We start from the raw sequence: 144,179 nt of genomic DNA, 5'->3' as shown, positions 1-144,179 counted from the left end.
GCTTTTAGCCAAGTTTTGAGATGAGGATGAGATGGTATTGAATCTTAGATTTAGTGGATAAAGGATAGAGATTGAAAAAATAGAAAGTTAGTTATTATAGAAAGCTTAAAAAACATCAATCTTTTAGACATATGAGACCCTAGAGACGGTGTCAATGAGCTTTTAGCCATGTTTTGGGATGAGGATGAGAGGGTATTGAATCTTAGATTTAGTTGATTAATGATAGAGATTGTAAAAATAGAAAGTTTCATATTTTATAAACTTTATCAAACAACCATCTTTTAGACATAAGAAACCCTAGAGATGATATCAACGAGCATTTAGCCAAGTTTTGGGGTAAGAATGAGTGGGTATTGAATCTTAGATTTAGTTGATTAATGAAGGATATTGAAAAAATAGAGAGTTTCTTATTTTAGAAACTTTATAAAATATCAATCTTTTAAACTTAGTAAATCGTAAAGATGATGTCAAAGAGCTTTTTGCTTAGTTCTGAGATTTGGATGCGATGGTATTGAATCTTACATTTAGTTGATGATGGATAGAGATTGAAAAAATAGAAAGTTTCTTATTTTAGAAACTTTATAAAACAAACATCTTTTAGATATAAGAAAACCAAGATATGCTGTCAAGGTGCTTTTGTTGGTAGAGATTGAAAAACAGAAAGTTTCTTATTTTAGAAACTTTATAAAACATCCACCTTTTAGACATAGGAAACACTATAGATGGTGTCCGTGAGGTTTTAGCCAAGTTTTGAGATTATGATTAGATGGTATTTAATATTAGATTTCGTTGATCAAGGATAGAGATTGTAAAATAGAAAGTTTCTTACTTTAGTAACTTTATAAAACATCCATCATTTAGACATAGGAAACCCCATAGATTGTGTAAAGGAGCTTTTTGCAAAGTTTTGAGGTGGGGATGGGATGATATTGAATCTTCGATTTAGTTGATGAAGGATGGAGATTGAAAAATTAGAAAGTTTCTTATTTTTGAAACTTTATAAGACATCAATATTTTAGACATAGGAAACCCAAAAGATGGTGTCGAGGAGCTTTTAGCCAAGTTTTGAGATGTGAATGAGATGGTATTCAATTTTAGAATTAGGTTATAAAGGATGGAGATTGAAAAAATAGAAAGTTACTTATTTTAGAAACTTTACAAAACATCAATCTTTTAGACATTGGAAACCCTATATATGGTGTCAAGGAACTTTTAGCTGAGTTTTGAGATGAGGATGAGATGATATTGAATCTTAGATTTAGTTGATGAAGAATAGAGATTTAAAAAATAAATAGTTTCTTATTTTAGAAACTTTGTAAGACATCTATCTTTTAGCAAAGGAAACCTTAGGGATGGTGTCAAGGAGCTTTTAGCCAAGTTTTGAGATGAGGATGAGATGGTATTGAATCTTAGATTTAGTTGATAAAGGATAGAGATTGAAAAAATAGAAAGTTAGTTATTGTAGAAAGCTTAAAAAACATCAATCTTTTAGACATATGAGACCCTAGAGACGGTGTAAATGAGCTTTTATCCATGTTTTGGGATGAGGATGAGAGGGTATTGAATCTTAAATTTAGTTGATTAATGTTGGAGATTGTAAAAATATAAAGTTTCTTATTTTAGAAACTTTATCAAACATCTATCTTTTAGACATAAGAAACCTTAGAGATGATATCAACGAGCATTTAGCCAAGTTTTGTGATAAGAATGAGTGGGTATTGAATCTTAGATTTAGTTGATGAATGATGGATATTGAAAAAATAGAGAGTTTTTTATTTTAGAAACTTATAAAATATCAATCTTTTAAACTTAGTAAATCGTAAAGACGGTGTCAAGGAGCTTTTTGCTTAGTTCTGAGATGAGGATGCGATGGTATTGAATCTTAGATTTAGTTGATGATGGATAGAGATTGAAAAAATAGAAAGTTTCTTATTTTAGAAACTTTATAAAACAAACATCTTTTAGATATAAGAAAACCAAGATATGCTGTCAAGGTGCTTCTGTTGGTAGAGATTGAAAAACAGAAAGTTTCTTATTTTAGAAACTTTATAAAACATCTACCTTTTAGACATAGGAAACACTATAGATGGTGTCCATGATGTTTTAGCCAAGTTTTGTGATTATGATTAGATGGTATTGAATATTAGATTTTGTTGATCAAAGATAGAGATTGTAAAATAGAAAGTTTCTTACTGTAGTAACTTTATAAAACATCCATCTTTTAGACATAGGAAACCACATAGATGGTGTCAAGGAGCTTTTTGCAAAGTTTTGAGGTGGGGATGGGATGATATTGAATCTTAGAATTAGTTAATGAAGAATAGAGATTTAAAAAATAGATGGTTTCTTATTTTAGAAACTTTTTAAGACGTCTATCTTTTAGCTAAGGAAACCTTAGGGATGGTGTCAAGGAGCTTTTAGCCAAGTTTTGAGATGAGGATGAGATGGTATTGAATCTTAGATTTAGTGGATAAAGGATAGAGATTGAAAAAATAGAAAGTTAGTTATTATAGAAAGCTTAAAAAACATCAATCTTTTAGACATATGAGACCCTAGAGACGGTGTCAATGAGCTTTTAGCCATGTTTTGGGATGAGGATGAGAGGGTATTGAATCTTAGATTTAGTTGATTAATGATAGAGATTGTAAAAATAGAAAGTTTCATATTTTATAAACTTTATCAAACAACCATCTTTTAGACATAAGAAACCCTAGAGATGATATCAACGAGCATTTAGCCAAGTTTTGGGGTAAGAATGAGTGGGTATTGAATCTTAGATTTAGTTGATTAATGAAGGATATTGAAAAAATAGAGAGTTTCTTATTTTAGAAACTTTATAAAATATCAATCTTTTAAACTTAGTAAATCGTAAAGATGATGTCAAAGAGCTTTTTGCTTAGTTCTGAGATTAGGATGCGATGGTATTGAATCTTACATTTAGTTGATGATGGATAGAGATTGAAAAAATAGAAAGTTTCTTATTTTAGAAACTTTATAAAACAAACATCTTTTAGATATAAGAAAACCAAGATATGCTGTCAAGGTGCTTTTGTTGGTAGAGATTGAAAAACAGAAAGTTTCTTATTTTAGAAACTTTATAAAACATCCACCTTTTAGACATAGGAAACACTATAGATGGTGTCCGTGAGGTTTTAGCCAAGTTTTGAGATTATGATTAGATGGTATTTAATATTAGATTTCGTTGATCAAGGATAGAGATTGTAAAATAGAAAGTTTCTTACTTTAGTAACTTTATAAAACATCCATCTTTTAGACATAGGAAACCCCATAGATTGTGTAAAGGAGCTTTTTGCAAAGTTTTGAGGTGGGGATGGGATGATATTGAATCTTCGATTTAGTTGATGAAGGATGGAGATTGAAAAATTAGAAAGTTTCTTATTTTTGAAACTTTATAAGACATCAATATTTTAGACATAGGAAACCCAAAAGATGGTGTCGAGGAGCTTTTAGCCAAGTTTTGAGATGTGAATGAGATGGTATTCAATTTTAGAATTAGGTTATAAAGGATGGAGATTGAAAAAATAGAAAGTTACTTATTTTAGAAACTTTACAAAACATCAATCTTTTAGACATAGGAAACCCTATATATGGTGTCAAGGAACTTTTAGCTGAGTTTTGAGATGAGGATGAGATGATATTGAATCTTAGATTTAGTTGATGAAGAATAGAGATTTAAAAAATAAATAGTTTCTTATTTTAGAAACTTTGTAAGACATCTATCTTTTAGCAAAGGAAACCTTAGGGATGGTGTCAAGGAGCTTTTAGCCAAGTTTTGAGATGAGGATGAGATGGTATTGAATCTTAGATTTAGTTGATAAAGGATAGAGATTGAAAAAATAGAAAGTTAGTTATTGTAGAAAGCTTAAAAAACATCAATCTTTTAGACATATGAGACCCTAGAGACGGTGTAAATGAGCTTTTATCCATGTTTTGGGATGAGGATGAGAGGGTATTGAATCTTAAATTTAGTTGATTAATGTTGGAGATTGTAAAAATATAAAGTTTCTTATTTTAGAAACTTTATCAAACATCTATCTTTTAGACATAAGAAACCTTAGAGATGATATCAACGAGCATTTAGCCAAGTTTTGTGATAAGAATGAGTGGGTATTGAATCTTAGATTTAGTTGATGAATGATGGATATTGAAAAAATAGAGAGTTTTTTATTTTAGAAACTTATAAAATATCAATCTTTTAAACTTAGTAAATCGTAAAGACGGTGTCAAGGAGCTTTTTGCTTAGTTCTGAGATGAGGATGCGATGGTATTGAATCTTAGATTTAGTTGATGATGGATAGAGATTGAAAAAATAGAAAGTTTCTTATTTTAGAAACTTTATAAAACAAACATCTTTTAGATATAAGAAAACCAAGATATGCTGTCAAGGTGCTTCTGTTGGTAGAGATTGAAAAACAGAAAGTTTCTTATTTTAGAAACTTTATAAAACATCCACCTTTTAGACATAGGAAACACTATAGATGGTGTCCGTGAGGTTTTAGCCAAGTTTTGAGATTATGATTAGATGGTATTTAATATTAGATTTCGTTGATCAAGGATAGAGATTGTAAAATAGAAAGTTTCTTACTTTAGTAACTTTATAAAACATCCATCATTTAGACATAGGAAACCCCATAGATTGTGTAAAGGAGCTTTTTGCAAAGTTTTGAGGTGGGGATGGGATGATATTGAATCTTCGATTTAGTTGATGAAGGATGGAGATTGAAAAATTAGAAAGTTTCTTATTTTTGAAACTTTATAAGACATCAATATTTTAGACATAGGAAACCCAAAAGATGGTGTCGAGGAGCTTTTAGCCAAGTTTTGAGATGTGAATGAGATGGTATTCAATTTTAGAATTAGGTTATAAAGGATGGAGATTGAAAAAATAGAAAGTTACTTATTTTAGAAACTTTACAAAACATCAATCTTTTAGACATAGGAAACCCTATATATGGTGTCAAGGAACTTTTAGCTGAGTTTTGAGATGAGGATGAGATGATATTGAATCTTAGATTTAGTTGATGAAGAATAGAGATTTAAAAAATAAATAGTTTCTTATTTTAGAAACTTTGTAAGACATCTATCTTTTAGCAAAGGAAACCTTAGGGATGGTGTCAAGGAGCTTTTAGCCAAGTTTTGAGATGAGGATGAGATGGTATTGAATCTTAGATTTAGTTGATAAAGGATAGAGATTGAAAAAATAGAAAGTTAGTTATTGTAGAAAGCTTAAAAAACATCAATCTTTTAGACATATGAGACCCTAGAGACGGTGTAAATGAGCTTTTATCCATGTTTTGGGATGAGGATGAGAGGGTATTGAATCTTAAATTTAGTTGATTAATGATGGAGATTGTAAAAATATAAAGTTTTTTATTTTAGAAACTTTATCAAACATATATCTTTTAGACATAAGAAACCCTAGAGATGATATCAACGAGCATTTAGCCAAGTTTTGTGATAAGAATGAGTGGGTATTGAATCTTAGATTTAGTTGATGAATGAAGGATATTGAAAAAATAGAGAGTTTCTTATTTTAGAAACTTTATAAAATATCAATCTTTTAAACTTAGTAAATCGTAAAGATGATGTCAAAGAGCTTTTTGCTTAGTTCCGAGATGATGGTGCGATGGTATTGAATCTTAAATTTAGTTGATGATGGATAGAGATTGAAAAAATAGAAAGATTCTTATTTTAGAAACTTTATAAAACAAACATCTTTTAGATATAAGAAAACCAAGATATGTTGTCAAGGTGCTTTTGTTGGTAGAGATTGAAAAACAGAAAGTTTCTTATTTTAGAAACTTTATAAAACATCCACCTTTTAGACATAGGAAACACTATAGATGGTGTCCGTGAGGTTTTAGCCAAGTTTTGAGATTATGATTAGATGGTATTTAATATTAGATTTTGTTAATCAAGGATAGAGATTGTAAAATAGAAAGTTTCTTACTTTAGTAACTTTATAAAACATCCATCTTTTAGACATAGGAAACCCCATAGATGGTGTCAAGGAGCTTTTTGCAAAGTTTTGAGGTGGGGATGAGATGATATTGAATCTTAGATTTAGGTGATGAAGGATGAAGATTGAAAAATTAGAAAGTTTCTTATTTTTGAAACTTTACAGGACATCAATATTTTAGACATAGGAAACCCAAAAGATGGTGTCGAGGTTCTTTTAGCCAAGTTTTGAGATGTGGATGAGATGGTATTGAATTTTAGAATTAGTTTATAAAGGATGGAGATTGAAAAAATAGAAAGTTTCTTATTTTAGAAACTTTACAAAACATTCATCTTTTAGACATAGGAAACCCTATATATGGTGTCAAGGAACTTTTAGCTGAGTTTAGAGATGAGGATGAGATGATATTGAATCTTAGATTTAGTTGATGAAGAATAGAGATTTAAAAAATAAATGGTTTCTTATTTTAGAAACTTTGTAAGACATCTATCTTTTAGAAAAGGAAACCTTAGGGATGGTGTCAAGGAGGTTTTAGCCAAATTTTGAGATGAGGATGAGATGGTATTGAATCTTAGATTTAGTTGATAAAGGATAGAGATTGAAAAAATAAAAAGTTTGTTATTGTAGAAAGCTTAAAAAACATCCTCTTTTCGACATATGAGACCCTAGAGACGGTGTCAATGAGCTTTTAGCCATGTTTTGGGATGACGATGAGAGGGTATTGAATCTTAGATTTAGTTGATTAATGATAGAGATTGTAAAAATAGAAAGTTTCTTATTTTAGAAACTTTATCAAACATCCATCTTTTAGACATAAGAAACCCTAGAGATGATATCAACGAGCATTTAGCCAAGTTTTGGGATAAAAATGAGTGGGTATTGAATTTTAGATTTAGTTGATGAATGAAGGATATTGAAAAAATAGAGAGTTTCTTATTTTAGAAACTTTATAAAATATCAATCTTTTAAACTTAGTAAATCGTAAAGATGGTGTCAGTGAGCTTTTTGCTTAGTTCTAAGATGAGGATGCCATGGTATTGGCTCTTAAATTTAGTTGATGATAGATAGAGATTGAAAAAATAGAAAGATTCTTATTTTAGAAACTTTATAAAAGAAACATCTTTTAGATATAAGAAAACCAAGATATGCTGTCAAGGTGCTTTTGTTGGTAGAGATTGAAAAACAGAAAGTTTCTTATTTTAGAAACTTTATAAAACATCCACCTTTTAGACATAGGAAACACTATAGATGGTGTCCATGAGGTTTTAGCCAAGTTTTGAGATTATGATTAGATGGTATTGAATATTTGATTTTGTTGATCAAGGATAGAGATTCTAAAATAGAAAGTTTCTTATTTCAGTAACTTTATAAAACATCCATCTTTTAGACATAGAAAACCCCATAGATGGTGTCAAGGAGCTTTTTGCAAAGTTTTGAGGTGGGGATGAGATGATATTGAATCTTAGATTTAGTTGATGAAGGATGGAGATTAAAAATTAGAAAGTTTCTTATTTTTGAAACTTTATAAGACATCAATATTTTAGACATAGTAAACCCAAAAGATGGTGTCGAGGAGCTTTTAGCCAAGTTTTGAGATGTAGATGAGATGGTATTGAATTTTAGAATTAGTTTATAAAAGATGGACATTGAAAAAATAGAAAGTTTCTTATTTTAGAAACTTTCCAAAACATCCATCTTTTATACATAGGATACCTTATATATGGTGTCAAGGAACTTTTAGCTGAGTTTTGAGATGAGGATGAGATGATATTGAATCTTAGATTTAGTTGATGAAGAATAAAGATTTAAAAAATAGATGGTTTCTTATTTTAGAAGCTTTGTAAGACATCTATCTTTTAGCAAAGGAAACCTTAGGGATGGTGTCAAAGAGCTTTTAGCCAAGTTTTGAGATGAGGATGAGATGGTATTTAATCTTAGATTTAGTTGGTAAAGGATAGAGATTGAAAAAAAAAAGTTTGTTATTGTAGAAAGCTTAAAAAACATCCATCTTTTCGACATATGAGACCCTAGAGACGGTGTCAATGAGCTTTTAGCCATGTTTTGGGATGAGGATGAGATGGTATTTAATCTTGTATTTAGTTGATAAATGATACAGATTGAAAAAATAGAAAGTTTGTTATTGTAGAAAACTTAAAAAACATCCATCTTTTAGACATATGAGACCTTAGAGACGGTGTCAATGGGCTTTTAGCCAAGTTTTGGGATGAGGATGAGAGGGTATTGAATCTTAGATTTAGTTGATTAATGATGGAGATTGTAAAAATAGAAAGTTTCTTATTTTAGAAACTTTATCAAACATCCATCTTTTAGACATAAGAAACCCTAGATATGATATAAAAGAGGCATTTAGCCAAGTTTTGGGATAAGAATGAGTGGGTATTGAATCTTAGATTTAGTTGATGAATGATGGGTATTGAAAAAATAGAGAATTTCTTATTTTAGAAACTTTATAAAACATCAATCTTTTAAACTTAGTAAATCGTAAAGATGGTGTCATGGAGTTTTTGCTTAGTTCTGAGACGAGGATGCGATGGTATTGAATATTAGATTTTGTTGATCAAGGATAGAGATTGTAAAGTAGAAAGTTTCTTACTTTAGTAACTTTATAAAACATCCATCTTTTAGACGTAGGAAACCCCATAGATGGTGTCAAAGAGCTTTTTGCAAAGTTTTGAGGTGGGGATGAGATGATATTGAATCTTAGATTTAGTTGATGAAGGATAGAGATTGAAAAATTAGAAAGTTTCTTATTTTTGAAACTTTATAAGACATCAATATTTTAGACATAGGAAACCCAAAAGATGGTGTCGAGGAGCTTTTAGCCAAGTTTTGAGATGTGGATGAGATGTTATTGAATTTTAGAATTAGTTTATAAAAGATGGATATTGAAAAAATAGAAAGTTTCTTATTTTAGAAACTTTACAAAATATCCATCTTTTAGACATAAGAAACCCTATATATGGTGTCAAAGAACTTTTAGCTGAGTTTTGAGATAGGGATGAGATGATATTGAATCTTAGATTTAGTTGATGAAGAATAGAGATTTAAAAAATAGATGGCTTCTTATTTTAAAAACTTTGTAAGACATCTATCTTTTAGCTAAGGAAACCTTATGGATGGTGTCAAGGAGCTTTTAGCCAAGTTTTGAGATGAGGATGAGATGGTATTGAATCTTAGATTCAGTTGATAAAGGATAGAAATTGAAAAAATAGAAAGTTTGTTATTGTAGAAAGCTTAAAAAACATCAATCTTTTAGACATATGAGACCCTAGAGACGGTGTAAATGAGCTTTTATCCATGTTTTGGGATGAGGATGAGAGGGTATTGAATCTTAAATTTAGTTGATTAATGATGGAGATTGTAAAAATATAAAGTTTTTTATTTTAGAAACTTTATCAAACATATATCTTTTAGACATAAGAAACCCTAAAGATGATATCAACGAGCATTTAGCCAAGTTTTGGGATAAGATGACTGGGTATTGAATCTTAGACTTAGTTGATGAATGATGGATATTGAAAAAATAGATAGTTTCTTATTTTAGAAACTTATAAAATATCAATCTTTTAAACTTAGTAAATCGTAAAGATGATGTCAAAGAGCTTTTTGCTTATTTCTGAGATGAGGATGCGATGGTATTGAATCTTAAATTTTTTATGATGGATAGAGATTGAAAAAATAGAAAGTTTCTTATTTTAGAAACTTTATAAAACAAACATCTTTTAGATATAAGAAAACCAAGATATGCTGTCAAGGTGCTTCTGTTGGTAGAGATTGAAAAATAGAAAGTTTCTTATTTTAGAAACTTTATAAAACATCCACCTTTTAGACATAGGAAACACTATAGATGGTATCCGTGAGGTTTTAGCCAAGTTTTGAGATTATGATTAGATGGTATTGAATATTAGATTTTGTTGATCAAGGATAGAGATTGTAAAATAGAAAGTTTCTTACTTTAGTAACTTTAAAAAACATCTATCTTTTAGACATAGGAAACCCCATAGATGGTGTCAAGGAGCTTTTTGCAAACTTTTGAGGTGTGGATGAGATGATATTGAATCTTAGATTTAGTTGATGAAGGATGGAGATTGAAAAATTAGAAAGTTTCTTATTTTTGAAACTTTACAAGACATCAATATTTTAGACATAGGAAACCCAAAAGATGGTGTCGAGGTTCTTTTAGCCAAGTTTTGAGATGTGGATGAGATGGTAATGAATTTTAGAATTAGTTTATAAATGATGGAGATTGAAAAAATAGAAAGTTTCTTATTTTATAAACTTTACAAAACATCCATCTTTTAGACATATCAAACCCTATATATGGTGTTAAGGAACTTTGAGCTAAGTTTTGAGATGAGGATGAGATGATATTGAATCTTAGATTTAGTTGATAAATAATAGAGATTTAAAAAATAGATGTTTTCTTATTTTATAAATTTTGTAAGACATCTATCTTTTAGCAAAGGAAACCTTAGGGATAGTGTCAAGGAGCTTTTAGCCAAGTTTTGAGATGAGGATGAGATGGTATTGAATCTTAGATTTAGTTGATAAAGGATAGAGATTGAAAAAGTAGAAAGTTTGTTATTATAGAAAGCTTAAAAAACATCCATCTTTTAGACATATGAGACCCTAGAGACGGTGTCAATGAGCTTTTAGCCATGTTTTGGGATGAGGATGAGAGGGTACTGAATCTTAGATTTAGTTGATTAATGATGGAGATTGTAAAAATAGAAAGTTTCTTATTTTAGAAACTTTATCAAACATCCATCTTTTAGACATAAGAAACCCTAGAGAAGATATCAACGTGCATTTAGCCAAGTTTTGGGATAAGAATGAGTGGGTATTGAATCTTAGATTTAGTTGATGAATGATGGATATTGAAAAAATAGAGAGTTTCTTATTTTAGAAACTTTATAAAATATCAATCTTTTAAACTTAGTAAATCGTAAAGATGGTGTGAAGGAGCTTTTTGCTTAAATCTGAGATGAGGATGTGATGGTATTGAATATTAGATTTAGTTGATGATAGATAGAGATTGAAAAAATAGACAGTTTCTTATTTTAGAAACTTTATAAAACAAACATCTTTTAGATATACGAAAACCAAAATATGCTGTCAAGGTGCTTTTGTTGGTAGAGATTGAAAAACAGAAAGTTTCTTATTTTAGAAACTTTATAAAACATCCACCTTTTAGACATAGGAAACACTATAGATGGTGTCCATGAGGTTTTAGCCAAGTTTTGAGATTATGATTAGATGGTATTGAATATTAGATTTTGTTGATCATGGATAGAGATTGTAAAATAGAAAGTTTCTTACTTTAGTAACTTTATAAAACATCTATCTTTTAGACATAGGAAACCCCATAGATGGTGTCAATGAGCTTTTTGCAAAGTTTTGAGGTGGGGATGAGATGATATTGAATCTTATATTTAGTTGATGAAGGATGGAGATTGAAAAATTAGAAAGTTTCTTATTTTTGAAACTTTATAAGATATCAATATTTTAGACATAGGAAACCCAAAAGATGGTGTCGATGAGCTTTTAGCCATGTTTTCAGATGTGGATGAGAGGGTATTGAATCTTAGATTTAGTTGATTAATGATGGAGATTGTAAAAATAGAAAGTTTCTAATTTTAGAAACTTTATCAAACATCCATCTTTTAGATATAAGAAACCCTAGAGATGATATCAACGAGCATTTAGCCAAGTTTTGGGATAAGAATGAGTGCGTATTGGATCTTAGATTTAGTTGATGAATGATGGATATTGTAAAAATAGAAAGTTTCTTATTTTAGAAATTTATAAAACATCAATCTTTTAAACTTAGTAAATCGTAAAGATGGTGTCATGGAGCTTTTTGCTTAGTTCTGAGACGAGGATGCGATCGTATTGAATATTAGATTTTGTTGATCAAGGATAGAGATTGTAAAGTAGAAATTTTCTTACTTTAGTAACTTTATAAAACATCCATGTTTTAGACGTAGGAAACCCCATAGATGGTGTCAAGGAGCTTTTTGCAAAGTTTTGAGGTGGGGATGAGATGATATTGAATCTTAGATTTAGTTGGTGAAGGATAGAGATTGAAAAATTAGAAAGTTTCTTATTTTTGAAACTTTATAAGATATCAATTTTTTAGACATAGGAAACCCAAAAAGATGGTGTCGAGGAGCTTTTAGCCAAGTTTTGAGATGTAGATGAGATTGTATTGAATTTTAGAATTAGTTTATAAAGGATGGAGATTGAAAAAATAGAAAGTTTCTTATTTTAGAAACTTTACAAAACATTCATCTTTTAGACATAGGAAACCCTATATATAATTGAACCTGAAAATTAAGATAGTTAGGAGTGATAGAGGAGGAGAATACACTTCGATAGAGTTCAAGGAATATTGTGCCTCTCAGGGCATAATACTTGAAACTACTGCTCCTTACTCGCCTCAATCTAATGGTATAGCTGAGCGTAAGAACAGGACGTTAATAGAAATGTTAAACTCCATGTTATTGACAGCCAAAATGCCTAATTGCGATGCTAGAATCTGAAGCTCTGAGATTCTAGAGAGAGAAGCTCTGAGATTCTAGAGAGAGAAACCCCATCTTCTTCTTCCTCCGGCATCTGCCGGTGGGAAGCCCGGCCTAGTCTCCCTCGCTCCTCCCCCTTTCCAGGTTAGTTTATGTTCTCTATGAAGCCACCTGACCCAGGAAAGACAACTTCTCCCCCATTTTGTGGGGTGGAAGCTGTTGGGTGGCCAAGGCAAAGCTCCCCCACAAACAAAATTTACTCCTTCATTGGCAACCTCCAGGAACAGCATCAGCAAGCTCATGATCTTGCTGTTCATGTTGCTGATGATGTATCAGGGAAGTCCCCATTGGAATCAACCCCACTCTGTGCTCATGAATCTGAGGACGAAAATAACATGGAGAAATTCCTCCCATCCTATTCTGATCTGGCTGAGGGACCCAGCCCTCCAAGTCACCTCAAATTCCATCTTGAAGGATCCCTTCAAGCCCAAGTCACAGATAGGGCCCAAGCCCCTCTCCCTCCTCCAAGATTTGACCTCTTCAAAAGAGCTGCTGAAGAAGAGTTCGATCACACAACCCATGTCAAGAGAGGAACTCGGCAGCACAAGATTCTCCCAACTCGAAAAGAAGCAGCAAAGCCCAGTTCAGCCAATAAACTGCAGAAAAGAATCCCAGAAATTATGTCCAACCCAAAACTGTTTGTGAGAAGAACAATGTTAACTGAAAACCAGCCATTCTGTGGAATCGCAGCAGAAGGTAACTCACCCACTGAGTTAGGTGAGTCAAGCCCAGTGCACTCAGCAAGAGGTAACCAGTCCCCTCCTCTTAACCCAAGATTGGTTAATGCAGGTAGAGTTGAGTTAATGTCTATAAGAGGAATTCTCACCCACAAAACTCCTGCCCTTTCTTTGAATTCTCCTCCCCATGAATCTGACGTCCTGGCAACCACAAAAACCTGTGACTTTGATCTTCAGACCCTTCACAAAGTCAATGCATTCCCACCATTATCCTCAGAAACGTCCCCATCACAGCACCCACCCCTTCACAATGTCAATGCATTCCCACCATTATCCTCAGAAACGTCCCCACCACAGCACCCACCCCTTGACTTTATCCACCCTACCCCAGCTACCGTCAGAGTAGAGACCCCTAGACCCCAACCACCTTACAGTCTTGGTCATCCCAATGCTCTGTCCTCACCTACCCTGGTAAGAACAGCAGATCTGCCCCAACCTGCCCACCTACCTGTCCCTGTCACCCACTCTTCTCCTCCAAGAAAGCTTGATGCTTGGAGCTCTCTCTTTGAGAGGAAAGACATTCAATCTACCTCAAAGCTCAAATTTTTTTCCAAAACTGAAGCAGTAACCCAATCTGGTTTTGATTTTGAAGATGATGAACTGGAAGAGAATGATCGAAAATGGCAAAATTCGTTGGTAGGATACCTGCTGGGCCGAAGACCTTATTATATGGCTTTAAGGAATCATCTTGGCAAGATATGGACGTTGAAAGGAGAGTTTCAAATGTTCAACCTTCACAATGGGTTTTTCCTATTCCAATTTAACAACTCTGAGGACTGTGAAAGAATCCTGGAAGGAGGAAACTTCAATTTTGGGGGACGCCCCCTTGTGCTGAGAAGATGGACTCCAGATATGGCTCTCGAAAAACTATCTTTGTCCTCTGTCCCTATATGGATAAAATTCCCCGGGCTGAACTTGCGCTTCTGGTCAGCTCATTGCCTCAGTAAACTTGGAAGCAAAATTGGACGCCCTCTGTATATGGACGCCCAAACTACTGGCAACACTCGCCTCAGCTATGCTCGAATTTGTATTGAAGTTGAGGCTGGAAATGACTTTCCTGATCAAATTGAAATAACAACCTCCTTGGGTACTACGTACCAAAAAGTTGAATATGAATGGCAGCCTCCTTCCTGCAAAGAGTGCTGCACTTTCAACCACTCAAATTCAACATGCCCAAAGCAATTCCCCCCAAGAAAGCCAATCATGCAATGGCGACCTGTATCAAAACAAGGCAAGGATGTCGAAGCTACTCTGGGAAGCAATCAGCAAAGCAAGGAAGGCAATTTTCAGACTCTAACTGACCCTAAAATCATGAATTCCAAGCCCTCTTGTAATTCTCGTATGGAAAAAAAAGGAACTGAAGAAGAATCTGATCCCATTATACGCCCTGATGACTATGATCACTCCCTCCCCCACCAACATGGTGAATAATCCTGTGATTTCTGCTAATTCAGCTGGAGGCATTAACCTTCACAACTCTTATGCACTCCTAGAAGCGCATGAAGATTTAGATGACAATAATATGGAGACTTCTCATGCGAGCTCATCATATACCACAAACCGATCTGAAAGATCCATAGAGTCCGAGCATCATGCTTCTTATATCACCCCTGGTAATGATGAAAGTGGGAATCTGGAATGTTAGAGGGCTATGCACGTCGACCCGTCGGGAAGAAATTCATGATCTTATTGTGCGGGAAAAAACCCCCATTTTCGGGTTACTCGAGACGAAAGCCTACATGGACAAACTTACATCCTATGTGAATGACATCCATTGTAATTGGGATTGCCACGCCAATTTCAATTTCACCACTAAAGGTCGAATATGGATTGTCTGGGATCGGAGACTGATTCGGGTTAATGTTCTTGACGAATCTAAACAGCATGTGCATACAGAAGTTACTTTCATTCAATACAACATTACCATTCTTCTGACTTTTGTCTATGCAACTAACTCTGGTAGTGAAAGAAGACAACTATGGGATTCTCTCGATGCTATAGCTCCTACTATCAGTCTTCCTTGGATGGTGTTGGGGGACTTCAATATAATCCGGTTTGCTGAAGAAAGTGTGGGAGGAGCTGAACCAAATAGGATTGAGATGGCTGATTTTAATGAGTGCATTGATCACTGTTCCCTCCATGATCTCAAATGTGTGGGTCAGACTTTATCCTGGAGCAACAGCCCTAAAACTAGCGATCTTAAGCTGAGAAGGTTGGACCGAGCCTTGGTGAATGATGAATGGATAAATACCCTTACCGATTCCTTTGCTATCTATCGTTACCCTGGAACTTCTGATCATGCCCCTCTAATTATTCATCTCGCTGAGAGACATAATGAGATCAAGAAGCCATTCAAGTTCTTTAGTGCGTGGCTTATGGACCTCTCAATCTTTGAATGTGTTGAAAGAGCTTGGAGCATCAAATCTAAAGGAAATCCCATGTTCCGTCTCTCTCAAAAGCTCAAAAACACTAAACAGGCTATCAAGATCTGGAATCAAACAAAATTTGGGAGGGTTAATCTGATTGCCCCTGCTGTTAAGCAAGACCTTGAAGATGTTCAAATCGCCTTAGCCTCTAACCCAACTGATTTCCACCTTAGAAGCAGAGAATCCTCCCTCAAGGAGAGATTCTTCAAAGTCTCTCGAATGGAAGAATCCATGCGCAGGCAGAATGCGAGAGTGCAATGGTTAAACCTGGGTGATTCCAATTCTGCGTATTTTTACTCTGTTATGAATGCGAGAAGAAACCAAAATAGTATTGCGGGTCTCCTTGATGTTCATGGTAACCTGACGACTGATCATTCCCAGATTGAAAATATCATGATATCCTATTTTCAAAGCCTGCTCAACTCTGGTACAATTTGTGAGATGTCTCTGCTGCCCACCCCCTCCAAACTCCTTATGCAGGAGGATGCGGATTGGTTAAGCCGCCCGGTCCCGGAGGAGGAAATCAAAGTTACGGTTTTCGGAATGGATGGAAACCGAGCTCCTGGCCCGGATGGCTTCAACGGCGAATTCTATCAGAAATTCTGGTACATTATTGGTGCTGACGTTGTGAAGGCCATTCAACACTTCTTCAAAAATGATACCCTTCTAGCTGAGGTAAACTCTACCAACATCACTCTAATTCCTAAATGTAGTGATGCGGCTTCCCCTGATCTGTTCCGCCCTATAGCCCTTTGCAATTTCGCCTACAAAATCATTACTAAAATTATGGCCAATAGGATGCGGCATTTTATGAATGGCCTCATTAGTCCGTTCCAATCCGCTTTTATCAAAGGGCGATCAATTCATGATAACATCTTACTGACGCAAGATGTCCTACATAATTTCCATCGGAAAAATGCCACACCTGCATTCTGCATCAAAATAGACCTCAGAAAAGCCTATGATAAGGTGTCTCATGAGGCCATTCTTGTCTACATGGAAAAAATGGGTTTTAATAAGAAGTGGTGTAGGTGGGTTCAACAGTGCATCGGCAGCCCATCTTTTGCTGTCATTCTCAATGGGAGCCCTCAAGGCTATTTCAAAGCCACAAATGGGATTAGACAAGGAGATCCCCTGTCCCCCTCCCTCTTCTGTTTCATTATGGAAATCCTATCGGGTATCCTTACTGAAGCTATCAGCTCCGGTGTTCTCACTTCCCCTTTCTCTACCGAAAATCTGCCCATTTCCCACTTGTTTTATGCAGATGATGTCATGCTCTTTGCGGATGCCTCTGTGGCCAATGCTCTAAGGATCAAAGAATGTCTTGACAGATTTAAAAACTGCACCGGGCTAGAGGCCAACTTCAATAAATCAGTGATTATATTTGCTGGATGTAATCATAGGCTCAAGGGCCATATTAGAAGGGTGCTGCAGATGAATGAAGGAGCATTTCCCATGAAGTATCTGGGGCTACCCCTGACTTCCGGTAGACTCACCAGTGGCGACTGTATCCCCCTCATTTCTAAATTCCGTGGGAGGATTGCCTCTTGGGCAAACAGGTTCCTCTCTAGGGCTGGAAGGGTGGAGCTTATAAAATCTGTTCTAAACTCGTTCAGTGTATACTGGTCCTCTGCTTTCAGAATTCCGAAAGGAGTCCTCAATGAAATCGACAAAATTATGAGAAAATTTGTCTGGGCAGGATCATCCTTGGCCAACTCTTATCACCCCATCAGCTGGGATACTGTCTGCTCCCCCAAGGATGAAGGTGGCTTAGGTATCCGGAATATTTATGAGGTTAGCAAGGCTTTCCAACTAAAATGCCTGTGGAGATGTTTGAACTCTAAGGGAAACCCTTGGGCGGACTGGTTTCATTGGAAATATGTCAAAAGGAAGAACTTTTGGACAATGAAAAATCCGTCCAACCCATCCTGGGGTGCTAGGGGCATTTTCCAAATCAGAGATGTTGCTAAGAGGTATGTCTGCTACTCGGTTGGAAATGGTGCTGGAATTGATTTTTGGCGTCAACCTTGGCACCCTTCTGGGGCTCTGATTGAGCGAACGTTCGTTGATTCTCAAATCAACTCTATTCCTCTCAATACTACCATAAGTTCGCTGATGGAGGACGGAATATGGGCGGAATTCCTTGACTGTTCGGGGGGTGGCGAATTGAACCGAATTATTAAATCTGCTCTTACAAATGAAGATGATCCTTACCCTGTCTGGAAACCTGAACCTAGTGGCAAATTCTCACTGAAATCAGCCTGGAATTCCATTCGGATACTACGACCAAAGGCAATCTGGGCCCCCTCCATATGGTTCACAGGCCATGTGCCAAAGCACAGCTTCACTGCTTGGCAGGCCGTCCAAAACCGTTTGCCCACTCGTGACAGACTTCTTTTCATGGGCAATTCAAGAGAAACCAGATGTCCCCTATGTAATTCGGACTTAGAATCTGTCAACCATATTTTCTTCCGATGTGGTTACTCTGCTTGGATTTGGAGATCCATCCTCCGGCGTTTCAATCAGAAAAGAAAACCCCTGAATTCTCTTTCTGAGGAAGAAGCCTGGATAAGACATCATTTCAAAGGTAACGGTCAGTGTGCCACTGCCATGCGCATTGCCTTCGGGACTTCCATATATCTCATATGGGCTGAGCGAAACACCAGAATTCATGGCAATCCTAGCACTCACAAACAAACCATTCTTCGATGGATCATTGGCACCGTTAGAAACAGAGTATTATTCCTCAATCTATCAGATGAACCGGGTCACCGAAATCTATGCTTTGCTACTCAATTCAAATGCCCCCTGTTCGCTGTCATCTCATCCCCTCAAATCTGCCAATGGGAGAAACCGGGTGAAGATGTGATAAAACTTAACTCTGATGCTTCTTTAAAAGGGGACGCTGCTGGCATTGGAGGTATCCTTCGCGACTATAATGGGACTATTAGAGGCTGTTTCTCCTTGAACTCTGAGGTGAAACCCATCCATATTCTTGAAATGGATGCCATATTGTACGGGCTTGAGCTGGCGCGAAACCAGAATATCCGTAATATTTGGATTGAGTCTGACTCGATGGTTGCTGTGAAGATTCTAAATGGGAACTGGGACTGTCCTTGGCAAGCTAAATCTCTGGTCAATACAATTATAAGACGTCTTCAAGAGTTCCATAACTGGAAGGTAACCCATATATGGAGAGAAGCGAATCAACCAGCTGACTTTCTATCCAAGCCCGATTGCCCATGCAAAGGAACAGAAATAGAGGTCATGAGCATCCCTTCCCGGCTTGTCGAACTTGTTCTTCAAGATTCTTTGGGTACAAACTATCCTCGCTTGAGATGAATATTCCCATGCTTCTTGCTGTTTATGTTCGAGCTTTTGCTTTGTGGGCTGGTTATGTTGCTGATAGGGACAGTGATTTCAAGAGACCTGGTGTAGCTCCTACCTACTCACCCTACAGTCTCTCCATGGCGGTTCTGAACGACCCGATTGGCAAGATTGATGAAGCTCTTTGTTTAATTTTGCTTCTTTTTTGCTGTCTATGCTGCCCATGTGGCCCCCCTTTGTAATTCTCTCTTCTTTCTAATATATCTGGTCGGGGTCCCTGCCTAACCCCAGCTTGCCCATCAAAAAAAAAAAAAAAAAAAAAAACCCTATATATGATGTCAAGGAACTTTTAGCTGAGTTTTGAGATGAGGATGAGATGATATTGACTCTTAGATTTAGTTGATGAAGAATAGAGATTTAAAAAATAGATGGTTTCTTATTTCAGAAACTTTGTAAGACATCCAACTTTTAGCAAAGGAAACCTTAGGGATGGTGTGATGGAGCTTTTAGCCAAGTTTTGAGATGAGGATGAGATGGTACTGAATCTTAGATTTAGTTGATAAAGGATAAAGATTGAAAAGGTAGAAAGTTTGTTATTGTAGAAAGCTTATAAAACTTCCATCTTTTAGACATATGAGACCCTAGAGACGGTGTCAATGAGCTTTTAGCCATGTTTTGGGATGATGATGAGAGGGTGTTGAATCTTAGATTTAGTTGATTAATGATAGAGATTGTAAAAATAGAAAGTTTCATATTTTAGAAACTTTATCAAACATCCATCTTTTAGACATAAGAAACCCTAGAGATGATATCAACGAGCATTTAGCCAAGTTTTGGGATAAGAATGAGTGGGTATTGAATCTTAGATTTAGTTGATGAATGAAGGATATTGAAAAAATAGAGAGTTTCTTATTTTAGAAACTTTATAAAATATCAATCTTTTAAACTTAGTAAATCGTAAAGATGGTGTCAAGGAGCTTTTTGCTTAAATCTGAGATGAGGATGCGATGGTATTGAATCTTAAATTTAGTTGATGATGGATAGAGATTGAAAAAATAGAAAGTTTCTTATTTTCGAAACTTTATAAAAGAAACATCTTTTAGATATAAGAAAACCAAGATATGCTGTCAAGGTGCTTTTGTTGGTAGAGATTGAAAAATAGAAAGTTTCTTATTTTAGAAACTTTATAAAACATCCACCTTTTAGACATAGGAATCACTATAGATGGTGTTAATGAGGTTTTAGCCAAGTTTTGAGATTATGATTAGATGGTATTGAATATTAGATTTTGTTGATCAAGGATAGAGATTGTAAAATAGAAAGTTTCTTACTTTAGAAACTTTATAAAACATCCATCTTTTAGACATAGGAAACCTCATAGATGGTGTCAAGGAGCTTTTTGCAAAGTTTTGAGGTGGGGATGACATGATATTGAATCTTATATTGAGTTGATGAATGATGGAGATTGAAAAATTAGAAAGTTTCTTATTTTTGAAACTTTATAAGACATCAATATTTTAGACATAAGAAACCCAAAAGATGGTGTCGAGGAGCTTTTAGCCAAGTTTTGAGATGTGGATGAGATGGTATTGAATCTTAGAATTAGTTTATAAAGGATGGAGATTGAAAAAATAGAAAGTTTCTTATTTTTGAAACTTTACAAAACATCCATCTTTTAGACACAGGAAACCCTATATATGGTGTCAAGGAACTTTTAGCTGAGTTTTGAGATGAAGATGAGATGATATTGAATCTTAGATTTAGTTGATGAAGAATTGAGATTTAAAAAATAGATGGTTTCTTATTTTAGAAACTTTGTAAGACATCAATCTTTTAGCAAAGAAAACCTTAGGGATGGCGTCAAGGAGCTTTTAGCCAAGTTTTGAGATGAGGATGAGATGGTATTGAATCTTAGATTTATTTGATAAAGGATAGAGATTGAAAACATAGAAAGTTTGTTATTGTAGAAAGCTTAAAAAACATCCATCTTTTAGACATATGAGACCCTAGAGACGGTGTTAATGAGCTTTTAGCCAAGGTTTGGGATGAGGATGAGAGGCTATTTAATCTTAGATTTAGTTAATTAATGATGGTGATTGTAAAAATAGAAAGTTTCTTATTTTAGAAACTTTATCAAACATCCATCTTTTAGACATATGATACACTAGAGATGATATCAACGAGCATTTAGCCAAGTTTTGGGATAAGAATGAGTGGTTATTGAATCTTAGATTTAGTTGATGAATGATGGATATTGAAAAAATAGAGAGTTTCTTATTTTAGAAACTTTATAAAATATCAATCTTTTAAACTTAGTAAATCGTAAAGATGGTGTGAAGGAGCTTTTTGCTTATTTCTGATATGAGGATGCGATGGTATTGAATCTTAGATTTAGTTGATGATGGACAGAGATTGAAAAAATAGAAAGTTTCTTATTTTAGAAACTTTATAAAACAAACATATTTTTGATATAAGTAAAACCAAGATATGCTATCAAGGTGCTTTTGTTGGTAGTGATTGAAAAACAGAAAGTTTCTTATTTTAGAAACTTTATAAAAAATCCACCTTTTAGATATAGGAAACACTATAGATGGTGTAAATGAGGTTTTAGCCAAGTTTTGAGATTATGATTAGATGGTATTGAATATTAGATTTTGTTGATGAAGGATAGAGATTGTAAAATAGAAAGTTTCTTACTTTAGAAACTTTATAAAACATCCATCTTTTAGACATAGGAAACCCCATAGATGGTGTGAAGGAGCTTTTTGCAAAGTTTTGAGGTGGGGATGAGATGATATTGAATCTTAGATTTAGTTGATGAAGGATGGAGATTGAGAAATTAGAAAGTTTCTTATTTTTGAAACTTTATAAGACATCAATATTTTAGACATAGGAAACCCAAAAGGTGGTGTCGAGGAGCTTTTAGCCTAGTTTTGAGATGTGGATGAGATGGTATTGAATTTTAGAATTAGTTTATAAAGGATGGAGATTGAAAAAATAGAAAGTTTTTATTTTAGAAACTTTACAAAACATCCATATTTTAGACATAAGAAACCCTATATATGATGTCATGGAACTTTTAGCTGTGTTTTGAGATGAGGATGAGATGATATTGAATCTTAGATTTAGTTGATGAAGAATAGAGATTTAAAAAATAGATGGTTTCTTATTTTAGAAACTTTGTAAGACATCTATCTTTCAGCAAAGGAAACCTTAGGGATGGTGTTAAGGAGGTTTTAGCCAAGTTTTGAGATGAGGATGAGATGATATTGAATCTTAGATTCAGTTGATAAAGGATAGAGATTGAAAAAATAGAAAGTTTATTATTGTAGAAAGCTTAAAAAACATCCATCTTTTAGACATATGAGACCCTAGAGACCGTGTCAATGAGCTTTTAGCCATGTCTTAGGATGTGGATGAGAGGGTATTGAATCTTAGATTTAGTTGATTAATGATGGAGATTGTAAAAATAGAAAGTTTCTTATTTTAGAAACTTTATCAAACATCCATCTTTTAGACATACGAAACCCTAGAGATGATATCAACGAGCATTTAGCTAAGCTTTGGGATAAGAATGAGTGGGTATTGAATCTTAGATTTAGTTGATGAATGATGGATATTAAAAAAATAGAGAGTTCTTATTTTAGAAACTTTATAAAATATAAATCTTTTAAACTTAGTAAATCATAAAGATAGTGTCAAGGAGCTTTTTGCTTAGTTCTGAGATGAGGATGCGATGGTATTGAATCTTAGATTTAGTTGATGATGGATAGAGATTGAAAAAGTAGAAAGTTTCTTATTTTAGAAACTTTATAAAACAAACATCTTTTCGATATAAGAAAACCAAGATATGCTGTCAAGGTGCTTTTATTGATATAGATTGAAAAACAGAAAGTTTCTTACTTTAGAAACTTTATAAAACATCCACCTTTTAGACATAGGAAACACTATAGATGCTGTCAATGAGGTTTTAGCCAACTTTTGAGATTGTAATTAGATGGTATTGAATATTAGATTTTGTTGATTAAGGATAGAGATTGTAAAATAGAAAGTTTCTTATTTTAGTAACTTCATAAAACATCCATCTTTTAGACATAGGAAACCCCATAGATGGTGTAAAGGAGCTTTTTGCAAAGTTTTGAGGTGGGGATGAGATGATATTGAATCTTAGATTTAGTTGATGAAGGATGGAGATTGAAAAATTAGAAAGTTTCTTATTTTTGAAACTTTATAAGACATCAATATTTTAGACATAAGAAACCCAAAAGATGGTGTCGATGAGCTTTTAGCCAAGTTTTGAGATGTAGATGAGATGGTATTGAATTTTAGAATTAGTTTATAAAGGATGGAGAATGAAAAAATAGAAAATTTATCATTTTAGAAACTTTACAAAACATCCATCTTTTAGACATAGTAAACCCTATATATGGTGTCAAGGAACTTTTAGCTGAGTTTTGAGATGAGGATGAGATGATATTGAATCTTAGATTTAGTTGATGAAGAATATAGATTTAAAAAATAGATGGTTTCTTATTTTAGAAACTTTGAAAGACATCTATCTTTTAGCAAAGGAAACCTTAGGGATGGTGTCAAGGAGCTTTTAGCCAAGTTTTGAGATGAGGATGAGATGGTATTGAATCTTAGATTCAGTTGATAAAGGATAGAGATTGAAAAAATAGAAAGTTTGTTATTGTAGAAAGCTTAAAAAACATCCATCTTTTAGACAAATGAGACCCCTAGAGACGGTGTCAATGAGCTTTTAGCCATGTTTTGGGATGAGGATGAGAGCGTATTGAATCTTAGATTTAGTTGATTAATGATGGAGATTGTAAAAATAGAAAGTTTCTTATTTTAGAAACTTTATCAAACATCCATCTTTTAGACGTAAGAAACCTTAGGGATGATATCAACAAGCATTTAGCCAAGTTTTGGGATAAGAATGAGTGGGTATTGAATCTTAGATTTAGTTGATGGATGATGGATATTGAAAAAATAGAGAGTTTCTTATTTTATAAACTTTATAAAATATCAATCTTTTAAACTTAGTAAATCATTAAGATGGTGTCAAGGAGCTTTTTGCTTAGTTTTGAGATGAGGATGCGATGGTATTGAAACTTAGGTTTAGTTGATGATGGATAGAGATTGAAAAAGTAGAAAGTTTCTTATTTTTGAAACTTTATAATACAAACATCTTTTAAATATAAGAAAACCAAGATATGCTGTCAAGGTGCTTTTGTTGATAGAGATTGAAAAACAGAAAGTTTCTTACTTTAGAAACTTTATAAAACATCCACCTTTTAGACATAGGAAACACTGTAGATGGTGTCCATTAGCTTTTAGCCAAGTTTTGAGATTATGATTAGATGGTATTAAATATTAGATTTTGTTGATCAAGGATAGAGATTGTAAAATAGAAAGTTTCTTATTTTAGTAACTTTATAAAACATCCATCTTTTAGACATAGGAAACCCCATAGATGGTGTCAAGGACCTTTTTGCAAAGTTTTGAGCTGTGGATGAGATGATATTGAATCTTAGATTTAGTTGATGAAGGATGGAGATTGAAAAATTAGAAAGTTTCTTATTTTTAAAACTTTATAAGACATCAATCTTTTTGACATAGGAAACCCAAAAGATGGTGTCGAGGAGCTTTTAGCCAAGTTTTGAGATGTGGATGAGATGATATTGAATTTTAGAATTAGTTTATAAAAGATGGAGATTGAAAAAATAGAAAGTTTCTTATTTTAGAAACTTTACAAAACAACCTTCTTTTAGACATAAGAAACCATATATATGGTGTCAAGGAACCTTTAGCTGAGTTTTGTGATGAGGATGAGATGATATTGAATCTTAGATTTACTTGATGAAGAATTGAGATTTAAAAAATAGATGGTTTCTTATTTTAGAAACTTTGTAAGACATCAACCTTTTAGCAAAGGAAACCTTAGGGATGGTGTCAAGGAGCTTTTAGCCAAGTTTTGAGATGAGGATGAGATGGTATTGAATCTTAGATTTAGTTGATAAAGGATAAATATTGAAAAAATAGAAAGTTTTTTATTGTATAAAGCTTAAAAAACATCCATCTTTTAGACATATGAGACCCTAGAGACGGTGTCAATGAGCTTTTAACCATGTTTTGGGATGAGGATGAGAGGGTATTGAATGTTAGATTTAGTTGATTAATGATGGATATTGTAAAAATAGAAAGTTTCTTATTTTAGAAACTTTATCAAACATCCATCTTTACGACATAAGAAACCCTAGAGATGATATCAACGAGCATTTTGCCAAGTTTTGGGATAAGAATGAGTGGGTATTGAATCTTAGATTTAGTTGATGAATGAGGGATATTGAAAAAATAGAGAGTTTCTTATTTTAGAAACTTTATAAAATATCAATCTTTTAAACTTAGTAAATCGTAAAGATGGTGTGAATGAGCTTTTTGCTTATTTCTGAGATGAGGATGCGATGGTATTGAATCTTAGATTTAGTTGATGATGGATAGAGATTGAAAAAATAGAAAGTTTCTTATTTTAGAAACTTTATAAAACAAACATCTTTTAGATATAAGTAAACCAAGATATGCTGTGAAGGTCCTTTTGTTGATAGAGATTGAAAAATAGAAAGTTTCTTATTTTAGAAACTTTATAAAACATCCACCTTTTAGACATAGGAAACACTATAGATGGTGTCCACGAGGTTTTAGCCAAGTTTTGAGATTATGATTAGACGGTATTGAATATTAGATTTTGTTGATCAAGGATAGAGATTGTAAAATAGAAAGTTTCTTACTTTAGTAACTTTATAAAACATCCATCTTTTAGACATAGGATACCCCATAGATGGTGTCAAGGAGCTTTTTGCAAAGTTTTGAGGTGTTGATGAGATGATATTGAATCTTAGATTCAGTTGGTGAAGGATGGAGATTGAAAAATTAGAAAGTTTCTTATTTTTTAAACTTTATAAGACATCAATATTTTAGACATAAGAAACCGAAAAGATGGTGTCGAGGAGCTTTTAGCCAAGTTTTGAGATGTAGATGAGATGGTATTGAATTTTAGAATTAGTTTATAAAGGATGGAGATTGAAAAAATAGAAAGTTTCTTATTTTAGAAACTTTACAAAACAACCATCTTTTAGACATAGGAAACCCTATATATGGTGTCAAGGAACTTTTAGCTGAGTTTTGAGATGAGGATGAGATGATATTGAATCTTAGATTTAGTTGATGAAGAATAGTGATTTAAAAAATAGATGGTTTCTTATTTTAGAAACTTTGTAAGACATCTATTTTTTAGCAAAGGAAACCTTAGGGATGGTGTCAAGGAGCTTTTAGCCAAGTTTTGAGACGAGGATGAGATGGTATTGAATCTTAGATTTAGTTGATAAAGGATAGAGATTGAAAAAATAGAAAGTTTGTTATTGTAGAAAGCTTAAAAAACATCCATCTTTTAGACCTATGAGACCTTAGAGACGGTGTCAATGAGCTTTTAGCCATGTTTTGGGATGAGGATGAGAGGGTATTGAATCTTAGATTTAGTAGATTAATGATGGAGATTGTAAAAATAGAAAGTTTCTTATTTTAGAAACTTTATCAAACATCCATCTTTTAGACATAAGAAACCCTAGAGATGATATCAACGAGCATTTAGCCAAGTTTTGGGATAAGAATGAGTGGGTATTGAATCTTAGATTTAGTTGATGAATAATGGATATTGAAAAAATAGACAGTTTCTTATTTTAGAAACTTTGTAAAATATCAATCTTTTAAACATAGTAAATCGTAAATATGGTGTCAAGGAGCTTCTTGCTTTGTTCTGAGATGAGGATGCGATGGAATTGAATCTTAGATTTAGTTGATGATGGATACAGATTGAAAAAATTGAAAGTTTCTTATTTTAGAAACTTTATAAAACAAACATCTTTTAGATATAAGAAAACCAAGATATGCTGTCAAGGTGCTTTTGTTGATAGAGATTGAAAAACAGAAAGTTTCTTATTTTAGAAACTTTATAAAACATCCACCATTTAGACATAGGAAACACTATAGATGGTGTCCATGAGCTTTTAGCGAAGTTTTGAGATTATTATTAGATGGTATTGAATATTAGATTTTGTTGATCAGGGATAGAGATTGTAAAATAGAAAGTTTCTTATTTTAGTAACTTTATAAAACATCCATCTTTTAGACATAGGAAACCCTATATATGGTGTCAAGGAGCTTTTTGCAAAGTTTTCCGGTGGGGATGAGATGATATTGAATCTTAGATTTAGTTGATGAAGGATGGAGATTGAAAAATTAGAAAGTTTCTTATTTTTGAAACTTTATAAGACATCAATATTTTAGACATAAGAAACCCAAAAGATGGTGTCGATGAGCTTTTAGCCAAGTTTTGAGATGTAGATGAGATGGTATTGAATTTTAGAATTAGTTTATAAAGGATGGAGAATGAAAAAATAGAAAATTTATCATTTTAGAAACTTTACAAAACATCCATCTTTTAGACATAGTAAACCCTATATATGGTGTCAAGGAACTTTTAGCTGAATTTTGAGATGAGGATGAGATGATATTGAATCTTAGATTTAGTTGATGAAGAATATAGATTTAAAAAATAGATGGTTTCTTATTTTAGAAACTTTGAAAGACATCTATCTTTTAGCAAAGGAAACCTTAGGGATGGTGTCAAGGAGCTTTTAGCCAAGTTTTGAGATGAGGATGAGATGGTATTGAATCTTAGATTCAGTTGATAAAGGATAGAGATTGAAAAAATAGAAAGTTTGTTATTGTAGAAAGCTTAAAAAACATCCATCTTTTAGACAAATGAGACCCCTAGAGACGGTGTCAATGAGCTTTTAGCCATGTTTTGGGATGAGGATGAGAGCGTATTGAATCTTAGCTTTAGTTGATTAATGATGGAGATTGTAAAAATAGAAAGTTTCTTATTTTAGAAACTTTATCAAACATCCATCTTTTAGACATAAGAAACCTTAGGGATGATATCAACAAGCATTTAGCCAAGTTTTGGGATAAGAATGAGTGGGTATTGAATCTTAGATTTAGTTGATGAATGATGGGTATTGCAAAAAAAAATAGAGAGTTTGTTATTTTAGAAACTTTATAAAATATCAATCTTTTAAACTTAGTAAATCGTAAAGATGGTGTCAAGGAGCTTCTTGCTTAGTTCTGAGATGAGGATGCGATGGTATTGAATCTTAGATTTAGTTGATGATGAATAGTGATTTAAAAAATAGATGGTTTCTTATTTTAGAAACTTTGTAAGACATCTATTTTTTAGCAAAGGAAACCTTAGGGATGGTGTCAATGAGCTTTTAGCCAAGTTTTTTAGACGAGGATGAGATGGTACTGAATCTTAGATTTAGTTGATAAAGGATAGAGATTGAAAAAATAGAAAGTTTGTTATTGTAGAAAGCTTAAAAAACATCCATCTTTTAGACATATGAGACCTTAGAGACGGTGTCAATGAGCTTTTAGCCATGTTTTGGGATGAGGATGAGAGGGTATTGAATCTTAGATTTAGTAGATTAATGATGGAGATTGTAAAAATAGAAAGTTTCTTATTTTAGAAACTTTATCAAACATCCATCTTTTAGACATAAGAAACCCTAGAGATGATATCAACGAGCATTTAGCCAAGTTTTGGGATAAGAATGAGTGGGTATTGAATCTTAGATTTAGTTGATGAATGATGGATATTGAAAAAATAGACAGTTTCTTATTTTAGAAACTTTATAAAATATAAATCTTTTAAACTTAGTAAATCATAAAGATAGTGTCAAGGAGCTTTTTGCTTAGTTCTGAGATGAGGATGCGATGGTATTGAATCCTAGATTTAGTTGATGATGGATAGAGATTGAAAAAGTAGAAAGTTTCTTATTTTAGAAACTTTATAAAACAAACATCTTTTCAATATAAGAAAACCAAGATATGCTGTCAAGGTGCTTTTATTGATAGAGATTGAAAAACAGAAAGTTTCTTACTTTAGAAACTTTATAAAACATTCACCTTTTAGACATAGGAAACACTATAGATGCTGTCCATGAGGTTTTAGCCAACTTTTGAGATTGTAATTAGATGGTATTGAATATTAGATTTTGTTGATTAAGGATAGAGATTGTAAAATAGAAAGTTTCTTATTTTAGTAACTTTATAAAACATCCATCTTTTAGACATAGGAAACCCCATAGATGGTGTAAAGGAGCTTTTTGCAAAGTTTTGAGGTGGGGATGAGATGATATTGAATCTTAGATTTAGTTGATGAACGATGGAGATTGAAAAATTAGAAAGTTTCTTATTTTTGAAACTTTATAAGACATCAATATTTTAGACATAAGAAACCCAAAAGATGGTGTCGATGAGCTTTTAGCCAAGTTTTGAGATGTAGATGAGATGGTATTGAATTTTAGAATTAGTTTATAAAGGATGGAGAATTAAAAAATAGAAAATTTATCATTTTAGAAACTTTACAAAACATCCATCTTTTAGACATAGTAAACCCTATATATGGTGTCAAGGAACTTTTAGCTGAGTTTTGAGATGAGGATGAGATGATATTGAATCTTAGATTTAGTTGATGAAGAATATAGATTTAAAAAATAGAGGGTTTCTTATTTTAGAAACTTTGAAAGACATCTATCTTTTAGCAAAGGAAACCTTAGGGATGGTGTCAAGGAGCTTTTAGCCAAGTTTTGAGATGAGGATGAGATGGTATTGAATCTTAGATTCAGTTGATAAAGGATAGAGATTGAAAAAATAGAAAGTTTGTTATTGTAGAAAGCTTAAAAAACATCCATCTTTTAGACAAATGAGACCCCTAGAGACGGTGTCAATGAGCTTTTAGCCATGTTTTGGGATGAGGATGAGAGCGTATTGAATCTTAGATTTAGTTGATTAATGATGGAGATTGTAAAAATAGAAAGTTTCTTATTTTAGAAACTTTATCAAACATCCATCTTTTAGACATAAGAAACCTTAGGGATGATATCAACAAGCATTTAGCCAAGTTTTGGGATAAGAATGAGTGGGTATTGAATCTTAGATTTAGTTGATGAATGATGGGTATTGCAAAAAAAAATAGAGAGTTTCTTATTTTAGAAACTTTATAAAATATCAATCTTTTAAACTTAGTAAATCGTAAAGATGGTGTCAAGGAGCTTCTTGCTTAGTTCTGAGATGAGGATGCGATGGTATTGAATCTTAGATTTAGTTGATGATGGATAGAGATTGAAAAAATATAAAGTTTCTTATTTTAGAAACTTTATAAAACAAACATCTTTTAGATATAAGAAAACCAAGATATGCTGTTAAGGTGCTTTTGTTGATAGAGATTGAAAAACAGAAAGTTTCTTATTTTTGAAACTTAATAAAACATCCACCTTTAAGACATAGGAAACACTATAGATGGTGTCCATTAGCTTTTAGCCAAGTTTTGAGATTATGAGTAGATGGTATTGAATATTAGATTTTGTTGATTAAGGATAGAGATTGTAAAATAGAAAGTTTCTTATTTTATTAACTTTATAAAACATCCATCTTTTAGACATAGGAAACCCCATAGATGGTGTCAACGAATTTTTTGCAAAGTTTTGAGGTGAGGATGAGATAATATTGAATCTTAGATTTAGTTGATGAAGGATGGAGATTGAAAAATTAGAAAGTTTCTTATTTTTGAAACTTTATAAGACATCAATATTTTAGACATAGGAAACCCAAAAGATGGTGTCGAGGAGCTTTTAGCCAAGTTTTGAGATGTGGATGAGATGGTATTAAATTTTAGAATTAGTTTAAAAAGGATGGAGATTGAAAAAATAGAAAGTTTCATATTTTAGAAACTTTATCAAACATCCATCTTTTAGACATAAGAAACCCTAGAGATGATATCAACGAGCATTTCGCCAAGTTTTGGGATAAGAATGAGTGGGTATTGAATATTAGATTTAGTTGATGAATGATGGATATTGAAAAAATAGAGAGTTTCTTATTTTAGAAACTTTATAAAATAACAATCTTTTAAACTTAGTAAATCGTAAAGATGGTGTCAAGGAGCTTTTTGCTTAGTTCTGAGATGAGGATGCGATGGTATTGAATCTTAGATTTAGTTGATGATGGATAGAGATTGAAAAAATAGAAAGTTTTTTATTTTAGGAACTTTATAAAACAAACATCTTTTAGATATAAGAAAACCAAGATATGCTGTCAATGTGCTTTTGGTGATAGAGATTGAAAAACAGAAAGTTTCTTATTTTAGTAACTTTATAAAACATCCACCTTTTAGACATAGGAAACACTATATATGGTGTCCATGAGGTTTTAGCCAAGTTTTGAGATTATGATTAGATGGTATTGAATATTAGATTTTGTTAATCAAGGATAGAGATTGTAAAATAGAAGGTTTCTTATTTTAGTAACTTTATTAAACATCCATCTTTTAGACATAGGAAACCCCATAGATGGTGTCGAGGAGGTTTTTGCAAAGTTTTCAGGTAGGGATGAGATGATATTGAATCTTAGATTTAGTTGATGAATGATGGAGATTGAAAAATGAGAAAGTTTCTTATTTTTGAAACTTTATAAGAAATCAATATTTTAGACATAGGAAACCCCAAAGATGGTGTCGAGGAGCTTTTAGCCAAGTTTTGAGATGTGGATGAGATGGTATTGAATTTTAGAATTAGTTTATAAATGATGGAGATTGAAAAAAATAGAAAGTTTCTATTTTAGAAACTTTACAAAACATCCATCTTTTAGACATAGGAAACCCTATATATGGTGTCAAGGAACTTTTAGCTGAGTTTTGAGATGAGGATAAGATGATATTGAATCTTAGATTTAGTTGATGAAGAATAGATATTTAAAAAATAGATGGTTTTTTATTTTAGAAACTTTGTAAGACATCTATCTTTTAGCAAAGGAAACCTTCGGGATGGTGTCAAGGAGCTTTTCGCCAAGTTTTGAGATGAGGATGAGATGGTATTGAATCTTGATTCAGTTGATAAAGGATAGAGATTGAAAAAATAGAAAGTTTGTTATTGTAGAAAGCTTAAAAAACATCCATCTTTTAGACATATGAGACCCTAGAGACGGTGTCAATGAGCTTTTAGCCAAGTTTTGGGATGAGGATGAGAGGGTATTGAATCTTAGATTTAGTTGATTAATGATGGAGATTTTAAAATGAAAAGTTTCTTATTTTAGAAACTTTATCAAACATCCATCTTTTAGACATAAGAAACCTTAGAGATGATATCAACGAGCATTTAGCCAAGTTTTGGGATAAGAATGAGTTGGTATTGAATCTAAGATTTAGTTGATGAATGATGGATATTGAAAAAATAGAGAGTTTCTTATTTTAGAAACTTTATAAAATATCAATCTTTTAAACATAGTAAATCGTAAAGATGGTGTCAAGGAGCTTCTTGCTTAGTTCTGAGATGAGGATGCGATGGTATTGAATCTTAGATTTAGTTGATGATGGATAGAGATTGAAAAAATAGAAAGTTTCTTATTTTAGAAACTTTATAAAACAAACATCTTTTAGATATAAGAAAACCAAGATATATAGGAAACACTATAGATGGTGTTCATTAACCTTTAGCCAAGTTTTGAGATTATGAGTAGATGATATTGAATATTAGATTTTGTTGATCAAGGATAGAGATTGTAAAATAGAAAGTTTCTTATTTTAGTAACTTTATAAAACATCCATCTTTTAGACATAGGAAACCCCATAGATGGTGTCAACGAGCTTTTTGCAAAGTTTTGAGGTGGTGATGAGATGATATTGAATCTTAGATTTAGTTGATGAAGGATGGAGATTGAAAAATTAGAAAGTTTCTTATTTTTGAAACTTTATAAGACATCAATATTTTAGACATAGAAAACCCAAAAGATGGTGTGGAGGAGCTTTTAGCCAAGTTTTGAGATGGGGAAGAGATGGTATTGAATTTTAAAATTAGTTTATAAAGGATGGAGATTGAAAAAATAGAAAGTTTCTTATTTTAGAAACTTTACAAAACATCCATCTTTTAGACATAGGAAACCATATATATAGTGTCAAGGAACTTTTAGCTGAGTTTTGAGATGAGGATGAGATGATATTGAATCTTAGATTTAGTTGATAAAGAATAGAGATTTAAAAAATAGATGGTTTCTTATTTTAAAAACTTTGTAACACATCTATCTTTTAGCAAAGGCAACCTTAGGGATAGTGTGAAGGAGCTTTTAGCCAAGTTTTGAGATGAGGATGAGATGGTATTGAATCTTAGATTCAGTTGATAAAGGATAGATATTGAAAAAATAGAAAGTCTGTTATTGTAGAAAGCTTAAAAAACATCCATCTTTTAGACATATGAGACCCTAGAGACGGTGTCAATGAGCTTTTAGCAATGTTTTGGGATGAGGATGAGAGGGTATTGAATCTTAGATTTAGTTGATTAATGATGGAGATTGTAAAAATAAAAAGTTTCTTATTTTAGAAACTTTATCAAACATCCATCTTTTAGACATAAGAAACCCTAGAGATGATATCAACGAGCATTTAGCCAAGTTTTGGGATAAGAATGAGTGGGTATTGAATATTAGATTTAGTTGATGAATGATGGATATGGAAAAAATAGAGAGTTTCTTATTTTAGAAACTTTATAAAATATCAATCTTTTAAACTTAGTAAATCGTAAAGATGGTTTGAAGGAGCTTTTTGCTTAGTTCTGAGATGAGGATGCGATGGTATTGAATCTTAGATTTAGTTGATGATGGATAGATATTGAAAAACTAGAAAGTTTCTTATTTTAGAAACAATATAAAACAAACATCTTTTCGATATAAGAAAACCAAGATATGCTGTCAAGGTGCTTTTGTTGATAGAGATTGAAAATGAGAAAGTTTCTTATTTTAGAAATTTTATAAAACACCCACCTTTTAGACATAGGAAACACTATAGATGGTGTCCATGAGGGTTTAGCCAAGTTTTGAGATTATGATTAGATGGTATTGAATATTAGATTTTGTTGATCAAGGATAGAGATTGTAAAATAGAAAGTTTCTTATTTTAGTCACTTTATAAAACATCCATCTTTTAGACATAGGAAACCCCATAGATGGTGTCAAGGAGCTTTTTGCAAAGTTTTGAGTTGGGGATGAGATGATATTGAATCTTAGATTTAGTTGATGAAGGATGGAGATTGAAAAATTAGAAAGTTTCTTATTTTTGAAACTTTATAAGACATAAATATTTTAGACATAGGAAACTCAAAAGATGGTGCCGATGAGCTTTTAGCCAAATTTTGAGATGTGGATGAGATGGTATTGAATTTTAGAATTAGTTTATATAGGATGGAGATTGAAAAAGTACAAAGTTTATTATTTTAGAAACTTTACAAAACATCCATCTTTTAGACATAGGAAACCCTATATATGGTGTCAAGGAACTTTTAGCTGAATTTTGAGATGAGGATGAGATGATATTGAATCTTAGATTTAGTTGACGAAGAATAAAATTTTTAAAAATAGATGGTTTCTTATTTTAGAAACTTTGTAAAACATCTATCTTTTAGCAAAGGAAACCTTAGGGATGGTGTCAAGGAGCTTTTAGCCATGTTTTGAGATGAGGATGTGATAGTATTGAATCTTAGATTTAGTTGATAAAGGATAGAGATTGAAAAAATAGAAAGTTTCTTATTTTAGAAACAATATAAAAAAACATCTTTTAGATATAATAAAACCAAGATATGCTGTCAAGGTGCTTTTGTTGATAGAGATTGAAAAACAGAAAGTTTCTTCTTTTAGAAACTTTATTAAGACACCCACCTTTTAGACATAGGAAACACTATAGATGGTGTCCATCAGGTTTTAGCCAAGTTTTGAGATTATGATTAGATGGTATTTAATATTAGATTTTGTTAATCAAGGATAGAGGTTGTAAAATATAAAGTTTCTTACTTTATTAACTTTATAAAACATCCATCTTTTAGACATAGGAAACCCCATAGATGGTGTCAAGGAGCTTTTTGCAAAGTTTTGAGGTGGGGATGAAATGATATTCAATCTTAGATTTAGTTGATGAAGGATGGAGATTGAAAAATTAGAAAGTTTATTATTTTTGAAACTTTATAAGACATCAATATTTTAGAGATAGGAAACCCAAGAGATGATGTCGAGGAGCTTTTAGCTAAGTTTTGAGAAGTGGATGAGATGGTATTGAATTTTAGAATTAGTTTATAAATGATGGAGATTGAAAAAATAGAAAGTTTCTTATTTTAGAAACTTTACAAAACATCCATCTTTTAGACATATGAAACCTTATATATGGTGTCAAGAAACTTTTAGCTGAGTTTTGAGATGAGGATGAGATGATTTTGAATCTTAGATTTAGTTGATGAAGAATAGTGATTTAAAAAAAAAAGATGGTTTCTTATTTTAGAAACTTTGTATGACATCTATCTTTTAGCAAAGGAAACCTTAGGGATGGTGTCAAGGAGCTTTTCGCCAAGTTTTGATATGAGGATGAGATGGTATTGAATCTTAGATTTAGTTGATAAGGGATAGAGATTGAAAACATAGAAAGTTTGTTATTGTAGAAAGCTTAAAAAACCTCCATCTTTTAGACATATGAGACCCTAGAGACGGTGTCTATGAGCTTTTAGCCATGTTTTGGGATGAGGATGAGAGGGTATATAATCTTAGATTTAGTTGATTAATGATGGAGATTGTAAAAATAGAAAGTTTCTTATTTTAGAAACTTTATCAAGCATCCATCTTTTAGACATAAGAAACCCTAGAGATGATATCAATGAGCATTTAGCCAAGTTTTGGGATAAGAATGAGTGGGTATTGAATCTTAGATTTAGTTGATGAATGATGGGTATTGAAAAAATAGAGAGTTTCTTATTTTGGAAACTTTATAAAATATCAATCTTTTAAACTTAGAAAATTGTAAAGATGGTGTCAAGGAGATTTTTGCTTAGTTCTGAGATGAGGATGCGATGGTATTGAATCTTAGATTTAGTTGATGATGGATAGAGATTGAAAAGATAGAAAGTTTCTTATTTTAGAAACTTTATAAAACAAACATCTTTTAGATATAAGAAAACCAAGATATGCTGTCAAGGTGCTTTTGTTGATAGATATTGAAAAACAGAAAGTTTCTTATTTTATAAACTTTATAAAACACCCACCTTTTAGACATAGGAAACACTATAGATGGTGTCCATGAGGTTTTAGCCAAGTTTTGAGATTATGATTAGATGGTATTGAATATTTGATTTTGTTGATCAAGGATAGAGATTGTAAAATAGAAAGTTTCTTATTTTAATATCTTTATAAAACATCCATCTTTTAGACATAGGAAACCCCATAGATGGTGTCAAGGAACTTTTTGCAAAGTTTTGAGGTGGGGATGAGATGATATTGAATCTTAGATTTAGTTGATGAAGAATTGAGATTGAAAAATTGGAAAGTTTCTTATTTTTGAAACTTTATAAGACATCAATATTTTAGACATACGAAACCCAAAAGATGGTGTCGAGGAGCTTTTATCCAAGTTTTGAGATGTGGATGAGATGGTATTGAATTTTAGAATTAGTTTATAAAGGATGGAGATTGAAAAAATAGAAAGTTTCTTATTTTAGAAACTTTACAAAACATCCATCTTTTAGACATAAGAAACCCTATATATGGTGTCAAGGAACTTTTAGCTGAGTTTTGAGATGAGGATGAGATGATATTGAATCTTAGATTTAGTTGATTAAGGATAGAGATTTAAAAAATAGATGATTTCTTATTTTAGAAACTTTGTAAGACATCTATCTTTTAGCAAAGGAAACCTTAAGGATGGTGTCAAGGAGCTTTTAGCCAAGTTTTGAGATGAGGATGAGATGGCATTGAATCTTGATTCAGTTGATAAAGGATAGAGATTGAAAAAATAGAAAGTTTGTTATTATAGAAAGCTTAAAAAACATCAATCTTTTAGACACATGAGACCCTAGGGACGGTGTCAATGAGCTTTTAGCCATATTTTGGGATGAGGATGAGAGGGTATTGAATCTTAGATTTAGTTGATTAATGATGGAGATTGTAAAAATAAAAAGTTTCTTATTTTTGAAACTTTATCAAACATCAATCTTTTAGACATAAGAAACATTAGAGATGATATCAACGAGCATTTAGCCAAGTTTTGGGATAAGAATGAGTGGGTATTGAATCTTAGATTTAGTTGATTAATGATGGGTATTGAAAAAATAGAGAGTTTCTTATTTTAGAAACTTTATAAAATATCAATCTTTTAAACTTAGTAAATCGTAAAGATGGTGTCAATGAGCTTTTTGCTTAGTTCTGAGATGAGGATGCGATGGCATTGAATCTTAGATTTAGTTGATGATGGATAGAGATTAAAAAAATAGAAAGTTTCTTATTTTAGAAACAATATAAAACAAACATCTTTTAGATATAAGAAAACCAAGATATGCTGTCAAGGTACTTTTGTTGATAGAGATTGAAAAACAGAAAGTTTCTTATTTTAGAAACTTTATAAAACATCCACCTTTTAGACAAAGGAAACTCTGTAGATGGTGTCAATGAGGGTTTAGCCAAGTTTTGATATTATGATTAGATGATATTGAATATTAGATTTTTTTGATCAAGGATAGATATTGTAAAATAGAAAGTTTCTTATTTTAGTAACTTTATAAAACATCCATCTTTTAAACATAGGAAACCCCATAGATGGTGTCAATGAGCTTTTTGCAAAATTTTGAGGTGGGGATGAGATAATATTGAATCTTAGATTTGGTTGATGAAGGATGAAGGTTGAAAAATTAAAAAGTTTCTTATTTTTGAAATTTTATAAGACATCAATATTTTAGACATAGGAAACCCAAAAGATAGTGTCGAGGAGCTTTTCGCCAAGTTTTGAGATGTCGATGAGATGGTATTAAATTTTAGAATTAGTTTATAAAGGATGGGGATTGAAAAAATAGAAAGTTTCTTATTTTAGAAACTTTACAAAACATCCATCTTTTAGACATAGGAAACCCTATATATGGTGTCAAGGAACTTTTAGCTGAGTTTTGAGATGAGGATGAGATGGTATTGAATCTTAGATTTAGTTTATGAAGAATAGAGATTTAAAAAATAGATGGTTTCTTATTTTAGAAACTATGTAAGACATCTATCTTTTAGCAAAGGAAACCTTAGCGATGGTGTCAAGGAGCTTCTAGCCAAGTTTTGATATGAGGATGAGATGGTATTGAATCCTAGATTTAGTTGATAAAGGATAGAGATTGAAAAAATAGAAAGTTTGTTTTTGTATAAAGCTTAAAAAACATCCATCTTTTAGACATATGAGACCCTAGAGACGGTGTCAATGAGCTTTTAGCCATGTTTTGGGATGAGGATGAGCGGGTATTGAATCTTAGATTTAGTTGATTAATGATGGAGATTGTAAAAATAGAAAGTTTCTTATTTTAGAAACTTTATCAAACATCCAGCTTTTAGACATAAGAAACCCTAGAGATGATATCAACGAGCATTTAGCCAAGTTTTGGGAAAAGAATGAATGGGTATTGAATCTTAGATTTAGTTGATGAATGATGGATATTGAAGAAATAGAGAGTTTCTTATTTTAGAAACTTTATAAAATATCAATCTTTTAAACTTAGTAAATCGTAAAGATAGTGTCAAGGAGCTTTTTGCTTAGTTCTGAGATGAGGATGCGATGGTATTGAATCTTAGATTTAGTTGATGATGGATAGAGATTGAAAAAATAGAAAGTTTCTTATTTTAGAAACTTTATAAAACAAACATCTTTTAGATAAAAGAAAACCAAGATATGCTGTCAAGGTTCTTTTGTTGATAGAGATTGAAAAACAGAAAGTTTCTTATTTTAGAAACTTTATAAAACATCCACCTTTTAGACATAAGAAACACTATAGATGGTGTCCATGAGGTTTTAGCCAAGTTTTGAGATTATGATTAAATGGTATTGAATATTAGATTTTGTTGATCAAGGATAGAGATTGTAAAATAAAAAGGTTCTTATTTTAGTAACTTTATAAAACATCCATCTTTTAGAAATAGGAAACCCCATAGATGGTGTCAAGGAGCTTTTTGCAAAGTTTTGATGTGGGGATGAGATGATATTGAATCTTAGATTTAGTTCATGAAGGATGGAGATTGAAAAATTAGAAAGTTTCTTATTTTTGAAACTTTATAAGACATCGATATTTTAGACATAGGAAGCCCAAAAGATGGTGTCGAGGAGCATTTAGCCAAGTTTTGAGATGTGGAAGAGATGGTATTGAATTTTAGAATTAGTTTATAAAGGATGGAGATTGAAAAAATAGAAAGTTTCTTATTTTAGAAACTTTACAAAACATCAATCTTTTAGAGATAGGAAACCCTATATATGGTTTCAAGGAAATTTTAGCTGAGTTTTGAGATGAGGATGAGATGATATTGAATCTTAGATTTAGTTGATGAAGAATAGAGATTTAAAAAATGGATGGTTTCTTATTTTAGAAACTATGTAAGACATCTATCTTTTAGCAAAGGAAACCTTAGCGATGGTGTCAAGGAGCTTCTAGCCAAGTTTGGATATGAGGATGAGATGGTATTGAATCCTAGATTTAGTTGATAAAGGATAGAGATTGAAAAAATAGAAAGTTTGTTATTGTAGAAAGCTTAAAAAACATCCATCTTTTAGACATATGAGATCCTAGAGACGGTGTCAATGAGCTTTTAGCCATGTTTTGGGATGAGGATGAGAGGGTATTGCATCTTAGATTTAGTTGATTAATGATAGAGATTGGAAAAATAGAAAGTTTCTTATTTTAGAAACTTTATCAAACATCAATCTTTTAGACATAAGAAACCCTAGAGATGATATCAACGAGCTTTTAGCCAAGTTTTGGGATAAGAATGAGTGGGTATTGAATCTTAGATTTAGTTGATGAATGATGGGTGTTGAAAAAATAGAGAGTTTCTTATTTTAGAAACTTTATAAAATAGCAATCTTTTAAACTTAGTAAATCGTAAAGATGTTGTCAGTGAGCTTTTTGCTTAGTTCTAAGATGAGGATGCGATGGTATTGAATCTTAGATTTAGTTCATTATGGTTAGATATTGAAAAAATAGAAAGTTTCTTACTTTAGAAACAATATAAAACAAACTTTTAGATATAAGAAAACCAAGATATGCTGTCAAGGTGCTCTTATTGATAGAGATTGAAAAACAGAAAGTTTCTTATTTTAGAAACTTTATAAAACATCCACCTTTTACACATAGGAATCACTATAGATGGTGTACATGAGGTTTTAGCCAAGTTTTGAGATTATGATTAGATGGTATTGAATATTAGATTTTGTTGATGAAGGATAGAGATTGTAAAGTAGAACGTTTCTTATTTTAGTAACTTTATAAAACATCCATCTTTTAGACATAGGAAACCCCATAGATGGTGTCAAGGAGGTTTTTGCAAAGTTTTGAGGTGGGGATGAGATGGTATTGAATCTTAGATTTAGTTCGGGAATGATGGAGATTGAAAAATTAGAAAGTTTCTTATTTTTGAAACTTTATAAGACATAAATATTTAAAAGATAGGAAACTCAAAAGATGGTGTCGATGAGCTTTTAGCCAAATTTTGAGATGTGGATGAGATGGTATTGAATTTTCGAATTAGTTTATAAAGGATGGAGATTGAAAAAGTAGAAAGTTTCTTATTTTAGAAACTTTACAAAACATCCATCTTTTAGACATAGGAAACCCTATATACGGTGTCAAGGAACTTTTAGCTGAGTTTTGAGATGAGGGTGAGATGATATTGAATCTTAGATTTAGTTGATGAAGAATAGAAATTTAAAAAATAGATGGTTTCTTATTTTAGAAACTTTGTAAAACATCTATCATTTAGCAAAGGAAACCTTAGGGATGGTGTGAAGGAGCTTTTAGCCATGTTTTGAGATGAGGATTAGATAGTATTAAATATTAGATTTAGTTTATAAATGATAGAGATTGAAAAAATAGAAAGTTTCTTATTTTATAAACAATATAAACCAAACATCTTTTAGATATAAGAAAACCAAGATATGCTGTCAAAGTGCTTTTGTTGATAGAGATTGAAAAACAGAAAGTTTCTTATTTTAGAAACTTTATAAAGACACCCACCTTTTAGACATATGAAACACTATAGATGGTGTCAATGAGGTTTTAGGTAAGTTTTGAGATTATGATTGGATGGTATTTAATATTAGATTTTGTTGATCAAGGATAGAGATTGTAAAAATTGAAAGTTTCTTACTTTAGTAACTTTATAAAACATCCAGCTTTTAGACATAGGAAACCCCATAGATGGTGTCAAGGAGCTTTTTGCAAAGTTTTGAGGTAGGGATGAGATGATATTCAATCTTAGATTTAGTTGATGAAGGATGGAGATTGAAAAATTAGAAAGTTTCTTATTTTTGAAACTTTATAAGACATCAATATTTTAGACATAGGAAACCCAAAAGATGGTGTCGAGGAGCTTTTAGCCAAGTTTTGAGAAGTGGATGATATGGTATTGAATTTTAGAATTAGTTTATAAAGGATGGAGATTGAAAAAATAGAAAGTTTCTTATTTTAGAAACTTTACAAAACATCCATCTTTTAGACATATGAAACCCTATATATGGTGTGAAGAAACTTTTAGCTGAGTTTTGAGATGAGGATGAGATGATTTTGAATCTTAGATTTAGTTGATGAAGAATAGTGATTTAAAAAAAAGATGGTTTCTTATTTTAGAAACTTTGTAAGACATCTATCTTTTAGCAAATGAAACCTTAGGGATGGTGTGAAGGAGCTTTTCGCCAAGTTTTGATATGAGGATGAGATGGTATTGAATCTTAGATTTAGTTGATAAGGGATAGAGATTGAAAAAATAGAAAGTTTGTTATTGTAGAAAGCTTAAAAAACATCCATCTTTTAGACATATGAGACCCTAGAGATGGTGTCAATGAGCTTTTAGCCATGTTTTGGGATGAGGATGAGAGGGTATTGAATCTTAGATTTAGTTGATTAATGATGGAGATTGTAAAAATAGAAAGTTTCTTATTTTAGAAACTTTATCAAACATCCAGCTTTTAGACATAAGAAACCCTAGAGATGATATCAACGAGCATTTAGCCAAGTTTTGGGAAAAGAATGAATGGGTATTGAATCTTAGATTTAGTTGATGAATGATGGATATTGAAGAAATAGAGAGTTTCTTATTTTAGAAACTTTATAAAATATCAATCTTTTAAACTTAGTAAATCGTAAAGATAGTGTCAAGGAGCTTTTTGCTTAGTTCGGAGATGAGGATGCGATGGTATTGAATCTTAGATTTAGTTGATGATGGATAGAGATTGAAAAAATAGAAAGTTTCTTATTTTAGAAACTTTATAAACCAAACATCTTTTAGATATAAGAAAACCAAGATATGCTGTCAAGGTGCATTTGTTGATAGAGATTAAAAAAAACAGAAAGTTTCTTATTTTATAAACTTTATAAAACACCCACCTTTTAGACATAGGAAACACTATAGATGGTGTCCATGAGGTTTTAGCCAAGTTTTGAGCTTATGATTAGATGGTATTAAATATTAGATTTTGTTGATAAAGGATAGAGATTGTAAAATAGAAAGTTTCTTATTTTAATAAATTTATAAAACATCCATCTTTTAGACATATGAAACCCCATAGATGGTGTCAAGGAGCTTTTTGCAAAGTTTTGAGGTGGGGATGAGATGATATTGAATCTTAGATTTAGTTGATGAAGAATGGAGAGTGAAAAATTGGAAAATTTCTTATTTTTGAAACTTTATAAGACATCAATATTTTAGACATAGGAAACCCAAAAGATGGTGTCGAGGAGCTTTTAGCCAAGTTTTGAGATGTAGATGAGATGGTATTGAATTTTAGAATTAGTTTATAAAGGATGGAGATTGAAAAAATAGAAAGTTTCTTATTTTAGAAACTTTACAAAACATTCATCTTTTAGACATAAGAAACCCTATATATGGTTTCAAGGAACTTTTAGCTGAGTTTTGAGATGAGGATGAGATGATATTGAATCTTAGATTTAGTTGATGAAGAATAGAGATTTAAAAAATAGATGATTTCTTATTTTAGAAACTTTGTAAGACATCTATCTTTTAGCAAAGGAAACCTTTGGGATGGTGTCAAGAAGCTTTTAGCCAAGTTTTGAGATGAGGATGAGATGGTATTGAATCTTGATTCAGTTGATAAAGGATAGAGATTGAAAAAATAGAAAGTTTGTTATTATAGAAAGCTTAAAAAACATCCATCTTTTAGACATATGAGACCCTAGAGACGGTGTTAATGAGCTTTTAGCCAAGTTTTGGGATGAGGATGAGAGGGTATTGAATCTTAGATTTAGTTGATTAATGATGGAGATTGTAAAAATAGAAAGTTTCTTATTTTAGAAACTTTATCATACATCAATCTTTTAGACATAAGAAACCCTAGAGATGATATCAACGAGCATTTAGCCAAGTTTTGGGCTAAGAATGAGCGGGTATTGAATTTTAGATTTAGTTGATGAATGATGGGTATTGAAAAAATAGAGAGTTTCTTATTTTAGAATTTTTATAAAATATCAATCTTTTAAACTTAGTAAATCGTAAAGATGGTGTCAAGGAGCTTTTTGCTTAGTTCTGAGATGAGGATGCGATTGTATTGAATCTTAGATTTAGTTGATGATGGATAGAGATTGAAAAAATAGAAAGTTTCTTATTTTAGAAACAATATAAAACAAATATCTTTTAGATATAAGAAAACCAAGATATGCTGTCAAGGTACTTTTGTTGATAGAGATTGAAAAACAGAAAGTTTCTTATTTTAGAAACTTTATAAAACATCCACCTTTTAGACAAAGGAAACACTATAGATGGTGTCCATGAGGGTTTAGCCAAGTTTTGAGATTATGATTAGATGGTATTGAATATTAGATTTTGTTGATCAAGGATAGAGATTGTAAAATAGAAAGTTTCTTATTTTAGTAACTTTATAAAACTTCCATCTTTTAAACATAGGAAACCCCATAGATGGTGTCAAGGAGCTTTTTGCAAAATTTTGAGGTGGGGATGAGATAATATTGAATCTTAGATTTAGTTGATGAAGGATGAAGGTTGAAAAATTAGAAAGTTTCTTATTTTTTGAACTTTATAAGACATCAATATTTTAGACATAGGAAACCCAAAAGATGGTGTCGAGGAGCGTTTCGCCAAGTTTTGAGAAGTGGATAAGATGGTATTGAATTTTAGAATTAGTTTATAAAGGATGGAGATTGAAAAAATAGAAAAATTTTAGAAACTTTTTTTTTTTGATGGGCAAGCTGGGGTTAGGCAGGGACCCCGACCAGATATATTAGAAAGAAGAGAGAATTACAAAGGGGGGCCACATGGGCAGCATAGACAGCAAAAAAGAAGCAAAATTAAACAAAGAGCTTCATCAATCTTGCCAATCGGGTCGTTCAGAACCGCCATGGAGAGACTGTAGGGTGAGTAGGTAGGAGCTACACCAGGTCTCTTGAAATCACTGTCCCTATCAGCAACATAACCAGCCCACAAAGCAAAAGCTCGAACATAAACAGCAAGAAGCATGGGAATATTCATCTCAAGCGAGGATAGTTTGTACCCAAAGAATCTTGAAGAACAAGTTCGACAAGCCGGGAAGGGATGCTCATGACCTCTATTTCTGTTCCTTTGCATGGGCAATCGGGCTTGGATAGAAAGTCAGCTGGTTGATTCGCTTCTCTCCATATATGGGTTACCTTCCAGTTATGGAACTCTTGAAGACGTCTTATAATTGTATTGACCAGAGATTTAGCTTGCCAAGGACAGTCCCAGTTCCCATTTAGAATCTTCACAGCAACCATCGAGTCAGACTCAATCCAAATATTACGGATATTCTGGTTTCGCGCCAGCTCAAGCCCGTACAATATGGCATCCATTTCAAGAATATGGATGGGTTTCACCTCAGAGTTCAAGGAGAAACAGCCTCTAATAGTCCCATTATAGTCGCGAAGGATACCTCCAATGCCAGCAGCGTCCCCTTTTAAAGAAGCATCAGAGTTAAGTTTTATCACATCTTCACCCGGTTTCTCCCATTGGCAGATTTGAGGGGATGAGATGACAGCGAACAGGGGGCATTTGAATTGAGTAGCAAAGCATAGATTTCGGTGACCCGGTTCATCTGATAGATTGAGGAATAATACTCTGTTTCTAACGGTGCCAATGATCCATCGAAGAATGGTTTGTTTGTGAGTGCTAGGATTGCCATGAATTCTGGTGTTTCGCTCAGCCCATATGAGATATATGGAAGTCCCGAAGGCAATGCGCATGGCAGTGGCACACTGACCGTTACCTTTGAAATGATGTCTTATCCAGGCTTCTTCCTCAGAAAGAGAATTCAGGGGTTTTCTTTTCTGATTGAAACGCCGGAGGATGGATCTCCAAATCCAAGCAGAGTAACCACATCGGAAGAAAATATGGTTGACAGATTCTAAGTCCGAATTACATAGGGGACATCTGGTTTCTCTTGAATTGCCCATGAAAAGAAGTCTGTCACGAGTGGGCAAACGGTTTTGGACGGCCTGCCAAGCAGTGAAGCTGTGCTTTGGCACATGGCCTGTGAACCATATGGAGGGGGCCCAGATTGCCTTTGGTCGTAGTATCCGAATGGAATTCCAGGCTGATTTCAGTGAGAATTTGCCACTAGGTTCAGGTTTCCAGACAGGGTAAGGATCATCTTCATTTGTAAGAGCAGATTTAATAATTCGGTTCAATTCGCCACCCCCCGAACAGTCAAGGAATTCCGCCCATATTCCGCCCATAAAAATTTTAGAAACTTTACAAAACATCAATCTTTTAGACATAGGAAACCCTATATATGGTGTCAAGGAACTTTTAGCTGAGTTTTGAGATTAGGATGAGATGATATTGAATCTTAGATTTAGTTGATTAAGAATAGAGATTTAAAAAATAAATGGTTTCTTATTTTAGAAACTTTGTAAGACATCTATCTTTTAGCAAAGGAAACCTTAGGGATGGTGTGAAGGAGCTTTTAGCCAAGTTTTGATATGAGGATGAGATGGTATTGAATCCTAGATTTAGTTGATAAATGATAGAGATTGAAAAAATAGAAAGTTTGTTATTTTATAAAGCTTAAAAAACATCCATCTTTTAGACATATGAGACCCTAGAAACGGTGTCAATGAGCTTTTAGCCATGTTTTGGGATGAGGATGAGCGGGTATTGAATCTTAGATTTAGTTGATTAATGATGGAGATTGTAAAAATAGAAAGTTTCTTATTTTAGAAACTTTATCAAACATCCATATTTTAGACATAAGAAACCTTAGAGATGATATCAACGAGCATTTAGCCAACTTTTGGGAAAAGAATGAGTGGGTATTGAATCTTAAATTTAGTTGATGAATGATGGATATTGAAAAAATAGAGAGTTTCTTATTTTAGAAACTTTATAAAATATCAATCTTTTAAACTTAGTAAATCGTAAAGATGGTGTCAAGGAGCTTTTTGCTTAGTTCTGAGATGAGGATACGATGGTATTTAATCTTAGATTTAGTTCATGAGGGTTAGATATTGAAAAAATAGGTAGTTTCTTATTTTAGAAACAATATAAAACAAACATCTTTTAGATATAAGAAAACCAAGATATGCTGTAAAGGTGCTTTTGTTGATAGAGATTGGAAAACAGAAAGTTTCTGATTTTAGAAACTTTATAAAACATCCACCTTTTAGACATAGGAAACACTATAGATGGTGTCCATGAGGTTTTAGCCAAGTTTTGAGATTATGATTAGATGGTATTGAATATTAGATTTTGTTGATCAAGGATAGAGATTGTAAAGTAGAAAGTTTCTTACTTTAGTAACTTTATAAAACATCCATCTTTTAGACATAGGAAACCCCATAGATGGTGTCAAGGAGCTTTTTGCAAAGTTTTGAGGTGGGGATGAGATGGTATTGAATCTTAGATTTAGTTCATGAATGATGGAGATTGAAAAATTAGAAAGTTTCTTATTTTTAAAACTTTATAAGACATCAATATTTTAAACATAGGAAACACAAAAGATGATGTCGAGGAGCTTTTAGCCAAGTTTTGAGATGTGGATGAGATGGTATTGAATTTTAGAATTAGTTTATAAAGGGTGGAGATTGAAAAAATAAAAAGTTTCTTATTTTAGAAACTTTACAAAACATCCATCTTTTAGACATAGGAAACCCTATATATGTTGTCACGGAACTTTTAGCTGAGTTTTGAGATGAGGATGAGATGATATTGTCTCTTAGATTTAGTTGATGAAGAATAGAGATTCAAAAAATAGATGGTTTCTTATTTTAGAAACTTTGTAAGACATCTATCTTTTAGCAAAGGAAACCTTAGGTATGGTGTCAAGGAGCTTTTAGCCAAGTTTTGAGATGAGGATGAGATGGTATTGAATCTTAGATTCAGTTGATAAAGGATAGAGATTGAAAAAATAGAAAGTTTGTTATTGTAGAAAGCTTAAAAAACATCCATCTTTTAGACATTTGAGACCCTAGAGACGGTGTCAATGAGCTTTTAGCCATGTTTTGGGATGAGGATGAGAGGGTATTGAATCTTAGATTTAGTTGATTAATGATGGAGATTGTAAAAATAGAAAGTTTCTTATTTTAGAAACTTTATCAAACATCCATCTTTTAGACATAAGAAACCCTAGAGATGATATCAACGAGCATTTAGCCAAGTTTTGGGATAAGAATGAGTGGGTATTGAATCTTAGATTTAGTTGATGAATGAAGGATATTGAAAAAATAGAGAGTTTCTTATTTTAGAAACTTTATAAAATATCAACCTTTTAAACTTAGTAAATCGTATAGATGCTGTCAAAGAGCTTTTTGCTTAGTTCGGAGATGAGGATGCGATGGTATTGAATCTTAAATTTAGTTGATGATGGATAGAGATTGAAAAAATAGAAAGTTTCTTGTTTTAGAAACTTTATAAAACAAACATCTTTTAGATATAAGAAAACCAAGATATGCTGTCAAGATGCTTTTGTTTGTAGAGATTGAAAAACAGAAAGTTTCTTATTTTAGAAACTTTATAAAACATCCACCTTTTAGACATAGGAAACACTATATATGGAATCAAGGAACTTTTAGCTGAGTTTTGAGATGAGGATGAGATGATATTGAATCTAAGATTTACTTGATGAAGAATAGAGATTTAAAAAATAGATGGTTTCATATTTTAGAAACTTTGTAAGACATCTATCGTTTAGCAAAGGAAACCTTAGGGATGGTGTCAAGGAGCTTTTAGCCAAGTTTTGAGATGAGGATGAGATGGTATTGAATCTTAGATTCAGTTGATAAAGGATAGAGATTGAAAAAATAGAAAGTTTGTTATTGTAGAAAGCTTAAAAAACATCCATCTTTTAGACATTTGAGACCCTAGAGACGGTGTCAATGAGCTTTTAGCCATGTTTTGGGATGAGGATGAGAGGGTATTGAATCTTAGATTTAGTTGATTAATGATGGAGATTGTAAAAATAGAAAGTTTCTTATTTTAGAAACTTTATCAAACATCCATCTTTTAGACATAAGAAACCCTAGAGATGATAACAACGAGCATTTAGCCAAGTTTTGGGATAAGAATGAGTGGGTATTGAATCTTAGATTTAGTTGATGAATGATGGATATTGAAAAAATAGAGAGTTTCTTATTTTAGAAACTTTATAAAATATCAATCTTTTAAACTTAGTAAATCGTAAAGATGGTGTGAATGAGCTTTTTGCTTAGTTCTGAGATGAGGATGCGATGGTATTGAATCTTAGATTTAGTTGAGGATAGATAGAGATTGAAAAAATAGAAAGTTTCTTATTCTAAAAACTTTATAAACCAAACATCTTTTAGATATAAGAAAACCAAGATATGCTGTCAAGGTGCTTTTGTTGGTAGAGATTGAAAAACAGAAAGTTTCTTATTTTAGAAACTTTATAAAACATCCACCTTTTAGACGTAGGAAACACTATAGATGGTGTCCATGAGGTTTTAGCCAAGTTTTGAGATTATGATTAGATTGTATTGAATATTAGATTTTGTTGATCAAGGATAGAGATTGTAAAATAGAAAGTTTCTTACTTTAGTAACTTTATAAAACATCCATCTTTTAGACATAAGAAACCCCATAGATGGTGTCAAGGAGCTTTTTGCAAAGTTTTGAGGTGGGGATGAGATGATATTGAATCTTAGATTCAGTTGATGAAGGATGGAGATTTAAAAAATTAGAAAGTTTCTTATTTTTGAAACTTTATAAGACATTAATATTTTAGACATAGGAAACCCAAAAGATGGTGTCGAGGAGCTTTTAGCCAAGTTTTGAGATGTGGATGAGATGGTATTGAATTTTAGAATTAGTTTATAAAGGATGGAGATTGAAAAAATAGAAAGTTTCTTATTTTAGAAACTTTACAAAACATCCATCTTTTAGACATAGGAAACCCTATATATGGAATCAAGGAACTTTTAGCTGAGTTTTGAGATGAGGATGAGATGATATTGAATCTAAGATTTACTTGATGAAGAATAGAGATTTAAAAAATAGATGGTTTCATATTTTAGAAACTTTGTAAGACATCTATCGTTTAGCAAAGGAAACCTTAGGGATGGTGTCAAGGAGCTTTTAGCCAAGTTTTGAGATGAGGATGAGATGGTATTGAATCTTAGATTTAGTTGATAAAGGATAGAGATTGAAAAAATAGAAAGTTTGTTACTGTATAAAGCTTAAAAAACATCCATCTTTTAGACATATGAGACCCTAGACACGGTGTCAATGAGCTTTTAGCCATGTTTTGGGATGAGGATGAGGGGGTATTGAATCTTAGATTTAGTTGATAAATGATGGATATTGAAAAAATAGAGTGTTTCTTATTTTAGAAACTTTATAAAATATCATTCTTTTAATCTTAGTAAATCGTAAAGATGGTGTGAAGGAGCTTTTTGCTAAGTTATGAGATGAGGATGCGATGGTATTGAATCTTAGATTTAGTTGATGATGGATTGAGATTGAAATAATAGAAAGTTTCTTATTTTAGAAACATTATAAAACAAACATCTTTTAGATATAAGAAAACCAAGATATGTTGTCAAGGTGCTTTTGTTGGTAGAGATTGAAAAACAGAAAGTTTTTTATTTTAGAAACTTTATAAAACATCCACCTTTTACACATATGAAACACTATAGATGGTGTCCATGAGGTTTTAGACAAGTTTTGAGATTATGATTAGATGGTATTGAATATTAGATTTTGTTTATCAAGGATAGAGATTGTAAAATAGAAAGTTTCTTACTATAGTAACTTTATAAAACATCCATCTTTTAGACATAGGAAACCCCATAGATGGTGTCAAGGTGCTTTTTGCAAAGTTTTGAGCTGGGGATGAGATGATATGGAATCTTAGATTCAGTTGATGAAGGATGGAGATTGAAAAATTAGAAAGTTTCTTATTTTTGAAACTTTATAAGACATCAATATTTTAGACATAGAAAACCCAAAAGATGGTGTCGATGAGCTTTTAGCCAAGTTTTGAGATGTGGATGAGATGGTATTGAATTTTAGAATTAGTTTATAAAGGATGGTGATTGAAAAAATAGAAAGTTTCTTATTTTAGAAACTTTACAAAACATCCATCTTTTAGACATTGGAAACCTTATATATGAAGGAACTTTTAGCTGAGTTTTGAGATGAGGATGAGATGATATTGAATCTTAGATTTAGTTGATGAAGAATAAAGATTTAAAAAATAGATGGTTTCTTATTTTAGAAACTTTGTAAGACATCTATCTTTTAGCAAATGAAACCTTAGGGATGGTGTCAAGGAGCTTTTAGCCAAGTTTTGAGATGAGGATGAGATGGTATTGAATCTTAGATTTAGTTGATAAATGATAGAGATTGAAAAAATAGAAAGTTTGTTATTGTAGAAAGCTTAAAAAACATCCATCTTTTAGACATATGAGACCTTAGAGACGGTGTCAATGAGCTTTTAGCCGTGTTTTGGGATGAGGATGAGAGGGTATTGAATCTTAGATTTAGTTGATTAATGATGGAGATTGTAAAAATAGAAAGTTTCTTATTTTAGAAACTTTATCAAATATCCATCTTTTAGACATAAGAAACCCTATATATGATATCAACGAGCATTTAGCCAAGTTTTGGATTAAGAATGAGTGGATATTGAATCTTAGATTTAGTTGATGAGTGATGGATATTGAAAAAATAGAGAGTTTTTTATTTTAGAAACTTTATAAAATATCAATCTTTTAAACTTAGTAAATCGTAAAGATAGTGTTAGGGAGCTTTTTGCTTAGTTCTGAGATGGGGATGCGATGGTATTGAATCTTAGATTTAGTTGATGATGGATAGAGATTGAAAAAATAAAAAGTTTCTTATTTTAGAAACTTTATAAAACAAACATCTTTTAGATATAAGAAAACCAAGATATGCTGTCAAGGTGCTTTTGTTGGTAGAGATTGAAAAACATCCACCTTTTAGACATATGAAACACTATAAATGGTGTCCATGAGGTTTTAGACAAGTTTTGAGATTATGATTAGATGGTATTGAATATTAGATTTTATCGATCAAAGATATAGATTGTAAAATAGAAAGTTTCTTACTTTAGTAAATTTATAAAACATCAATCTGTTAGACATTGGAAACCCCATAGATGGTGTCAAGGAGCTTTTTGCAAAGTTTTGAGGTGGGGATGAGATGATATTTAATCTTAGATTCAGTTGATGAATGATGAAGATTGAAAAATTAGAAAGTTTCTTATTTTTGAAACTTTATAAGACATTAATATTTTAGACATAAGAAACCCAAAAGATAGTGTCGAGGAGCTTTTAGCCAAGTTTTGAGATGTGGATGAGATGGTATTGAATTTTATAATTAGTTTATAAAGGATGGACATTGAAAAAATAGAAAGTTTCTTAATTTAGAAACTTTACAAAACATCCATCTTTTAGACATAGGAAACCCTATATATGGTGTCAAGGAACTTTTAGCTGAGTTTTGAGATGAGGATGAGATGATATTGAATCTTAGATTTAGTTGATGAAGAACATAGATTTAAAAAATATATGGTTTCTTATTTTAGAGACTTTGTAAGACATCTATCTTTTAGCAAAGGAAACCTTAGGGATGGTGTCAAGGAACTTTTAGCCAAGTTTTGAGATGAGGATGAGATGGTATTGAATCTTAGATTTAGTTGATAAAGGATAGAGATTGAAAAATTAGAAAGTTTGTTATTGTAGAAAGCTTGAAAAACATCCATCTTTTAGACATATGAAACCTTAGACACGGTGTCAATGTGATTTTAGCCATGTTTTGGGATGAGGATGAGAGGGTATTGAATCTTAGATTTAGTTTATTAATGATGGAGATTGTAAAAATAGAAAGTTTCTTACTTTAGAAACTTTATCAAACATCCATCTTTTAGACATAAGAATCCCTAGAGATGATATCAACGAGCATTTAGCCAAGTTTTGGGATAAGAATGAGTGGGTATTGAATCTTAGATTTAGTTGATGAATGACGGATATTGAAAAAATAGAGAGTTTCTTATTTTAGAAACTTTATAAAATATCAATCTTTTAAACTTAGTAAATCATAAAGATGGTGTCAAGGAGCTTTTTACTTAGTTCTGAAATGAGGATGCGATGGTATTGAATCTTAGATTTAGTTGATTAAGAATAGAGATTTAAAAAATAGATGGTTTCTTATTTTAGAAACTTTATAAGACATCAATATTTTAGACATATGAAACCCAAAAGATGGTGTCGAGGAGCTTTTAGCCAAGTTTTGAGATGTGGATGAGATGGTATTGAATTTTAGAATTAGTTTATAAAGGATGGAGATTGAAAAAATAGAAAGTTTCTTATTTTAGAAACTTTACAAAACATCCATCTTTTAGACATAGGAAACCATACATATGGTGTGAAGGAACTTTTAGCTGATCTTTGAGATGAGGATGAGATGGTATTGAATATTAGATTTTGTTAATCAAGGATAGAGATTGTAAACTAGAAAGTTTCTTATTTTAGTAACTTTATAAAACATCCATCTTTTAGACATAGGAAACCCTATATATGGTGTCAAGGAACTTTTAGCTGAGTTTTGAGATGAGGATGAGATGATATTGAATCTTAGATTTAGTTGATGAGGAATAGAGATTTAAAAAATAGATGGTTTCTTATTTTAGAAACTTTGTAAGACATCTATCTTTTAGCAAAGGAAAACTTAGGGATGGTGTGAATGAGCTTTTAGCCAAGTTTTGAGATGAGAATGAGATGGTATTGAATCTTAGATTTAGTTGATTAATGATAGAGATTGAAACAATAGAAAGTTTGTTATTGTAGAAAGCTTAAAAAACATCAATCTTTTAGACATATGAGACCATAGAGACGGTGTCAATGAGCTTTTAGCCATGTTTTGGGATGAGGATGAGAGGGTATTGAATCTTAGATTTAGTTGATTAATGATGGAGATTGTAAAAATAGAAAGTTTCTTATTTTAGAAACTTTATCAAACATCCATCTTTTAGACATAAGAAACCCTAGAGGTGATATCAACGAGCATTTAGCCAAGTTTTGGGATAAGAATGAGCGGGTATTGAATCTTAGAATTAGTTGATTAATGATGGATATTGAAAAAATGGAGAGTTTCTTATTTTAGAAACTTTATAAAATATCAACCTTTTAAACTTAGTAAATCGTAGAGATGGTGTCAAGGAGCTTTTTGCTTAGTTCTGAGATGAGGATGCGATAGTATTCAATCTTAGATTTAGTTGATGATGGATAGAGATTGAAAAAATAGAAAGTTTCTTATTTTAGAAACTTTATAAAACAAACTTCTTTTAGATATAAGAAAACTAAGATATGCTGTCAAGGTGCTTTTGTTGATAGAGATTGAAAAACAGAAAGTTTCTTTTTTTAGAAACTGTATAAAATATCCACCTTTTAGACATAGGAAACACTATAGATGGTGTCCATGAGGTTTTAGCCAAGTTTTGAGATTTTGATTAGATGGTATTGAATATTAGATTTTGTTGATCAAGGATAGAGATTGTAAAATAGATAGTTTCTTATTTTAGTAACTTTATAAAAAAATCCATCTTTTAGACATAGGAAACCCCATAGATGGTGTCAAGGAGCTTTTTGCAAAGTTTTGAGGTGTGGATGAGATGATATTGAATCTTCGATGGAGATTGAAAATTTTGAAAGTTTCTTATTTTTGAAACTTTATAAGACATCAATATTTTAAACATAGGAAACCCAAAAGATGGTGTCGATGAGCTTTTAGCGAAGTTTTGAGATGTGGATGAGATGGTATTGAATTTTAGAATTAGTTTATAAAGGATGGAGATTGAAAAAATAGAAAGTTTCTTATTTTAGAAACTTTACAAAACATCCATCTTTTAGACATAGGAAACCCTATATATGGTGTCAAGGAACTTTTAGCTGAGTTTTGAGATGATGATGAGATGATATTGAATTTTAGATTTAGTTGATGAAGAATGGAGATTTAAAAAATAGATGGTTTCTTATTTTAGAAACTTTGTAAGACATCTATCTTTTAGCAAAGAAAACCTTAGGGATGGTTTCAAGGAGCTTTTAGCCAAGTTTTGAGATGAGGATGAGATGGTATTGAATCTTAGATTCAGTTGATAAAGGATAGAGATTGAAAAAATAGAAAGTTTGTTATTGTATAAAGCTTAAAAAACATCCATCTTTTAGACATTTGAGACCCTAGAGACGGTGTCAATGAGCCTTTAGCCATGTTTTGGGATGAGGATGAGAGGGTATTGAATCTTAGATTTAGTTGATTAATGATGGAGATTGTAAAAATAGAAAGTTTCTTATTTTAGAAACTTTATCAAACATCCATCTTTTAGATATAAGAAACCCCAGAGATGATATCAACGAGCATTTAGCCAAGTTTTGGGATAAGAATGAGTGGGTATTGAATCTTAGATTTAGTTGATGAATGATGGATATTGAAAAAATAGAGAGTTTCTTATTTTAGAAACTTTATAAAATATCAATCTTTTAAACTTAGTAAATCATAAAGATGGTGTGAAGGAGCTTTTTGCTTAGTTCTGAGATGAGGATGCGATGGTATTGAATCTTAGATTTTGTTGATGATAGATAGAGATTGAAAAAATAGAAAGTTTCTTATTTTAAAAACTTTATAAAACAAACATCTTTTAGATATAAGAAAACCAAGATATGCTGTCAAGGTGCTTTTGTTGGTAGAGATTGAAAAACAGAAATTTTCTTATTTTAGAAACTTTATAAAACATCCACCTTTTAGACATAGGAAATACTATAGATGGTGTTCATGAGGTTTTAGCCAAGTTTTGAGATTATGATTAGATGGTATTGATTATTAGATTTTGTTGATCAAGGATAGAGATTGTAAAATAGAAAGTTTCTTACTTTAGTAACTTTATAAAACATCCATCTTTTACACATAAGAAACCCCATAGATGGTGTCAAGGAGCTTTTTGCAAAGTTTTGAGGTGGGGATGAGATGATATTGAATCTTAGATTCAATTGATGAAGGATGGAGATTGAAAAATTAGAAAGTTTCTTATTTTTGAAACTTTATAAGACATCAATATTTTAGACATAGGAAACCCAAAAGATGGTGTCGAGGAGCTTTTAGCTAAGTTTTGAGATGTGGATGAGATGGTATTGAATTTTAGAATTAGTTTATAAAGGATGGAGATTGAAAAAATAGAAAGTTTCTTATTTTAGAAACTTTACAAAACATCCATCTTTTAGACATAGGAAACCCTATATATGGAATCAAGGAACTTTTAGCTGAGTTTTGAGATGAGGATGAGATGATATTGAATCTAAGATTTACTTGATGAAGAATAGAGATTTAAAATATAGATGGTTTCTTATTTTAGAAACTTTGTAAGACATCTATCTTTTAGCAATGGAAACCTTAGGGATGGTGTCAAGGAGCTTTTAGCCATGTTTTGAGAAGAGGGTGAGATGGTATTGAATCTTAGATTTAGTTGATAAAGGATAGAGATTGAAAAAATAGAAAGTTTGTTATTGTAGAAAGCTTAAAAAACATCAATCTTTTAGACATATGAGACCCTAGAGACGGTGTGAATGAGCTTTTAGCCATGTTTTGGGATGACGATGAGAGGGTATTGAATCTTAGATTTAGTTGATTAATGATGGAGATTGTAAAAATAGAAAGTTTCTTATTTTAGAAACTTTATCAAACATACATCTTTTAGATATAAGAAACCCTAGAGATGATAACAACGAGCATTTAGCCAAGTTTTGGGATAAGAATGAGTGGGTATTGAATCTTAGATTTAGTTGATGAATGATGGATATTGAAAAAATAGAGAGTTTCTTATTTTAGAAACTTTATAAAATATCAATCTTTTAAACTTAGTAAATCGTAAAGATGGTGTGAAGGAGCTTTTTGCTTAGTTCTGAGATGAGGATGCGATGGTATTGAATCTTAGATTTAGTTGAGGATAGATAGAGATTGAAAAAATAGAAAGTTTCTTATTCTAAAAACTTTATAAACCAAACATCTTTTAGATATAAGAAAACCAAGATATGCTGTCAAGGTGCTTTTGTTGGTAGAGATTGAAAAACAGAAAGTTTCTTATTTTAGAAACTTTATAAAACATCCACCTTTTAGACGTAGGAAACACTATAGATGGTGTCAATGAGGTTTTAGCCAAGTTTTGAGATTATGATTTGATTGTATTGAATATTAGATTTTGTTGATCAAGGATAGAGATTGTAAAATAGAAAGTTTCTTACTTTAGTAACTTTATAAAACATCCATCTTTTAGACATAAGAAACCCCATAGATGGTGTCAAGGAGCTTTTTGCAAAGTTTTGAGGTGGGGATGAGATGATATTGAATCTTAGATTCAGTTGATGAAGGATGGAGATTTGAAAAATTAGAAAGTTTCTTATTTTTGAAACTTTATAAGACATCAATATTTTAGACATAGGAAACCCAAAAGATGGTGTCGAGGAGCTTTTAGCCAAGTTTTGAGATGTGGATGAGATGGTATTGAATTTTAGAATTAGTTTATAAAGGATGGAGATTGAAAAAATAGAGAGTTTCTTATTTTAGAAACTTTACAAAACATCCATCTTTTAGACATAGGAAACCCTATATATGGAATCAAGGAACTTTTAGCTGAGTTTTGAGATGAGGATGAGATGATATTGAATCTAAGATTTACTTGATGAAGAATAGAGATTTAAAATATAGATGGTTTCTTATTTTAGAAACTTTGTAAGACATCTATCTTTTAGCAATGGAAACCTTAGGGATGGTGTCAAGGAGCTTTTAGCCATGTTTTGAGAAGAGGATGAGATGGTATTGAATCTTAGATTTAGTTGATAAAGGATAGAGATTGAAAAAATAGAAAGTTTGTTATTGTAGAAAGCTTAAAAAACATCAATCTTTTAGACATATGAGACCCTAGAGACGGTGTGAATGAGCTTTTAGCCATGTTTTGGGATGACAATGAGAGGGTATTGAATCTTAGATTTAGTTGATTAATGATAGAGATTGTAAAAATAGAAAGTTTCTTATTTTAGAAACTTTATCAAACATACATCTTTTAGATATAAGAAACCCTAGAGATGATAACAACGAGCATTTAGCCAAGTTTTGGGATAAGAATGAGTGGGTATTGAATCTTAGATTTAGTTGATGAATGATGGATATTGAAAAAATAGAGAGTTTCTTATTTTAGAAACTTTATAAAATATCAATCTTTTAAACTTAGTAAATCGTAAAGATGGTGTGAAGGAGCTTTTTGCTTAGTTCTGAGATGAGGATGCGATGGTATTGAATCTTAGATTTAGTTGAGGATAGATAGAGATTGAAAAAATAGAAAGTTTCTTATTCTAAAAACTTTATAAACCAAACATCTTTTAGATATAAGAAAACCAAGATATGCTGTCAAGGTGCTTTTGTTGGTAGAGATTGAAAAACAGAAAGTTTCTTATTTTAGAAACTTTATAAAACATCCACCTTTTAGACGTAGGAAACACTATAGATGGTGTCCATGAGGTTTTAGCCAAGTTTTGAGATTATGATTTGATTGTATTGAATATTAGATTTTGTTGATCAAGGATAGAGATTGTAAAATAGAAAGTTTCTTACTTTAGTAACTTTATAAAACATCCATCTTTTAGACATAAGAAACCCCATAGATGGTGTCAAGGAGCTTTTTGCAAAGTTTTGAGGTGGGGATGAGATGATATTGAATCTTAGATTCAGTTGATGAAGGATGGAGATTTGAAAAATTAGAAAGTTTCTTATTTTTGAAACTTTATAAGACATCAATATTTTAGACATAGGAAACCCAAAAGATGGTGTCGAGGAGCTTTTAGCCAAGTTTTGAGATGTGGATGAGATGGTATTGAATTTTAGAATTAGTTTATAAAGGATGGAGATTGAAAAAATAGAGAGTTTCTTATTTTAGAAACTTTACAAAACATCCATCTTTTAGACATAGGAAACCCTATATATGGAATCAAGGAACTTTTAGCTGAGTTTTGAGATGAGGATGAGATGATATTGAATCTAAGATTTACTTGATGAAGAATAGAGATTTAAAATATAGATGGTTTCTTATTTTAGAAACTTTGTAAGACATCTATCTTTTAGCAATGGAAACCTTAGGGATGGTGTCAAGGAGCTTTTAGCCATGTTTTGAGAAGAGGATGAGATGGTATTGAATCTTAGATTTAGTTGATAAAGGATAGAGATTGAAAAAATAGAAAGTTTGTTATTGTAGAAAGCTTAAAAAACATCAATCTTTTAGACATATGAGACCCTAGAGACGGTGTGAATGAGCTTTTAGCCATGTTTTGGGATGACGATGAGAGGGTATTGAATCTTAGATTTAGTTGATTAATGATGGAGATTGTAAAAATAGAAAGTTTCTTATTTTAGAAACTTTATCAAACATACATCTTTTAGATATAAGAAACCCTAGAGATGATAACAACGAGCATTTAGCCAAGTTTTGGGATAAGAATGAGTGGGTATTGAATCTTAGATTTAGTTGATGAATGATGGATATTGAAAAAATAGAGAGTTTCTTATTTTAGAAACTTTATAAAATATCAATCTTTTAAACTTAGTAAATCGTAAAGATGGTGTGAAGGAGCTTTTTGCTTAGTTCTGAGATGAGGATGCGATGGTATTGAATCTTAGATTTAGTTGAGGATAGATAGAGATTGAAAAAATAGAAAGTTTCTTATTCTAAAAACTTTATAAACCAAACATCTTTTAGATATAAGAAAACCAAGATATGCTGTCAAGGTGCTTTTGTTGGTAGATATTGAAAAACAGAAAGTTTCTTATTTTAGAAACTTTATAAAACATCCACCTTTTAGACGTAGGAAACACTATAGATGGTGTCCATGAGGTTTTAGCCAAGTTTTGAGATTATGATTAGATTGTATTGAATATTAGATTTTGTTGATCAAGGATAGAGATTGTAAAATAGAAAGTTTCTTACTTTAGTAACTTTATAAAACATCCATCTTTTAGACATAAGAAACCCCATAGATGGTGTCAAGGAGCTTTTTGCAAAGTTTTGAGGTGGGGATGAGATGATATTGAATCTTAGATTCAGTTGATGAAGGATGGAGATTTGAAAAATTAGAAAGTTTCTTATTTTTGAAACTTTATAAGACATCAATATTTTAGACATAGGAAACCCAAAAGATGGTGTCGAGGAGCTTTTAGCCAAGTTTTGAGATGTGGATGAGATGGTATTGAATTTTAGAATTAGTTTATAAAGGATGGAGATTGAAAAAATAGAGAGTTTCTTATTTTAGAAACTTTACAAAACATCCATCTTTTAGACATAGGAAACCCTATATATGGAATCAAGGAACTTTTAGCTGAGTTTTGAGATGAGGATGAGATGATATTGAATCTAAGATTTACTTGATGAAGAATAGAGATTTAAAATATAGATGGTTTCTTATTTTAGAAACTTTGTAAGACATCTATCTTTTAGCAATGGAAACCTTAGGGATGGTGTCAAGGAGCTTTTAGCCATGTTTTGAGAAGAGGATGAGATGGTATTGAATCTTAGATTTAGTTGATAAAGGATAGAGATTGAAAAAATAGAAAGTTTGTTATTGTAGAAAGCTTAAAAAACATCAATCTTTTAGACATATGAGACCCTAGAGACGGTGTGAATGAGCTTTTAGCCATGTTTTGGGATGACGATGAGAGGGTATTGAATCTTAGATTTAGTTGATTAATGATGGAGATTGTAAAAATAGAAAGTTTCTTATTTTAGAAACTTTATCAAACATACATCTTTTAGATATAAGAAACCCTAGAGATGATAACAACGAGCATTTAGCCAAGTTTTGGGATAAGAATGAGTGGGTATTGAATCTTAGATTTAGTTGATGAATGATGGATATTGAAAAAATAGAGAGTTTCTTATTTTAGAAACTTTATAAAATATCAATCTTTTAAACTTAGTAAATCGTAAAGATGGTGTGAAGGAGCTTTTTGCTTAGTTCTGAGATGAGGATGCGATGGTATTGAATCTTAGATTTAGTTGAGGATAGATAGAGATTGAAAAAATAGAAAGTTTCTTATTCTAAAAACTTTATAAACCAAACATCTTTTAGATATAAGAAAACCAAGATATGCTGTCAAGGTGCTTTTGTTGGTAGATATTGAAAAACAGAAAGTTTCTTATTTTAGAAACTTTATAAAACATCCACCTTTTAGACGTAGGAAACACTATAGATGGTGTCCATGAGGTTTTAGCCAAGTTTTGAGATTATGATTAGATTGTATTGAATATTAGATTTTGTTGATCAAGGATAGAGATTGTAAAATAGAAAGTTTCTTACTTTAGTAACTTTATAAAACATCCATCTTTTAGACATAAGAAACCCCATAGATGGTGTCAAGGAGCTTTTTGCAAAGTTTTGAGGTGGGGATGAGATGATATTGAATCTTAGATTCAGTTGATGAAGGATGGAGATTTGAAAAATTAGAAAGTTTCTTATTTTTGAAACTTTATAAGACATCAATATTTTAGACATAAGAAACCCAAAAGATGGTGTCGAGGAGCTTTTAGCCAAGTTTTGAGATGTGGATGAGATGGTATTGAATTTTAGAATTAGTTTATAAAGGATGGAGATTGAAAAAATAGAGAGTTTCTTATTTTAGAAACTTTATAAAATATCAATATTTTAAACTTAGTAAATCGTAAAGATGGTGTCAGGGAGATTTTTGCTTAGTTCTGAGATGAGGATGCGATGGTATTTGATCTTAGATTTAGTTGATGATAGATAGAGATTGAAAAATTAGAAAGTTTCTTATTTTAAAAACTTTATAAAACAAACACCTTTTAGATATAAGAAAACCAAGATATGCTGTCAAGGTGCTTTTGTTGGTAGAGATTGAAAAACAGAAAGTTTCTTATTTTAAAAACTTTATAAAACATCCACCTTTTAGACATAGGAAACACTATAGATGGTGTCAATGAGGTTTTAGCCAAGTTTTGAGATTATGATTAGATGGTATTGAATATTAGATTTTGTTGATCAAGGATAGAGCTTGTAAAATAGAAAGTTTCTTACTTTAGTAACTTTATAAAATATCCATCTTTTAGACATAAGAAACCCCATAGATGGTGTAAAAGAGCTTTTTGCAAAGTTTTGAGGTGGGGATGTGATGATATTGAATCTTAGATTCAGTTGATGAAGGATGGAGATTGAAAAATTAGAAAGTTTCTTATTTTTGAAACTTTATAAGACATCAATATTTTAGACATAGGAAACCCAAAAGATGGTGTCGAGGAGCTTTTAGCCAAGTTTTGGGATGTGGATGAGATTGTATTGAATTTTAGAATTAGTTTATAAAGGATGGAGATTGAAAAAATAGAAAGTTTCTTATTTTAGAAACTTTACAAAACATCCATCTTTTAGACATAGGAAACCCTATATATGGTGTCAAGGAACTTTTAGCTGAGTTTTGAGATGAGGATGAGATGATATTGAATCTTAGATTTACTTGATGAAGAATAGAGATTTAAAAAATAGATGGTTTCTTATTTTAGAAACTTTGTAAGACATCTATCTTTTAGCAAAGGAAACCTTAGGGATGGTGTCAAGGAGCTTTTAGCCAAGTTTTGAGATGAGGATGAGATGGTATTGAATCTTAGATTCAGTTGATAAAGGATAGAGATTGAAAAAATAGAAAGTTTGTTATTGTATAAAGCTTAAAAAACATCCATCTTTTAGACATATGAGACCCTAGAGACGGTGTCAATGAGCTTTTAGCCATGTTTTGGGATGAGGATGAGAGGGTATTGAATCTTAGATTTAGTTGATTAATGATGGAGATTGTAAAAATAGGAAGTTTCTTATTTTAGAAACTTTATCAAACATCCATCTTTTAGATATAAGAAACCCTAGAGATGATAACAACGAGCATTTAGCCAAGTTTTGGGATAAGAATGAGTGGGTATTGAATCTTAGATTTAGTTGATGAATGATGGATATTGAAAAAATAGAGAGTTTCTTATTTTAGAAACTTTATAAAATATCAATCTTTTAAACTTAGTAAATCGTAAAGATGGTGTGAAGGAGCTTTTTGCTTAGTTCTGAGATGAGGATGCGATGGTATTGAATCTTAGATTTAGTTGAGGATAGATAGAGATTGAAAAAATAGAAAGTTTCTTATTCTAAAAACTTTATAAACCAAACATCTTTTAGATATAAGAAAACCAAGATATGCTGTCAAGGTGCTTTTGTTGGTAGAGATTGAAAAACAGAAAGTTTCTTATTTTAGAAACTTTATAAAACATCCACCTTTTAGACGTAGGAAACACTATAGATGGTGTCCATGAGGTTTTAGCCAAGTTTTGAGATTATGATTAGATTGTATTGAATATTAGATTTTGTTGATCAAGGATAGAGATTGTAAAATAGAAAGTTTCTTACTTTAGTAACTTTATAAAACATCCATCTTTTAGACATAAGAAACCCCATAGATGGTGTCAAGGAGCTTTTTGCAAAGTTTTGAGGTGGGGATGAGATGATATTGAATCTTAGATTCAGTTGATGAAGGATGGAGATTTGAAAAATTAGAAAGTTTCTTATTTTTGAAACTTTATAAGACATCAATATTTTAGACATAGGAAACCCAAAAGATGGTGTCGAGGAGCTTTTAGCCAAGTTTTGAGATGTGGATGAGATGGTATTGAATTTTAGAATTAGTTTATAAAGGATGGAGATTGAAAAAATAGAAAGTTTCTTATTTTAGAAACTTTACAAAACATCCATCTTTTAGACATAGGAAACCCTATATATGGAATCAAGGAACTTTTAGCTGAGTTTTGAGATGAGGATGAGATGATATTGAATCTAAGATTTACTTGATGAAGAATAGAGATTTAAAAAATAGATGGTTTCATATTTTAGAAACTTTGTAAGACATCTATCGTTTAGCAAAGGAAACCTCAGGGATGGTGTCAAGGAGCTTTTAGCCAAGTTTTGAGATGAGGATGAGATGGTATTGAATCTTAGATTTAGTTGATAAAGGATAGAGATTGAAAAAATAGAAAGTTTGTTACTGTATAAAGCTTAAAAAACATCCATCTTTTAGACATATGAAACCCTAGACACGGTGTCAATGAGCTTTTAGCCATGTTTTGGGATGAGGATGAGAGGGTATTGAATCTTAGATTTAGTTGATAAATGATGGATATTGAAAAAATAGAGTGTTTCTTATTTTAGAAACTTTATAAAATATCATTCTTTTAATCTTAGTAAATCGTAAAGATGGTGTGAAGGAGCTTTTTGCTAAGTTATGAGATGAGCATGCGATGGTATTGAATCTTAGATTTAGTTGATGATGGATTGAGATTGAAATAATAGAAAGTTTCTTATTTTAGAAACATTATAAAACAAACATCTTTTAGATATAAGAAAACCAAGATATGTTGTCAAGGTGCTTTTGTTGGTAGAGATTGAAAAACAGAAAGTTTTTTATTTTAGAAACTTTATAAAACATCCACCTTTTACACATATGAAACACTATAGATGGTGTCCATGAGGTTTTAGACAAGTTTTGAGATTATGATTAGATGGTATTGAATATTAGATTTTGTTTATCAAGGATAGAGATTGTAAAATAGAAAGTTTCTTACTATAGTAACTTTATAAAACATCCATCTTTTAGACATAGGAAACCCCATAGATGGTGTCAAGGTGCTTTTTGCAAAGTTTTGAGCTGGGGATGAGATGATATGGAATCTTAGATTCAGTTGATGAAGGATGGAGATTGAAAAATTAGAAAGTTTCTTATTTTTGAAACTTTATAAGACATCAATATTTTAGACATAGGAAACCCAAAAGATGGTGTCGAGGAGCTTTTAGCCAAGTTTTGAGATGTGGATGAGATGGTATTGAATTTTAGAATTAGTTTATAAAGGATGGTTATTGAAAAAATAGAAAGTTTCTTATTTTAGAAACTTTACAAAACATCCATCTTTTAGACATTGGAAACCTTATATATGGTGTGAAGGAACTTTTAGCTGAGTTTTGAGATGAGGATGAGATGATATTGAATCTTAGATTTAGTTGATGAAGAATAAAGATTTAAAAAATAGATGGTTTCTTATTTTAGAAACTTTGTAAGACATCTATCTTTTAGCAAATGAAACCTTAGGGATGGTGTCAAGGAGCTTTTAGCCAAGTTTTGAGATGAGGATGAGATGGTATTGAATCCTAGATTTAGTTGATAAATGATAGAGATTGAAAAAATAGAAAGTTTGTTATTGTAGAAAGCTTAAAAAACATCCATCTTTTAGACATATGAGACCTTAGAGACGGTGTCAATGAGCTTTTAGCCATGTTTTGGGATGAGGATGAGAGGGTATTGAATCTTAGATTTAGTTGATTAATGATGGAGATTGTAAAAATAGAAAGTTTCTTATTTTAGAAACTTTATCAAATATCCATCTTTTAGACATAAGAAACCCTATATATGATATCAACGAGCATTTAGCCAAGTTTTGGATTAAGAATGAGTGGATATTGAATCTTAGATTTAGTTGATGAGTGATGGATATTGAAAAAATAGAGAGTTTTTTATTTTAGAAACTTTATAAAATATCAATCTTTTAAACTTAGTAAATCGTAAAGATAGTGTTATGGAGCTTTTTGCTTAGTTCTGAGATGGGGATGCGATGGTATTGAATCTTAGATTTAGTTGATGATGGATAGAGATTGAAAAAATAAAAAGTTTCTTATTTTAGAAACTTTATAAAACAAACATCTTTTAGATATAAGAAAACCAAGATATGCTGTCAAGGTGCTTTTGTTGGTAGAGATTGAAAAACATCCACCTTTTAGACATATGAAACACTATAAATGGTGTCCATGAGGTTTTAGCCAAGTTTTGAGATTATGATTAGATGGTATTGAATATTAGATTTTATCGATCAAAGATATAGATTGTAAAATAGAAAGTTTCTTACTTTAGTAAATTTATAAAACATCCATCTGTTAGACATTGGAAACCCCATAGATGGTGTCAAGGAGCTTTTTGTAAAGTTTTGAGGTGGGGATGAGATGATATTTAATCTTAGATTCAGTTGATGAATGATGAAGATTGAAAAATTAGAAAGTTTCTTATTTTTGAAACTTTATAAGACATCAATATTTTAGACATAGGAAACCCAAAAGATAGTGTCGAGGAGCTTTTAGCCAAGTTTTGAGATGTGGATGAGATGGTATTGAATTTTAGAATTAGTTTATAAAGGATGGAGATTGAAAAAATAGAAAGTTTCTTATTTTAGAAACCTTACAAAACATCCATCTTTTAGACATAGGAAACCCTATATATGGTGTGAATGAACTTTTAGCTGAGTTTTGAGATGAGGATGAGATGATATTGAATCTTAGATTTAGTTGATGAAGAATAGGGATTTAAAAAATAGATGGTTTCTTATTTTAGGAACTTTGTAAGACATCTATCTTTTAGCAAAGGAAACCTTAGGGATGGTGTGAAGGAGCTTTTAGCCAAGTTTTGAGATGAGGATGAGATGGTATTGAATCTTAGATTTACTTGATAAAGGATAGAGATTGAAAAAATAGAAAGTTTGTTACTGTATAAAGCATAAAAAACATCTATCTTTTAGACATATGAGACCCTAGAGACGGTGTCAATGAGCTTTTAGCCATGTTTTGGGATGAGGATGAGAGGGTATTGAATCTTAGATTTAGTTGATTAATGATGGAGATTGGAAAAATAGAAAGTTTCTTATTTTAGAAACTTTATCAAACATCCATCTTTTAGACATATGAAACCCTAGAGATGATATCAACGAGCATTTAGCCATGTTTTGCGATAAGAATGAGTGGGTATTGAATCTTTGATTTAGTTGATGAACGATGGATATTGAAAAAATAGAGAGTTTCTTATTTTAGAAACTTTATAAAATATCAATCTTTTAAACTTAGTAAATCGTAAAGATGGAGTGAAGGAGCTTTTTGCTAAGTTCTGAGATGAGGATTCGATGGTATTGAATCTTAGATTTAGTTGATGATTGATAGATATTGAAAAAATAGAAAGTTTCTTATTTTAGAAACTTTATAAAACAAACATCTTTTAGATATAAGAAAACCAAGATATGTTGTCAAGGTGCTTTTGTTGGTAGAGATTGAAAGACAGAAAGTTTCTTATTTTAGAAACTTTATAAAACATCCACCTTTTACACATATGAAACACTGTAGATGGTGTCCATGAGGTTTTAGCCAAGTTTTGAGATTATGATTAGATGGTATTGAATATTAGATTTTGTTGACCAAGGATAGAGATTGTAAAATAGAAAGTTTCTTACTTTAGTAACTTTATAAAACATCCACCTTTTAGACATAGGAAACCTCATAGACCGTGTCAATGAGCTTTTTGCAAAGTTTTGAGGTGGGGATTAGATGATATTGAATCTTAGATTCAGTTGATTAGGGATGGAGATTAAAAATTAGAAAGTTTATTATTTTTGAAACTTTATAAGACATCAATATTTTAGACATAGGAAACCCAAACGATGGTGTCGAGGAGCTTTTAGCCAAGTTTTGAGATGTGGATGAGATGGTATTGAATTTTAGAATTAGTTTATAAAGGATGGAGATTGAAAAAATAGAAAGTTTCTTATTTTAGAAACTTTACAAAACTTCCATCTTTTAGACATAGGAAACCCTATATATGATGTCAAGGAACTTTTAGCTGAGTTTTGAGATTAGGATGAGATGATATTGAATCTTAGATTTAGTTGATGAAGAATAGAGATTTAAAAAATAGATGATTTCTTATTTTAGAAACTTTGTAAGACATCTATCTTTTAGCAAAGAAAACCTTAGGGATGGTGTCAAGGAGCTTTTAGCCAAGTTTTGAGATGAGGATGAGATGGTATTGAATCTTAGATTTAGTTGATAAAGGCAAGAGATTGAAAAAATAGAAAGTTTGTTACTGTAGAAAGCTTAAAAAACACCCATCTTTTAGACATATGAGACCCTAGAGACGGTGTCAATGAGCTTTTAGCCATGTTTTAGGATGAGGATGAGAGGGTATTGAATCTTAGATTTAGTTGCTTAATGATGGAGATTGTAAAAATAGAAAGTTTCTTATTTTAGAAACTTTATCAAACCCATCTTTTAGACCTAAGAAACCGTAGAGATGATATCAACGAGCATTTAGCCAAGTTTTGGGATAAGAATGAGTGGGTATTGAATCTTAGATTTAGTTGATGAATGATGGATATTGAAAAAATAGAGTTTCTTATTTTAGAAACTTTATAAAATATCAATCTTTTAAACTTAGTAAATCGTAAAGATGGTGTCAAGGAGCTTTTTGCTTAGTTCTGAGATGCGGATGCGATGGTATTGAATCTTAGATTTAGTTGATGATGGATAGAGATTTAAAAAATAGAAAGTTTCTTATTTTAGAAACTTTATAAAACAAACATCTTTTAGATATAAGAAAACCAAGATATACTGTCAAGGTGCTTTTGTTGGTAGAGATTGAAAAACAGAAAGTTTATTATTTTAGAAATTTGTATAACATCCACCTTTTAGAAACTATAGATGGTGTACATGAGGTTTTAGCCAAGTTTTGAGATTATGATTAGATGGTATTTAATATTAGATTTTGTTGATCAAGGATAGAGATTTTAAAATAGAAAGTCTTTTACTTTAGTAACTTTATAAAACATCCATCTTTTAGACATAGGAAACCCCATAGATGGTGTCAAAGAGCTTTTTGCAAAGTTTTGAGGTGGGGATGAGATGATATTGAATCTTAGATTTAGTTGATGAAGGATGGAGATTGAAAAATTAGGAAGTTTCTTATTTTTGAAACTTTATAAGACATCAATATTTTAGACATAAGAAACCCAAAAGATGGTGTCGAGGAGCTTTTAGCAAAGTTTTGAGATTTGGATGAGATGGTATTGAATTTTAGAATTAGTTTATAAAGGATGGAGATTGAAAAAATAGAAAGTTTCTTATTTTATAAACTTTACAAAATATCCATCTTTTAGACATAGGAAACCTTATATATGGTGTGAAGGAACTTTTAGCTGAGTTTTGAGATGAGGATGAGATGATATTGAATCTTAGATTTAGTTGATGAAGAATAGAGATTTAAAAAATAGATGGTTTCTTATTTTAGAAACTTTGTAAGACATCTATCTTTTAGCAAAGGAAACCTTAGGGATGGTGTGAAGAAGCTTTTAGCCAAGTTTTGATATGAGGATGAGATGGTATTGAATCCTAGATTTAGTTGATAAATGATAGAGATTGAAAAAATAGAAAGTTTGTTATTTTATAAAGCTTAAAAAACATCCATCTTTTAGACATATGAGACCCTAGAGACGGTGTCAATGAGCTTTTAGCCATGTTTTGGGATGAGGATGAGCGGGTATTGAATCTTAGATTTAGTTGATTAATGATGGAGATTGTAAAAATAGAAAGTTTCTTATTTTAGAAATTTTATCAAACATCCATCTTTTAGACATAAGAAACCCTAGAGATAATATCAACGAGCATTTAGCCAAGTTTTGGGATAAGAATGAGTGGGTATTGAATCTTAGATTTAGTTGATGAATGATGGATATTGAAAAAATAAAGAGTTTCTTATTTTAGAAACTTTATAAAATATCAATCTTTTAAACTTAGTAAATCGTAAAGATGGTGTGAAGGAGCTTATTTCTAAGTTCTGAGATGAGGATGCGATGGTATTGAATCTTAGATTTAGTTGATGATGGATAGAGATTGAAAAAATAGAAAGCTTCTTATTTTAGAAACTTTCTAAAACAAACATCTTTTAGATATAAGAAAACCAAGATATGTTGTCAAGGTGCTTTTCTTGGTAGAGTTTGAAAAACAGAAAGTTTCTTATTTTAGAAACTTTATAAAACATCCACCTTTTAGACATATGAAATAGTATAGATGGTGTCAATGAGGTTTAGCAGAGTTTTGAGATTATGATTAGATGGTATTAAATATTAGATTTTGTTGATCAAGGATAGAGATTGTAAAATAGAAAGTTTCATTCTTTAGTAACTTTATAAAACATCCATCTTTTAGACATAGGAAACCACATAGATGGTGTCAAGGAGATTTTTGCAAAGTTTTGAGGTGGGGATGAGATGATACTGAATCTTAGATTCAGTTGATGAATGATGGAGATTGAAAAATTAGAAAGTTTCTTATTTTTGAAACTTTATAAGACATCAATATTTTAGACATAGGAAACCCAAAAGATGGTGTCGAGGAGCTTTTAGCCAAGTTTTGAAATGTGGATGAGATGGTATTGAATTTAAGAATTAGTTTATAAAGGATGGAGATTGTAAAAATAGAAAAATTCTTATTTTAGAAATTTTATCAAACATCAATCTTTTAGACATAAGAAACCCTAGAGATGATATCAACGAGCATTTAGCCATGTTTTGGGATAAGAATGAGTGGGTATTGAATCTTAGATTTAGTTGATGAATGATGGATATTGAAAAAATAAAGAGTTTCTTATTTTAGAAACTTTATAAAATATCAATCTTTTAAACTTAGTAAATCGTAAAGATGGTGTGAAGGAGCTTATTTCTAAGTTCTGAGATGAGGATGCGATGGTATTGAATCTTAGATTTAGTTGATGATGGATAGAGATTGAAAAAATAGAAAGCTTCTTATTTTAGAAACTTTCTAAAACAAACATCTTTTAGATATAAGAAAACCAAGATATGTTGTCAAGGTGCTTTTGTTGGTAGAGTTTGAAAAACAGAAAGTTTCTTATTTTAGAAACTTTATAAAACATCCACCTTTTAGACATATGAAATAGTATAGATGGTGTCAATGAGGTTTTAGCAGAGTTTTGAGATTATGATTAGATGGTATTAAATATTAGATTTTGTTGATCAAGGATAGAGATTGTAAAATAGAAAGTTTCATTCTTTAGTAACTTTATAAAACATCCATCTTTTAGACATAGGAAACCCCATAGATGGTGTCAAGGAGATTTTTGCAAAGTTTTGAGGTGGGGATGAGATGATACTGAATCTTAGATTCAGTTGATGAATGATGGAGATTGAAAAATTAGAAAGTTTCTTATTTTTGAAACTTTATAAGACATCAATATTTTAGACATAGGAAACCCAAAAGATGGTGTCGAGGAGCTTTTAGCGAAGTTTTGAAATGTGGATGAGATGGTATTGAATTTAAGAATTAGTTTATAAAGGATGGAGATTGTAAAAATAGAAAGTTTCTTATTTTAGAAATTTTATCAAACATCAATCTTTTAGACATAAGAAACCCTAGAGATGATATCAACGAGCATTTAGCCATGTTTTGGGATAAGAATGAGTGGGTATTGAATCTTAGATTTAGTTGATTAATGATGGATATTGAAAAAATAAAGAGTTTCTTATTTTAGAAGATTTATAAAATATCAATCTTTTAAACTTAGTAAATCGTAAAGACGGTGTGAAGGAGCTTTTTTCTAAGTTCTCAGAAGATGATGCGATGGTATTGAATCTTAGATTTAGTTGATGATGAATAGAGATTGAAAAAATAGAAAGTTTCTTATTTTAGAAACTTTATAAGACAAACATCTTTTAGATATAAGAAAACCAAGATATGCTGTCAAGGTGCTTTTGTTGGTAGAGATTGAAAAACAGAAAGTTTATTATTTTGGAACTTTGTATAACATCCACCTTTTAGACATAGGAAACACTATAGATGGTGTCCATGAGGTTTTAGCCAAGTTTTGAGATTATGATTAGATGGTATTTAATATTAGATTTTGTTAATCAAGGATAGAGATTTTAAAATAGAAAGTTTTTTACTTTAGTAACTTTATAAAACATCCATCTTTTAGACATAGGAAACCCCATAGATGGTGTCAAAGAGCTTTTTGCAAAGTTTTGGGGTGGGGATGAGATGATATTGAATCTTAGATTTAGTTGATGAAGGATGGAGATTGAAAAATTAGAAAGTTTCTTATTTTTGAAACTTTATAAGACATCAATATTTTACACATAGGAAACCCAAAAGATGGTGTCGAGGAGCTTTTAGCAAAGTTTTGAGATGTGGATGAGATGGTATTGAATTTTAGAATTAGTTTATAAAGGATGGAGATTGAAAAAATAGAAAGTTTCTTATTTTATAAACTTTACAAAACATCAATCTTTTAGACATAGGAAACCTTATTTATGGTGTGAAGGAACTTTTAGCTGAGTTTTGAGATGAGGATGAGATGATATTGAATCTTAGATTTAGTTGATGAAGAATAGAGATTTAAAAAATAGATGGTTTCTTATTTTAGAAATTTTGTAAGACATCTATCTTTTAGCAAAGGAAACCCTAGGGATGGTGTGAAGGAGCTTTTAGCCAAGTTTTGAGATGAGGATGAGATGGTATTGAATCTTAGATTTAGTTGATAAAGGATAGAGATTGAAAAAATAGAAAGTTTGTTATTGTATAAAGCTTAAAAAACATCAATCTTTTAGACATATGAGACCCTAGAGACGGTGTTAATGAGCTTTTAGCCATGTTTTGGGATGAGGATGAGAGGGTATTGAATCTTAGATTTAGTTGATTAATGATGGAGATTGTAAAAATAGAAAGTTACTTATTTTAGAAACTTTATTAAACATCCATCTTTTAGACATAAGAAACCCTAGAGATGATATCAACAAGTATTTAGCCAAGTTTTGGGAGAAGAATGAGTGGGTATTGAATCTCAGATTTAGTTGATGAATGATGGATATTGAAAAAATAGAGAGTTTCTTATTTTAGAAACTTTATAAAACAAACATCTTTTAGATATAAAAAAACCAAGATATGCTGTCAAGGTGCTTTTGTTGGTAGAGATTGAAAAACAGAAAGTTTCTTATTTTAGAAACTTTATAAAACATCCACCTCTTAGACATAGGAAACACTATAGATGGTGGCCATGAGGTTTTAGCCAAGTTTTGAGATTATGATTAGATGGTATTGAATATTAGATTTTGTTGATCAAGGATAGAGATTGTAAAATAGAAAGTTTCTTATCTTAGTAACTTTATAAAGCATCCATCTTTTAGACATAGGAAACCCCATAGATGGTGTCAATGAGCTTTTTGCAAAGTTTTGAGGTGGGGATGAGATGATATTGAATCTTAGATTTAGTTCATAAAGGATGGAGATTGAAAAATTAGAAAGTTTCTTATTTTTGAAACTTTATAAGACATCAATATTTTAGACATAGGAAACCTAAAAGATGGTGTCGATGAGCTTTTAGCCAAGTTTTCAGATGTGGATGAGATGGTATTGAATTTTAGAATTAGTTTATAAAGGATAGAGATTGAAAAAATAGAAAGTTTGTTATTGTAGAAAGCTTAAAAATCATCCATCTTTTAGACATATGAGACCCTAGAGACGGTGTCAATGAGCTTTTAGCCATGTTTTAGGATGAGGATGCGAGGGTATTGAATCTTAGATTTAGTTGATTAATGATGGAGATTGTAAAAATAGAAAGTTTCTTATTTTAGAAACTTTATCAAACATCCATCTTTTAGAAATAAGAAAACCCTAGAGATGATATCAACGAGCATTTAGCCAAGTTTTGGGATAAGAAATAGTGGGTATTGAATCTTAGATTTAGTTGATGAATGATGGGTATTGCATAAAAAATAGAGAGTTTCTTATTTTTGAAACTTTATAAAAATCAATATTTTACAATTAGTAAATCGTAAAGATTGTGTCAAGGAGCTTTTTGCTTAGTTCTGAGATGAGGATGCGATGGTATTGAATCTTAGATTTAGTTGATGCTGGATAGAGATTGAAAAAATAGAAAGTTTCTTATTTTAGAAACTTTATAAAACAAACATCTTTTAGATATAAGAAAACCAAGATATCTTGTCAAGGTGCTTTTGTTGATAAAGATTGAAAGAGAGAAAGTTTCTTATTTTAGAAACTTTATAAAACATCCACCTTTTAGACTTAGGAAACACTATAGATGGTGTCCATGGGATTTTAGCCAAGTTTTGAGATTATTATTAGATGGTATTGAATATTAGATTTTGTTGATCAAGGATACAGATTGTAAAATTGAAAGTTTCTTATTTTAGTAACTTTATAAAACATCCATCTTTTAGACATAGGAAACCCTATAGATGGTGTCACGGAGTTTTTTGCAAAGTTTTGAGGTGGGGATGAGATGATATTGAATCTTAGATTTAGTTCAAGAAGGATGGAGATTGAAAAATTAGAAAGTTTCTTATTTTTGAAACTTTATAAGACATCAATATTTTAGACATAGGAAACCCAAAAGATGGTGTCGAGGAGCTTTTAGCCAAGTTTTGAGATGTAGAGGAGATGGTATTGAATTTTAGAATTAGTTTATAAAGGATGGAGAATGAAAAAATAGAAAATTTCTTATTTTAGAAACTTTACAAAACATCCATCTTTTAGACATAGGAAACCCTATATATGGTGTCAAGGAACTTTTAGCTGAGCTTTGAGATGAGGATGAGATGATATTGAATTTTAGATTTAGTTGATGAAGAATAGATTTTTAAAAATAGATGGTTTCTTATTTTAGAAACTTTGTAAGACATCTATCTTTTAGCAAAGGAAACCGTAGGGATGGTATCAAGGAGCTTTTAGCCATGTTTTGAGATGAGGATGAGATGATATTAAATCTTAGATTTAGTTGAAAAAGGATAGAGATTGAAAAAATAGAAAGTTTCTTATTTTCGAAACAATATAAAACAAATATCTTTTAGATATAAGAAAACCAAGATATGCTGTAAAGGTGCTTTTGTTGATAGAGATTGAAAAACATAAAGTTTCTTATTTTAGATACTTTATAAGACACCCACCTTTTAGACATAGGAAACACTATAGATGGTGTCAATGAGGTTTTAGCCAAGTTTTGAGATTATGATTAGATGGCATTGAATATTAGATTTTGTTGATCAAGGATAGAGATTGTAAAATAGAAAGTTTCTTATTTTAGTAACTTTATAAAACATCCATCTTTTAGACATAGGAAACCCCGTAGATGGTGTCAAGGAGCTTTTTGCAAAGTTTTGAGGTGGGGATGAGATGATATTGAATCTTAGATTTGGTTAATGAAGGATGGAGATTGAAAAATTGGAAAGTTTCTTATTTTTGAAACTTTATAAGACATCAATATTTTTGACGTAGGAAACCCAAAAGATGGTGTCGAGGAGCTTTTAGCCAAGTTTTGAGATGTGGATGAGATGGTATTGAATTTTAGAATTAGTTTATAAAGGATGGAGATTGAAAAAATAGAAAGTTTCTTATTTTAGGAACTTTACAAAACATCCATCTTTTAGACATAGGAAACCCTATATATGGTGTCAAGGAACTATTAGCTGAGTTTTGAGATGAGGATGAGATGATATTGAATCTTAGATTTAGTTGATGAAGAATAGACATTTAAAAAATAAATGGTTTCTTGTTTTAGAAACTTTGTAAGACATCTATCTTTTAGCAAAGGAAACCTTAGGGATGGTGTCAAGGAGATTTTAGCCAAGTTTTGAGTTGAGGATGAGATGGTATTGAATCTTAGATTCAGTTGATAAAGGATGGAGATTGAAAAAATAGAAAGTTTGTTATTGTAGAAAGCTAAAAAAATATCCATCTTTTAGATATATGAGACCCTAGAGACGGTGTCAATGAGCTTTTAGCCATGTTTTAGGATGAGGATGAGAGGGTATTGAATCTTAGATTTAGTTGATTAATGATGGAGATTGTAAAAATAGAAAGTTTCTTATTTTAGAAACTTTATCAAACTTCCATCTTTTAGACATAAAAAACCCTAGAGATGATATCAACGAGCATTTAGCCAAGTTTTGGGATAAGAATGAGTGGGTATTGAATCTTAGATTTAGTTGATGAATGATGGGTATTGCAAAAAAAATAGAGAGTTTCTTATTTTAGAAACTTTATAAAATATCAATCTTTTAAACTTAGTAAATCGTAAAGATAGTGTCAAGGAGCTTTTTGCTTAGTTTTGAGATGAGGATGCGATGGTATTGAATCTTAGATTTAGTTGATGATGGATAGAGATTGAAAAAATGGAAAGTTTCTTATTTTAGAAACTTTATAAAACAAACATCTTTAAGATATAAGAAAACCAAGATATGCTGTTAAGGTGCTTTTGTTGATAGAGATTGAAAAACAGATAGTTTCTTATTTTAAAAAATTTATAAAACATCCACCTTTTAGACATAGGAAACACTATAGATGGTGTACATGAGGTTTTAGCCAAGTTTTGAGATTATGATTAGATGGTATTGAATATTAGATTTTGTTGATCAAGGATAGAGATTGTAAAATAGAAAGTTTCTTATTTTAGTAACTTTATAAAACATCCATCTTTTAGACATAGGAAACCCCATAGATGGTGTCAAGGAGCTTTTTGCAAAGTTTTGAGGTGGGGATGAGATGATATTGAATCTTATATTGAGTTGATGAAGGATGGAGATTGAAAAATTAGAAAGTTTCTTATTTTTGAAACTCTATAAGACATCAATATTTTAGATATAGGAAACCCAAAAGATGGTGTCGAGGAGCTTTTAGCCAAGTTTTGAGATGTGGATGAGATGGTATTGAATTTTAGAACTAGTTTATAAAGGATGGAGATTCAAAAAATAGAAAGTTTCTTATTTTAGAAACTGTACAAAACATCCATCTTTTAGACATAGGAAACCCTATATATGGTGTCAAGGAACTTTTAGCTGAGTTTTGAGATGCGGATGAGATGATATTGAATCTTAGATTTAGTTGATGAAGAATAGAGATTTAAAAAATAGATGGTTTCTTATTTTAGAAACTTTGTAAGACATCGATCTTTTAGCAAAGGAAACCTTAGGGATGGTGTCAAGGAGCTTTTAGCCAAGTTTTGAGATGAGGATGAGATGGTATTGAATCTTAGATTTAGTTGATAGAGGATAGAGATTGAAAAAATAGAAAGTTTGTTATTGTAGAAAGCTTAAAAAACATCCATCTTTTAGACATATGAGACCCTAGAGACGGTGTCAATAAGCTTTTAGCCATGTTTTGGGATGAGGATGAGAGGGTATTGAATCTTAGATTTAGTTGATTAGTGATGGAGATTGTAAAAATAGAAGGTTTCTTATTTTAGAAACTTTATCAAACAATCATCTTTTAGACATAAGTAACCCTAGAGATGATATCAACGAGCATTTAGCCAAGTTTTGGGAAAAGAATGAGTGGGTATCGAATCTTAGATTTAGTTGATGAATGATGGATATTGAAAAAATAGAGAGTTTCTTATTTTAGAAACTTTATAAAATATCAATCTTTTAAACTTAGTAAATCGTAAAGATGGTGTCAAGGAGCTTTTTGCTTACTTCTGAGATGAGGATGCGATGGTATTGAATCTTAGATTTAGTTGATGATGGAGAGAGATTGATAAAATAGAAAGTTTCTTATTTTAGAAACTTTATAAAACGAACATCTTTTACATATAAGAAAACCAAGATATGCTGTCAAGGTGCTTTTGTTGATAGAGATTGAAAAACAGAAAGTTTCTTATTTTAGAAACTTTATAAAACATCCACCTTTTAGTCATAGGAAACACTATAGATGGTGTCCAGGAGGTTTCAGCTAAGTTTTAAGATTATGATTAGATTGTATTGGATATTAGATTTTGTTGATCAAGGATAGAGATTGTAAAATAGAAATTTCTTATTTTAGTAACTTTATAAAACATCCATCTTTTAGACATAGGAAACCCCATAGATGGTGTCAAGGAGATTTTTGTAAATTTTTGAGGTAGGGATGAGATGATATTGAATATTAGATTTAGTTGATGAAGGATGGAGATTCAAAAATTAGAAAGTTTCTTATTTTTGAAACTTTATAAGACATCCATCTTTTAGACATAGGAAACCCAAAAGATGGTGTCGAGGTGCTTTTAGCCAAGTTTTGAGATGTGGATGTGATGGTATTGAATTTTAGAATTAGTTTATAAAGGATGGAGATTGAAAAAATAAAAAGTTTCTTATTTTAGAAACTTTACAAAACATCAATCTTTTAGAATAGGAAACCCTATATATGGTGTCAAGGAACTTTTAGCTGAGTTTTGAGATGAGGATGAGATAATATTGAATCTTAGATTTAGTTGATGAAGAATAGAGATTTAAAATATAAATGGTTTTTTATTTTACAAACTTTATAAGACATCAATATTTTAGATATAGGAAACCCAAAAGATGGTGGCGATGAGCTTTTAGCCAAGTTTTGAGATGTGGATGAGATGGTATTGAATTTTAGAATTAGTTTATAAAGGATGGAGATTGAAATAATAGAAAGTTTCTTATTTTAGAAACTTTACAAAACATCCATCTTTTAGACATAGGAAACCCTACATATGGTGGCAAGGAACTTTTACCTGAGTTTTGAGATGAGGATGAGATGATATTGAATCTTAGATTTAGGTGATGAAGAATAGAGATTTAAAAAATAGATGGTTTCTTATTTTAGAAACTTTGTAAGACATCTATCTTTTAGCAAAGGAAACCTTAGGGATGGTGTTAAGGAGCTTTTAGCAAAGTTTTGAGATGAGGATGAGATGGTATTGAATCTTGGATTTAGTTGATAGGGGATAGAGATTGAAAAAATAGAAAGTTTGTTATCGTAGAAAGCGTAAAAAGCATCCATCTTTTAGACATATGAGACCCCAGAGACGGTGTAAATGAGCTTTTAGGCATGTTTTGGGATGAGGATGAGAGGGTATTGAATGTTAGATTTACTTGATTAATGATGGAGATTGTAAAAATAGAAAGTTTCTTATTTTAGAAACTTTATCAAACATCCATCTTTAAGACATAAGAAACCCTAGAGATGATATCAACGAGCATTTAGCAAAGTTTTGGGATAAGAATGAGTGGGTATTGAATCTTAGATTTAGTTGATGAATGATGGATATTGAAAAAATAGAGAGTTTCTTATTTTAGAAACTTTATAAAATATCAATCTTTTAAACTTAGTAAATCGTAAAGATGGTGTGAAGGAGCTTTTTGCTTATTTCTGAGATGAGGATGCGATGGTATTGAATCTTAGATTTAGTTGATGATGGATAGAGATTGAAAAAATAGAAAGTTTCTTATTTTAGAAACTTTATAAAACAAACATCTTTTAGATATAAGAAAACCAAGAGATGCTGTCAAGGTGCTTTTGTTGGTAGAGATTGAAAAATAGAAAGTTTCTTATTTTAGAAACTTTAAAAAACATCCACCTTTTAGACATAGGAAACACTATAGATGCTGTCCATGAGGTTTTACCAAGTTTTGAGATTATGATTAGATGGTATTGAATATTAGATTTTATTGATAAAGTATAGAAATTGTAAAATAGAAAGTTTCTTATTTTAGTAACTTTATAAAATATCCATCTTTTAGACCTAGGAAACCCCATAGATGGTGTGAAGGAGCTTTTTGCAAAGTTTTGAGGTGCGGATCAGATGATATTGAATCTTAGATTTAGTTGATGAAGGATGGAGATTGAAAAATTAGAAAGTTTCTTATTTTTGAAACTTAATAAGACATCAATATTTTAGACATAGGAAACCCAAAATATGGTGTCGAGGAGCTTTTAGCCAAGTTTTGAGATGTGGAAGAGATGGTATTGAATTTTAGAATTAGTTTATAAAGGATGGAGATTGAAAAATAGAAAGTTTCCTATTTTAGAAACTTTACAAAACATCCATCTTTTAGATATAGGAAACCCTATATATGGTGTCAAGGAACTTTTAGCTGAGTTTTGAGATGAGGATGAGATGATATTGAATCTTAGATTTAGCTGATGAAGAATAGAGATTTAAAAAATAGATGGTTTCTTATTTTAGAAACTTTGTAAGACATCTATCTTTTAGCAAAGGAAACCTTAGGGATGGTGGCAAGGAGCTTTTAGCCAAGTTTTGAGCTGAGGATGAGATGGTATTGAATCTTAGATTTAGTTGATAAAGGATAGAGATTGAAAAAATAGAAAGTTTGTTATTGTAGAAAGCTTAAAAAACATCCATCTTTTAGACTTATGAGACCCTAGAGACGGTGTCAATGAGCTTTTCGCCATATTTTGGGATGAGGATGAGAGGGTATTGAATCTTAGATTTAGTTGATTAATGATGGAGATCGTAAAAATAGAAAGTTTCTTATTTTAGAAACTTTATCAAACATCTATCTTTAAGACATAAGAAACCCTAGAGATGATATCAACGAGCATTTAGGCAAGTTTTGGGATAAGAATGAGTGGGTATTGAATCTTAGATTTAGTTGATTAATGATGGATATTGAAAAAATAGAGAGTTTCTTATTTTAGAAACTTTATAAAATATCAATCTTTTAAATTTAGTAAATCGTAAAGATGGTGTTAAGGAGCTTTTTGCTTAGTTCTGAGATGAGGATGCGATGGTATTGAATCTTAGATTTAGTTGATGATGGATAGAGATTGAAAAAATAGAAAGTTCCTTATTTTAGAAACTTTATAAAACAAACATCTTTTAGATGTAAGAAAACCAAGACATGCTGTCAAGGTGCTTTTGTTGGTAGAGATTGAAAAACAGAAAGTTTCTTATTTTACAAACTTTAAAAAACATCCACCTTTTAGACATAGGAAACACTATAGATGGTGTACATGAGGTTTTAGCCAAGTTTTGAAATTATGATTAGATGGTATTGAATATTAGATTTTGTTGATCAAGGATAGAGATTGTAAAATATAAACTTTCTTATTTTAGTAACTTTATAAAACATCCATCCTTTAGACATAGGAAACCCCATAGATGGTGTCAAGGAGCTTTTGCAAAGTTTTGAGGTGGGGATGAGATGATATTGAATCTTAGATTTAGTTGATGAAGGATGGAGATTGAAAATTTAGAAAGTTTCTTATTTTTGAAACTTTGTAAGACATCAATATTTTAGACATAGGAAACCCAAAAGATGGTGTCGATGAGCTTTTAGCCAAGTTTTGAGATGTGGATGAGATGGTATTGAATTTTAGAATTAGTTTATAAAGGATGGAGATTGAAAAAATAGAAGGTTTCTTATTTTAGAAACTTTACAAAACATCCATCTTTTAGACATAGGAAACCCTATATATGGTGTCAATGAACTTTTAGCTGAGTTTTGAGGTGAGGATGAGATGATATTGAATCTTAGATTTAGTTGATGAAGAATAGAGATTTAAAAAATATATGGTTTCTTATTTTAGAAACTTTGTAAGACATCTATCTTTTAGCAAAGGAAACCTTAGGGATGGTGTCAAGGAGCTTTTAGCCAAGTTTTGAGATGAGGATGAGATGGTATTGAATCTTAGATTTAGTTGATAAATGATAGAGATTGAAAAAATAGAAAGTTTGTTATTGTAGAAAGCTTAAAAAACATCCATCTTTTAGACATATGAGACCCTAGAGACGGTGTCAACGAGCTTTTAGCCATGTTTTGGGATGACGATGAGAGGGTATTGAATCTTAGATTTAGTTGATTAATGATGGAGATTGTAAAAATAGAAAGTTTCTTATTTTAGAAACTTTATCAAACATACATCTTTTAGACATAAGAAACCCTAGAGATGGTATCAACGAGCATTTAGCCAAGTTTTGAGATAAGAATGAGTGGGTATTGAATCTTAGATTTAGTTGATGAATGATGGATATTGAAAAAATAGAGAGTTTCTTATTTTAGAAACTTTATAAAATATCAATCTTTTAAACTTAGTAAATCGTAAAGATGGTGTCAATGAGCTTTTTGCTTAGTTCTGAGATGAGGATGCGATGGTATTTAATCTTAGATTTAGTTGATGATGGATAGAGATTGAAAAAATAGAAAGTTTCTTATTTTTGAAACTTTGTAAAACAACATCTTTTAGATATTAGAAAAGAAAGATATGCTGTCAAGGTGCTTTTGTTGGTAGAGATTGAAAAACAGAAAGTTTCTTATTTTAGAAACTTTATAAAACATCCACCTTTTAGACATAAGAAACACTATAGATGGTGTCCATGAGGTTTTAGCCAAGTTTTGAGATTATGATTAGATGGTATTGAATATTAGATTTTGTTGATCAAGGATAGAGATTGTAAAATAGAACATCCATCTTTTAGACATATGAAACCCTAGAGACGGTGTCAATGAGCTTTTAGCCATATTTTGGGATGAAGATGAGAGGGTATTGAATCTTAGATTTAGTTGATTAATGATGGAGATTGTAAAAATAGAAAGTTTCTTAATTTAGTAACTTTATAAAACATCCATCTTTTAGACATAGGAAACCCCATAGATGATGTCAAGGAGCTTTTCTCAAAGTGTTGAGGTGGGGATGAGATGATATTGAATCTTAGATTCTGTTGATGAAGGATGGAGATTGAAAAATTAGAAAGTTTCTTCTTTTTGAAACTTTATAAGACATCAATATTTTAGACATAGGAAACCCAAAAGATGGTGTCGAGGAGCTTTTAGCTAAGTTTTGAGATGTGGATGAGATGGTATTGAATTTTAGAATTAGTTTATGAAGGATGGAGATTGAAAAAATAGAAAGTTTCTTATTTTAGAAACTTTACAAAACATCCATCTTTTAGACGTAGGAAACCTTATATATGGTGTCAAGGAACTTTTAGCTGAGCTTTGAGATGAGGATGAGATGATATTAAATCTTAGATTTAGTTGATGAAGAATAGAGATTTAAAAAATAGACGGTTTCTTATTTTAGAAACTTTGTAAGACATCTATCTTTTAGCAAAGGAAACCTTAGAGATGCTGTCAAGAAGCTTTTAGCAATGTTTTGAGATGAGGATGAGATGGTATTGAATCTTAGATTCAGTTGATAAAGGATAGATATTGAAAAAATAGAAAGTTTGTTACTGTAGAAAGCTTAAAAAACATCCATCTTTTAGACGTATGACACCCTAGAGACGGTGTCAATGAGCTTTTAGCCATGTTTTGGGATGAAGATGAGAGGGTATTGAATCTTAGATTTAGTTGATTAATGATGGAGATTGTAAAAATAGAAAGTTTCTTAATTTAGAAATTTTATCAAACATCCATCTTTTAGACATAAGAAACCCATGAGATGATATCAACGAGCATTTAGCCAAGTTCTGGGATAAGAATGAGTGGGTATTGAATCTTAGATTTAGTTGATGAATGATGGATATTGAAAAAATAGAGAGTTTCTTATTTTAGAAACTTTATAAAATATCAATCTTTTAAACTTAGTAAATCGTAAAGATTGTGTAAAGGAGCTTTTTGCTTAGTTCTGAGATGAGGATGCGATGGTATTGAATCTTAGATTAAGTTGATAATGGATATTTAAAGAATAGAAAGTTTTTTATTTTAGAATTTTTATAAAACAAACATCTTTTGGATATAAGAAAACCAAGATATGCTGTCAAGGTGCTTTTGTTGGTAGAGATTGAAAAACAGAAAGTTTCTTATTTTAGAAACTATATAAAACATCCACCTTTTAGACATATGAAACACAATAGATGGTGTCAATGAGGTTTTAGCTAAGTTTTGGGATTATGATTAGATGGTATTGAATATTAGATTTTGTTGATCAAGGACAGAGATTGTAAAATAGAACATCCATCTTTTAGACATATGACACCCTAGAGACGGTGTCAATGAGCTTTTAGCCATGTTTTGGGATAAAGATGAGAGGGTATTGAATCTTAGATTTAGTTGATTAATGATGGAGATTGTAAAAATAGAAAGTTTCTTAATTTAGTAACTTTATAAAACATCCATCTTTTAGACATAGGAAACCCAAAAGATGGTGTCGAGGAGCTTTTTGCAAAGTTTTGAGCTGGGGATGAGATGATATTGAATCTTAGATTCAGTTGATGAAGGATGGAGAATGAAAAATTAGAAAGTTTCATATTTTTAAAACTTTATAAGACATCAATATTTTAGACATAGGAAACCCAAAAGATGGTGTCGATGAGCTTTTAGCCAAGTTTTGAGATGTAGATGAGATGGTATTGAATTTTAGAATTAGTTTATAAAGGATGGAGATTGAAAAAATAGAAAGTTTCTTATTTTAGAAACTTTATAAAACATCCATCTTTTAGACATAGGAAACCTTATATATGGTGTGAAGGAACTTTTAGCTGAGTTTTGATATGAGGATGAGATGATATTGAATCTTAGATTTAGTTGATGAAGAATAGAGATTTAAAAAATAGATGGTTTCTTATTTTAGAAACTTTGTAAGACATCTATCTTTTAGCAAAGGAAACCCTTAGGGATGGTGTCAAGAAACTTTTAGCCAAGTTTTGAGATGAGGATGAGATGGTATTGAATCTTAGATTTAGTTGATAAAGAATAGAGATTGAAAAAATAGAAAGTTTGTTATTGTAGAATGCTTAAAAAACATCCATCTTTTAGACATATGAGACCCTAGAGACGGTGTCAATGAGCTTTTAACCATGTTTTGGGATGAGGATGAGAGGGTATCGAATCTTAGATTTAGTTGATTAATGATGGAGATTGTAAAAATAGAAAGTTTCTTATTTTACAAACTTTATCAAACATCCATCTTTTAGACATAAGAAACACTAGAGATGAGTGGGTATTGAATCTTAGATTTAGTTGATGAATGATGGTTATTGAAAAAATAGAGAGTTTCTTATTTTAGAAACTTTATAAAATATCAATCTTTTAAACTTAGTAAATCGTAAAGATGGTGTCAAGCAGCTTTTTGCTTAGTTCTGAGATGAGGATGCGATGAGATTGAATCTTAGAATTAGTTGATGATGGATAGAGATTGAAAAAATAGAAAGTTTCTTATTTTAGAAACTTTATAAAACAAACATCTTTCAGATATAAGAAAACCAAGATATGCTGTCAAGGTGCTTTTGTTGGTAAAGATTGAAAAACAGAAAGTTTCTTATTTTAGAAACTATATAAAACATCCATCTTTTAGACATATGAAACACTATAGATGGTGTCCATGAGGTTTTAGCCAAGTTTTGAGATTATGATTAGATGGTATTGAATATTAGATTTTATTGATCAAGGATAGAGATTGTAAAATAGAAAGTTTCTTACTTTAGTAACTTTATAAAACATCCATCTCTTAGACATAGGAAACCCCATAGATGGTGTCAAGGAGCTTTTTGCAAAGTTTTGAGGTGGGGATGAGATAATATTGAATCTTAGATTCAGTTGATGAAAGATGAAGATTGAAAAATTAGAAAGTTTCTTATTTTTGAAACTTTATAAGACATCAATATTTTAGACATAGGAAACACAAAAGATGGTGTCGAGGAGCTTTTAGCCAAGTTTTGAGATGTGGATGAGATGGTATTGAATTTTAGAATTAGTTTATAAAGGATGGAGATTGAAAAAATAGAAAGTTTCTTATTTTAGAAACTTTACAAAACATCCATCTTTTAGACATAAGAAACCCTATATATGGTGTCAAGGAACTGGTAGCTGAGTTTTGAGATGAGGATGAGATGATATTGAATCTTAGATTTAGTTGATGAAGAATGGAGATTTAAAAAATAGATGGTTTCTAATTTTAGAAACTTTGTAAGACATCTATCTTTGAGCAAAGGAAACCTTAGGGATGGTGTCAAGGAGCTTTTAGCCAAGTTTTGAGATGAGGATGAGATGGTATTGAATCTTAGATTTAGTTGATAAAGGATAGAGATTGAAAAAATAGAAAGTTTGTTACCGTAGAAAGCTTAAAAAACATCCATCTTTTAGACATATGAGACCCTAGAGACGGTGTCAATGAGCTTTTAGCCATGTTTTGGGATGAGGATGAGAGGGTATTGAATCTTAGATTTAGTTGATGAGTGATGGATATTGAAAAAATAGAGAGTTTCTTATTTTAGAAACTTTATAAAATATCAATCTTTTAAACTTAGTAAATCGTAAAGATGGTGTCAGGGAGCTTTTTGCTTAGTTCTGAGATGGGGATGCGATGGTATTGAATCTTAGATTTAGTTGATGATCGATAGAGATTGAAAAAATAAAAAGTTTCTTATTTGAGAAACTTTATAAAACAAACATCTTTTAGATATAAGAAAACCAAGATATGCTGTCAAGGTGCTTTTGTTGGTAGAGATTGAAAAACAGAAAGTTTCTTATTTTAGAAACTATATAAAACATCCACCTTTTAGACATATGAAACACTATAAATGGTGTACATGAGGTTTTAGCCAAGGTTTGAGATTATGATTAGATTGAATATTAGATTTTATTGATCAAGGATAGAGATTGTAAAATAGAAAGTTTCTTACTTTAGTAAATTTATAAAACATCCATCTGTTAGACATAGGAAACCCCATAGATGGTTTCAAGGAGCTTTTTGCAAAGTTTTGAGGTGGGGATGAGATGATATTGAATCTTAGATTCAGTTGATGAATGATGAAGATTGAAAAATTATAAAGTTTCTTATTTTTGAAACTTTATAAGACTTCAATATTTTAGACATAGGAAACCCAAAAGTTGCTGTCGAGGAGCTTTTAGCCAAGTTCTGAGATGTGGATGAGATGGTTTTGAATTTTAGAATTAGTTTATAAAGGATGGCGATTGAAAAAATAGAAAGTTTCTTATTTTAGAAACCTTACAAAACATCCATCTTTTAGACATAGGAAACCCTATATATGGTGTGAAGGAACTTTTAGCTGAGTTTTGAGATGAGGATGAGATGATATTAAATCTTAGATTTAGTTGATGATGAATAGAGATTTAAAAAATAGATTGTTTCTTATTTTAGAAACTTTGTAAGACATCTATCTTTTAGCAAAGGAAACCTTAGGGATGGTGTCAAGGAGCTTTTAGCTAAGTTTTGAGATGAGGATGAGATGGTATTGAATCTTAGATTCAGTTGATAAAGGATAGAGATTGAAAAAATAGAAAGTTTGTTACTGTAGAAAGCATAAAAAACATCCATCTTTTAGACATATGAGACCCTAGAGACGGTGTCAATGAGCTTTTAGCCATGTTTTGGGATGAGGATGAGAGGGTATTGAATCTTAGATTTAGTTGATTAATGATGGAGATTGAAAAAATAGAAAGTTTCTTATTTTAGAATCTTTATCAAACATCCATCTTTTAGACATAAGAAACCCTACAGATGATATCAACGAGCATTTAGCCATGTTTTGGGATAAGAATGAGTGGGTATTGAATCTTAGATTTAGTTGATGAATGATGGATATTGAAAAAATAGAGAGTTTCTTATTTTAGAAACTTTATAAAATATCAATCTATTAAACTTAGTAAAGCGTAAAGATGGTGTGAAGGAGCTTTTTGCTAAGTTCTGAGATGAGGATGCGATGGTATTGAATCTTAGATTTAGTTGATGATGGAAAGAGATTGAAAAAATAGAAAGTTTTTTATTTTAGAAACTTTATAAAACAAACATCTTTTAGATATAAGAAAACCAAGATATGTTGTCAAGGTGCTTTTGTTGATAGAGATTGAAAAAGAGAAAGTTTCTTATTTTAGAAACTTTATAAAACATCCACCTTTTACACATAGGGAACATTATAGATGGTGTCCATGAGGTTTTAGCCAAGTTTTGAGATTTTGATTAGATGGTATTGAATATTAGATTTTGTTGATCAAGAATAGAGATTGTAAAATAGAAACTTTCTTACTTTAGTAACTTTATAAAACATCCATCTTTTTGACATAGGAAACCCCATAGATGGTGTCAAGGAGCTTTTTGCAAAGTTTTGAGGTGGGGATGAGATGATATTGAATCTTAGATTCAGTTGATGAAGGATGGAGATTGAAAAATTAGAAAGTTTATTATTTTTGAAACTTTATAAGACATCAATATTTTAGACATAGGAAACCCAAAAGATGGTGTCGAGGAGCTTTTAGCCAAGTTTTGAGATGTGGATGAGATGGTATTGAATTTTAGAATTAGTTTATAAAGGATGGAGATTGAAAAAATAGAACGTTTCTTATTTTAGAAACTTTACAAAACTTCCATCTTTTAGACATAGGAAACCCTATATATGATGTCAAAGAACTTTTAGCTGAGTTTTTAGATGAGGATGAGATGATATTGAATCTTAGATTTAGTTGATGAAGAATAGAGATTTAAAAAATAGATGGTTTCTTATTTTAGAAACTTTGTAAGACATCTATCTTTTAACAAAGAAAACCTTATGGATGGTGTCAAGGAGAATTTAGCCAAGTTTTGAGATGAGGATGAGATGGTATTGAATCTTAGATTTAGTTGATAAAGGCTAGAGATTGAAAAAATAGAAAGTTTGTTACTGTAGAAAGCTTAAAAAACATCAATCTTTTAGACATATGAGACCCTAGAGACGGTGTCAATGAGCTTTTAGCCATGTTTTGGGATGAGGATTAGAGGGTATTGAATCTTAGATTTAGTTGCTTAATGATGGAGATTGTAAAAATAGAAAGTTTCTTATTTTAGAAACTTTATCAAACATCCATCTTTTAGACCTAAGAAACCCTAGAGATGATATCAACGAGCATTTAGCCAAGTTTTGGGATAAGAATGAGTGGGTATTGAATCTTAGATTTAGTTAATCAATGATGGATATTGAAAAAATAGAGTTTCTTATTTTAGAAACTTTATAAAATATCAATCTTTTAAACTTAGTAAATCGTAAAGATGGTGTCAAGGAGCTTTTTGCTTAGTTCTGAGATGCGGATGCGATGGTATTGAATCTTAGATTTAGTTGATGATGGAGAGAGATTGAAAAAATAGAAAGTTTTTTATTTTAGAAACTTTATAAAACAAACATCTTTTAGATATAAGAAACCAAGATATGCTGTCAAGGTGCTTTTGTTGCTAGAGATTGAAAAACAGAAAGTTTCTTATTTTAAAACTTTATAAAACATCCACCTTTTAGACATAGGAAACACTATAGATGGTGTCCATGAGGTTTGAGCCAAGTTTTGAGATTATGATTAGATGTTATTGAATATTTGATTTTGTTGATCAAGGATAGAGATTGTAAAATAGAAAGTTTCTTATTTTAGTAACTTTATAAAACATCCATCTTTTAGACATAGGAAACCCCATAGATGGTGTCAAGGAGCTTTTTGGAAAGTTTTGAGGTGGGGATGAGATGATATTGAATCTTAGATTCAGTTGATGAAGGATGGAGATTGAAAAATTAGAAAGTTTCTTATTTTTGAAACTTTATAAGACATCAATATTTTAGACATAAGAAACCCAAAAGATAGTGTCGAGGAGCTTTTAGCCAAGTTTTGAGATGTGGATGAGATGGTATTGAATTTAAGAATTTGTTTATAAAGGATGGAGATTGTAAAAATAGAAAGTTTCTTATTTTAGAAATTTTATCAAACATCCATCTTTTAGACATAAGAAACCGTAGAGATGATATCAACGAGCATTTAGCCAAATTTTGGGATAAGAATGAGTGGGTATTGAACTTAGATTTAGTTGATGAATGATGGATATTGAAAAAATAAAGAGTTTCTTATTTTACAGACTTTATAAAATATCAATCTTTTAAACTTAGTAAATCGTAAAGATGGTGTGAAGGAGCTTTTTTCTAAGTTCTGAGATGAGGATGCGATGGTATTGAATCTTAGATTTAGTTGATGATGGATAGAGATTGAAAAAATAGAAAGTTTCTTATTTTAGAAACTTTATAAAACAAACAACTTTTAGATATAAGAAAACCAAGATATGTTGTCAAGGTGCTTTTGTTGGTAGAGATTGAAAAACAGAAAGTTTCTTATTTTAGAAACTTTATAAAACATCCACCTTTTAGACATATGAAATAGTATAGATGGTGTCAATGAGGTTTTAGCCAAGTTTTGAGATTATGATTAGATGGTATTGAATATTAGATTTTGTTGATCAAGCATAGAGATTGTAAAATAGAAAGTTTCTTACTTTAGTAACTTTATAAAACATCCATCTTTTAGACATAAAAAACCCCATAGATGGTGTCAAGGAGCTTTTTGCAAAGTTTTGAGGTGGGGATGAGATGATATTGAATCTTAGATTCAGTTGATGAAGGATGGAGATTGAAAAATTAGAAAGTTTATTATTTTTGAAACTTTATAAGACATCAATATTTTAGACATAGGAAACCCAAAAGATGGTGTCGAGGAGCTTTTAGCCAAGTTTTGAGATGTGGATGAGATGGTATTGAATTTAAGAATTTGTTTATAAAGGATGGAGATTGAAAAAATAGAAAGTTTCTTATTTTATAAACTTTACAAAACATCCATCTTTTAGACATAAGATACCTTATATATGGTGTGAAGGAACTTTTAGCCAAGTGTTGAGATGAGGATGAGATGGTATTGAATCTTAGATCTAGTTGATAAAAGATAGAGATTGAAAAAATAGAAAGTTTGTTACTGTAGAAAGCTTAAAAATCATCCATCTTTTAGACATATGAGACCCTAGAGACGGTGTAAATGTGCTTTTAGCCATGTTTTGGGGTGAGGATGAGAGGGTATTGGATCTTAGATTTAGTTGATTAATGATGGAGATTGTATAAATAGAAATTTTCTTATTTTAGAAACTTTATCAAACATCCATCTTTTAGACCTAAGCAACCCTAGAGATGATATTAACGAGCATTTAGCCAAGTTTTGGGATAAGAATGAGTGGGTATTGAATCTTAGATTTAGTTGATGAATGATGGATATTGAAAAAATAGAGTTTCTTATTTTAGAAACTTTATAAAATATCAATCTTTTAAACTTAGTAAATCGTAAAGATGGTGTCAAGGAGCTTTTTGCTTAGTTCTTAGATGAGGATGCGATGGTATTGAATCTTAGATTTAGTTGATGATGGATAGAGATTGAAAAAATTGAAAGTTTCTTATTTTAGAAACTTTATAAAACAAACATCTTTTAGATATAAGAAAACCAAGATATTCTGTCAAGGTGCTTTTGTTGCTAGAGATTGAAAAACAGAAAGTTTCTTATTTTAGAAACTTTATAAAACATCTACCTTTTAGACATAGGAAACACTATAGATGGTGTCCATGAGCTTTTAGCCAAGTTTTGAGATTATTATTAGATGGTATTGAATATTAGATTTTGTTGATCAAGGATAGAGATTGTAAAATAGAAAGTTTCTTATTTTAGTAACTTTATAAAACATCCATCTTTTACACATAAGAAACCCTATAGATGGTGTTATGGAGCTTTTTGCAAAGGTTTGAGGTGGGGATGAGATGATATTGAATCTTAGATTCAGTTGATGAAGGATGGAGATTGAAAAATTAGAAAGTTTCTTATTTTTGAAACTTTATAAGACATCCCAAAAGATGGTGTCGATGAGCTTTTAGCCAAGTTTTGATATGTGGATGAGATGGTATTGAATTTTAGAATTAGTGTATAAAGGATGGAAATTGAAAAAATAGAAAGTTTCTTATTTTAGAAACTTTACAAAACATCCATCTTTTAGACATAGGAAACCCTATATATGGTGTCGAGGAACTTCTAGCTGAGTTTTGAGATGAGGATGAGATGATATTGAATCTTAGATTTAGTCTATGAAGAATAGAGATTTAAAAAATAGATGGTTTCTTATTTTAGAAACTTTGTAAGACATCTATCTTTTACCAAAGGAAACCTTAGGGATGGTGTTAAGGAGCTTTTCCCCAAGTTTTGAGATGAGGATGAGATGGTATTGAATCTTAGATTCAGTTGATAAAGGATAGAGATTGGAAAAATATAAAGTTTGTTATTGTAGAAAGCTTAAAAAATATCCATCTTTTAGACATATGAGACCCTAGAGACGGTGTCAATGAGCTTTTAGCCATGTTTTGGGATGAGGATGAGAGGGTATTGAATCTTAGATTTAGTTGATTAATGATGGAGATTGTAAAAATAGAAAGTTTCTTATTTTAGAAACTTTATCAAACATCCATCTGTTAGACATAAGAAACCCTAGAGATGATATCAACGAGCATTTAGCCAAGTTTTGGGATAAGAATGAGTGGGTATTGAATCTCAGATTTAGTTGATGAATGATGGATATTGAAAAAATAGAGAGTTTCTTATTTTAGAAACTTTATAAAATATCAATCTTTTAAACTTAGTAAATCGTAAAGATGGTGTCAAGGAGCTTTTTGCTTAGTTATGAGATTACGATGCGATGGAATTGAATCTTAGATTTAGTTGATGATGGATAGAGATTGAAAAAATAGAAAGTTTCTTATTTTAGAAACTTTATAAAACAAACATCTTTCAGATATAAGAAAACCAAGATATGCTGTCAAGGTGCTTTTGTTGATAGAGATTGAAAAACAAAAAGTTTCTTATTTTAGAAACTTTATAAAACATCCACCTTTTAGACATAGGGAACACTATAGATGGTGTCCATGCGGTTTTAGCCAAGATTTAAGATTATGATTAGATGGTATTGAATATTAGATTTTGTTGATTAAGGATAGAGATTGTAAAATAGAAAGTTTCTTTATTTAGTAACTTTATAAAACATCCATCTTTTAGACATAGGATACCCCATAGATGGTGTCAAGGAGCTTTTTGCAAAGTTTTGAGGTGGAGATGAGATGATATTGAATCTTAGATTTAGTTGATGAAGGATGGAGATTGAAAAATTAGAAAGTTTCTTATTTTTGAAACTTTATAAGACATCAATATTTTAATCATAAGTAACCCAAAAGATGGTGTCGAGGAGCTTTTAGCCAAGTTTTGAGATGTGGATGAGATGGTATTGAATTTTAGAATTAGTTTATAAAGGATGGAGATTGAAAAAATAGAAAGTTTCTTATTTTAGAAACTTTACAAAACATCCATCTTTTAGACATAGGAAACCCTATATATGGTGTCGAGGAACTTCTAGCTGAGTTTTGAGATGAGGATGAGATGAAATTGAATCTTAGATTTAGTCTATGAAGAATAGAGATTTAAAAAATAGATGGTTTCTTATTTTAGAAACTTTGTAAGACATCTATCTTTTACCAAAGGAAACCTTAGGGATGGTGTTAAGGAGCTTTTCCCCAAGTTTTGAGATGAGGATGAGATAGTATTGAATCTTAGATTCAGTTGATAAAGGATAGAGATTGAAAAAATATAAAGTTTGTTATTGTAGAAAGCTTAAAAAACATCCATCTTTTAGACATATGAGACCCTAGAGACGGTGTCAATGAGCTTTTAGCCATGTTTTGGGATGAGGATGAGAGGGTATTGAATCTTAGAGTTAGTTGATTAATGAAGGAGATTGTAAAAATAGAAAGTTTCTTATTTTAGAAACTTTATCAAACATCAATCTTTTAGACATAAGAAACCCTAGAGATGATATCAACGAGCATTTAGCCAAGTTTTGGGATAAGAATGAGTTGGTATTGAATCTCAGATTTAGTTGACGAATGATGGATATTGAAAAAATAGAGAGTTTCTTATTTTAGAAACTTTATAAAATATCAATATTTTAAACTTAGTAAATCGTAAAGATGGTGTTAAGGAGCTTTTTGCTTAGTTATGAGATTAGGATGCGATGGAATTGAATCTTAGATTTAGTTGATGATGGATAGAGATTGAAAAAATAGAAAGTTTCTTATTTTAGAAACTTTATAAAACAAACATCTTTCAGATATAAGAAAACCAAGATATGCTGTCAAGGTGCTTTTGTTGATAGAGATTGAAAAACAGAAAGTTTCTTATTTTAGAAACTTTATAAAACATCCACCTTTTAGTCATAGGGAACACTATAGATGGTGTCCATGCGGTTTAGCCAAGTTTTGAGATTATGATTAGATGGTATTGAATATTAGATTTTGTTGATCAAGGATAGAGATTGTAAAATAGAAAGTTTCTTATTTTAGTAACTTTATAAAAACATCCATGTTTTGGACATAGGAAACCCCATAGATGGTGTCAAGGAGCTTTTTGCAAAGTTTTGAGGTGGGGATGAGATGATATTGAATCTTAGATTCAGTTGATGAAGGATGGAGATTGAAAAATTAGAAAGTTTCTTATTTTTGAAACTTTATAAGACATCAATATTTTAGGCATAGGAAACCCAAAAGATGGTGTCGAGGAGCTTTTAGCCAAGTTTTGAGATGCGGATGACTTGGTATTGAATTTTAGAATTTGTTTTTAAAGGATGGAGATTGAAAAAACAGAAAGTTTCTTATTTTAGAAGCTTTACAAAACTTCCATCTTTTAGACATAGGAAACCCTATATATGGTGTCAAGGAACTTTTAGCTGAGTTTTGAGATGAGGATGAGATGATATTGAATCTTAGATTTAGTTGATGAAGAATAGAGATTTAAAAAATAGATGGTTTCTTATTTTAGAAACTTTGTAGGACATCTATCTTTTAGCAAATGAAACCTTAGGGATGATGTTAAGGAGCTTTTAGCCAAGTTTTGAGATGAGGATGAGATGGTATTGAATCTTAGATTTAGTTGATAAAGGATAGAGATTAAAAAAATAGAAATTTGTTATTGTAGAAAGCTTAAAAAACATCAATCTTTTAGACATATGAGACCCTAGAGACGGTGTCAATGAGCTTTTAGCCATGTTTTGGGATAAGGATGAGAGGGTATTGAATCTTAGATTTAGTTGATTAATGATGGAGATTGTAAAAATAGAAAATTTCTTATTTTAGAAACTTTATCAAACGTACATCTTTTAGACATAAGAAACCCTAGAGATGATATCAACGAGCATTTAGCTAAGTTTTGGGATAAGAACGAGTGGGTATTGAATCTCAGATTTAGTTGATGAATGATGGATATTGAAAAAATAGAGAGTTTCTTATTTTAGAAACTTTATAAAATATCAATCTTTTAAACTTAGTAAATCATAAAGATGGTGTCAAGCAGCTTTTTGCTTAGTTCTGAGATGAGGATGCGATGAGATTGAATCTTAGAATTAGTTGATGATGGATAAAGATTGAAAAATAGAAAGCTTCTTATTTTAGAAACTTTATAAAACAAACATCTTTCAGATATAAGAAAACCAAGATATGCTGTTAAGGTGCTTTTGTTGATAGAGATTGAAAAACAGAAAGTTTCTTATTTTAGAAACTTTATAAAACATCCACCTTTTAGACATAGGGAACACTATAGATGGGGTCCAAGAGGTTTTAGCCAAGTTTTGAGATTATGATTAGATGATATTGAATATTAGATTTTGTTAATCAAGGATAGAGATTGTAAAATAGAAAGTTTCTTATTTTAGTAACTTTATAAAACATCCATCTTTTAGACATACCCATATATGGTGTCAAGGAGCTTTTTGCAAAGTTTTGAGGTGGGGATGAGATGATATTGAATCTTAGATTTAGTTGATGAAGGATGGAGATTGAAAAATTAGAATGTTTCTTATTTTTGAAACTTTGTAAGAAATCAATATTTTAGACATAGAAAACCGAAAAGATGGTGTCGAGGAGCTTTTAGCCAAGTTTTGAGATGTGGATGAGATGGTATTGAATTTTAGAATTAGTTTATAAAGGATGGAGATTGAAAAAATAGAAAGTTTCTTATTTTAGAAACTTTACAAACATCCATCTTTTAGACAAAGGAAACCATATATGTGGTGTCAAGGAACTTTTAGCTGAGTTTTGAGACGAGGATGAGATGATATTGAATCTTAGATTTAGTTGATGAAGAATAGAGATTTAAAAAATAGATGGTTTCTTATTTTAAAAACTTTGTAAGACATCTATCTTTTTGCAAAGGAAACCTTAGGGATGGTGTCAAGGAGCTTTTAGCCAAGTTTTGAGACGAGGATGAGATAGTATTGAATCTTAGATTTAGTTGATAAAGGATAGAGACTGAAAAAATAGAAAGTTTGTTATTGTAGAAAGCTTAAAAAACATCAATCTTTTAGACATATGAGACCCTAGAGATGGTGTAAATGAGCTTTTAGCCATGTTTTGGGATGAAGATGAGAGGGTATTGAATCTTAGATTTAGTTGATTAATGATGGAGATTGTAAAAATAGAAAGTTTCATATTTTAGAAACTTTATCAAACATCGATCTTTTAGACATAAGAAACCCTAGAGATGATATCAACGAGCATTTAGCCAAGTTTTGGGATAAGAATGAGTGGGTATTGAATCTCAGATTTAGTTGATTAGTGATGGATATTGAGAGAGTTTCTTATTTTAGAAACATCATAAAATATCAATCTTTTAAACTTAGTAAATCGTAAAGATTGTGTCAAGGAGCTTTTTGCTTAGTTCTGAGATGAGGATGCGATGGTATTGAATCTTAAATTTAGTTGATGATGGATAGAGATTGAAAAAATAGAAAGTTTCTTATTTTAGAAACTTTATAAAACAAACATCTTTCAGATATAAGAAAACCAAGATATGCTGTCAAGGTGCTTTTGTTGATAGAGACTGAAAAACAGAAAGTTTCTTATTTTAGAAACTTTATAAAACATCCACCTTTTAGACATAGGGAACACTATAGATGGTGTCCATGAGGTTTTAGCCAAGTTTTGAGATTATGATTAGATGGTATTGAATATTAGATTCTGTTGATCAAGGATAGAGATTGTAAAATAGAAAGTTTCTTGTTTTTGTAACTTTATAAAACATCCATCTTTTAGACATAGGAAACCCCAAAGAAGGTGTCAAGGAGCTTTTTCCAAAGTTTTGAGGTCGGGATGAGATGATATTGAATCTTAGATTTAGTTGATGAAGAATAGAGATTGAAAAAATAGATGGTTTCTTATTTTAGAAACTTTGTAAGACATCTATCTTTTAGCAAAGGAAACCTTAGGGATGTTGCCAAGGAGCTTTTAGAAAGCTTAAAAAACATCCATCTTTTAGACATATGAGACTCTAGAGACGGTGTAAATAAGCTTTTAGCCATGTTTTGGGATGAGGATGAGAGGTTATTGAATCTTAGATTTAGTTGATTAATGATGGAGATTTTAATAATAGAAAGTTTCTTATTTTAGAAACTTTATCAAACATCCATCTTTTAGACATAAGAAACCCTAGAGATGATATCAAAGAGCATTTAGCCAAGTTTTGGGATAAGAATGAGTGGGTATTGAATCTTAGATTTAGTTGATGATTGATGGATATTGAAGAAATAGAGAGTTTCATATTTTAGAAACTTTATAAAATACCAATCTTTTAAACTTAGTAAATCGTAAAGATGGTGTCAATGAGCTTTTTGCTTAGTTCTGAGATGATGATGCGATGGTATTGAATCTTAGATTTAGTTGATTATGGATAGAGATTGAAAAAAAAGAAAGTTTCTAATTTTAGAAACTTTATAAACCAAACATCTTTCAGATATTATAAAACTAAGATATGCTGTCAAGGTACTTTTGTTGATAGAGATTGAAAAACAGAAAGTTTCTTATTTTAGAAACTTTATAAAACATCCACCTTTTAGACATAGGGAACACTATAGATGGTGTCCACGAGGTTTTAGCCAATTGAGATTATAATTAGATGGTATTGAATATTAGATTTTGTTGATCAAGGATAGAGATTGTAAAATAGAAAGTTTCTTATTTTAGTAACTTTATAAAACATCCATCTTTTACATATAGGAAACCCCATAGATGCTGTGAAGGAGCTTTTTGCAAAGTTTTGATTTGGAGATGAGATGATATTGAATCTTAGATTTAGTTGATGAAGGATGGAGATTGAAAAATTAGAAAGTTTCTTATTTTTGAAACTTTATAAGACTTCAATATTTTAGACATAGGAAACCCAAAAGATGGTGTCGAGGAGCTTTTAGCCAAGTTTTGATATGTGGAAGAGATGGTATTGAATTTTAGAATTAGTTTATAAATGATGGAGATTGAAAAAATAGAAAGTTTCTTATTTTAGAAACTTTACAAAACATCCATCTTTTAGACATAGGAAACCCTATATATGGTGTCAAGGAACTTTTAGCTGAGTTTGGAGATGAGGATGAGATGGTATTGAATCTTAGATTTAGTTGATGAAGAATAGAGATTTAAAAAATAGATGGTTTCTTATTTTAGAAACTTTGTAAGACATCTATCTTTTAGCAAAGGAAACCTTAGGGATGTTGCCAAGGAGCTTTTAACCAAGTTTTGAGATGAGGATGAGATGGTATTGAATCTTAGATTTAGTTGATAAAGGATAGAGATTGAAAAAATAGAAAGTTTGTTATTGTAGAAAGCTTAAAAAACATCCATCTTTTAGACATATGAGACCCTAGAGACGGTGTCAATGAGCTTTTAGCCAAGTTTTGGGATGAGGATGAGAGGGTATTGAATCTTAGATTTAGTTGATTAATGATGGAGTTTGTAAAAAAATAGAAAGTTTCTTATTTTAGAAACTTTATCAAACATCCATCTTTTAGACATAAGAAACCCTAGAGATGATCAACGAGCATTTAGCCAAGTTTTGGGATAAGAATGAGTGGGTATTGAATCTTAGATTTAGTTGATAATTGATGGATATTGAAAAAATAGAGAGTTTCTTATTTTAGAAACTTTATAAAATACCAATATTTTAAACTTAGTAAATCGTAAAGATAGTGTCAAGGAGCTTTTTGCTTAGTTCTGAGATGATGATGCGATGGTATTGAATCTTAGATTTAGTTGATGATGGATAGAGATTGAAAAAATAGAAAGTTTCTTATTTTAGAAACTTTATAAAACAAACATCTTTCAGATATTATAAAACCAAGATATGCTGTCAAGGTGCTGTTGTTGATAGAGATTGAAAAACAGAAAGTTTCTTATTTTAGAAACTTTATAAAACATCCACCTTTTAGACATAGGGAACACTATAGATGATGTCCATGAGGTTTTAGCCAATTGAGATTATAATTAGATGGTATTGAATATTAGATTTTGTTGATCAAGGATAGAGATTGTAAAATAGAAAGTTTCTTATTTTAGTAACTTTATAAAACATCCATTTTTACATATAGGAAACCCCATAGATGCTATCAAGGAGCTTTTTGCAAAGTTTTGAGGTGGGGATAAGATGATATTGAATCTTAGATTTAGTTGATGAAAGATGGAGATCGAAAAATTAGAAAGTTTGTTATTGTAGAAAGCTTAAAAAACATCCATCTTTTAGACATATGAGACCCTAGAGACGGTGTCAATAAGCTTTTAGCCATGTTTTGGAATGAGGTTGAGAGGTTATTGAATCTTAGATTTAGTTGATTAATGATGGAGATTTTAAAAATAGAAAGTTTCTTATTTTAGAAACTTTATCAAACATCCATCTTTTAGACATAAGAAACCCTAGAGATGATATCAACGAGCATTTAGCCAAGTTTTGGGATAAGAATGAGTGGGTATTGAAGCTTAGATTTAGTTGATTATTGATGGATATTGAAAAAATAGAGAGTTTCTTATTTTAGGAACTTTATAAAATACCAATCTTTTAAACTTAGTAAATCGTAAAGATGGTGTCAAGGAGCTTTTTGCTTAGTTCTGAGATGATGATGCGATGGTATTGAATCTTAGATTTAGTTGATGATGGATAGAGATTGAAAAAATAGAAAGTTTCTTATTTTAGAAACTTTATAAAACAAACATCTTTCAGATATTATAAAACCAAGATATGCTGTCAAGATACTTTTGTTGATAGAGATTGAAAAACAGAAAGTTTCTTATTTTAGAAACTTTATAAAACATCCACCTTTTAGACATAGGGAACACTATAGATGGTGTCCATGAGGTTTTAGCCAATTGAGATTATAATTAGATGGTATTGAATATTAGATTTTGTTGATCAAGGATAGAGATTGTAAAATAGAAAGTTTCTTATTTTAGTAACTTTATAAAACATCCATCTTTTACATATAGGAAACCCCATAGATTCCGTCAAGGAGCTTTTTGCAAAGTTTTGATTTGGGGATGAGATGATATTGAATCTTAGATTTAGTTGATGAAGGATGGTGATTGAAAAATTAGAAAGTTTCTTATTTTTGAAACTTTATAAGACTTCAATATTTTAGACATAGGAAACCCAAAAGATGGTGTCGATGAACTTTTAGCCAAGTTTTGAGAAGTGGATGAGATGGTATTGAATTTTAGAATTAGTTTATAAAGGATGGAGATTGAAAAAACAGAAAGTTTCTTATTTTAGAAACTTTACAAAACATCCATCTTTTAGACATAGGAAACCCTATATATGGTGTCAAGGAACTTTTAGCTGAGTTTGGAGATGAGGATGAGATGGTATTGAATCTTAGATTTAGTTGATGAAGAATAGAGATTTAAAAAATAGATGGTTTCTTATTTTAGAAACTTTGTAAGACATCTATCTTTTAGCAAAGGAAACCTTAGGGATGTTGCAAGGAGCTTTTAACCAAGTTTTGAGATGAGGATGAGATGGTATTGAATCTTAGATTTAGTTGGTAAATGATAGAGATTGAGAAAATAGAAAGTTTGTTATTGTAGAAAGCTTAAAAAACATCTATCTTTTAGACATATGAGACCCTAGAGACGGTGTAAATGAGCTTTTAGCCATGTTTTGGGATGAGGATGAGAGGGTATTGAATCTTAGATTTAGTTGATTAATGATGGAGATTGTAAAAAAATAGAAAGTTTCTTATTTTAGAAACTTTATCAAACATCCATCTTTTAGACATAAGAAACCCTAGAGATGATATCAACGAGCATTTAGCCAAGTTTTGGGATAAGAATGAGTGGGTATTGAATCTTAGATTTAGTTGATGATTGATGGATATTGAAAAAATAGAGAGTTTCTTATTTTAGAAACTTTATTAAAATACCAATCTTTTAAACTTAGTAAATCGTAAAGATGGTATCAAGGAGCTTTTTGCTTAGTTCTGAGATGATGATGCGATGGTATTGAATCTTAGATTTAGTTGATGATGGATAGAGATTGAAAAAATAGAAAGTTTCTTATTTTAAAAACTTTATAAAACAAACATCTTTCAGATATTATAAAACCAAGATATGCTGTCAAGGTGCTTTTGTTGATAGAGATTGAAAAACAGAAAGTTTCTTATTTTAGAAACTTTATAAAACATCTAACTTTTAGACATAGGGAACACTATAGATGGTGTCAATGAGGTTTTAGCCAAGTTTTGAGATTATGATTAGATGGTATTGAATTTTAGATTCTGTTGATCAAGGATAGAGATTGTAAAATAGAAAGTTTCTTATTTTAGTATCTTTATAAAACATCCATCTTTTAGACATAGGAAATCCCATAGATGGTGTCAAGGTGCTTTTTTTAAAGTTTTGAGGTGGGGATAAGCTGATATTGAATCTTAGATTTAGTTGATGAAAGATGGAGATTGAAAAATTAGAAAGTTTCTTATTTTTGAAACTTTATAAGACATCCATCTTTTAGACATAGGAAACCCTATATATGGTGTCAAGGAACTTTTAGCCAAGTTTTGAGATGAGGATGAGATGGTATTGAATCTTAGATTTAGTTGATAAAGGATAGAGATTGAAAAAATAGAAAGTTTGTTATTGTAGAAAGCTTAAAAAACATCCATCTTTTAGACATATGAGACCCTAGAGACGGTGTCAATGAGCTTTTAGCGATGTTTTAGGATGAGGATGAGAGGGTATTGAATGTTAGATTTAGTTGATTAATGATGGAGATTGTACAAATAGAAAGTTTCTTATTTTAGAAACTTTATCAAACATCCATCTTTTAGACATCAGAAACCCTAGAGATGATATCAACGAGCATTTAGCCAAGTTTTGGGATAAGAATGAGTGGGTATTGGATCTTAGATTTAGTTGATGAATGATGGATATTGAAAAAATAGAGAGTTTCTTATTTTAGAAACTTTATAAAATATCAATCTTTTAAACTTAGTAAATCGTAAAGATGGTGTCAATGAGCTTTTTGCTTAGTTCTGAGATGAGGATGCGATGGTATTGAATCTTAGATTTAGTTGATGATGGATAGAGATTGAAAAAATAGAAAGTTTCTTATTTTAGAAACTTTATAAAACAAACATCTTTCAGATATTATAAAACCAAGATATGCTGTCAAGGTGCTTTTGTTGATAGAGATTGAAAAATAGAAAGTTTCTTATTTTAGAAACTTTATAAAACATCTAACTTTTAGACATAGGGAACACTATTGATGGTGTTCATGAGGTTTTAGCCAAGTTTTGAGATTATGATTAGATGGTATTGAATATTAGATTCTGTTGATCAAGGATAGAGATTGTCAAATAGAAAGTTTCTTATTTTAGTATCTTTTTAAAACATCCATCTTTTAGACATAGGAAACCCCATAGATGGTGTGAAGGAGCTTTTTGCAAAGTTTTGAGGTGGGGATAAGATGATATTGAATCTTAGATTTAGTTGATGAAAGATGGAGATTGAAAAATTAGAAAGTTTCTTATTTTTGAAACTTTATAAGACATCCATCTTTTAGACATAGGAAACCCTATATATGGTGTCAAGGAACTTTTAGCTGAGTTTTGAGATGAGGATGAGATGATATTGAATCTTAAATTTAGTTGATGAGGAATAGAGATTTAAAAAATATATGGTTTCTTATTTTAGAAACTTTGTAAGACATCTATCTTTTAGCAAAGGAAACCTAAGGGATGGTGTCAACGAGCTTTTAGCCAAGTTTTGAGATGAGGATGAGATGGTATTTGAAATACTCAAGAGGGGGGGTGAATTGAATTTAACTCAATATTAGGCCTTTTGAAAATTACCTATAAACCCTAATTGGAATTTTTCTTCACTTAATTAAATATTTGGTTAGTGCAAATATAATTGAAAGAACAAAGTGAAATGCCAAGCCAAACAATAATGGAAATGCAAGAGTGAGAAATGACACACCGATATATAGTGGTTCGGCCAACGGCCTACTCCACTCTACTCAAGGTCGCACTTGAGGGATTCCACTATTGGAGACCTCCACGATGCCCGGCTCCGAGGCGGTTAAATTCCAAGGGATATTAAACAAGGATGCCCTTACACCTTTACAAAGACTCTCCTTCTCCGCCGAGTTCTAAGCGGTTGCTCTCTAGGGAATTAAAAACGGAATGCCCTAGCCACCTATACAAGATATGAAGATTGAGTAGCTTGGCTTCTTCTTGAAAGCTTGATGCTCTTTGTAGATCCTTGATTGCTCTTCAATGATGGTTGCAAGTGAAAGCTCTAGAATCCCAACTCAAATAGATTTGCAAGTTGCAAGGCAAGTTTGGGGAAAAAACAAAATCTCAAGCAATAATAGGTTGCAAGTTTTCTTTGATGCTCAAAGATGTTTTCCAATGATCAAGAGAGTGAGAAAAACTTCTCTACATATTGTATTTATAGCCTCTCCAAAGAATATGACCGTTTGGGGGTGGAAATATCAAAATACAAGAATTAATTCAAATCCCAACGGCTATATTTTGAGCTGTCGCAGGGTTCTCGGAGTTCCGAGAATCATTCTCGGAGTTCCGAGAATTCTCGGAGTTCCGAGAAATATTCTCGGAGTTCCGAGACAACGGCCAGAAGAAATAAAATTTCTACTGGACCATTTCTCAGAGTTCCGAGAAATTTTCTCGGAGCTCCGAGAAAATGTCCAGACGCTACTGGACCTTTTCTCGGAGTTCCGAGCTCGGAGCTCCGAGAAAAAATCTCGGAGTTCCGAGAAGCCTAAAAATCCGCAGTTTTTTATTTTTATTGCTTGTTTGATTTTTAGCTTTTGGAACTCAACTCCTATGGTTATTTTGGAATGTTTATGAGGGTCCAACATGTTGGTCCACCACATAACCATTCACTAATCCATTTTAAGTTCTTAAGTGTTCTTTGAAAAACACTTTGAAAACACTTTGAAAACGTTTTGCCTTGACTTGAAAATCTAAAGAGAAAGGATGTACAATGATACCTATGCAATCTTCGATCCCTCTTTAGCTTTGGTCTTCAAATGATCTTCCATCTTTGGATGCTTGCTTGAGTGATGATGTGAGCTACACTTAGCTCCTTTGGCTCTTGTTTGGTACACCTTTAAGCATGACCAAGTTGAGTGTTGGTTTCTTCAACTAACAATCCTATCTTAAACACAACACTTCAAAGCAAATTGATTAGTATTCAAAAACACAATCAATTATGTTTAGAATCATCAAAACAAGATAGGAGAGTAGACCCTTGGGCTTACAATCTCCCCCTTTTTGATGATGACAAACAAAATTGATTATGAGGTGTGTGTGGAGTGACATAGTAGGCAAGTGAATACTGGAACTCCCCCTCAATATATGCACACATATAAATGATACAAGTTATAAGCAAGTGGTGCATATAGTCAATTGAATAGATAATCAATTTCAAACTTCTCCCCCTTTTGTCATCGACAGAAAGGGTGTAAAAAAAATTTAGGAGTGGATAACTCCCCCTAAATCAATGCTTATGGTATAAAAATATATAACCAAGTAATGTACATATACCTGTACATGATCGAGATGTTGACATATGTCAAAATGTTAGGTATTTTAATTAAAGTGAAGATACCTCTCCATCTTAGAAAACTAAGAAGGCTAAGAGTATCAATTGAGTGATTTTTAAGATTAGTATTTTACATCTCATTCATGCAGATACTACCAAACAAAGATGATATATATATAAACACTATATAGATAAGCTGGTGAAAGGCACAAAGTATTTATTTGGCAATTTCTTTGATTTGATCCGCACTCCATATGTTTAAGGCACTTCGGATATAACAAATTCTATCATCACTAAGGGGTTTTGTAAAGATATCCGCTAATTGATCTTCAGTGTTGATATATTTTAAGCAAATATCCCCTTTTTGTGAGTGATCTCTGATGAAGTGGTGCCTAATCTCAATGTGTTTTGTTCTTGAGTGTTGTATGGGGTTCTTTGTTAAGCTTATAGCACTAGTATTGTCACATTGGATGAGAATATTTTCCATTTTGATTGCATAGTCCATCAATGTGCTTTTCATCCATAGGACTTGAGCACAGCAAGCTCCAGCTGCCACATATTCTGCTTCTGTTGTGGACAGAGCTACTGAATTTTGCTTCTTGCTAAACCATGAAACAAGTGATTTACCCAAGAATTGGCAAGTCCCACTAGTGCTTTTCCTATCTACTCTACATCCAGCAAAGTCTGCGTCTGAATATCCGATGAGAGTGAAGGAAGATGATCTTTCATACCACAGTCCTAGACTTTGGGTTCCTCTTAAGTACTTGAAGATCTTCTTAACTGCTGATAGGTGAGATTCTTTAGGATCCGATTGAAATCGAGCACAGAGACAGACAGTAAACATAATGTTTGGTCTGCTGGCTGTCAAATAGAGCAAACTACCTATCATACCCCTATACAATTTCTGATCCACAGATTTGCCAAATTCATCTTTTTCTAGCTTAGCAGTAGTACTCATGGGAATTCTTGATGTCTTACTGCTATCCATGCCATACTTCTTTAATAACTCCTTTGTATATTTTTCTTGATTTAAAAATATTCCATTTTTGTATTGTTTAATTTGGAGTCCTAAGAAGTAGGTTAATTCTCCCATCATGCTCATTTCAAATTCATTTTTCATTAAGGTTGCAAATTCATCACACAATTTTTGATTAGTTGAGCCACAGATGGTATCATCCACATAGATTTGGACAAGGAGGATATCATGATTTTCTCTTTTGATAAACAAGGTTTTATCCACCTTTCCCATCTCGAATCCCTTTTCAACTAAGAAAGTGCAAAGCCTCTCATACCAAGCTCTAGGAGCTTGCTTTAATCCATATAAAACTTTATCAAGCCTGAAGACATGATTTGGATGTTTGAAGTCTTCAAAACCTGGAGGTTGCTCAACATACACTTCCTCTTGGATATAGCCATTTAGGAAGGCACTTTTGACATCCATTTGATATAGTTTAAATCCTTTATGAGATGCATATGCCAAAAGTATCCTAATAGCCTCCATACGGGCAACAGGAGCAAATGTCTCATCATAATCTATCCCTTCCTCCTGATTGTACCCTTGGGCTACAAGCCTAGCTTTATTCCTAGTGATAATTCCATTTTCATCCAATTTATTTCTATACACCCATCTCGTGCCAATGACTGGATGATCAGTAGGTCTAGGTACTAGCCTCCACACTTTGTTCCTTTCGAATTGACTTAGCTCTTCTTGCATGGCCATCAACCAATATTCATCCTTTTCAGCTTCCTTGATGGATTTTGGTTCTAATTCGGATAGGAACGCCAAATTGTTACTCACACTACGATAGTATGATCTAGTTCTTACTGGCAATGTGGCATCACCTAAAATTTGGGATTCAGGATGATCTACCAATGTTCTCCTATCCATAGGCAATGAGTCATCATTTTCATTTTCTACTTCCTCACTAGGTAATGTATGACTTGTTGATGCATGAGGAGGAGCACTCAATTTTGGAAAAAGATGTTCAATGGGTTCATCCTCATCATGTGGCATTTCTTGAGGTGTTGGCTCTCTTTCATCAAATGTCACATGCATGGATTCTTCTATTACTAGGGTTCTCCTATTAAATACTCTATATGCCTTGCTGTGAGAAGAATACCCTAAGAATATCCCATCATCCGATTTCCTATCAAATTTGTGTAGATTATCTTTGATGTTTAAAATGAAGCATTTACATCCAAACACTCTAAAATAGCTTATATTTGGTTTCAAGTTTTTCCAAAGCTCATAAGGTGTTTTCTTAGAAATTGGCCTTAGATATACCCTGTTTATGATATAGCAAGCGGTGCTAACCGCTTCCGCCCAAAAATATCTAGGGAGATCATTTTCATGCAACATAGTTCTAGCCATTTCTTGGAGAGTTCGATTCTTTCTTTCTACTACTCCATTTTGTTGAGGTGTTCTAGGTGCGGAAAAATTATGTTTTATGCCATGTTTATTACAATAAGTGTCAAAATGTATATTTTCAAATTCCGTTCCATGATCACTTCTAATGTGGGAGATGGCAATACCTTTTTCATTTTGAATTTGATTGCACAATGTAAGAAAGTTTTCATAAGTTTCATCTTTATGTCCTACAAATATGACCCATGTGAATCGTGAGTAGTCATCCACAACTACAAACACGTACCTCTTTCCACCTAGGCTACTAGTCTTCATTGGTCCAAAAAAATCCATATGAAGTAGCTCCAAGGGGTAGGAAGTTGAAATCATATTTTTAGGTGCAAATGAGCTTTTCAATTGTTTTCCTAATTGACAAGTTCTACAAATGTGATCCTTGATGAATTTGAACTTAGGCAATCCTCTAACACTTTCTTTTGAGGAGAGGGTCGAAATGAGATCCATTCCGGCGTGACCCAACCTCCTATGCCATAGCCAAGAATCCTCACTAATGGCATTTAGACAAGTCACATTTTGGAGTCTAAGATCATCTAGTCCAATTGTATAAATGTTATTGTCTCTAGACCCTATGAATTTTACTTCTCCATTTATCTTATTTTTAACAATGCATTTATCGGGATTGAAGATAACTTCAAAACCATTATCACATAATTGACTAATGCTAATAAGATTATGGGACAAGCCATCAACAAATAGTACATCATGTATGGGAGAGGTAGAGTTACCTATGGTGCCTTCACCTTTGACTTTTCCTTTCTTATCATCTCCAAAGGTAACGTCTCCACCATCCTTGAGCGATAGGGATGCGAATTGAGTAAGGTCTCCGGTCATATGTCTAGAGCATCCACTATCAAGGTACCATGTGTTCTTCTTGTTATGGCTTTTAAGGCATACCTACATATGAATAGGCAAGTGAGATCCCTTAGGTACCCAAATCTTCCTAATCTTGCTATGTTCATTTGTTTTCACATTAGAGTTCAACTTAATCTTATCTTGTTTAGCATGTAAGCAAGCAACCTTGTAATGACCTTCTAGACCACAATAAAAGCAAATTTTGGTACCGCTAGAAGAAACCTTTTCAAGTTTAGTTTTATAGTTGGATACTGTGGTGTTCCATTTATGTCCAAGTCCACTTTTGTCACTTGACATTCTTTGAAGATTTACAAGCCTATCCAATTTTAATGAACTATTTTCAAATTTTTCAAAAAGTTTCTTTAGTTCATCATACTCAAAAGATAATCTACCATTTTCATGCTTTAGATTGTTGTTTTCATTTGAGAGTTCTTGTCGGTTTTTATTTAAGATTTTGATAGAAGCATTTAACTCATGAATTTCTACTTTGTATTTTTCATTCTTATCATCTAAAAATTCATGATCCTTTTTTAACCAACCAAATTCTTTTGTCATGTTAGCAAGAGAATTTTCAAGTGATGCAATTTTATCAAATTGAATTTCAAGTTCATCATTTGCATTTTGTAGGGAATCAAGAACTTTTTTTAAAACAATAACATCATTTAAAGTGTTTACCTCATTGTTGTCGTTTGTTGAGGCCATGAAGCATACGTTCCTTGCTATCAAGCAATCTTCGCCATCATTTTGTTCGCCTTCGCTATCAATTTCCTCATCCCATGTGGCGGTCATTCCTTTCTTGCCTTCTCTTCTCTTGAAGCGGTTGTTTGAAGTGGGTTCATTGTTGAGTGGACAATCCGGGCGAATGTGTCCAAGCTTCTTGCAACCGTAGCATCGGGGTTGAGAAGACCCATCACCAAGTTCTTCTTTCTTCTTGAATGGGGGATTTGTCCTTCTATTTCTCATGCCTCCCATGTTCCTTTGCAAGAATTTGATCCTTCTTGTTAGGAGGGCAACTTCATCTTCCATGTCTTCCTTTGCATCTTCATTTTCACCTACATTACAAGCAAAAGCAATTCCTTTTCCTTTTTCGATTTTAGTTTCGATTTCGGGTGCTTTTGTTTTGAAAATCATTTCATGGGTGATCAAGGACCCTATTAGTTCATCTAGGTTCAATGTGTTCATGTCCTTGGCTTCGGTGATTGCGGAGGTTTTGGATTCCCAAGACAAAGGTAGGGACCTAAGGATTTTAGTCACTAAATCTCTATTGGAAAATTGTTTTCCAAGACCCCTTAATCCATTTACAAGATTGGTGAATCTAGTGTACATGTCGGCAATTGTTTCATCGGGTGTCATTTGAAAGAGTTCGTATTGCCGAATGGTGAATCTAGTGTACATGTCGGCAATTGTTTCATCGGGTGTCATTTGAAAGAGTTCGTATTGCCGAAAAAGATGGTTCATTTTAGATTCTTTTACTTGATTGGTTCCCTCATGGGTGACTTCTAAAGTGTCCCAAATTTCCTTAGCCGAATTCAAATTTGATACTCTATTGAAATCTCCGGGAGATAGAGCACAAATAAGAGAATTCATGGCTTTGGCATTATAATTCGAAGCTTGTTGTTCGGCTTCGGTCCAATCATTTAAATTTCTTGTGGGTAAGATGTATTCATTATTAATTGCTCTCCACATTTGATAGTCTTGGGTTAAAAAGATTTTCATTTTGGTTTTCCAAAAACCATAGTTTGTTCCATCAAAATAGGGTGGCCTAGTGTTTGAATAACCTTCATGGTGTTGAGGGTAGTTTGCCATTTTAGAATCTTTACTCTAGACCGGTTAGGGTTTTCTAAAAATTAGAGACGAGGCTCTGATACCAATTGAAATACTCAAGAGGGGGGGTGAATTGAATTTAACTCAATATTAGGCCTTTTGAAAATTACCTATAAACCCTAATTGGAATTTTTCTTCACTTAATTAAATATTTGGTTAGTGCAAATATAATTGAAAGAACAAAGTGAAATGCCAAGCCAAACAATAATGGAAATGCAAGAGTGAGAAATGAGACACCGATATATAGTGGTTCGGCCAACGGCCTACTCCACTCTACTCAAGGTCGCACTTGAGGGATTCCACTATTGGAGACCTCCACGATGCCCGGCTCCGAGGCGGTTAAATTCCAAGGGATATTAAACAAGGATGCCCTTACACCTTTACAAAGACTCTCCTTCTCCGCCGAGTTCTAAGCGGTTGCTCTCTAGGGAATTAAAAACGGAATGCCCTAGCCACCTATACAAGATATGAAGATTGAGTAGCTTGGCTTCTTCTTGAAAGCTTGATGCTCTTTGTAGATCCTTGATTGCTCTTCAATGATGGTTGCAAGTGAAAGCTCTAGAATCCCAACTCAAATAGATTTGCAAGTTGCAAGGCAAGTTTGGGGAAAAAACAAAATCTCAAGCAATAATAGGTTGCAAGTTTTCTTTGATGCTCAAAGATGTTTTCCAATGATCAAGAGAGTGAGAAAAACTTCTCTACATATTGTATTTATAGCCTCTCCAAAGAATATGACCGTTTGGGGGTGGAAATATCAAAATACAAGAATTAATTCAAATCCCAACGGCTATATTTTGAGCTGTCGCAGGGTTCTCGGAGTTCCGAGAATTCTCGGAGTTCCGAGAAATATTCTCGGAGTTCCGAGACAACGGCCAGAAGAAATAAAATTTCTACTGGACCATTTCTCGGAGTTCCGAGAAATTTTCTCGGAGTTCCGAGAAAATGTCCAGACGCTACTGGACCTTTTCTCGGAGTTCCGAGCTCGGAGCTCCGAGAAAAAATCTCGGAGTTCCGAGAAGCCTAAAAATCCGCAGTTTTTTATTTTTATTGCTTGTTTGATTTTTAGCTTTTGGAACTCAACTCCTATGGTTATTTTGGAATGTTTATGAGGGTCCCAACATGTTGGTCCACCACATAACCATTCACTAATCCATTTTAAGTTCTTAAGTGTTCTTTGAAAAACACTTTGAAAACACTTTGAAAACACTTTGAAAACGTTTTGCCTTGACTTGAAAATCTAAAGAGAAAGGATGTACAATGATACCTATGCAATCTTCGATCCCTCTTTAGCTTTGGTCTTCAAATGATCTTCCATCTTTGGATGCTTGCTTGAGTGATGATGTGAGCTACACTTAGCTCATTTGGCTCTTGTTTGGTACACCTTTAAGCATGACCAAGTTGAGTGTTGGTTTCTTCAACTAACAATCCTATCTTAAACACAACACTTCAAAGCAAATTGATTAGTATTCAAAAACACAATCAATTATGTTTAGAATCATCAAAACAAGATAGGAGAGTAGACCCTTGGGCTTACAGTATTGAATCTTAGATTTAGTTGATAAAGGATAGAGATTGAAAAAATAGAAAGTTTATTATTGTAGAAAGCTTAAAAAACATCAATCTTTTAGACATATGAGACCCTAGAGACGGTGTCAATGTGCTTTTAGCCATGTTTTGGGATGAGGATGAGAGGGTATTGAATCTTAGATTTAGTTGATTAATGATGGAGATTGTAAAAATAGAAAGTTTTTTATTTTAGAAACTTTATCAAACATCCATCTTTTAGACATAAGAAACCCTAGAGATGATATCAACGTGCATTTAGCCAAGTTTTGGGATAAGAATGAGTGGGTATTGAATCTCAGATTTAGTTGATGAATGATGGATATTGAAAAAATAGAGAGTTTTTTATTTTAGAAACTTTATAAAATATCAATCTTTTAAACTTAGTAAATCGTAAAGATGGTATCAAGGAGCTTTTTGCTTAGTTCTGAGATGAGGATGCGATGGTATTGAATCTTAGATTTAGTTGATGATGGATAGAGATTGAAAAAATAGAATGTTTTTTATTTTAGAAACTATATAAAACAAACATCTTTCAGATATAAGAAAACCAAGATATGCTGTCAAGGTGCTTTTGTTGAAAGAGATTGAAAAACAGAAAGTTCCTTATTTTAGAAACTTTATAAAACATCAACCTGTTAGACATAGGGAACACTTTAGATGGTGTCCATGAGGTTTTAGCCAAGTTTTGAGATTATGATTAGATGGTATTGTATATTAGATTTTGTTGATCAAGGATAGAGATTGTAAAATAGAAAGTTTCTTATTTTAGTAACTTTATAAAACATCCATCTTCTATACATAGGAAACCCCATAGACGGTGTCAAGGAGCTTTTTGCAAAGTTTTGAGGTGGTGATGAGATGATATTGAATCTTAGATATAGTTGATGAAGGATGGAGATTGAAAAATTAGAAAGTTTCTTATTTTTGAAACTTTATAAGACATCAATATTTTAGACATAGGAATCCCAAAAGATGGTGTCGAGGAGCTTTTAGCAAAGTTTTGAGATGTGGATGAGATGGTATTAAATTTTAGAATTAGTTTATAAAGGATGGAGATTGAAAAAATAGAAAGTTTCTTATTTTAGAAACTTTACAAAACATCCATCTTTTAGATATTGAAAACCCTATATATGGTGTCAAGGAACTTTTAGCTGAGTTTTGAGATGGGGATGAGATGATATTGAATCTTAGATTTAGTTGATGAAGAATAGAGATTTAAAAAATAGATGGTTTCTTATTTTAGAAACTTTGTAAGACATCTATCTTTTAGCAAAGGAAACCTTAGAGATGGTGGCAAGGAGCTTTTAGCCAAGTTTTGAGATGAGGATGAGATTGTATTGATTCCTAGATTTAGTTGATAAAGGATAGAGATTGAAAAAATAGAAAGTTTGTTATTGTAGATAGCTTAAAAAACATCCATCTTTTAGACATATGTGACCCTAGAGACGGTGTGAATGAGCTTTTAGCCATGTTTTGGGATGAGGATGAGAGGGTATTGAATCTTAGATTTAGTTGATTAATGATGGAGATTGTAAAAATAGAAAGTTTCTTATTTTAGAAACTTTATCTAAAATCCATCTTTTAGACATAAGAAACCGTAGAGATGATATCAACGAGCATTTAGCCAAGTTTTGAGATAAGAATGAGTGGGTATTGGATCTTAGATTTAGTTGATGAATGATGGATATTGAAAAAATAGAGAGTTTCTTATTTTAGAAACTTTATAAAATATCAATCGTTTAAACTTAGTAAATCGTATAGATGGTGTCAATGAGCTTTTTGCTTAGTTCTGAGATGAGGAAGCGATGGTATTGAATCTTAGATTTAGTTGATGATGGATAGAGATTGAAAAAATAGAAAGTTTCTTATTTTAGAAACTTTATAAAACATCTAACTTTTAGACATAGGGAACACTATTGATGGTGTCCATGAGGTTTTAGCTAAGTTTTGAGATTATGATTAGATGGTATTGAATATTAGATTCTGTTGATCAAGGATAGAGATTGTCAAATAGAAAGTTTCTTATTTTAGTATCTTTATAAAACATCCATCTTTTAGACATAGGAAACCCCATAAATGGTGTGAAGGAGCTTTTTGCAAAGTTTTGAGGTGGGGATAAGATGATATTGAATCTTAGATTTAGTTGATGAAAGATGGAGATTGAAAAATTAGAAAGTTTCTTATTTTTGAAACTTTATAAGACATCCATCTTTTAGACATAGGAAACCCTATATATGGTGTCAAGGAACTTTTAGCTGAGTTTTGAGATAAGGATGAGATGATATTGAATCTTACATTTAGTTGATGAGGAATAGAGATTTAAAAAATATATGGTTTCTTATTTTAGAAACTTTGTAAGACATCTATCTTTTAGCAAAGGAAACCTTAGGGATGGTGTCAACGAGCTTTTAGCCAAGTTTTGAGATGAGGATGAGATGGTATTGAATCTTAGATTTAGTTGATAAAGGATAGAGATTGAAAAAATAAAAAGTTTATTATTGTAGAAAGCCTAAAAAACATCAATCTTTTAGACATATGAGACCCTAGAGACGGTGTCAATGAGCTTTTAGCCATGTTTTGGGATGAGGATGAGAGGGTATTGAATCTTAGATTTAGTTGATTAATGATGGAGATTGTAAAAATAGAAAGTTTTTTATTTTAGAAACTTTATCAAACATCCATCTTTTAGACATAAGAAACCCTAGAGATGATATCAACGTGCATTTAGCCAAGTTTTGGGATAAGAATGAGTGGGTATTGAATCTCAGATTAAGTTGATGAATGATGGATATTGAAAAAATAGAGAGTTTCTTATTTTAGAAACTTTATAAAATATCAATCTTTTAAACTTAGTAAATCGTAAAGATGGTATCAAGGAGCTTTTTGCTTAGTTCTGAGATGAGGATGCGATGGTATTGAATCTTAGATATAGTTGATGATGGATAGAGATTGAAAAAATAGAATGTTTTTTATTTTAGAAACTTTATAAAACAAACATCTTTCAGATATAAGAAAACCAAGATATGCTGTCAAGGTGCTTTTGTTGAAAGAGATTGAAAAACAGAAAGTTCTTTATTTTAGAAACTTTATAAAACATCCACCTTTTAGACATAGGGAACACTTTAGATGGTGTCCATGAGGTTTTAGCCAAGTTTTGAGATTATGATTAGATGGTATTGTATAATAGATTTTGTTGATCAAGGATAGAGATTGTAAAATAGAAAGTTTCTTATTTTAGTAACTTTATAAAACATCCATCTTCTATACATAGGAAACCCCATAGACGGTGTCAAGGAGCTTTTTGCAAAGTTTTGAGGTGGTGATGAGATGATATTGAATCTTAGATATAGTTGATGAAGGATGGAGATTGAAAAATTAGAAAGTTTCTTATTTTTGAAACTTTATAAGACATCAATATTTTAGACATAGGAATCCCAAAAGATGGTGTCGAGGAGCTTTTAGCCAAGTTTTAAGATGTGGATGAGATGGTATTAAATTTTAGAATTAGTTTATAAAGGATGGAGATTGAAAAAATAGAAAGTTTCTTATTTTAGAAACTTTACAAAACATCCATCTTTTAGATATTGAAAACCTTATATATGATGTAAAGGTACTTTTAGCTGAGTTTTGAGATGGGGATGAGATGATATTGAATCTTAGATTTAGTTGATGAAGAATAGAGATTTAAAAAATAGATGGTTTCTTATTTTAGAAACTTTGTAAGACATTTATCTTTTAGCAAAGGAAACCTTAGAGATGGTGGCAAGGAGCTTTTACCCAAGTTTTGAGATTAGGATGAGATTGTATTGATTCCTAGATTTAGTTGATAAAGGATAGAGATTGAAAAAATAGAAAGTTTGTTATTGTAGATAGCTTAAAAAATATCCATCTTTTAGAAATATGTGACCCTAGAGACGGTGTCAATGAGCTTTTAGCCATGTTTTGGGATGAGGATGAGAGGGTATTGAATCTTAAATTTAGTTGATTAATGATGGAGATTGTAAAAATAGAAAGTTTCTTATTTTAGAAACTTTATCAAACATCCATCTTTTAGACATCAGAAACCCTAGAGATGATATCAACGAGCATTTAGCCAAGTTTTGGGATAAGAATGAGTTGGTATTGGATCTTAGATTTAGTTGATGAATGATGGATATTGAAAAAATAGAGAGTTTCTTATTTTAGAAACTTTATAAATTATCAATCTTTTAAACTTAGTAAATCGTAAAGATGGTGTTAAGGAGCTTTTTGCTTAGTTCTGGGATGAGGATGCGATGGTATTGAATCTTAGATTTAGTTGATGATGGATAGAGATTGAAAAAATAGAAAGTTTCTTATTTTAGAAACTTTATAAAACAAACATCTTTCAGATATAAGAAAACCAAGATATGCTGTCAAGGTGCTTTTGTTGATAGAGATTGAAAAACAAAAAGTTTCTTATTTTAGAAACTTTATAAAACATCCACCTTTAAGACATAGGGAACACTATAGATGGTGTCAATGAGGTTTTAGCAAAGTTTTGAGATTATGATTAGATGGTATTGTATATTAGATTTTGTTGATCAATGATAGAGATTGTAAAATAGAAAGTTTCTTATTTTAGTAACTTTATAAAACATCCATCTTCTATACATAGGAAACCCCATAGACGGTGTTAAGGAGCTTTTTGCAAAGTTTTGAGGTGGTGATGAGATGATATTGAATCTTAGATTTAGTTAATGAAGGATGGAGATTGAAAAATTAGAAAGTTTCTTATTTTTCAAACTTTATAAGACATCAATATTTTAGACATAGGAAACCCAAAAGATGGTGTCGTGGAGCTTTTAGCCAAGTTTTGAGATGTGGATGAGATGGTATTGAATTTTAGAATTAGTTTATAAAGGATGGAGATTGAAAAAATAGAAAGTTTCTTATTTTAGAAACTTTACAAAACATCCATCTTTTAGACATAGAAAACCCTATATATGGTGTCAAGGAACTTTTAGCTGAGTTTTGAGATGAGGATGAGATGATATTGAATCTTAGATTTAGTTGATTAAGAATAGAGATTTAAAAAATAGATGGTTTCTTATTTTAGAAACTTTGTATGACATCTATCTTTTAGCAAAGGAAACCTTACGGATGGTGTCAAGGAGCTTTTAGCCAAGTTTTGAGATGAGGATGAGATGGTATTGAATCTTAGATTTAGTTGATAAAGGATATAGATTGAAAAAATAGAAAGTTTGTTATTGTAGAAAGCTTAAAAAACATCCATCTTTTAGACATATGAGACCCTAGAGACGGTGTCAATGAGCTTTTAGCCATGTTTTAGGATGAGGATGAGAGGGTATTGAATGTTAGATTTAGTTGATTAATGATGGAGAGTGTAAAAATAGAAAGTTTCTTATTTTAGAAACTTTATCAAACATCCATCTTTTAGACATCAGAAACCCTAGAGATGATATCAACGAGCATTTAGCCAAGTTTTGGGATAAGAATGAGTTGGTATTGGATCTTAGATTTAGTTGATGAATGATTGATATTGAAAAAATAGAGAGTTTCTTATTTTAAAAACTTTATAAAATATCAATATTTTAAACTTAGTAAATCGTAAAGATGGTGTCAATGAGCTTTTTGCTTAGTTCTGAGATGAGGATGCGACGGTATTGAATCTTAGATTTAGTTGATGATGGATAGAGATTGAAAAAATAGAAAGTTTCTTATTTTAGAAACTTTATAAAACAAACATTTTTCAGATATTATAAAACCAAGATATGCTGTCAAGTGCTTTTGTTGATAGAGATTGAAAAACAGAAAGTTTCTTATTTTAAAAACTTTATAAAACATCTAACTTTTAGACATAGGGAACACTATAGATGGTGTCCACGAGGTTTTAGCCAAGTTTTGAGATTATGATTAGATGGTATTGAATATTAGATTCTGTTGATCAAGGATAGAGATTGTAAAATAGAAAGTTTCTTATTTTAGTATCTTTATAAAACATCCATCTTTTAGACGTAGGAAACCCCATAGATGGTGTCAAGGAGCTTTTTGCAAAGTTTTCAGGTGGGCATAAGATGATATTGAATCTTAGATTTAGTTGATGAAAGATTGATATTGAAAAATTAGAAAGTTTCTTATTTTTGAAACTTTATAAGACATCAATATTTTAGACATAAGAAACCCAAAAGATGGTATCGAGGAGCTTTTAGCCAAGTTTTGAGATGTGGATGAGATGGTATTGATTCTTAGATTTAGTTGATAAAAGATAGAGATTGAAAAAATAGAAAGTTTGTTATTGTAGATAGCTTAAAAAACATCCATCTTTTAGACATATGTGACCCTAGAGACGGTGTCAACGAGCTTTTAGCCATGTTTTGGGATGAGGATGAGAGGGTATTGAATCTTAGATTTAGTTGATTAATGATTGAGATTGTAAAAATAGAAAGTTTCTTATTTTAGAAACTTTATCTAAAATCCATCTTTTAGACATAAGAAACCGTAGAGATGATATCAACGAGCATTTAGCCAAGTTTTGGGATAAGATTGAGTGGGTATTGGATCTTAGATTTAGTTGATGAATGATGGATATTGAAAAAATAGAGAGTTTCTTATTTTAAAAACTTTATAAAATATCAATCTTTTAAACTTAGTAAATCGTATAGATGGTGTCAATGAGCTTTTTGCTTAGTTTTGAGATGAGGAAGCGATGGTATTGAATCTTAGATTTAGTTGATGATGGATAGAGATTGAAAAAATAGAAAGTTTCTTATTTTAGAAACTTTATAAAACAAACATTTTTCAGATATAAAGAAAACCAAGATATGCTGTGAAGGTGCTTTTATTGATAGAGATTGAAAAACAGAAAGTTTCTTATTTTAGAAACTTTATAAAACATCCACCTTTTAGACATAAGGAACACTATAGATGGTGTCCATGAGGTTTTAGCCAAGTTTTGAGATTATGATTAGATGGTATTGTATATTAGATTTTGTTGATCAAGGATAGAGATTGTAAAATAGAAAGTTTCTTATTTTAGTAACTTTATAAAACATTCATCTTCTATACATAGGAAACCCCATAGACGGTGTCAAGGAGCTTTTTGCAAAGTTTTGAGGTGGTGATGAGATGATATTGAATCTTAGATTTAGTTGATGAAAGATAGAGATTGAAAAATTAGAAAGTTTCTTATTTTTGAAACTTTATAAGACATCCATCTTTTAGACATAGGAAACCCTATATATGGTGTCAAGGAACTTTTAGCCAAGTTTTGAGATGAGGATGAGATGGTATTGAATCTTAGATTTAGTTGATAAAGGATAGAGATTGAAAAAATAGAAAGTTTGTTATTGTAGAAAGCTTAAAAAACATCCATCTTTTAGACATATGAGACCCTAGAGACGATGTCAATGAGCTTTTAGCCATGTTTTGGGATGAGGATGAGAGGGTATTGAATCTTAGATTTAGTTCATTAATGATGGAGATTGTAAAAATAGAAAGTTTCTTATTTTAGAAACTTTATCAAACATCCATCTTTTAGACATAAGAAACCGTAGAGATGATATCAACGAGCATTTAGCCAAGTTTTGGGATAAGAATGAGTGAGTATTGGATCTTAGATTTAGTTGATGAAAGATGGATATTGAAAAAATAGAGAGTTTCTTATTTTAGAAACTTTATAAAATATCAATCTTTTAAACTTAGTAAATCGTAAAGTTGGTGTCAAGGAGCTTTTTGCTTAGTTCTGAGATGAGGATGCGATGGTATTGAATCTTACATTTAGTTGATGATGGATAGAGATTGAAAAAATAGAAAGTTTCATATTATAAAAACTTTATAAAATATCAATCTTTTAAACTTAGTAAATCGTAAAGATGGTGTCAAGAAGCTCTTTGCTTAGTTCTGAGATGAGGATGCGATGGTAATGAATCTTACATTTAGTTGATGATGAATAGAGATTGAAAAAAATAGAAAGTTTCTTATTTTAGAAACTTTATAAAACAAACATCTTTCAGATATAAAGAAAACCAAGATATGTTGTGTAAGTGCTTTTGTTGATAGAGATTGAAAAACAGAAAGTTTCTTATTTTAGAAACTTTATAAAACATCCACCTTTTAGACATAGGGAACACTATAGATGGTGTCCATGAGGTTTTAGCCAAGTTTTGAGATTATGATTAGATGGTATTGTATATTAGATTTTGTTGATCAAGGATAGAGATTGTAAAATAGAAAGTTTCTTATTTTAGTAACTTTATAAAACATCCATCTTCTAGACATAGGAAACCCCATAAACGGTGTCAATGAGCTTTTTGCAAAGTTTTGAGGTGGTGATGAGATGATATTGAATCTTAGATTTAGTTGATGAAGGATGGAGATTGAAAAATTAGAAAGTTTCTTATTTTTGAAACTTTATAAGACATCAATATTTTAGACATAGGAAACCCAAAAGATGGTGTCGAAGAGCTTTTAGCCAAGTTTTGAGATGTGGATCAGATGGTATTGAATTTTAGAATTAGTTTATAAAGGATGGACATTGAAAAACTAGAAAGTTTCTTATTTTAGAAACTTTACAAAACATCCATCTTTTAGACATAGGAAACCCTATATACTGTGTCAAGGAACTTTTAGCTGAGTTTTGAGATGAGGATGAGATGATATTGAATCTTAGATTTAGTTGATGAAGAATAGAGATTCAAAAAATAGATGGTTTCTTATTTTACAAACTTTGTAAGACATCTATCTTTTAGCAAAGGAAACCTTAGGGATGGTGCGAAGGAGCTTTTAGCCAAGTTTTGAGATGAGGATTAGATGGTATGAATCTTAGATTTAGTTGATAAAGGATAGAGATTGAAAAAGTAGAAAGTTTGTTATTGCAGAGAGCTTAAAAAACATCCATCTTTTAGACATATGAGACCCTAGAGACGGTGTCAATGAGCTTTTAGCCATGTTTTGGGATGAGGATGAGAGGGTATTGTATCTTAGATTTAGTTGATTAATGATGGAGATTGTAAAAATAGAAAGTTTCTTATTTTAGAAACTTTATCAAACATCCATCTTTTAGACATAAGAAACCCTAGAGATGATATCAACGAGCATTTAGCCAAGTTTTGGGATAAGAATGAGTGAGTATTGGATCTTAGATTTTGTTGATGAATGATGGATATTGAAAAAATAGAGAGTTTCTTATTTTAGAAACTTTATAAAATATCAATCTTTTAAACTTAGTAAATCGTAAAGATGGTGTCAAGGAGCTTTTTGCTTACATCTGAGATGAGGATGCGATGGTATTGAATCTTAGATTTAGTTGATGATGGATAGAGATTGAAAAAATAGAAAGTTTCTTATTGTAGAAAGCTTAAAAAACATCCATCTTTTAGACATATGAGACCCTAGAGCAGTGTCAATGAGCCTTTAGCCATGTTTTGTGATGAGGATGAGAGGGTATTGAATCTTAGATTTAGTTGATTAATGATGGAGATTGTAAAAATAGAAAGTTTCTTATTTTAGAAACTTTATCAAACATCAATCTTTTAGACATAAGAAACCCTAGAGAAGATATCAACGAGCATTTAGCCAAGTTTTGGGATAAGAATGAGTGGGTATGGGATCTTAGATTTAGTTGATGAATGATGGATATTGAAAAAATAGAGTCTCCTATTTTAGAAACTTTATAAAATATTAATATTTTAAACGTAGTAAATCGTAAAGATGGTGTCAAGGAGCTTTTTGCTTAGTTCTGAGATGAGGATGCGATGGTATTGAATCTTAGATTTAGTTGATGATAGAGAGAGATTGAAAAAATATAAAGTTTCTTATTTTAGAAACTTTATAAAACAAACTTCTTTCAGATATAAGAAAACCAAGATATGCTGTCAAGGTGCTTTTGTTGGTAGAGATTGAAAAACAGAAAGTTCCTTATTTTAGAAACTTTATAAAACATCCACCTTTTAGACATAGGAAACACTATAGATGGTGTCAATGAGGTTTTAGCCAAGTTTTGAGATTATGATTAGATGGTATTTAATATTAGATTTTGTTGATCAAGGATAGAGATTGTAAAATAGAAAGTTTCTTATTTTAGTAACTTTATAAAACATCCATCTTTTAGAGATAGGAAACCCCATAGATGGTGTGAAGGAGCTTTTTGCAAAGTTTTGAGGTGGGGATGAGATGATATTGAATCTTAGATTTAGTTGATGGAGGATGGAGATTGAAAAATTAGAAAGTTTCTTATTTTTGAAACTTTATAAGACATCAATAATTTAGACATAGTAAACCCAAAAGATGGTGACGAGGAGCTTTTAGCCAAGTTTTGAGATGTGGATGAGATGGTATTGAATTTTAGAATTAGTTTATAAAGGATGGAGATTGAAAAAATAGAAAGTTTCTTATTTTAGAAACTTTACAAAACATCCATCTTTTAGACATAAAAAACCCTATATATTGTGTCAAGGAGCTTTTAGCTGAGTTTTGTGATGAGGATGAGATGATATTGAATCTTAGATTTAGTTGATGAAGAATAGAGATTTAAAAAATAGATGGTTTCTTATTTTAGAAACTTTGTAAGACATCTATCTTTTAGCAAAGGAAACCTTAGGGATGGTGCCAAGGAGCTTTTAGCCAAGTTTTGAGATGAGGATGAGATGGTATGAATCTTAGATTTAGTTGATAAAGGATAGAGATTGAAAAAGTAGAAAGTTTGTTATTGTAGAAAGCTTAAAAAACATCCATCTTTTAGACATATGAAACCCTAGAGACGGTGTAAATGAGCTTTTAGCCATGTTTTGGGATGAGGATGAGAGGGTATTGAATCTTAGATTTAGTTCATTAATGATGGAGATTGTAAAATTAGAAAGTTTCTTATTTTAGAAACTTTATCAAACATCCATCTTTTAGAGATGATATCAACGAGCATTTAGCCAAGTTTTGGGATAAGAATGAGTGAGTATTGGATCGTAGATTTAGTTGAAGAAAGATGGATATTGAAAAAATAGAGAGTTTCTTATTTTAGAAACTTTATAAAATATCAATCTTTTAAACTTAGTAAATCGTAAAGATGGTGTCAAGGAGCTTTTTGCTTAGTTCGGAGATGAGGATGCGATGGTATTGAATCTTACATTTAGTTGATGATGGATAGAGATTGAAAAAATAGAAAGTTTCATATTATAGAAACTTTATAAAATATCAATCTTTTAAACTTAGTAAATCGTAAAGATGGTGTCAAGGAGCTTTTTGCTTAGTTCTGAGATGAGGATGCGATGGTAATGAATCTTACATTTAGTTGATGATGAATAGAGATTGAAAAAATAGAAAGTTTCTTATTTTAGAAACTTTATAAAACAAACATCTTTCAGATATAAAGAAAACCAAGATATGTTGTGAAAGTGCTTTTGTTGATAGAGATTGAAAAACAGAAAGTTTCTTATTTTAGAAACTTTATAAAACATCCACCTTTTAGACATAAGGAACACTATAGATGGTGTCAATGAGGTTTTAGCCAAGTTTTGAGATTATGATTAGATGGTATTGTATATTAGATTTTGTTGATTAAAGATAGAGATTGTAAAATAGAAAGTTTCTTATTTTAGTAACTTTATAAAACATCAATCTTCTAGACATAGGAAACCCCATAGATGGTGTCAAGGAGCTTTTTGCAAAGTTTTGAGGTGGTGATGAGATGATATTGAATCTTAGATTTAGTTGATGAAGGATGGAGATTGAAAAATTAGAAAATTTCTTATTTTTGAAACTTTATAAGACATCAATATTTTAGACATAGGAAACCCAAAAGATGGTGTCGAAGAGCTTTTAGCCAAGTTTTGAGATGTGGATGAGATGGTATTGAATTTTAGAATTAGTTTATAAAGGATGGACATTGAAAAACTAGAAAGTTTCTTATTTTAGAAACTTTACAAAACATCCATCTTTTAGACATAGGAAACCCTATATAGTGTGTCAAGGAACTTTTAGCTGAGTTTTGAGATGAGGATGAGATGATATTGAATCTTAGATTTAGTTGATTAAGAATAGAGATTCAAAAAATAGATGGTTTCTTATTTTAGAAACTTTGTAAGACATCTATCTTTTAGCAAAGGAAACCTTAGGGATGGTGCGAAGGAGCTTTTAGCCAAGTTTTGAGATGAGGATTAGATGGTATGAATCTTAGATTTAGTTGATAAAGGATAGAGATTGAAAAAGTAGAAAGTTTGTTATTGTAGAGAGCTTAAAAAACATCCATCTTTTAGACATATGAGACCCTAGAGACGGTGTAAATGAGCTTTTAGCCATGTTTTGGGATGAGGATGAGAGGGTATTGTATCTTAGATTTAGTTGATTAATGATGGAGATTGTAAAAATAGAAAGTTTCTTATTTTAGAAACTTTATCAAACATCCATCTTTTAGATATAAGAAACCCTAGAGATGATATCAACGAGCATTTAGCCAAGTTTTGGGATAAGAATGAGTGAGTATTGGATCTTAGATTTTGTTGATGAATGATGGATATTGAAAAAATAGAGAGTTTCTTATTTTAGAAACTTTATAAAATATCAATCTTTTAAACTTAGTAAATCGTAAAGATGGTGTCAAGGAGCTTTTTGCTTACATCTGAGATGAGGATGCGATGGTATTGAATCTTAGATTTAGTTGATGATGGATAGAGATTGGAAAAATAGAAAGTTTGTTATTGTAGAAAGCTTAAAAAACATCCATCTTTTAGACATATGAGACCCTAGAGACGGTGTCAATGAGCCTTTAGCCATGTTTTGGGATGAGGATGAGAGGGTATTGAATCTTAGATTTAGTTGATTAATGATGGAGATTGTAAAAATATAAAGTTTCTTATTTTAGAAACTTTATCAAACATCAATCTTTTAGACATAAGAAACCCTAGAGAAGATATCAACGAGCATTTAGCCAAGTTTTGGGATAAGAATGAGTGGGTATTGGATCTTAGATTTAGTTGATGAATGATGGATATTGAAAAAATAGAGTCTCTTATTTTAGAAACTTTACAAAATATTAATCTTTTAAACGTAGTAAATCGTAAGGATGGTGTCAAGGAGCTTTTTGCTTAGTTCTGAGATGAGGATGCGTTGGTATTGAATCTTAGATTTAGTTGATGATAGATAGAGATTGAAAAAATAGAAAGTTTCTTATTTTAGAAACTTTATTAAACAAACATCTTTCAGATATAAGAAAACCAAGATATGCTGTTAAGGTGCTTTTGTTGGTAGAGATTGAAAAACAGAAAGTTTCTTATTTTAGAAACTTTATAAAACATCCACCTTTTAGACATAGGAAACACTATAGATGGTGTCAATGAGGTTTTAGCCAAGTTTTGAGATTATGATTAGATGGTATTTAATATTAGATTTTGTTGATCAAGGATAGAGATTGTAAAATAGAAAGTTTCTTATTTTAGTTATTTTATAAAACATCCATCTTTTAGCCATAGGAAACCCCATAGATGGTGTCAAGGAGCTTTTTGCAAAGTTTTGAGGTAGGGATGAGATGATATTGAATCTTAGATTTAGTTGATGAAGGATGGAGATTGAAAAATTAGAAAGTTTCTTATTTTTGAAACTTTGTAAGACATCAATAATTTAGACATAGGAAACCCAAAAGATGGTGTCGAGGAGCTTTTAGCGAAGTTTTGAGATGTGGATGAGATGGTATTGAATTTTAGAATTAGTTTATAAAGGATGGAGATTGGAAAAATAGAAAGTTTCTTAGTTTAGAAACTTTACAAAACATCCATCTTTTAGACATAGGAAACCCTATATATGGTGTCAAGGAACTTTTAGGTGAATTTTGAGATGAGGATGAGAGGATATTGAATCTTAGATTTAGTTGATGAAGAATAGAGATTTAAAAAATAGATGATTTCTTATTTTAGAAACTTTGTAAGACATCTATCTTTTAGCAAAGGAAACCTTAGGGATGGTGTGAAGGAGCTTTTAGCCAAGTTTTGAGATGAGGATGAGATGGTAATGAATCTTAGATTTAGTTGATAATGGATAGAGATTGAAAAAATAGAAAATTTGTTTTTATAGAAAGCTTAAAAAACATCCATCTTTTAGACATATGAGACCCTAGATACGGTGTCAATGAGCTTTTAGCCATGTTTTGGGATGAGGATGAGAGGGTATTGAATCTTAGATTTAGTTGATTAAGGATGTAGATTGTAAAAATAGAAAGTTTCTTATTTTAGATACTTTATCAAACATCCATCTTTTAGACATAAGAAACCCTAGAGATGATATTAACGAGCATTTAGGCAAGTTTTGGGATAAGAATGAGTGGGTATTGGATCTTAGATTTATTTGATGAATGATGGATATTGAAAAAATAGAGAGTTTCTTATTTTAGAAACATTATAAAATATCAATCTTTTAAACTTAGTAAATCGTAAAGATGGTGTCAAGGAGCTTTTTGCTTAGTTCTGAGATGATGATGCGATGGTATTGAATCTTAGATTTAGTTAATGATGAATAGAGATTGAAAAAATAGAAAGTTTCTTATTTTAGAAACTTTATAAAACAAACATCTTTCAGATATAAGAAAATCAAGATATGCTGTCAAGGTGCTTTTGTTGATAGAGATTTAAAAACAGAAAGTTTCTTATTTTAGAAACTTTATAAAACATCCACCTTTTAGACATAGGGAAGACTATAGATGGTGTCCATGAGGTTTTAGCCAAGTTTTGAGATTATGATTAGATGGTATTTAAGATTAGATTTTGTTAATCAAGGATAGAGATTGTAAAATAGAAAGTTTCTTATTTTAGTAACTTTATAAAACATCCATCTTTTAGAGATAGGAAACCCCATAGATGGTGTGAAGGAGCTTTTTGCAAAGTTTTGAGGTGGGGATGAGATGATATTGAATCTTAGATTTAGTTGATGAAGGATGGAGATTGAAAAATTAGAAAGTTTCTTATTTTTGAAAATTTATAAGACATCAATAATTTAGACATAGTAATCCCAAAAGATGGTGACGAGGAGCTTTTAGCCAAGTTTTGAGATGTGGATGAGATGGTATTGAATTTTAGAATTAGTTTATAAAGGATGGAGATTGAAAAATTAGAAACTTTCTTATTTTAAAGACTTTACAAAACATCCATCTTTTAGACATAGGAAACCGTATATATGGTGTCAAGGAACTTTTAGCTGAGTTTTGAGATTAGGATGAGATTATATTGAATCTTAGATTTAGTTGATGAAGAATAGAGATTTAAAAAATAGATGGTTTCTTATTTTAGAAACTTTGTAAGACATCTATCTTTTAGCAAAGGAAACCTTAGGGATGGTGTAAAGGGGCTTTTAGCCAAGTTTTGAGATGAGAATGAGATGGTATTAAATCTTAGATTTAGTTGATAAAGGATAGAGATTGAAAAAATAGAAAGTTTGTTATTGTAGAAAGCTTAAAAAACATCCATGTTTTAGATATATGAGACCCTAGAGACAGTGTCAATGAGCTTTTAGCCATGTTTTGGGATGAGGATGAGAGGGTATTGAATCTTAGTTAGTTGATTAATGATGGAGATTGTAAAAATAGAAAGTTTCTTATTTTAGAAACTTTATCAAACATCCATCTTTTAGACATAAGAAACCCTAGAGATTATATCAACGAGCATTTAGCCAAGTTTTGGGATAAGAATGAGTGGGTATTGGATCTTAGATTTAGTTGATGAATGATGGATATTGAAAAAATAGAGAGTTTCTAATTTTAGAAACTTTATAAAATATCAATCTTTTAAACTTAGTAAATCGTAAAGATGGTGTCAAAGAGCTTTTTGCTTAGTTCTGAGATGAGGATGCAATGGTATTGAATCTTAGATTTAGTTGATGATGGATAGCGATTGAAAAAATAGAAAGTTTCTTATTTTAGAAACTTTATAAAACAAACATCTTTCAGATATAAAAAAACCAAGATATGCTGTCAAGGTGCTTTTGTTGGTAGAGCTTGAAAAACAGAAAGTTTCTTATTTTAGAAACTTTATAAAACATCCACCTCTTAGACACAGGAAACACTATAGATGGTGTTCATGAGGTTTTAGCCAAGTTTTGAGATTATGATTAGATGGTATTGAATATTAGATTTTGTTGATCAAGTATAGAGATTGTAAAATAGAAACTTTCTTATTTTAGTAACTTTATAAAACATCAATCTTTTAGACATAGGAAACCCCATAGATGGTGTCAAGGAGCTTTTTGCAAAGTTTTGAGGTGGGGATGAGATGATATTGAATCTTAGATTTAGTTGATGAAGGATGGAGATTGAAAAATTAGAAAGTTTCTTACTTTTGAAACTTTATAAGACATCAATATTTTAGACATAGGAAACTCAAAAGATGGTGTCGAAGAGCTTTTAGCCAAGTTTTGAGATGTGGATGAGATGGTATTTAATTTTAGAATTAGTTTATAAAAGATGGAGATTTAAAAAATAGAAAGTTTCTTATTTTAGAAACTTTAGAAAACATCCATCTTTTAGACATACGAAACCCTATATATGGTGTCAAGGAACTTTTAGCTGAGTTTTGAGATGAGGATGAGATGATATTGAATTTTAGATTTAGTTGATGAAGAATAGAGATTTAAAAAATATATGGTTTCTTATTTTAGAAACTTTGTAAGACATCTATCTTTTAGCAAAGGAAACCTTAGGGATGGTGTCAAGGAGCTTTTAGCCAAGTTTTGAGATGAGGATGAGATGGTATTGAATCTTCGATTTAGTTGATAAAGGATAGAGATTGAAAAAATAGAAAGTTTGTTATTGTAGAAAGCTTAAAAAAATCCATCTTTTAGACATATGAGACCCTAAAGACGGTGTCAATGAGCTTTTAGCCATGTTTTGGGATGAGGATGAGAGGGTATTGAATCTTAGATTTAGTTGATTAATGATGGAGATTGTAAAAATAGAAAGTTTCTTACTTTAGAAACTTTATCAAACATCCATCTTTTAGACATAAGAAACCCTAGAGATGATATCAACGAGCATTTAGCCAAGTTTTGGGATAAGAATGAGTGGGTATTTAATCTTAGATTTAGTTGATGAATGATGGATATTGAAAAAATAGAGAGTTTCTTATTTTAGAAACTTTATAAAATATCAATCTTTTAAACTTAGTAAATCGTAAAGATGGTGTCAAGGAGCTTTTTGCTTAATTCTGAGATGATGATGCGATGGTATTGAATCTTAGATTTAGTTGATGATGGATAGAGATTGAAAAAATAGAAAGTTTCTTATTTTAGAAACTTTATAAAACAAACATCTTTCAGATATAAGAAAACCAAGATATGCTGTCAAGGTGCTTTTGTTGATAGAGATTGAAAAACAGAAAGTTTCTTATTTTAGAAACTTTATAAAACATCCACCTTTTAGACATAGGGAACACTATAGATGGTGTCCATGAGGTTTTAGCCAAGTTTTGAGATTATGATTAGATGGTATTGAATATTAGATTTTGTTGATCAAGGATAGAGATTGTAAAATAGAAAGTTTCTTATTTTAGTAACTTTATAAAACATCCATCTTTTAGACATAGGAAACCCCATAGACGGTGTGAAGGAGCTTTTTGCAAAGTTTAGAGGTGGTGATGAGTTGATATTGAATGTTAGATTTAGTTGATGAAGGATGGAGATTGAAAAATTAGAAAGTTTCTTATTTTTGAAACTTTATAAGACATCAATATTTTAGACATAGGAAACCCAAAAGATGGTGTCGAGGAGCTTTTAGCCAAGTTTTGAGATGTCGATGAGATGGTATTGAATTTTAGAATTAGTTTATAAAGGATGGAGATTGAAAAATTAGAAAGTTTCTTATTTTAGAAACTTTACAAAACATCCATCTCTTAGACATAGGAAACCCTATATATGGTGTCAAGGAACTTTTAGCTGAGTTTTGAGATGAGGATGAGATGACATTGAATCTTAGATTTAGTTGATGAAGATTAGAGATTTAAAAAATAAATGGTTTCTAATTTTAGAAACTTTGTAAGACATCTATCTTGTAGCAAAGGAAACCCTAGGGATGGTGCCAAGGAGCTTTTAGCCAAGTTTTGATATGAGGATGAGATGGTATTTAATCTTAGATTTAGTTGATAAAGGATAGAGATTGAAAAAATAGAAAGTTTGTTAATGTAGAAAGCTTAAAAAACATCCAACTTTTTGACATATGAGACCTTAGAGACGGTGTCAATGAGCTTTTAGCCATGTTTTGGGATGAGGATGAGAGGGTATTGAATCTTAGATTTAGTTGATTAATGATGGAGATTGTAAAAATAGAAAGTTTCTTATTTTAGAAACTTTATCAAACATCCATCTTTTAGACATAGAAACCCTAGAGATGATATCAACGAGCATTTAGCCAAGTTTTGGGATAAGAATGAGTGGGTATTGGATCTTAGATTTAGTTGATGAATGATGGATATTAAAAAGATAGAGAGTTTCTTATTGTAGAAACTTTATAAAATATCCATCTTTTAAACTTGGTAAGTCGTAAAGATGGTGTTAAGGAGCTTTTTGCTTAGTTCTGAGATGAGGATGCGATGATATTGAATCTTAGATTTAGTTGATGATGGATAGAGATTGAAAAAATAGAAAGTTTCTTATTTTAGAAACTTTATAAAATAAACATCTTTCAGATATAAGAAAACCAAGATATGTTGTCAAGGTGCTTTTGTTGATAGAGATTGAAAAACAGAAAGTTCCTTATTTTAGAAACTTTATAAAACATCGACCTTTTAGACATAGGGAACCCTATAGATGGTGTCCATGAGGTTTTAGCCAAGTTTTGAAATTATGATTAGATGGTATTGAATATTAGATTTTCTTGATTAAGGATAGAGATTGTAAAATAGAAAGTTTCTTATTTTAGTAACTTTATAAAACGTCCATCTCTTAGACATAGGTAACCCCATATATGCTGTCAAGGAGCTTTTTGCAAAGTTTTGAGGTGGGGATGAGATGATATTGAATCTTAGATTTAGTTGATAAAGGATGGAGATTGAAAAATTAGAAAGTTTCTTATTTTTGAAACTTTATAAGAAATCAATATTTTAGACATAGGAAACCCAAAAGATGATGTCGAGGAGCTTTTAGCCAAGTTTTGAGATGTGGATGAGATGGTACTGAATTTTAGAATTAGTTTATAAATGATGGAGATTGAAAAAATAGAAAGTTTCTTATTTTAGAAACTTTACAAAATATCCATCTTTTAGACATTAGAAACACTATATATGGTGTCAATGAACTTTTAGCTAAGTTTTGAGATGAGGATGAGATGATATTGAATCTTAGATTTAGTCGATGAAGAATAGAGATTTAAAAAATAGATGGTTTCTTATTTTAGAAACTTTGTAAGACATCTATCTTTTAGCAAAGGAAACCCTAGGGATGGTGCCAAGGAGCTTTTAGCCAAGTTTTGAGATGAGGATGAGATGGTATTTAATCTTAGATTTAGTTGATAAAGGATAGAGATTGAAAAAATAGAAAGTTTGTTATTGTAGAAAGCTTAAAAAACATCCAACTTTTAGACATATGAGACCCTAGAGACGGTGTCAATGAGCTTTTAGCCATGTTTTGGGATGAGGATGAGAGGGTATTGAATCTTAGATTTCGTTGATTAATGATGGAGATTGTAAAAATAGAAAGCTTCTTATTTTAGAAACTTTATCAAACATCCATCTTTTAGACATAGAAACCCTAGAGATGATATCAACAAGCATTTAACTAAGTTTTGGGATAAGAATGAGTGGGTATTGGATCTTAGACTTAGTTGATGAATGATAGATATTGAAAAAATAGAAAGTTTCTTATTTTAGAAACTTTATAAAATATCAATCTTTTAAACTTAGTAAATCATAAAGATGGTGTCAAGGAGCTTTTTGCTTATTTCTGAGATGATGATGCGAGGGTATTGAATCTTAGATTTAGTTGATGATGGATAGAGATTGAAAAAATAGAAAGTTTCTTATTTTAGAAACTTTATAAAACAAACATCTTTCAGATAGAAGAAAACCAAGATATGCTTCGAAGGTGCTTTTTTTTGATAGAGATTGAAAAACAGAAAGTTTCTTATGTTAGAAACTTTATAAAACATCCACCTTTTAGATGGTGTCCATGACGTTTTAGCCAAGTTTTGAGATTATTATTAGATGGTATTGAATATTAGATTTTGTTGATCAAGGATAGAGATTGTAAAATAGGAAGTTTCTTATTTTAGTAACTTTATAAAACATCCATCTTTTAGACATAGGAAACCCCATAGATGGTGTCAAGGAGCGTTTTGCAAAGTTTTGAGTTGGGGATGAGATGATATTGACTCTTAGATTTAGTTGATGAATGATGGAGATTGAAAAATTAGAAAGTTTCTTATTTTTGAAACTTTATAAGACATCAATAGTTTAGACATAGGAAACCCAAAAGATGGTGTCGTGGAGCTTTTAGCCAAGTTTTGAGATGTGGATGAGATGGTATTGAATTTTAGAATTAGTTTATAAAGGATGGAGATTGAAAAATAGAAAGTTTCTTATTTTAGAAACATTACAAAACATCCATCTTTTAGACATAGGAAACCCTATATATGAAGTCAAGGAACTTTTAACTGAGTTTTGAGAAGAGGATGAGATGATATTGAATCTTAGATTTAGTTGTTGAAGAATAGAGATTCAAAAAATAGATGGTTTCTTATTTTAGAAACTTTGTAAGACATCTATCTTTTAGCAAAGGAAACCTTATGGATGGTGCTAAGGAGCTTTTAGCCAAGTTTTGAGATGAGGATGAGATGGTATTGAATCTTAGATTTAGTTAATAAAGGATAGAGATTGAAAAAATTGAAAGTTTGTTATTGTAGAAAGCTTAAAAAACATCCATCTTTTAGACATATGAGACCCTAGAGACAGTGTCAATGAGCTTTTAGCCATGTTTGGAGATGACGATGAGAGGGTATTGAATCTTAGATATAGTTGATTAATGATGGAGATTGTAAAAATAGAAAGTTTCTTACTTTAGAAACTTTATCAAACATCCATCTTTTAGACATAAGAAACCATAGAGAAGATATCAACGAGCATTTAGCCAAGTTTTGGGATAAGAATGAGTGGGTATTGGATCTTAGATTTAGTTGATGAATGATGGATATTGAAAAAATAGAGTCTCTTATTTTAGAAACTTTATAAAATATTAATCTTTTAAACGTAGTAAATCGTAAAGATGGTGTCAAGGAGCTTTTTGCTTAGAAATGAGATGAGGATGCGATGGTATTGAATCTTAGATTCAGTTGATGATAGATAGAGATTGAAAAAATAGAAAGTTTCTTATTTTAGAAACTTTATTAAACAAACATCTTTCAGATATAAGAAAACCAAGATATGCTGTCAAGGTGCTTTTGTTGGTAGAGATTGACAAACAGAAAGTTCCTTATTTTAGAAACTTTATAAAACATCCACCTTTTAGACATAGGAAACACTATAGATGGTGTCAATGAGGTTTTAGCCAAGTTTTGAGATTATGATTACATGGTATTTAATATTAGATTTTGTTGATCAAGGATAGAGATTGTAAAATAGAAAGTTTCTTATTTTAGTAACTTTATAATACATCCATCTTTTAGCCATAGGAAACCCCATAGATGGTGTCAAGGAGCTTTTTGCAAAGTTTTGAGGTAGGGATGAGATGATATTGAATCTTAGATTTAGTTGATGAAGGATGGAGATTGAAAAATTAGAAAGTTTCTTATTTTTGAAACTTTATAAGACATCAATAATTTAGACATAGGAAACCCAAAAGATGGTGTCGAGGAGCTTTTAGCGAAGTTTGGAGATGTGGATGAGATGGTATTGAATTTTAGAATTAGTTTATAAAGGATGGAGATTGAAAAAATAGAAAGTTTCTTAGTTTAGAAACTTTACAAAACATCCATCTTTTAGACATAGGAAACCCTATATATGGTGTCAAGGAACTTTTAGCTGAATTTTGAGATGATGATGAGATGATATTGAATCTTAGATTTAGTTGATGAAGAATAGAGATTTAAAAAATAGATGATTTCTTATTTTAGAAACTTTGTATGACATCTATCTTTTAGCAAAGGAAACCTTAGGGATGGTGTGAAGGAGCTTTTAGCCAAGTTTTGAGATGAGGATGAGATGGTAATGAATCTTAGATTTAGTTGATAATGGATAGAGATTGAAAAAATAGAAAATTTGTTTTTATAGAAAGCTTAAAAAACATCCATCTTTTAGACATATGAGACCCTAGATACGGTGTCAATGAGCTTTTAGCAATGTTTTGGGATGAGGATGAGAGGGTATTGAATCTTAGATTTAGTTGATTAAGGATGTAGATTGTTAAAATAGAAAGTTTCTTATTTTAGATACTTTATCAAACATCCATCTTTTAGACATAAGAAACCTTAGAGATGATATTAACGAGCATTTAGCCAAGTTTTGGGATAAGAATGAGTGGGTATTGGATCTTAGATTTATTTGATGAATGATGGATATTGAAAAAATAGAGAGTTTCTTATTTTAGAAACTTTATAAAATATCAATCTTTTAAACTTAGTAAATCGTGAGATGATGTCAAGGAGCTTTTTGCTTAGTTCTGAGATGATGATGCGATGGTATTGAATCTTAGATTTAGTTGATGATGGATAGAGATTGAAAAAATAGAAAGTTTCTTATTTTAGAAACTTTATAAAACAAACATCTTTCAGATATAAGAAAATCAAGATATGCTGTCAAGGTGCTTTTGTTGATAGAGATTGAAAAACAGAAAGTTTCTTATTTTAGAAACTTTATAAAACATCCACCTTTTAGACATAGGGAAGACTATAGATGGTGTCCATGAGGTTTTAGCCAAGTTTTGAGATTATGATTAGATGGTATTTAATATTAGATTTTGTTAATCAAGGATAGAGATTGTAAAATAGAAAGTTTCTTATTTTAGTAACTTTATAAAACATCCATCTTTTAGAGATAGGAAACCCCATAGATGGTGTGAAGGAGCTTTTTGCAAAGTTTTGAGGTGGGGATGAGATGATATTGAATCTTAGATTTAGTCGATGAAGGATGGAGATTGAAAAATTAGAAAGTATCTTATTTTTGAAACTTTATAAGACATCAATAATTTAGACATAGTAAACCCAAAAGATGGTGACGAGGAGCTTTTAGCCAAGTTTTGAGATGTGGATGAGATGGTATTGAATTTTAGAATTAGTTTATAAAGGATGGAGATTGAAAAATTAGAAACTTTCTTATTTTAAAAACTTTACAAAACATCCATCTTTTAGACATAGGAAACCCTATATATGGTGTCAAGGAACTTTTAGCTGAGTTTTGAGATGAGGATGAGATTATATTGAATCTTAGATTTAGTTGATGAAGAATAGAGATTTAAAAAATAGATGGTTTCTTATTTTAGAAACTTTGTAAGACATCAATCTTTTAGCAAAGGAAACCTTAGAGATAGTGTCAAGGGGCTTTTAGCCAAGTTTTGAGATGAGAATGAGATGGTATTAAATCTTAGATTTAGTTGATAAAGGATAGAGATTGAAAAAATAGAAAGTTTGTTATTGTATAAAGCTTAAAAAACATCCATGTTTTAGACATATGAGACCCTAGAGACGGTGTCAATGAGCTTTTAGCCATGTTTTGGGATGAGGATGAGAGGGTATTGAATCTTAGTTAGTTGATTAATGATGGAGATTGTAAAAATAGAAAGTTTCTTATTTTAGAAACTTTATCAAACATCCATCTTTTAGACATAAGAAACCCTAGAGATTATATCAACGAGCATTTAGCCAAGTTTTGGGATAAGAATGAGTGGGTATTGGATCTTAGATTTAGTTGATGAATGATGGATATTGAAAAAATAGAGAGTTTCTAATTTTAGAAACTTTATAAAATATCAATCTTTTAAACTTAGTAAATCGTAAAGATGGTGTCAAGGAGCTTTTTGCTTAGTTCTGAGATGAGGATGCAATGGTATTGAATCTTAGATTTAGTTGATTATGGATAGAGATTGAAAAAATAGAAAGTTTCTTATTTTAGAAACTTTATAAAACAAACATCTTTCAGATATAAAAAAACCAAGATATGCTGTCAAGGTGCTTTTGTTGGTAGAGATTGAAAAACAGAAAGTTTCTTATTTTAGAAACTTTATAAAACATCCACCTTTTAGACATAGGAAACACTATAGATGGTGTCCATGAGGTTTTAGCCAAGTTTTGAGATTATGATTAGATGGTATTGAATATTAGATTTTGTTGATCAAGGATAGAGATTGTAAAATAGAAAGTTTCTTATTTTAGTAACTTTATAAAACATCCATCTTTTAGACATAGGAAACCCCATAGACGGTGTGAAGGAGCTTTTTGCAAAGTTTTGAGGTGGTGATGAGTTGATATTGAATCTTAGATTTAGTTGATGAAGGATGGAGATTGAAAAATTAGAAAGTTTCTTATTTTTGAAACTTTATAAGACATCAATATTTTAGACATAGGAAACCCAAAAGATGTTGTCGAGGAGCTTTTAGCCAAGTTTTGAGATGTCGATGAGATGGTATTGAATTTTAGAATTAGTTTATAAAGGATGGAGATTGAAAAATTAGAAAGTTTCTTATTTTAGAAACTTTACAAAACATCCATCTCTTAGACATAGGAAACCCTATATATGGTGTCAAGGAACTTTTAGCTGAGTTTTGAGATGAGGATGAGATGATATTGAATCTTAGATTTAATTTATGAAGAATAGAGATTTAAAAAATAGATGGTTTCTTATTTTAGAAACTTTGTAAGACATCGATCTTTAAGCAAATGAAACCTTAGGGATGGTGCCAAGGAGCTTTTAGCCAAGTTTTGAGATGAGGATGAGATGGTATGGAATCATAGATTTAGTTGATAAAGGATATAGATTGAAAAAATAGAAAGTTTTTTATTTAAGAAAGCTTAAAAAACATCCATCTTTTAGACATATGAGACCCTAGAGACGGTGTCATTGAGCTTTTAGCCATGTTATGGGATGATGATGAGAGGGTATTGAATCTTAGATTTAGTTGAATAATGATGGAGATTGTAAAAATAGAAAGTTTCTTATTTTAGAAACTTTGTAAAACATCCATCTTTTGGACATAACAAACCCTAGAGATGATATCAACGAGCATTTAGCCAAGTTTTGGGATAAGAATGAGTGGGTATTGGATCTTAGATTTAGTTGATGAATGATCGATATTAAAAAGATAGAGAGTTTCTTATTGTAGAAACTTTATAAAATATCCATCTTTTAAACTTGGTAAGTCGTAAAGATGGTGTTAAGGAGCTTTTTGCTTAGTTCTGAGATAAGGATGCGATGATATTGAATCTTAGATTTAGTTGATGATGGATAGAGATTGAAAAACTAGAAAGTTTCTTATTTTAGAAACTTTATAAAATAAACATCTTTCAGATATAAGAAAACCAAGATATGTTGTCAAGGTGCTTTTGTTGATAGAGATTGAAAAACAGAAATTTCCTTATTTTAGAAACTTTATAAAACATCCACCTTTTAGACATAGGGAACCCTATAGATGGTGTCCATGAGGTTTTAGCCAAGTTTTGAAATTATGATTAGATGGTATTGAATATTAGATTTTCTTGATTAAGGATAAAGATTGTAAAATAGAAAGTTTCTTATTTTAGTAACTTTATAAAACGTCCATCTCTTAGACATAGGAAACCCCACATATGGTGTCAAGGAGCTTTTTGCAAAGTTTTGAGGTGGGGATGAGATGATATTGAATCTTAGATTTAGTTGATAAAGGATGGAGATTGAAAAATTAAAAAGTTTCTTATTTTTGAAACTTTATAAGAAATCAATATTTTAGACATACGAAACCCAAAAGATGATGTCGAGGAGCTTTTAGCCAAGTTTTGAGATGTGGATGAGATGGTACTGAATTTTAGAATTAGTTTATAAATGATGGAGATTGAAAAAATAGAAAGTTTCTTATTTTAGAAACTTTACAAAATATCCATCTTTTAGACATTAGAAACACTATATATGGTGTCAATGAACTTTTAGCTGAGTTTTGAGATGAGGATGAGATGATATTGAATCTTAGATTTTTTTTTTTTTTTTGATGGGCAAGCTGGGGTTAGGCAGGGACCCCGACCAGATATATTAGAAAGAAGAGAGAATTACAAAGGGGGGCCACATGGGCAGCATAGACAGCAAAAAAGAAGCAAAATTAAACAAAGAGCTTCATCAATCTTGCCAATCGGGTCGTTCAGAACCGCCATGGAGAGACTGTAGGGTGAGTAGGTAGGAGCTACACCAGGTCTCTTGAAATCACTGTCCCTATCAGCAACATAACCAGCCCACAAAGCAAAAGCTCGAACATAAACAGCAAGAAGCATGGGAATATTCATCTCAAGCGAGGATAGTTTGTACCCAAAGAATCTTGAAGAACAAGTTCGACAAGCCGGGAAGGGATGCTCATGACCTCTATTTCTGTTCCTTTGCATGGGCAATCGGGCTTGGATAGAAAGTCAGCTGGTTGATTCGCTTCTCTCCATATATGGGTTACCTTCCAGTTATGGAACTCTTGAAGACGTCTTATAATTGTATTGACCAGAGATTTAGCTTGCCAAGGACAGTCCCAGTTCCCATTTAGAATCTTCACAGCAACCATCGAGTCAGACTCAATCCAAATATTACGGATATTCTGGTTTCGCGCCAGCTCAAGCCCGTACAATATGGCATCCATTTCAAGAATATGGATGGGTTTCACCTCAGAGTTCAAGGAGAAACAGCCTCTAATAGTCCCATTATAGTCGCGAAGGATACCTCCAATGCCAGCAGCGTCCCCTTTTAAAGAAGCATCAGAGTTAAGTTTTATCACATCTTCACCCGGTTTCTCCCATTGGCAGATTTGAGGGGATGAGATGACAGCGAACAGGGGGCATTTGAATTGAGTAGCAAAGCATAGATTTCGGTGACCCGGTTCATCTGATAGATTGAGGAATAATACTCTGTTTCTAACGGTGCCAATGATCCATCGAAGAATGGTTTGTTTGTGAGTGCTAGGATTGCCATGAATTCTGGTGTTTCGCTCAGCCCATATGAGATATATGGAAGTCCCGAAGGCAATGCGCATGGCAGTGGCACACTGACCGTTACCTTTGAAATGATGTCTTATCCAGGCTTCTTCCTCAGAAAGAGAATTCAGGGGTTTTCTTTTCTGATTGAAACGCCGGAGGATGGATCTCCAAATCCAAGCAGAGTAACCACATCGGAAGAAAATATGGTTGACAGATTCTAAGTCCGAATTACATAGGGGACATCTGGTTTCTCTTGAATTGCCCATGAAAAGAAGTCTGTCACGAGTGGGCAAACGGTTTTGGACGGCCTGCCAAGCAGTGAAGCTGTGCTTTGGCACATGGCCTGTGAACCATATGGAGGGGGCCCAGATTGCCTTTGGTCGTAGTATCCGAATGGAATTCCAGGCTGATTTCAGTGAGAATTTGCCACTAGGTTCAGGTTTCCAGACAGGGTAAGGATCATCTTCATTTGTAAGAGCAGATTTAATAATTCGGTTCAATTCGCCACCCCCCGAACAGTCAAGGAATTCCGCCCATATTCCGTCCTCCATCAGCGAACTTATGGTAGTATTGAGAGGAATAGAGTTGATTTGAGAATCAACGAACGTTCGCTCAATCAGAGCCCCAGAAGGGTGCCAAGGTTGACGCCAAAAATCAATTCCAGCACCATTTCCAACCGAGTAGCAGACATACCTCTTAGCAACATCTCTGATTTGGAAAATGCCCCTAGCACCCCAGGATGGGTTGGACGGATTTTTCATTGTCCAAAAGTTCTTCCTTTTGACATATTTCCAATGAAACCAGTCCGCCCAAGGGTTTCCCTTAGAGTTCAAACATCTCCACAGGCATTTTAGTTGGAAAGCCTTGCTAACCTCATAAATATTCCGGATACCTAAGCCACCTTCATCCTTGGGGGAGCAGACAGTATCCCAGCTGATGGGGTGATAAGAGTTGGCCAAGGATGATCCTGCCCAGACAAATTTTCTCATAATTTTGTCGATTTCATTGAGGACTCCTTTCGGAATTCTGAAAGCAGAGGACCAGTATACACTGAACGAGTTTAGAACAGATTTTATAAGCTCCACCCTTCCAGCCCTAGAGAGGAACCTGTTTGCCCAAGAGGCAATCCTCCCACGGAATTTAGAAATGAGGGGGATACAGTCGCCACTGGTGAGTCTACCGGAAGTCAGGGGTAGCCCCAGATACTTCATGGGAAATGCTCCTTCATTCATCTGCAGCACCCTTCTAATATGGCCCTTGAGCCTATGATTACATCCAGCAAATATAATCACTGATTTATTGAAGTTGGCCTCTAGCCCGGTGCAGTTTTTAAATCTGTCAAGACATTCTTTGATCCTTAGAGCATTGGCCACAGAGGCATCCGCAAAGAGCATTACATCATCTGCATAAAACAAGTGGGAAATGGGCAGATTTTCGGTAGAGAAAGGGGAAGTGAGAACACCGGAGCTGATAGCTTCAGTAAGGATACCCGATAGGATTTCCATAATGAAACAGAAGAGGGAGGGGGACAGGGGATCTCCTTGTCTAATCCCATTTGTGGCTTTGAAATAGCCTTGAGGGCTCCCATTGAGAATGACAGCAAAAGATGGGCTGCCGATGCACTGTTGAACCCACCTACACCACTTCTTATTAAAACCAATTTTTTCCATGTAGACAAGAATGGCCTCATGAGACACCTTATCATAGGCTTTTCTGAGGTCTATTTTGATGCAGAATGCAGGTGTGGCATTTTTCCGATGGAAATTATGTAGGACATCTTGCGTCAGTAAGATGTTATCATGAATTGATCGCCCTTTGATAAAAGCGGATTGGAACGGACTAATGAGGCCATTCATAAAATGCCGCATCCTATTGGCCATAATTTTAGTAATGATTTTGTAGGCGAAATTGCAAAGGGCTATAGGGCGGAACAGATCAGGGGAAGCCGCATCACTACATTTAGGAATTAGAGTGATGTTGGTAGAGTTTACCTCAGCTAGAAGGGTATCATTTTTGAAGAAGTGTTGAATGGCCTTCACAACGTCAGCACCAATAATGTACCAGAATTTCTGATAGAATTCGCCGTTGAAGCCATCCGGGCCAGGAGCTCGGTTTCCATCCATTCCGAAAACCGTAACTTTGATTTCCTCCTCCGGGACCGGGCGGCTTAACCAATCCGCATCCTCCTGCATAAGGAGTTTGGAGGGGGTGGGCAGCAGAGACATCTCACAAATTGTACCAGAGTTGAGCAGGCTTTGAAAATAGGATATCATGATATTTTCAATCTGGGAATGATCAGTCGTCAGGTTACCATGAACATCAAGGAGACCCGCAATACTATTTTGGTTTCTTCTCGCATTCATAACAGAGTAAAAATACGCAGAATTGGAATCACCCAGGTTTAACCATTGCACTCTCGCATTCTGCCTGCGCATGGATTCTTCCATTCGAGAGACTTTGAAGAATCTCTCCTTGAGGGAGGATTCTCTGCTTCTAAGGTGGAAATCAGTTGGGTTAGAGGCTAAGGCGATTTGAACATCTTCAAGGTCTTGCTTAACAGCAGGGGCAATCAGATTAACCCTCCCAAATTTTGTTTGATTCCAGATCTTGATAGCCTGTTTAGTGTTTTTGAGCTTTTGAGAGAGACGGAACATGGGATTTCCTTTAGATTTGATGCTCCAAGCTCTTTCAACACATTCAAAGATCGAGAGGTCCATAAGCCACGCACTAAAGAACTTGAATGGCTTCTTGATCTCATTATGTCTCTCAGCGAGATGAATAATTAGAGGGGCATGATCAGAAGTTCCAGGGTAACGATAGATAGCAAAGGAATCGGTAAGGGTATTTATCCATTCATCATTCACCAAGGCTCGGTCCAACCTTCTCAGCTTAAGATCGCTAGTTTTAGGGCTGTTGCTCCAGGATAAAGTCTGACCCACACATTTGAGATCATGGAGGGAACAGTGATCAATGCACTCATTAAAATCAGCCATCTCAATCCTATTTGGTTCAGCTCCTCCCACACTTTCTTCAGCAAACCGGATTATATTGAAGTCCCCCAACACCATCCAAGGAAGACTGATAGTAGGAGCTATAGCATCGAGAGAATCCCATAGTTGTCTTCTTTCACTACCAGAGTTAGTTGCATAGACAAAAGTCAGAAGAATGGTAATGTTGTATTGAATGAAAGTAACTTCTGTATGCACATGCTGTTTAGATTCGTCAAGAACATTAACCCGAATCAGTCTCCGATCCCAGACAATCCATATTCGACCTTTAGTGGTGAAATTGAAATTGGCGTGGCAATCCCAATTACAATGGATGTCATTCACATAGGATGTAAGTTTGTCCATGTAGGCTTTCGTCTCGAGTAACCCGAAAATGGGGGTTTTTTCCCGCACAATAAGATCATGAATTTCTTCCCGACGGGTCGACGTGCATAGCCCTCTAACATTCCAGATTCCCACTTTCATCATTACCAGGGGTGATATAAGAAGCATGATGCTCGGACTCTATGGATCTTTCAGATCGGTTTGTGGTATATGATGAGCTCGCATGAGAAGTCTCCATATTATTGTCATCTAAATCTTCATGCGCTTCTAGGAGTGCATAAGAGTTGTGAAGGTTAATGCCTCCAGCTGAATTAGCAGAAATCACAGGATTATTCACCATGTTGGCGTCAGCATTAGGTTGGTGGGGGAGGGAGTGATCATAGTCATCAGGGCGTATAATGGGATCAGATTCTTCTTCAGTTCCTTTTTTTTCCATACGAGAATTACAAGAGGGCTTGGAATTCATGATTTTAGGGTCAGTTAGAGTCTGAAAATTGCCTTCCTTGCTTTGCTGATTGCTTCCCAGAGTAGCTTCGACATCCTTGCCTTGTTTTGATACAGGTCGCCATTGCATGATTGGCTTTCTTGGGGGGAATTGCTTTGGGCATGTTGAATTTGAGTGGTTGAAAGTGCAGCACTCTTTGCAGGAAGGAGGCTGCCATTCATATTCAACTTTTTGGTACGTAGTACCCAAGGAGGTTGTTATTTCAATTTGATCAGGAAAGTCATTTCCAGCCTCAACTTCAATACAAATTCGAGCATAGCTGAGGCGAGTGTTGCCAGTAGTTTGGGCGTCCATATACAGAGGGCGTCCAATTTTGCTTCCAAGTTTACTGAGGCAATGAGCTGACCAGAAGCGCAAGTTCAGCCCGGGGAATTTTATCCATATAGGGACAGAGGACAAAGATAGTTTTTCGAGAGCCATATCTGGAGTCCATCTTCTCAGCACAAGGGGGCGTCCCCCAAAATTGAAGTTTCCTCCTTCCAGGATTCTTTCACAGTCCTCAGAGTTGTTAAATTGGAATAGGAAAAACCCATTGTGAAGGTTGAACATTTGAAACTCTCCTTTCAACGTCCATATCTTGCCAAGATGATTCCTTAAAGCCATATAATAAGGTCTTCGGCCCAGCAGGTATCCTACCAACGAATTTTGCCATTTTCGATCATTCTCTTCCAGTTCATCATCTTCAAAATCAAAACCAGATTGGGTTACTGCTTCAGTTTTGGAAAAAAATTTGAGCTTTGAGGTAGATTGAATGTCTTTCCTCTCAAAGAGAGAGCTCCAAGCATCAAGCTTTCTTGGAGGAGAAGAGTGGGTGACAGGGACAGGTAGGTGGGCAGGTTGGGGCAGATCTGCTGTTCTTACCAGGGTAGGTGAGGACAGAGCATTGGGATGACCAAGACTGTAAGGTGGTTGGGGTCTAGGGGTCTCTACTCTGACGGTAGCTGGGGTAGGGTGGATAAAGTCAAGGGGTGGGTGCTGTGGTGGGGACGTTTCTGAGGATAATGGTGGGAATGCATTGACATTGTGAAGGGGTGGGTGCTGTGATGGGGACGTTTCTGAGGATAATGGTGGGAATGCATTGACTTTGTGAAGGGTCTGAAGATCAAAGTCACAGGTTTTTGTGGTTGCCAGGACGTCAGATTCATGGGGAGGAGAATTCAAAGAAAGGGCAGGAGTTTTGTGGGTGAGAATTCCTCTTATAGACATTAACTCAACTCTACCTGCATTAACCAATCTTGGGTTAAGAGGAGGGGACTGGTTACCTCTTGCTGAGTGCACTGGGCTTGACTCACCTAACTCAGTGGGTGAGTTACCTTCTGCTGCGATTCCACAGAATGGCTGGTTTTCAGTTAACATTGTTCTTCTCACAAACAGTTTTGGGTTGGACATAATTTCTGGGATTCTTTTCTGCAGTTTATTGGCTGAACTGGGCTTTGCTGCTTCTTTTCGAGTTGGGAGAATCTTGTGCTGCCGAGTTCCTCTCTTGACATGGGTTGTGTGATCGAACTCTTCTTCAGCAGCTCTTTTGAAGAGGTCAAATCTTGGAGGAGGGAGAGGGGCTTGGGCCCTATCTGTGACTTGGGCTTGAAGGGATCCTTCAAGATGGAATTTGAGGTGACTTGGAGGGCTGGGTCCCTCAGCCAGATCAGAATAGGATGGGAGGAATTTCTCCATGTTATTTTCGTCCTCAGATTCATGAGCACAGAGTGGGGTTGATTCCAATGGGGACTTCCCTGATACATCATCAGCAACATGAACAGCAAGATCATGAGCTTGCTGATGCTGTTCCTGGAGGTTGCCAATGAAGGAGTAAATTTTGTTTGTGGGGGAGCTTTGCCTTGGCCACCCAACAGCTTCCACCCCACAAAATGGGGGAGAAGTTGTCTTTCCTGGGTCAGGTGGCTTCATAGAGAACATAAACTAACCTGGAAAGGGGGAGGAGCGAGGGAGACTAGGCCGGGCTTCCCACCGGCAGATGCCGGAGGAAGAAGAAGATGGGGTTTCTCTCTCTAGAATCTCAGAGCTTCTCTCTCTAGAATCTCAGAGCTTCAGATTCTCTCTGAATCTTAGATTTAGTCGATGAAGAATAGAGATTTAAAAAATAGATGGTTTCTTATTTTAGAAACTTTGTAAGACATCTATCTTTTAGCAAAGGAAACCCTAGGGATGGTGCCAAGGAGCTTTTAGCCAAGTTTTGAGATGAGGATGAGATGGTATTTAATCTTAGATTTAGTTGATAAAGGATAGAGATTGAAAAAATAGAAAGTTTGTTATTGTAGAAAGCTTAAAAAACATCCAACTTTTAGACATATGAGACCCTAGAGACGGTGTCAATGAGCTTTTAGCCATGTTTTGGGATGAGGATGAGAGGGTATTGAATCTTAGATTTAGTTCATTAATGATGGAGATTGTAAAAATAAAAAGTTTCTTATTTTAGAAACTTTATCAAACATCCATCTTTTAGACATAAGAAACCCTAGAGATGATATTAACGAGCATTTAGCTAAGTTTTGGGATAAGAATGAGTGGGTATT

This window comes from Tasmannia lanceolata, unplaced genomic scaffold (assembly GCF_043159265.1).
Source record: "Tasmannia lanceolata isolate RefF3 unplaced genomic scaffold, GAP_Taslan_0.1 ptg000008l, whole genome shotgun sequence".
NCBI classification, from domain to species: domain Eukaryota; kingdom Viridiplantae; phylum Streptophyta; class Magnoliopsida; order Canellales; family Winteraceae; genus Tasmannia; species Tasmannia lanceolata.
The sequence above is the reverse complement of the archived record's forward strand: the minus strand, read 5'-3'. Positions refer to the sequence as shown.